The 134,850-nt window shown below is 39.2% G+C and overlaps 2 protein-coding genes across 4 annotated transcripts; one reads left to right on the top strand and one right to left on the bottom strand.

Annotated features, from left to right (window-relative positions):
* Window positions 1-12,959: 12,959 nt before the first annotated feature.
* On the top strand, window positions 12,960-31,981 carry ANP32B (acidic nuclear phosphoprotein 32 family member B). Its single transcript, XM_053465786.1, has 7 exons — window positions 12,960-13,315; window positions 25,394-25,543; window positions 25,878-26,000; window positions 28,679-28,874; window positions 29,174-29,310; window positions 29,783-29,855; window positions 31,215-31,981. Exons 1-7 carry the CDS (start codon window positions 13,262-13,264, stop codon window positions 31,286-31,288), a joined length of 807 nt encoding a protein of 268 aa, XP_053321761.1. The 5' UTR covers window positions 12,960-13,261; the 3' UTR covers window positions 31,289-31,981.
* A 5,129-nt stretch (window positions 31,982-37,110) lies between these two features.
* Window positions 37,111-93,912, bottom strand: CORO2A (coronin 2A). 3 transcript variants are annotated; one of them, XM_053465780.1, is made up of 12 exons: window positions 93,766-93,912; window positions 54,749-54,949; window positions 50,802-50,918; window positions 49,795-49,944; window positions 48,460-48,639; window positions 43,908-44,024; window positions 42,968-43,072; window positions 42,444-42,540; window positions 41,775-41,887; window positions 41,541-41,631; window positions 38,925-39,184; window positions 37,111-37,695 (listed from the first exon to the last, which is right to left on the bottom strand). In XM_053465780.1, exons 1-12 carry the CDS (start codon window positions 93,778-93,780, stop codon window positions 37,564-37,566), a joined length of 1,578 nt encoding a protein of 525 aa, XP_053321755.1. In that variant the 5' UTR covers window positions 93,781-93,912; the 3' UTR covers window positions 37,111-37,563. The 3 variants fall into 3 exon arrangements, with proteins under 3 accessions (XP_053321755.1, XP_053321753.1, XP_053321754.1); XM_053465778.1 differs by lacking the exon at window positions 93,766-93,912 and adding an exon at window positions 86,633-86,754; XM_053465779.1 differs by lacking the exon at window positions 93,766-93,912 and adding an exon at window positions 64,277-64,385.
* Between the last annotated feature and the right edge of the window lie 40,938 nt (window positions 93,913-134,850).

Genomic DNA, 134,850 nt, shown 5'->3' with positions numbered 1-134,850 from the left:
GAAGCCGTGGATACTCATTATTAAGCTAATGGAAAGGACTTAAAAACGCATAATTGGAAACAGCAGAATGCTATCTGAATGCTAGTATTCATACATGGAGACCAAATCTCCATGTATATATAACTGTGTCCAGTTAACATGGTTTTTGGAATCATAATGTGTACAAAGACCACATAATCATGCAAAAAGTGATAAGCTTCTTCAGGTGGCCCCTTTTCACATCTGAAATAAATATTAATATAGTTCTGTTTTGCAGGGCCACCATGAGGCGGTACAGCCAGTACGGCTGCAGTTCCCAGGCCCCTCATAGAGCTGTACTAGACCTTCCCCTTTGTGCCCACCTTTCATGCTTTTCACAGTTGCAGTGTGTAGAACCGTGCTGGCAGCATGAAGTGTGGGATAATTCAAGGTCCTGAATATTCCCATGTTGACATTGTACCTATTAATTTATGCTTCCTGGGTCTGCGCTTCATAGTGGGCCAGTGGCAAGTACAGTAGGAAGGCACAGAAGGGCACACACAGATGTTTATGTGTATCTGCAAGCATATATGTGTATGTGTAATACGTGTGAACATGTATGTGTAAGTGGTGTGTGTGTTAACATGGGTGGTGTGAGATGGAGTGTGTGTTAGTGAGTAAAAGTGTGTGTGTACATTTATGTAAGTGTGTTTAAATATATATGCCATAGTGTATGTTGAAAAGCTGTTTGGGGCCAAAGATGGCACAGATAAGCTGTTTGGGGCACTGACAAGCTGGAGCAAAGATGGCATCCACAAGCTGTTTGGTGGCAAAGTATATATTTACAAGCTTTTGGGGGACAAAGGTTGCACTGTGGGATACGTTGCTTGGTGAAGTTGGGGGGGGGGTTGCCCTGGGGACCTGTGGTTTCTAGCTACATCCCTGCAGGTCATTCCTTATTTTCTTTGAGACCTATCCCTTTTCAGTGTACATTTCAGTGCAGTGGTTTGCTTGTAATCTCAATAAAGTTTGCGCTAGTGCTATTGGACCCCTTTCGTCTACCAGAGTATGTGGGAGGGCCAAGGCACATATTCCTTTTTAAATTTATATCACCAAAATGTATCTTGTTCATTAAAAAAAACATATGATAATACATATTATGTCCATTCATTAAAATATAATTATCCATTTTATCAGCTGAACTGGAGATTGGGCTCTTCAAATTCTGAGTTCACACAATAACAAATTGATGTGTTTTTTTTTTTAACTAAAATATATAAAGGGCAAATCTATTAATTTATACAATTAAATTATTTTTTATTTTTTTATGAATTCAATGAATACACACCTTCTAATAATGTACTCTTTACTTGTTGAGTCGATTAAATGTGTAATTAGTGAAAAAATAAGTGATTGTGGCATATTTATGCAATATATGTATTATTTTCATTATTTCATTCATCTTCAGTTGTAATACAACATTGTTAAACATAAATATACCTTATTGCTTATGATTCTAATGTAAAGTTCTATATAGTTTACCCTTCGTTGCACTTTATTTCTTCCCTAATGTCATCTATGTTCAACTTTCTATAATCTTCTTTTCTAGACAAGGATTCTATTAAACTGCAAGTCAACACCATGGTTACAATTGTCAGATGTATCCAGTCCTGTACATCAAGTTAGTGCCACCTTCCTGCTGTCTGACAGTTCCCATGCCATTCCCGGTTTACTGGATGCTCCGTTTTGTGTCAATTCCATCCCACTTGAAGCGTCCACCCATGACTTATACCCTCACAGACAATTTTTTTGGAACTTTTTTGTCCAGTCTGTCTTCTCAATGTGATCTGACTGGTTTTATGCTCATGTGGCATGCAGCTGGGCATATCCAGCTGGAGCGCCCAGCCTCACACACGTGTGGCTCATCCCTGGTTTTCCAGCTGGTGTGAGACAGGTCTGTGCCGGTATCTGCATAAACCTCTGTTTTGGTGCTCCCTGGTGCCTTCATCTGAGGAGCAGGAAATAATGTTGTGTGAGCCTGGGCACTGGGATATAAGTATTGACACCAAGGTTATGCTTAGTTTAAGTATTCTTAATACATATTACTTTTTCTCATACCCTATAGTGTTTATTTCTGGGTTTGGTTCTCTATATAGGGGAACAAAATCATTGTATGTCTGTTAAACTATTAACAAAACAAGTTTTGTCAGATCCAAAGAAGATAAGAATCCTTTCCAAAATCGATGTATTGATCTTACTATAAAGTGTTAATACCTGTTGCCTAATGTGCTGTGTGTGCAGCAAAGCTTTCCCAAAATAAGAAGCAATATATCAGTATTCCCTTACATCACCACACTGGAAATTATAGTCAAAATTCCAATGGATCCCTTTTCGAAATGAAAAATGCACCTCTATATGTATTTTGTTATCAGAGGTGTGAGAGCAGGTTGCCTATAAAAGTAGTGTTAGATTTTTGGATGACATGGCTTCAGACATTTTCATAGAATTTCTTTCATAACTTAAGCTTTTGTAGTGGCTCTTGCAAAATATCCTTTGAATATGAACAATACCAAAAAAAAAACAATACCGAAAAATCATCATTTAGAAACTATTGCATCAAGTATTAGCCTTATAAAATATGTTGCCCATTATAGCAATGCACTAGGCTCAATCAGGCATTGCCAACTCTGTGGAGAGAACACAGGGAATCATTGTTCCCCACAGACTCAGTCCTATCAAAGACAGACGAAGCAGGCCACAGGTGAAAATTATTACTTTATAAAATGTGACCCACATATAAGCTCCCATAGCATACATTAGACAATGTGGTAGTATGTGTCAATGACTTAATGAATACTCTAAGAAGTTTTTATTATTCTTATTCTTAGATTTTCTTCAGGGCTTCAATGGATGGATGCAGGGTACATGCAACATTAGAAGTACAGTCATATTCATTTAACATGTGCGTTTGTTTCACAATAATTTGAGGTAGTCTCAGGGGCGTACCTAGAGTATTTGGCACCTGGGGCGGATCCTGTATGTGGCACCCCCCCACACACAAACACTTTAAAACTGCATAGCTTCTATCACTATATACTGAGGCAGACATTGACGGTGGTACAGCATAACACCTATCACTATATACTGAGGCAGACATTGATGGTGGTAGAGCATTACACCTATCACTATATACTGAGGCAGACATTGACGGTGGTACAGCATAACACCTATCACTATATACTGAGGCAGACATTGACGGTTGTACAGCATAACACCTACCACTATATACTGAGGCAGACAATGACGGTGGTACAGCATAACACCTATCACTATATACTGAGGCAGACATTGATGGTGGTAGAGCATTACACCTATCACTATATACTGAGGCAGACATTGACGATGGTACAGCATAACACCTATCACTATATACTGAGGCAGACATTGACGGTTGTCCAGCATAACACCTACCACTATATACTGAGGCAGACAATGATGGTGGTACAGCATAAAACCTATCACTATATACTGAGGCAGACATTGATGGTGGTACAGCGTAATCCCTATCACTATACATTGAGCCAGACATTGACAATAGTGCCTACCACTTCATTGTCTGGCTTAGTAGTAGGGATGCACGAAACGAAAATTCTGGACTATATATGTATATATATATATATATATATATATATATATATATATATATATATATATATTGTGGCAAGTCTGCTTATATCAGTGGCAGGTTGGAATGCTCAATATTCCCAGCATGAGGGGCTTAATTGCTAGAAGTCAGCAGGTGGATCAAATTAACCTGCACTGTGGTGTTTTTGTTGATGTACAATCTCTTTTAGGACAATCCTGTCCTCTTGCTGTGCTTCCATCACAGCTCCCATCTGAGCAGTTATCAGCCGGTTGGTTTCCTGTTGCACTGTAGTAGCATGCAGGAGGGCCTTTAAAACATCCTCCACGTTGATACAGGGTTCAAACAGCAAGATCCCACTTCTGACACCACTTGTGGCAGGATGGCCCAATTAAAACAAAAACACCAGCAGAATAAAAGCAAAATGTGGTTTATTGGAGCTTGCTGTAAGGTCCACAGTGTTGCACTTCACAGTATACATAAAAAAACCAAAACAAAAACAAATCCTACTCCATCTTGGAGACTAACTATACAAGATTCTTATCTCACTAACCAACCGGCCAGCTAATCCAGTCCCAGCCATCAAAGTAGTGGCAGCACAACACAGTTTGTCTGGACCGTACCTTTTTTATAAAGTCTCTCCCTGTTTTTCAGACAACTAATGCTTCTAACGGCCGCCCTTTAAACACCTCAGTGCAAGTTAATTGGATCCACCTGCTGACTTCCAACAATTAACCCCCTCGTGCTGGGAATATTGAGTGTTCCAACCTGCCACTGATATAAACAGACTCCGTTACCTTGCCACAATATATATATATGATTGTTAACAGCAATCACACTCCTATGATGCCCAGGCATACCCAGATTCCAGCATGTACTAGCTAACTTGGCATGATAGGGGTGTGATTGCTAACAGCATAACCCTTTCATTATCTCCCTCATTCAGACAATCCACACATTAATTCATCCTCTCACTCATTCTCACAATGTATCCACACATTCATTTATTCTCTCACTCATTCTCACTGTTTATTTATTCTAATATACTTACTACCCTCTGTCTATTTACCTTTCCCCCTTTTCTACCCCTTCTCACATCTATCCCCCTCTCCCTCCCTTCTCACCATCTACCCCCTCTCACTATCTACCCCCTCTCCCTCCCTTCTCACTATCTACCCCCTCTTCCTCCCTTTTCACTATCTACCCCCTCTCCCTCCCTTTCTTCTCACTATCTACCCCTCTCCCTCCCTTCTCACTATCTATCCCCCTCTCCCTCTCACTATCTACCCCCTCTCCCTCCCTTCTCACTATCTACCCCCTCTCCCTCCCTTCTCACTATCTACCGCCTTTCCCTCCCTTCTCACTATCTACCCCCTCTCCCTCCCTTCTCACTATCTACCGCCTTTCCCTCCCTTCTCACTATCTACCCCCTCTCCCTCTCTTCTCACTATCTACCCCATCTCCCTCCCTTCTCACTATCTATCCCCTCTCCCTCCCGTCTCACTATCTACCCCCTCTCCCTCCCTTCTCACTATCTACCCCCTCTCCCTCTCTTCTCACTATCTACCCCCTCTCCCTCCCTTCTCACTATCTACCCCCCTCTCCCTCCCTTCTCACTATCTACCCCCTCTCCCTCCCTTCTCACTATCTACCCCCCTCTCCCTCCCTTCTCACTATCTACTCCCCTCTCCCTCCCTTCTCACTATCTACTCCCCTCTCCCTCCCTTCTCACTATCTACTCCCCTCTCCCTCCCTTCTCACTATCTACCCCCCTCTCCCTCCCTTCTCACTATCTACCCCCCTCTCCCTCCCTTCTCACTATCTACCGCCTCTCCCTCCCTTCTCACTATCTGAAACCCAGAAGCATAAGCTGGAACCATACTTACACACACTTCATGCACTGCAGCACTTCCTTTAAAGCCAAAGCCAATTACATGTATGCTAGTTGAACATCAGTGTACTAAAATAGGAGTGCTACTGAGCATGTCAAGGAAGTCTACTTAAGTTGATTAGAAACTATTAGATGTGAAAGTGATACATAAACACAGAAGTCTTACTAAGACGCATACTTCAAAAATGAGAAACCTTCATACCTTTACTGGCTTAACTGTAAATTAGATTTTTTTTTTAAATCTATTCAATTTTTTAAGGTAATATCATCAGAATGTAATGAGTGATCAAATGCAGTCAGTGCACAGCAAGGAGGTGTTTGAGAAAAATCTTTAAGGGCGAGCTAGAGACAAAAAGGTTCACTTCTGACGCAAGAAGATAAGAGAAAGGTTAAGATAGTATCCTAGGGGTAGATGTCTCTGCAATACAAAGGCTGTGCAGAATGTTAATGAGATGTTACGTGTGAAGTGATAAAAACAGCCTCTTGAGTGTCATTTTTCTAAAATGTTTAGTGATCTGTAATACACCACCCATTGACCTGCAGCATGTCAGCATGACTCTGCATGCTGAATACTTTTTTCTGACTAGGCAGATGTTTTGGCACTGGTTCAATGGTGACTTTGGCATTTTCCATGCATGAGGATTTTCACACCATTCAGTTATGTTAAATGCAAACAGGTTCCAGTAAAATCCACGAACTCAGTTGAAACCTCATATCATTCAAGACTCCTGGTCATCATAAATGACCCAAATGGTCTAAACAAACAACCTAATGATCAGACACATCTCTGAGAAATTATAAAAAGGATCAATCTCATTTCTGTTTATTATTCTAGTGTTTTTTTGGAAAGCCTCTTTTACGTTGTTATTCATAATGTTCTTGTCTCTTTGATAACGAATTGAACAATAATAATAATCATCCAGACTCATAAACAACAGAACGTGTACTAGCCAAAGCCAACCCAATCAAAAATTGACATTGAGACCTATGCTGGACTGAAACTTGGGTACAGCCTTATATTTTTTTGTTAATAAAGTAGAAGTAAATAGCAAATGTTATACATTAACGTATCCATACAGGAAACCCTAATGGCCACTACATTTATTCTACCCTTTCTAGACCTCAGGGGACTTACCAGAAAACTAGTTTAGGCTGAAGCAGATAAAAGCAAGCCTAGTCAACGCTAGCAGCAGGTCCAAGGCCACAACCGAACCTTGATGCAATGCATTCACCTTTCAGCTGGTGTCTAACGGATCCATATTATCAACCTCAAGTTCTCTGTACTGTGTAACTGTGCCTTTTATTAATCTGATAAATCTGTAGATTGTTATATTGCAGGGGTGTCCAAGTTTTTTCTGCAGTGGGCCACTTCACCAGAATTGTATACGTGCGAGGGCCGCACTCATTTTTCACTGTGAGAAAATATGGCCTTTAATAAAATATGCATATTAAAATAAAGTAAATAACACAAAACCTTTACTTTTCCTCTCATTGATTTCTGGGCCTAGAAAGTTGTGTGACTACAAATTCAGGATAATTAAAAATTAAATAGTTCTATTTATTCTAGGGATGCACCAAAATCTGGACCAAAACATTCACGGTTCACTTAGCCAAAACCGAAAATGACCCCCCACCTTTAAAAATAATAATAAAAACTCACATTTTTAATAAAAGTAGGTAACACACCACAATTGGACAAACAAAATAGCAATATGACTTGGCATGATAGGAGTGTGATTGCTAACAGCAATCACACTCCTATCATACCCAGGCAACCAGTAAATGCTGGTACCTAGGCATGATGGGACTGTGCTTGCTGTGATTGCTGTTAGCAATCACACTCCTATCATGCCAAGTCAGCCAGTACATGCTGGTACAGGGTGGCTGTAAGTGATGTGAAGACCCCATACTGCTGGCAGCATCAATACACAAAGGGGGGGCAGCTAGCTAGGTTTCAGCATGTACTGGCTGACTTGGCATGATAGGAGTGTGACTGCTAACAACAATCACGGTCCCATCATGCCTAGGTTCCAGCACTCACACATCCATGCTATCACACACACACTCATTCATTCATATTCTCATTCAGTCACAGATTCATTCCCTCAATCACGCATACTCATTCAAACACCCTCCTCACCCCCTTACCTGCACTGCAGCTCCTCGATGCCGCTCACAGACTTCAGCAGGGGGTGCGGCCTCCCTCTGCGTTCTCTGGTATTGCACCAGGAAGGAAGCAGGAAGCAGGACTGGAGCAGAGTCATGTGATGTCACGTGAAGTCTGCTGGGTTCCACTTCCTCTATGCAGTACAAAAGACCCTCCCACAGGTAAGTAGCAGGGCTCTTGTTGTAGCAGGGCTCGAGGTGCGGCCCGCGTAAGATCGGTTGCCCTGGCTGCTGGGGGGCACTGAGGGGGGTAGAAGACAGAGATGTGGATGCTGTTTGGCAGCCATAGGGGTGTCGACAATGAGGGTGTAGAGGAGCATGAACACTGAGCTGGCATGGTGGCAGAAGGGTATGGCCACTTGAGAAAGGGAGGCAGAGAGGTATGGACATAGAGGTGGATATGGAAGCAGGTTAGTTTGGACACTGAAATAAGGAAAAATGTGGATGGGTATGGAAACTGAGTAGGGGAAGGAGACGGACACTTAAGGGAGGAGACCTTGTACCAATCACTGCATTATGTTTATTCATTGTCAAAGTGGAAAGAGACCCCAGCCAGACACAAAGTAGTATGAATACAGGGGGCAGATGTGTGAGGACAGTGGTAGACAAAGTGGGGACAGAAAAAAATGGAAATAGGGGGCCGAAAAGAGACGTGGTCTCAAAGAACATGAGTGCTTGTGGCCCCATGCATGTACATCTGTAATAGTGGTCCTGATGGCTGTGATGCGGAGAAGAGAAGATGAGAAAATGTATGGAGAAGAAATGTGTTAATACTATACAGATAATACTGGCTCTGTCATAGGCTGCTGTGGATCGTCTTTGTCCATGGGAACTACACAACTGGCAAAAAATAGAAATGCAAGATATAGGTAGATTCATTTAGTGAATTTGGTTACGCTTAAAGCTCTGACGTTTGGAGTGGGATGTCCAGCAAGCTCATATAGGTAAGACAGTCAGGTGTCCACATACTTTTGGGGATGTAGCGTATATATATATATATATATATATATATATAATTATACATCCACTATATGGACAAAAGTATTGGCACACCTGACTATACACCAACAGCCAAAATGTTTTAGTATGCTAAAGGGAATAAACCAAGCCCTTTTCTATTACAGCATAATTGTTCCCCAGTGCAAAAAGTCATGTCCATAAAGACATGGTTGGATGAGTTCGGTATGGAAGAACTTGACAGGCCCACACAGAGCCCTGACCTGAACCCCATTAAACACCTTTGGGAAATGGAAAACCACTGAACTGGAATTGAGATTGCGAGCCAGGCCTTTTCATCAAACATAAGTGCCTGAACTCACAAATGCTTTACTGGATGAATTGGAAATTCCAATAGAAACGCTCCAAAATCTTCCCAGAAGAATAGAAGCTAATATAGCTGCAAAGAGGGGACCAACTAAATATTAATGTCTATCTAATCAGAATGCAATGTCATGAAGGTCCCTGTTGGTGTAATGGTCAGGTGTCCAGATACTTTTGTCCATATAGTGTATATTCAAAAAGCCTGACTATTAGACTACCCTATAGGAAAAAGTTTTACTAGTAAATATTAATTCACTATTTTTTCATACTTAATAAAAACTATGATCGAGAAAAATACATTTCTTGTTTTTGATTTCTTTTTATTTGCCACTCTGCCCCCAGATATGCCTTACACCCCCTATATGCCATTCTGCCTCTTTGATATGCCTTATAAACCCTATTTGCCATTCTGCCTCCCAGATATGCTTTATACCCCCTTATATGCCACTCTGCCCCTCCCCCTGGATTTACAAATGCATTCCCAGATTTTTCAACCTGTGCTTCAGACTCTCTGATGTCTAGTGGAGGCAGAGTGGGCCCTTCATCGGTGCGGTCCAGGTTGAAAGGGCCCTTTCTAAACTATTTTGAACCTCCGCCGGGAGTCAGGAATGTATGGGGGTCGCGTTACCTCATTTTGTGTGTAAGCATGGATGTGTAATTGTGTTTGTGTGAGCTTGGATGTGTAATTCTGTGTGTATGTGTGAGAGCATAGATGTGTAATGGTTTGTGTAAATGGGGTGAGATGGAGTGTTGTAGAATGAATGTGTTGCGGGGAACGAAATTTGTTGCTTGAAAATGAATTTGGATACATTTTTCAATTTGTTTTTGGCCCATTTCAACATATATATATTTATATACTAGACATGTTTTATTTTACTGTCTGTTTTGAGATTTATTTTTGTTTATATTAGTTTTGTTCAAGGGCAGCGTTTTTAGAGTGGAGGGTACCTACAATCGTTTAAAAAATGAAAGTACACCTTCTTTGAATTATATGGCTTTACATATAGAGACATAATAACAATAACAATCTGTTCCTTAGCAGGTCTAAATATTATGTTAATACAAACTCAGATAAACAACAACACATGACATATTACATCGTGTCATGATTTGTTCAACAAAAATAAAGCCAAAATGAGGAAGCCATGTGTGAAAAACCCTTACACACCCTTACTGCTTCGTTAGGAATTAACATGCTGAGTAGCAGGTAAGTGCTGCTAATCAAATGCCCTTGATTAATTAATAATCAGAAAGTGTCACCACTTCTATAAAAGCCGAAGTTTTAGCAATTTGCTGGTCTGGTCATTCAGGTGTGTGTTAACACAATGCCAGGGAGGAAAAACATCAGCACAAATTAGAGAAGAAATTACTGCTGCCCATCAATTGGGGAAGGACATTTCCAAACAATTTAAAGTCCATCATTCTACAGTGAGATAGATTTTTCAAAAGTGGAAAACATTTTCCAGTCTCCCCAGAAGTGGATACCCCAGCAAATTCACCCCAAGGTTAGACTGTGTAATGCTCACAGAAATTTAAAAAAAAAACAAGAGTTACACCTCATACTCTACAGGCCTTTAGCATGTTAAATGTTAAAGTTAATTACAGTACAATTAGAAAAAGACTGAACCAGTGTGGTTTGTTTGGAAGGGTTGCCAGAAAAAGCCTCTTATCTCAGAAAAAAATGGCAGCATGGCTTTGGTTTGCAAAGTTGCATCTGAACAAACCACAAGACTTCTGGAACAATGTCCTTTGGACAGACAAGACCAAAGTGGAGATGTTTGTCCATAATGCACAGCGTCACGTTTGGCAAAAACAAAACACAGCATATGAGCATAAACACCTCATAACAATTTTTTTTGCTTTCTTCTGGATAAACAACAAGGTTGAACTTGATGGACTTTTTTTTCCCAGTCTAAATCACTATATCACTATGTAAATTGGATCTGCCAATGGCAAGATCATTTCTTAAAAATTCCAATCAACATTACTGCCTCTGAGATGACAATTTAATGGTGTGCCTTTACTCGTTGAATGCCCATCATTGATTGGACATTCCCTTCCAGCAGTGGAGGACTGGAGGGCTAGTAGGGTGTCCCAAGCCTGTTAGGAAGTCTAAAGAGCCCCCTGCTGGCTGATTAAAAAATAAAGGGCTACAGAGATTCAAGAGATATTACTAAGGGGATGTCTAGGTATGTTGCACTGGGAACACACAAATCATAAAAGTTGGAATAATAAATAAAAAGGAGAGAAAAAAATGTGTTCGGCTTCTTCATACCCTACCACTAGGAATAAAAAATAAAAATCTCCACTGCCCCAAAACCATGTAAAGGAGCAATGTCACCATGAAATTACTGGTATCTACAACATACAAAGTTATCCAAAGGGATTTCTGGTCATGCTGCATTGGGAGAAGTGCAAAAATAAATAATACTTGAATATAGAAAAAAGTAAAAAATAAAAAACAATATTAAAATGTGTCCCAATGCTTCATGCTTCTACCACTAGAAAAAAATGAAATAAAAACTTTGTCACAAACCCACAAGTATTAAAAATAAAACTAGAGTACTATTTAAAGGAGCAATGTGACACTCTGAAACATTATAAACCTAGGCATATGGAGTACTACTGTAAATAGGGAATGTTGCTGAACATAAATTAGCTGACACCTACTATTTTTCCGCAGTGACACCTATGCTGTACAAGTAAATTTAAACAAAACAGCAAAATAATTTTTATAATTCTTTAGCCATGTTGATTGTTTTATGTGTTGGTATTAATACATTTTGTTTTAGATATATTAAAGAGACACTTAAGCCATCAGATGCATTTTCATATATATGATAGCTGAGTGTCCTTTTTAAATTAACATTTTTACAATACAAAAACATGGAGCGATTCAGCCGAATCCCCTTCTATGCAAACTGTGTTACTGCCTGGCACCTCCTTGGCTTGCAGGAAATGTGTTTGGCCAAAAGCATCTCCTGCTTACCAGCGCCCATGCTTGGTATACCGACCTTCAATCTGCCAAAACTGGCACCAAACTGGAAGCAGATGGGCACCGCTGGAGTATCATTATGTTAATAAGGTATGTCTATTTTTTACAGATATTACAATACTTGAAAAGTAAAATAAGCATTCCCAATTCGTGGGTGTGTATGATTTCAAAAGATGGCCTTGCTTGTCCAGATAAAAAAAAAAAACCACAAACAAAAAACACTATGTAATTTATGTAAGTACACTAAATCAAAAAAATAGTTGAATAAACATATGCCAAAAGAACCCTGTCCTTGGGTTTTGAAATGCCCTATGTCATGGAGGGGTTAATATGTTGACAGAATGCAACTTCTGTAAGTTACTAGTATACAACTTTTTCTCATGTTGGCTTCACGGGCCACTTTTGTTGTAACATACCAAATTGGTATAAAAAGTTGTTTTTTGTTTCGTTTTGCAACCAGAATTTATTCTAAAATAGAATGCGCAAAGACAAAAGATTTCCTCAAAACTGAAAAGCATATAAAAAGTATAAGATGGTGGTGAACTTCTTTGAGAAGTAGAAAAAAAAATATTACAATTGTGTAGAAACATATATTACTATATGTTGTCTGTGCAAACACAATAATTAACTGTTTGAGGGAAACCGCCCCCCCATACATGTAAAAACTAATGCGCTCATTTCAGTTTCCCTATTTCTATCCAGTTTTCTTGGTGTTTATTTATAAAACCTAAACCAGGCTACAAAATACGACGGGAAGCAACCGAAAGTTCACATTAGCTGCTGTATAAAATAATCCTTACTCCCATTGCTTTCTTATGCAAGTTTTTTTCCCTCCCCGGTATTGCTTTCTGCTTCTTTTGCTGCAGCGTTTGCTTGTTTTAGTTGCAGTGACGCCCTGCGGCCACCGGAGGCAGTGTCAATGAGAATTTTTTTTTTTTTTAATATTTCAGTGGCTTTTTTTTTTCCCCCTCCATGGTTTCTCCTCCTCGCTCTTGCGAGTAACTTGGCGTTAGGTCTGAGCAGCTACCACACGTTTCTTATACAGAGAGAGCGCTCAGATTTTCTCCCTCCATTAAGGACACCTCGGGCTGCTCTTTTTGCAAGCAGAGCACTGTGTAAGCTCCAACCCCCTCCCTTGCAAACTTTTATTTCTCTGCTAGATAACCTAGAGAGTGGAGGGGGGGAATTAAAAAGCAATCCAGGAGGGGGGGAGAGAAATCTTACATAGACCGGTACACGGAGAGACCGTGGGGGGAAAGCACGACAAAAAAAAAGAAACACCGAGAAGATGGACATGAAAAAAAGAATTCACCTGGAGCTGAGGAACAGGACGCCGTCTGATGTAAGCTCGCACTTCCATTTCTATGTATATTTCTATATGTGTATTTAATGATATTCGTGGGCTCCCGTCGCATATCCCTGGGAAGTGCATGCTTTCCATGATCATGCTGTTTATTGCCTTCCAGCTAAACTAACCGGGCAAAGGGCTCGGGTGATGGCTTTCACTTCACTTCTGGTTTTAAGTACCATGTAACCACATGGGTGTTTTTCTTTTCTGCTCGCCCACCCTTTTAGTCCAGTTGGTGTTATTACCTATTTAGTTTAAAAGAATAGTGACTGTTGGAGCACATATACATACACATACAGTATATCTATCTATATATATATATATATATATATAATATAATATATATAATGCGCACACACACTATTTCCTAGCCATGACTTTACGTGTCCCCCAGATTTTTGCTTGAATAATTCAGAGAATTCTTTTAGAACGTGATATGATAAAGCGGTGTATGGCCCCACTGTGCCTGCCTTTCAATAACACTTGCTGGACTCCAGAATGAAATGTTGAAAACTTGACTCGCAGCCTGTTTTATTTATTTTTTTGTAAAGAGGGGGGGGGGAGAGATCTATACGAGGAGGGCAAATCATTCAAAGTGTGAGTTTGTTGCCTGTATGAAAAGAGGAGGTGGGGATGGATGGCGTTGTGGAAAATTAAATTTACTAGCATGGCTTTCAGAGTTTGAAGTTATTTTATGTTTTGTTTTTTTTGCATGCAGGATGGTAGCCATGTTTCTGATATATGATGATACTTTTCTTTGAATGATCGTGCATTTGTAGCAAAGCTTTGTGCTTAGTTTTGCTCTTGTTTCCACCCTTGCAGTCTCAGGCACCATGCTGAGTGTTTGGGCTGTTAAAATGCACATCTTTTCTCCTGCTTGTCCTAGTTGGGGAGAGATCTGATAGTCTGGGAATGGTAGCCCTTTTTTATTCCGTGGTGTGGTTTTTAAGGTGATTTGTCATGTTGATTTGTCTAAGGGGCAGGCTGGAGGGGGGGGGGACGCTGAACGCTTTATCATTTTGTATTTAACCTTTCCCTTGTGCTTGTTAGCGGCAGTTTGGCAGATCGGGGCTGAATTCCCAATGTGTGTCAGACTAGCACATTGTACGTTTACGTTTTGTGCCCGTCTAGTGCTTTAAGAAGACACCCGAAACATGCAGATGTGTCTTTTTTTTTTAACTACAGTATACATAGTTGCATCAGGACGTGGAGGTTCATTAGTTTATGGACAGGCAGAAAGTCAACATCGAAGTTAGTGTGATAAAGAAATACATTAATACAATGCAGCTAAATGTGTGTAATTTGCCCACAGAATGGAGCCACACGTCATGTAAATTTTTGTGTACATGGAAACAGTTGCAACGTGTGTAGCCAAGAGAGCAGTGCGTTGCACACAGTGGGGTGTTATGTACGCAAGCCCTGTCTGTGTAATGGAAGGCTATGTGTACAAGACTGACCCGAATAAGCAGCCCCCTCCCCCAGCTATGTGTCACCTCAGGGTGCAGTGCACACAGGGCGCTCCCATTGTGCGCCATAGCGTCTATACCACACAGCGTAGCCCCGTTACTGTGTTCGCGCCCATATACACTGTATAAACGCGCTGCGTGTCCGGCATGCTGTTATTTCACGGGCATAGCTCGTACCAGTCAAAGAGAGAAACTCGCGTTTTAATACAACGTCCTATACGCTGGCGGGAGCTTCATTGTCCGCGGCATCGCGCTGTGACGTACTAACGATAAACACAGTCGATGTTACGTAACTAGTATTTCTCTGCTACGAAGTACAGTCCATATTATCTGTAGAGTAAACGGCTTGTGGGCGACATCTTCTTCCTCCTCCTCTTCCTCCCTTGTTGGTCGGGCGGGAAAGCGCTGAGCGGGGAGGGGGACAGCCCCCCCACCCCCACGACATACACACCGTGGTCTGTAAACGCAGAAACGGCTATTACGCGCTTGGTAAACATCACCCAGACACGCTATTGTCAATGTGCGTTAAGGCCATGTCCGGCGTTATTTCCCCCCCACCCTATCGATGTGCAATGTCAGAGGAGGAGACATCGCCATGTTGTCGTCCTTGTGTTCCTCTCAACTCTCCATGTTGGATGTGCCTGGGCTCTCCGTGCTCTCCTCCTCTTGTGACAGCTGCAGTGCCCGCCTCCCACCCTCCATTTTGCCCCAGTTCGGTGTGTGCCCGGCATGGCGCTGGGGGTATTTGTTCAGCAGGCTGTTCGCATCCCTGTCTTCCTCGGCTTTGCGGCTGCCTTCTCCTCCTCCTCCCATCAACCCCCACCCCCCCCTCTCTGTGTATCTGTCTCTTTGTCTCATGGCTCCACAAAATCTCCTCAGAACCTTCACATATTTTACACACCTACTGTACAACTATTAAAACCTAATATTACCGTTTCATAACATTTCTTTTACTTATATTTCTACTCCATAACCACTGCTCTTTTTTTCCTGTTTTTTTTTTCGAGGCATTTGATATTCTTTCAATTGAGAGGGTTTTTTATTTTTATCTCCCAGACCTTTCATTTTTGATATATAATTTTCTGTTTACATATATCAAAAATAAAGAAGAAAATAATACTTCAACCCCGTTGCATGGGTTTTGTTTATATTGTGTAATTACCTTTTGTGAACTATGTCCCTTCAGCCTCTTAATGGGACTGTTTTCAATTTAATATATGTCTCCGAACAGGACCTGTCAATGAGTTGATAACCAGATCCACGTGGAAAGCTGGTGCTTGATAAGAAAGCCTAGTGTTATTTGTAGTATAAATAATGGATTGTATTTCCTCTCGCTCACATTTGGCTTGAAATGACAAGCGTTGTTTAAAATGTGCAGCTTCCTTTTTTACAGATACGCTGGAGGAGTTAGTCATGTGTACATGGTGTCCAAAAGCAAACGTGTCAATAACTTTCTCACTTACCCAGCTTTATGTAGGTGGTATCAAGGTTGCATGGCGCAAAAGACCTATTGTGTGTCCTAACTGTAATAGAAACACTGGCCTCATATTATGAGTGCACCACAACATCATAACTTCATGGTATTTTTGGCTGAACTTGGTAGTTTGTTGGGACCAAAGAAAAATGTGCAGATACATAAACTTTAAGCGTCTCCAGAGACCTCTCCTTTCGTATTCTTTTGGGCTAATACAGTTCTATCCATTTTTGTTGAGAGGCCAGTTGTAGACCAATATATTCTCTGGTGACAATTGGTAACACTGAGCACTTGTTTTTCTTTGTATGATGTGAGGAGCACAAAAACACATTTGAAGGACCTGCACCTCCAGATTTTTTGGGTCCCAGTCCATCTGTCATGGCTCGCCTTGCCATATCTCTAAGGTTTATCTGGTCAGTGTCACTTTTATTTTAAAGTGCTCATGTATTCTACCCAAGTTTATCTCATGACATATTGGTAGTTTCATGAATGACCCAAGTGATCAGGCCTGTGTCCTGTTTACACATTGTAAAGCTCTGCGGAATATGATGCCACAATATACATCACTATATAAATCAATAATCTCCAGTTTGATTTCCATTGGAATGCGCATGTAGTATTTTTAAGATTAGTTTTATTGAGGTTATTTGTTGCTTCCTTCTTGCTTTACATAGCAGTTTAACCACAAATGATCAGGCCTAGGAGGATTGCCTGCGATGTTATCTGTAGGAATAAATGCCAGATTCAAATATATCAAAAAAGTTTTGCTGGGTCTAAGTTGAAATACCGCTAAATCTCAAATCTAGGATGGCTTAAAAGTCCATCAGGTTAAGCAGGTGGTTGCATGATGGGATTTTAGTGTTAGAACTTGCTGCAATTGCTACTTTGACAGAAATTATAAATCACTCCACTGTGTTTGTTCTGACCAAAAACAAAAAACTACTTGGGCAAGGCTATTCGTTTTTATTTATTATGTGGAAATGAATATAAGTCGCAAACTCCTACGACCAATGGATGAAAAGCCTCCATGTTTTGACATTGGTCACTTAATGGTTTATTCAAAATGAGCCAAGAACAACCACTAGCTGACCATTTTCTCCTTTTTGCGTTCACTAGTAATCACAGTCATCAAGTAGTTTTGGAAGAGTTCCCCATTAGATTAAAAGTCATTGTGGGAGTCAATTCAGAAAACCTCAAGTAGAGCTGAAGATACTTTAGATACGTTAGATTTAGATGACTCACTAAGATAGCTATCGGCACTTCATCAGAAAGATGGAAATATATTAAATATAAGTTAACTTGCTAGATTTTTTTTTTCTTAAAAAGCATTATGGAACATCATTTAACAGGAGGAACAGTAGTAATTGAGTGTTAGCATTAACAGGACCTTTTTATATATAGTCAAAACAGAGTCTGCAAGCGAGTTGTTTAATTTCAACTTGTTGACTTCATTACGTGTTGGTCTAGCTTACCGCATAATGGAGTTGATGAGTAAGAATGTTTCAAGTTGCGTGCAAACTCATGGTTTACAAAGTAAATCCTGGCCCACTGAGTTAGTTTAAATAATACACATCTCCTTGTTTTTTTTATTATACTGTACTTGTGTGAAAACTATTTTTTTTTAAATACAACTTTAATAACTATAATAGGTTAAGATATTTGCTTACTTTATGCCGAGAAGATATTTCTGAAGATGTAATTGACTCCTGTTTCCTGAATGGCTAATTATTCTTCCTTATAAAGAGGCATTCATTGGTAGAAGCCAAAGCTGTTGTTAATTCACGATTCATTTGCAGGAATTTCTAGAAACTTAGGTGAATCTTCTGAGACTTGGTTAAGATCTCCTCTGTTGGCGTAGGTCATAACAGTCAGTGGCTGCAGGAGCAATGAGTTACTGTGTGACCAAATCACTGGCGGCAAGCAGAAGACTGGGTCTGTTGCTCTGCGAAAGTAGCTTTTGTAACATTTAACTCCTTTGCAACCGATGATATACCAGGTGTTTAAAAAAAAAACCTGTGACATACCTGTTACATATTCGGCTAAAGGTCTACATTTAATCACATGCACTGATACAGTCAGATGAAAGAGGCAATGCTGGTAAACCCTGCCTTTGTCTCTGTCCTCTACCGCTTTGCTCTGATCGTGAGCTGGGCAGGGCTAGAGAACAGTGATAAAACCGTGCTTCCTTGTGTGCCAAGTGCAAGGTTTATAGGAATGTTTTAAATTATTTTTTTGCTTGACCCTAAGGGGTTAATATCGTACGCTTTCTTGGTGTAGGCAATTTAAGGTCAGAGTTTAAAATAAAAAAAGTATAATAATAATAATAAAAACATTTAAAATAAGCTACAATCACATACATCAATTTCTGTAGATAGCCCTGAGAGGGGGGCAACATGGCAAACACATAAAAATTGCTCTGTTCCTGTAGTGTAAAAAGCTTTAAGGGGTTTAAAATCTGAGTTGATATATATTTATTTTGATAAGCAAATAATAAATCTATAGCAGTATTTTTTTTCCTTCCTTGAGCATAAGTTGGGAACTAAATAAAAATCACATCAGATTCACTGGACTCTTTCCTTTGGACTGAACTGTTGTATGTACTTAGTGCTCAAGAAATTATATAAGAACTACCGTATTTGCTCGATTATAAGACGACCCTGATTATAAGACGAACCCCCAAAATCTGAATATTAACTTATGAAAAAAAGAAAAAGCCTGAATATAAGACGACCCTATAGGAAAAAAGTTTTACTAATAAATGTTAGTTCATGTAAACTATGCTAACTATTTTTTTAATAAAAGCTATGATTGAGAAAAATTTTGTTTTTCCTTTTTTTTTTTTTCAACCTGCCCCCCCCAGTTATGCACATCTGCCCCCAGGCTTGCCACTCTGCCCCAGAAATGCCTTATACCCCATATATGCCACTGTGCCCCATGATATGCCTTTTAACCCTCTATATGCCACTGTGCCCCATGATATGCCTTTTGACCCCCTATGTGCCACTCTGCCTCCAGAAATGCCTTATACCCCTATATGCCACTCTGGCATTTAGGGGGTTAAAAGGCATATTTTGGGGCAGAGTGGCATATAGGGAGGTAAAAGGCATTTCGGGAGGCAGAGTGGCATTAAAGGGGTTAAAAGGCATTTCACAGGGCACTCTGCCTCCAGAAATGCCTTACACCCCCCATTTAACACTCCCCCTCCCTCCTCCAAACTTACCAGTGCTTCTGAATTGGGGAGGGGGGGCGCATAACGCAGGAGGATCCAGGTCCCCTGCATCTGAGTCCCCGGTGCTTAGTCCGGGCAGCGTGTAGAGCTCCACGCGAACCGCGTAGAGCTCTACACGCTGCCCGGACTAAGCACCGGGGACTCAGAAGCACCGGTAAGTGGGGGGGGGGCATAACACAGGAGGATCCAGGTCCCCTGCATCGCTGCGGGGGATCTGGATCTTAGTCTCATAATCAGACCTATTTGAGGTCTGATTATAAGACGAGGGGTATTTTTCCGAGCATTTGCTCTGGAAAAAACCTTGTCTTATAATCAAGCAAATACAGTAGTTTCCTTATCGGTTTTTATGTATTTTTTGACAATGTTTGTCATACAAAAAAATAATACTGAATGTTTGATGTAGAGTATTGAGTCAAAACAAGACGTATTACTTTAATTTGGGGGGAATATTACAGAATTGCAAAACCGAAAACACAAACATTTAAAGTGCATTTGATGGCTGAATTGTCCCTCTACCATTGCTATTCTACTCATGACCAAATACTAGACTAGTGAAACTTCTTTTTATATGAAGAGATGCAAATTAATAATCTATAAAACTGTGAGGGTTATGCTGTCTGTCTAAAATCAATACATGCAATATAGGGTTAATTACCAGCGATGACCCCATATAATAGTTCCATTATGTTACTACAGGTACACATCGTGCTGTGAAATGTCTGATACGCAAGTGATATTGCTTCCTTTTAAACCAGGTGGCTAGGAAGTGTCATTTTTGGATAATACTAGTAGTTCTTGCACTTTTTATTTTCTTCCTTGAGCTATTTCTGCTGAAGGAGTCCTGCGCAGAAGTAATGGACACATTGCATGTGTGCACTACGTCTCCCGCACTGCTGTAATTCAGAAATGGTATTCCTTTTGCCACAAGGCCGTGATGACACAGTGGACGTTACGTAAATCATTCTGATTAGTTTGAAGAAAATGTATCATTGTAACCAAACGGTGGTTAAAATAATTGTTGCCAGGATTTAAAATTAAAAAAAAAAAATTGTCCACAAAGATGCAACAGGTTGAAAAGTTTTTTTGTAGAGCACTTGTTTGCAACAATGTATTGTAGCCTATGCTGACAAAAACAGCCCCCTGGTGTCCTGCTGCTCAACGGGCCCCTTGAGCTTTAATCTCCCCAGAAGGCCAGTTTACACTGTGGGGCTTTCCACAGTGAGGACGACTGATGTAGAGGTGTTGGTTGGGGGCTGCCATAGGGCAGGCCGAGTGCATCGCTCAAGATAAATGCGTCACTGTTTATATGCAAATGATTAGTTAATACTGGGGAAATGTCAGTTGTATTCCCTGTTTTTATTATACAACCCCCTAGATTGTGAAAGGATAAACGGTTACAAGTAGTTTCTCTAAGAGCGCATACCTGTTTCCTACTTGGCGCTACCTGCTCACTGTCACTGGGCACTGTGTCTTTCAGTGAGGTCGGGTCATGCCATTTATCCTCTTTTGTTTACTCTTAATAACCATTTTTTCAATATCTGGGTTAATGTGAAGGCTGCTGTTAACTGTTCTCATTTTGGAACCCAGGAATAAGTTACTGTATGCACCTGGAAGACCGTACAGGTCATGGGAGGAGCACACAAAAATCGGTGGCATATGGTGGCAAAACTAGCGGGATCTAATCAATATTTGCTTGATGTTTTCTCCCTTCTCCTTAAAACGGCTTTCTGAACTAGGAATCTGCAACGTAACCAGAAAAAACAGAGGGAGAACCAGAAGGGCCTAAAGTTGTGTTGGCAGATCTGCTAATGCAATGACATCTTGCGCGATCTTGGGTATCATATAAAACTCCCTTGCGAATGATATCACTTTCTTTCAAAGTTTTCTAAACGTGGGCTTTTTAGTGTATGAGTTAGTTTAACCTTTGTAGCTATTTGAAATAAGGAATTGAATGGCCTATATAATGGGTTTCAGACAAATATTGACGTGTAACACTAGCTTTCAGCCAGTGAGCCTGAATATGTTGGAATCTTCAGTGGATTTGGTCTCTAACCCTGATTCAGATGTTGGGTTATCATCTTTAGTTCTGAAAGTTTAACAAAACCTACACAGAAGCATTTGAAATCATTCTCCCGCAAGTATAAAACCTAGTGCTCTGCAATCTTTTGGTGCCTTCTACATAAATATACCGTATTGGCTCGGATATAGGCCGCCCCCGTATATAGGCTGCACCCTAAAAGTTTGGTGCTTTTTAAAAGAAAACGTTTTTTTAATAGACATGCTGCCACTCCCCCCCCCCGAGATATGCTGCCACTGTCCACCCGGACATATGCTGCCACTGTCCTCCTTCTCCCCCCCGAGATATGCTGCTACTCTGCCCCCCCGCAATACGCGTATACAACTTCCGGTGCCGGCACTCAGCGGATTGGGGGCAGAGGTAAAACGCATCGTGCGGACGTTCACCGGCTGTGGCAATGCGCATAAACAACCTCCGCTGCCGGCACGTCTGCACGATGCGCTTAGACAATCTCCCTTGCCGGGACTCCCCCTGTGGGAAGTGCTGGCAGGGGAGGTTGTCTGAGCGTATCAGAGAGTAGGATGCAGGTCCCCTGCACCGCTGCGGGGGATCTGCATCCTAACCCTGCTGCCTGCCCGGCGCCCAGAACTGCATGTCCCGGGCGTCGGGCCCTAGACCCCGAATATAGGTCGCACCCCCACTTTAAAGACTTAAAGTGGGGGGAAAAAAGTGCGGCCTATATTCGAGCCAATACGGTATATACAGCATTTAACACAGAATGAATGTTCCTGGCCTCGTTGTTTAGTTTCTGTAAAGTCCATATTATGTGATGCGTTCCTTATGTCCTGTGTGTCCATTCAAGAGCGGTGGCATATGACGGTGCTTTATAAATCCAGAATATAGAGTATTTAGGGTTTTTTTTCGACACGCAGAAGGAAATTCATAGATTAAAAAAAAACTTAATGTTGATTAGGCTGTGTTTTCAGCCTACATTGTCGATAGTGCTTCTGATTTCCACAGTTTCCATGGCTTTATGTGCAGAGTTCAGGTAACCGTCTTCTCATGGAATGTTGACTGCTAATTCTCACATAACTCAACAGTTGTGGTTTTGTGAGTCATTGAAAAATAATACATTACTTGGTATTTTAATCTGGTGGTAGAGCAGTGTGGAAATGTCTCCAACAGAAAAAACCTACTCTATGCCTCCAAAAATAGTTGGACTTGTAACTGAGTAGAGTTTCCCTCACACTTCTAAATGCTAGTTGGAGAATCTCTTAGACAATTGAATAAGATGTGGTGTTATGATGGCAGGAAGGCCCTTTTGGCAGCCATTGTTGTTTGGATGTTTGAAACATAGATGTAGAGTTTGGACTTAAGGATGTGCGACCAGGGTTCTGTCATCTCCAAGCGCCACCTGTCATTTCATAGAACTACAAGGTATAATAAGTAACCTCTCAATATGTGAAAAAGAAAAGGTGTGATTCCAAGGAGTGCAGTTCTGCTTTGATCCAAATAGTGATATGTTACGTTTCCACGTAATCCAGAGCAGTTTGAGGCATATGAGAAAAGTGTGGTGGTAGACATTTTTTGCCATGTGGATATTGCTAGAGCGGATTATGAAAGCTTTGATTATAGTCGGTGTCGCATTATGAATAATATTTATTAAGTTATATAGTGGAATCATGTTCTGCTTGTCTATACGGAAGGTACACAGCAGAAGTAGTGCATCACGTACCAATCTGGAAACAGAAGGTTAGGAGGGCCCTGTAACGAGCTTGCAATCTTGAAGTGAGAATTTGTCTTCATGTGATGTCATTCTATACAATTTAAAGACGCTAATCATTAGGAATTATATTATAACCAAATAGAATAAGTTTATGGGGTTCAGAATCATGTTTGATTTCTTGTTCTTCACATAAAAAAAAATAAAAATGTGTGGTTCTGCATTTTACATTTTAACGTGTATCCCTGGACTGAAACTCGCACGCGCAGGGCATGCTCCCATTGATTTCAGTGGGAGCAATTTCCTGCCACAGATTGGCAGCTTCATTTTCTTCCTAAGGAAAAGCTTCATATGCTATCCTGCATATTGCTAAACTAGGAGTAAAACCCCCGTGGATGCCCCCCCCACCCCAATTTTCTGGAGTTTTCCATCAAACCTGGGGAGGAATTTCCAAAACTTTAAGTTGACTTTTTACACGGCTGCACACCGAAATATAAAAGAAACCTTAACCAGCTTTGATTTGCGGTTAGGATGTCCTTCCTCATTTAGTGCAATTTCATACTTTGTTTCCCCAAATGTTAAAGGAACACTCTAGGCCTTTTTTCAGGTAAAATACATACCAAGTCCTTTTTGCGTGGACTCTGGTGTTTTTACCACATGCAGAATGGTGCACGCATCAACAGCCTCCTCTGAAAGCAGGAAGCATTCTTAAGTACAATTGCCATGGCAGCACTAGGATGAAAAAAAAGTCCCCCCTTTTCCAGTTGATCCCAAGCCAAATAAAAGGCTGATTATTTTTTGGACCTACCCCTTTAATAAATGTGATATATGCATGTAGACTGTATACAAATCCCACATAGCTGACAGTACCCAAGAGACGTAGTCTAGATATCGCACACATCATCATTTTGGGTATTGGTCATGAGTGCTCAACAAGGTTTCACCTGCCCAATTTTTAAATAAAAAAAAAAAATCCTATTTTTATTTTTTACACTTATTTCTGGGTGGTGCTTTGACGAGTTGGCAGGGCACCTGCCGCATCACATTTCATTACTCCTGCTTGTAAGCATACTGGAAATACACACAGGGAATTTTTTGTTGACGATTGTGGAAACAACTAGATGCTGGTTATCCCAGTCTCAGGAAGACATTGGGTGGCTACCTTACAGAGCGATTCTGGCAGTCTGTCATCGACCAAACGTGATCCTTTGCTCTTTCTTCATCAAATGCCTTTTTTGATGTTTATATTTATGTTCCACATGTATTTGAACTAACTTGTAGGCGTGTGACATATCCACTTTCAATTACCATAATGAAAAGCTTTGAAGCACTGTTGTCCTACTGCGGTTGGCGTTGCTTGAATCCAGAAGCTTCTTGAGAAGTAGTAGACTTCATGGGGGCATTTGATTGGAATTGTTAGCTTGTCTCCAGAATAGAATATTTTGGGTCTGTTCACTAAAGGGAGAAGAATTGTGGGTTGAGCGCCCTCGCTTCACCACACACTATGAAGAGCTGACCCCAGTGAGCTTCGATTGCTGGAAGATCTTTAATAGTGCTGTATAATGCCGAGTTAAATCAGTGAGATTTTTTTTTTTTTTTTTGGTCTCCTCACCCATTCAATTAATTATACATTATGCAGGGCCAACATGGAAACTTGCAGTGCCGGCCCTTGAGTAGTGAAGTGAGTGTGATGAAAACAAAACTCCCCGTGGTGAATATAGCTCGTTTTGATGTGCTGTTTGGGGTGTGAGTTCATTTAGAAAGCTCCATGGTGTGCTATTGCTCATTGATAATGGGCCCCAAACTGGCAGTTAGATTACTAAGGCACACTTTTTCTCTAGACCTTTGGGTACGTTAGCCCTGACGGTAATATTTTATAAGGCTGTTTGAAACCTTTGGATTTGGACACCTTTAAATTTTATTAGGGGCGTCAGAATACTTCTAACTTGCCGTGGTATTTTAACACATGCTCATGCAGAGCTATACCCGATGTCCTCTGCACAAGAGCGGCTTGTGACATCCCAGTGCTGCCATCTGGTGGTTATATGGAACAAAAAAGGCTTAATGCCTAAAAACAGTACTTACACATAATGTCACGATTACATTTATTATGATTTCAGTGGTCCATAATTTTTTTTCCTTCTATATGTTTGCCTTCAACAGGTACGAGAGTTGGTTTTGGACAACTGCAGAGCACATGAAGGCAAAATCGAGGGACTAACAGCTGAGTTCATCAATCTAGAGTTCCTAAGCCTAATAAATGTGTTATTGATGTCTGTTTCAAATCTTCCCAAGCTCCCAAAGTTAAAAAAGGTAAGGAACAAAACTGATTTGTTAAATAGCCATTTTAAGGTTTGTTACAGCACTTTATTAAATCCAGAACACACCCATATGGGGAAAATGGTCGGGGAATGAGAATGTACACGCTCAAGCTCCCAGTATAGCCTTAACTGTATGCAACACCTGCAATTCTTGTTGAAATGCTGTTTTGGTTTCAACTAACAAGGGCAGCAAGGCCTACCAAGATTGCTTCTCTGATCCATGAAACGTTTGGGTACGACTGATGGAGGCTGCTGTGGTGTCATATGTATGAATACAACAGTAGTTGTCATTGATGTTTATTAGTGTTTTTTTCTTTTTATTTCAGCTTGAGCTGAGTGATAACAGAATTTCTGGAGGTCTGGATGTTCTAGCAGAAAAACTACCCAACCTGACACATCTAAATCTCAGTGGAAACAAATTAAAAGACATTAGCACCTTGGAACCGCTGGTTAGTGTTTGTGGCATTCTTATTTAATTCATAGATTAAGACTATATCTTGGAAATGTATCCATGGAAGAACCAAGACCTTAAGAGTGGCACACTGCAACAAGCTAAGGTCATCCCCTTGTGTATGTAGAGGGAAGAACACAACACGGTCTGTGCAAGTGAATCTGGCGCAAATTTTACAAACCTGGTATTCACGTGGGATGAATCAATCGGAAGGAACCTTTGGTTTTTCTTTTCAATAATACCACTTTTTTAAAATTTGCACTAGAATACATTGTTTAAAGATGGGCACATTTGAGTAGTTCTGTTGGAAGCCATGTATTTGCCAAAACTTCATCACATATATTTCTCAACACGGCACAAAAAGATGTGCGTATGCTGATCTACATATACCGTATTTGCTCGATTATAAGACGAGGTTTTTTTCAGAGCAAATGCTCTGAAAAATACCCCTCGTCTTATAATCGGGGTCGTCTTCTAATCAGACCTCAAATAGAGGTCTGATTAGGAGACTAAGATCCAGATCCCCCGCACCGCTGCAGGGGACCTGGATCCTCCTGTCGTCGCCCCCCCCCCCCACACACACTTACCGGTGCTTCCGGAGGTGAAGTTGGCAGCGGGGGTTTGTATGCGTCCGTCGCAAATACCTTCCCCGACTGTCAGAGATCAGAGTTCCTGATCTCTGACAGCCGGGGAAGGTATTTGCGACGGACGCATACAAACCCCCGCTGCCAACTCCACCTCCTTCCGGCTGCCGCGGAATGAGACGTCAACCCGCTGCCCCGGCAATACAGCAGGAAATTGGAAGCACCGGTAAGTAAGTAAGTGTGTGTGTGTGTGTGTGTGTAGGGCATTTCTGGAATGCCTTACACCCCTATATGCCACTCTGGCACTTAGGGGGTTAAAAGGCATATTATGGGGCAGAGTGGCATATAGGGAGGTATAAGGCATTTCAGGAGGCAGAGTGGCGTTAAGGGGGCATTTAATAGTGCACTCTGCCTCCTGAAATGCCTTATACCTCCCTATATGCCACTCTGCCCCATAATATGCCTTTTAACCCCCTAAATGCCAGAGTGGCATATAGGGGTATAAGGCATTTCTGGAGGCAGAGTGCTCTATATAATGCCTTTTAACTCCCTTAATGCCACTCTGCCTCCTGGAATGCCTTATACCTCCCTATATGCCACTCTGACCCATAATATGCATTTTAACCCCCTAAATGCCAGAATGGGATATAGGGGTATAAGGCATTTCTGGAGGCAGAGTGGCACATAGGGGGTCAAAAGGCATACCATGGGGCACAGTGGCATATAGAGGGTTAAAAGGCATATCATGGGCCACAGTGCCATATTGGTGTGGCAAGCCTGGGGGCAGATGTGCGTAACTGGGGGACAGGTTGGAAAATACAAGAAATAAAAACAAAAAAAAAATATTTTTCTCAATCATAGCTTTTATTAAAAAAAATAGTTTACATGAATTAACATTTACTGGTAAAACTTTTTTCCTTTAGGGTCGTCTTATATTCAGGCTTTTTCTTTTTTTCCTAAGTTAATATTCAGATTTTGGGGGGTCGTCTTATAATCAGGGTCGTCTTATAATCGAGCAAATACGGTAATTCAAAATCCAAACGTGTTTCTTTTTAATGACTTGTGAACTCATTATTCTCGGTGAAGAGATGTAGTGTTGAGTTATATTTTTGGATCTCATTCTCAAATCCCTTTTAAAAAAAAAAAAAAAAAAAAAAAAAAAAAAATTTAAAAATAAATAAATAAATTACACAATCTAATATGTGGCAGAGGTTTAGCCATTACATTGACCACTGACACCGATATTAGGTGTTAAAGCATCTGTCAGCAGGTGGGGCACATTTCATCAGAAGTGGTCCAAGGGGACATTGGGGGGTGAAGGGTGACCCGTGTGGTCAAGTCCACCAGACGAGGTAATGTAGCTCAAACTGCTTAAAATGTTAATGCTGGTTCTTATAGAAAGGTGGCAGAACACACGGTGCATCACAGTTTGATGCGTATGGGGGCTGCATAGCCGTAGACCAGTCAGGGGGCCCATGCTGACTCCTGTCTACTGCCGTAAGCCCCTACATTGGGCACGTCAACATAGGAACTGCACCACAGAGCAATTGTATAAGATGGCCGGGTGAGTGTGTGTCGCTTACCTGGAGAACACATGGCACCGGGATGCATCCATGGAGCCCCCACCTCGCAATTTACAGGACTCAAAGGACATGCTATTAATGTCTTGGTGCAGATACCACAGCACACCTTCAGAGGTCTAGTGGAGTCCATGCCTCGATGGGTCAGGGCTGTTCTAGCGCACAAGGGGGACCTACACGCGATTAGGTGATCATAATGTTATGACTGATCGGTGTATGTGGCAGAATATACCTTTTTTGTAAGATGTTTTTGCTCAGCTTTCTTCATGTTCTACCTTTCTGAAGTAATACTGGGAATGTCGTCACTTCACTGTTTGTCTACAACAACAAAAAAGATGGTACATAAAGGGTGGGCTTTAACAATAAATAAATAAATAAAAATGGGCTGCTCAGGCTTAAATGCCCGGGCCTATTTTTTGTCCCAGTCCGGGCCTGCATATCTTTTGTAGATTCTGTTAAGCTGTTAAGGCCAAAATGTGGGATTCACGTATTGTTAACCTCTGTTGTTTCAGAAAAAGCTAGAGAATCTGAAGAGCCTCGACCTGTTTAACTGTGAAGTAACAAACCTGAACGACTACAGAGAAAGTGTGTTTAAACTCCTTCCGCAACTCACTTACCTGGATGGATATGACCGAGAAGACAAGGAGGCCCCAGACTCTGATGCAGAGGCTGATGGAGATGGTGTTGATGAAGAGGAGGAAGATGAAGGTAGGTTATATGGTTTATAATATGTATGTATGTATATGTGCACACACATGTAGTTCATTTTCATCTTGTTAATGCACTGTGTGTTCTCAATGCATAAAAATATTCCTCAATATAATTCTCCTCCTTTCTATGCCGGTTGGCCTAGAAATGTGTCACCCAAGATCGGACCACTTTAAGCCACTTATTTGCTGTATGCATGCCCGCTAGCGGGTTTTCACTTACGCAAGCTATACAGGTGTACCTCCCTTGTTGCATTACACAGCCTTTGCAGATTAGTTTTTTTTTTGTTCTTTTTACAGAGGGAGAGGAGGAGGACGAGGAAGATGAAGAAGAGGAGGGTGAAGAGGAAGAAGACGTAGATGAGGAAGAAGATGAAGACGATGATGAGGAGGAGGTTGGGGAAGAAGATGATGAAGAGGATGCCAGTGGAGATGAGGTTGGTGCAACTAAGATTTTAATGATGTTATTGTGAGCTTAGTTGTTTGGACATTTTGAAAAAGAACGCCTACCTGATAATATTCAATTCACTAAATTTCCCCATCAAGTAAATCCAATCTTTAAAATATGCTTTATTTAAGAATACTTCACCTTTGAATAAAATGTTGACCCATTGGTTCGAGACTACAAGCTCTGCAACGCAAATCAAATCTAACGAATTTAGAAATTTATATATATTTTTAAAACTTGTTTTTGTGTTAAACAATAGCATCTGTAGTGTTGGTGGCCTGTCACTTTAAATTGTGAACCCACAAAGTGGCTGAAAATATCCGTGTATCGCACTCAACTTTGTGACATGGAGTGTTTGTGATCTTTTAGTAACAGGTGGCAGTAGAGGAAGAGTATGTTGGAAGCAGGCATTGATTGTATTTCAGGCAATAGGTGCATGAACTGTTATTTTTCTTTATTAGGAAGAGGATTTTGGTCATGATGGAGAAGTAGATGAAGAAGACGAAGATGACGAAGAGGAGGACGATGATGAAGGTAGCTATAGAAAGTATACAACAGAAATGATATATAATACAGATTTGAACAGATTGTATTCACGGTATATAGTCCTCCTCTGTGCACTTTTATTGCATTTACTGCAGTACGACAGTTATTCGTTGACTTATATCCACCATATAGACAGATATATCCTAAGAACCCAGGAGTTTTGGTTCACACTAAGGTGTTTGCATGTTCATAGTAGAGATGTGTTTTGGTAAGTATTGAATTTCAATATTAGTCTTAACTTCTGTCCGTCTTCTCTGTGAGTAGGGGAGAGGCAGAGAAGTGCTGCATAGCAGCAATCCACCGGGGATGACGGAAAAGATCAATTTGCAGCTCATCACACGGAGTTTAGGAATGCAGGGCTACAGAAGACAAATATATATATATATGTGTTATAATTCGTCATTTTCAGGGCACACCTTCCTAATGACAGACCCCTCGTATATAACTATATAGTCCTCCCATTCGAGCTATAAAAGCTAAAAAGTTGAAGTCTTTCCACAATATTGTGGAGTGTGTCTATGGGAATTTGGGCCCGTTCAGCCAAGAGCATTTGTGAGGTCAGGCACTGATGAGAAGGCCTGTGTCATGCAAAATGCCGTAAATGTTATCTGAAAACCTTCAAGAATAGCAGATGTCATGTCTCGGTTACCATAAAATCTTACAAGGACCAGGCATTTGCATGACAATGGATCAAAATATTAATACTAAGTTTCCATAGTAGAATCACAACATGAAGATGTTTTTTCTGCTGGCAGTGTGACCGCCAGAATAATGGGAAAATTAATTTAGTTCGGGTCTAGGAGTCGGTTTATTCCTCCAATCAGGTTTTTATTTTCATTTACTTAAACTTTAATGAATATAAAGGGCATGCTTGTGACTTGTTTATAAAGCAAACAAATATTCCTTTGCTGTGAAAATATCCATCAGGACACCTGACTTAATATGGTGGTCCTATGGGAGTGCCATGTTGAAAGTCACGGAGCTCTTCTACTGCCAATGTTTGTCTATGATGTTGGCTGCCTTTGTGCTTCGTTTTATAGACCTGTTAGCAAAGGCTGTGTCTGAAACGCCTAAACTCAATAATTAGGAGGGTTTTTCGAATACTTATGGTCATATGGTGCATATACATAATATATATAAATGTATATATATGTGTATGTATGTAAATTACTTATATGCCTTTATAAATTTTGCCTTTGCCTTTATATATTTTTGCTTTATTGTTTTGAGTAAAGTTGTATTTAAAGTGCCACCTAGTGTTCATCTGAAGGGTATTCAACGCTGACCTGCAGGATTTTCTTCTTGCTTTGGGCAATAATGTGGATAACTTTTTTTTCTCATGTACAGAAGATGAAGAAACTGGAAAGGGAGAGAAAAGAAAGAGAGATACAGATGATGATGGTGATGAAGAGGATGAATAAGATGGACAAATGGAGATTTCAAAAAAAAAAAAAGAGAAAAAAAGGACCTTAATGGATAATACAGTATTGATTGAACTGACCCACCCATGGATTTCTGATAAGCAAGTTGACACGCAGATTGCAAGCGTCGTAGCAATTAAAACATAACAGGCCCCCATCCCTGAACACCCAAAGAGCCAAAGAGTTGTTACTGTGACATTCCTACAGCCAATAACCCCCTCTGGAAGCTTACAACGTGGTTTATACTTAAGTTTCAAAAAGGCAAAAAAAAAAATTAAATATATATATATATGTATATGGATAAAGTATATACAAAGCTTTCGGCTAAACAGACCGGGACAGTGCTCTTGCTGTTCTGGTGGGGTTCTCAAGGGTTTTTCAAGTTAGAACGCTGAGGGTGTGAATAGTGAGTCATGAATGTCAATGGCTACCCGTTAAGCTGAGGTTGGAGCACCATTTTTACTTTCTGTACAACAACGGAAAAATAGAAAAAAAAAAAAAAAAAAACCTTTGTAAATAAAATCTTAACATTTTTGGTCTGTTTTTCATGCTCTGCTTTTTTTCCTTTTTTTCTTTTTTTTTTTTTTTCTAACAGTTTAATATTTTTTACAGTAGGATGTTTTTGCGACAACTGCAGATTAAAAAGTATTTTTTAAGAACCTGAGTGAAATAAACATGTTACTATTTGGTAAAGCCTAGTTGTATGTTTACATTTCTGAATGAAAATTACATTTCTCTGTGGTATCGCAACAATGAACTTATGCGATGAATGTGTAGTATCTTTATTTTTGCAGATTACATATTCATATTTTAAAATAATTCCTTTTTTATGAGGTTAGCAATTACCGTAATAATGTACGTATAATTACATATTTCAATTGGAAAGCCGATGAAATATATATATTTTTTGTAAAACAAAAAATAAATGGAACCTTAGTTTTGGAGACAAACAACCAAAAACTGCCACCCAAGTGCATTGTGTCTTATGGTGCTTCCGCATAAAATATTTCAATAGCCATCTTCACATTGATATTTTGATTATTAGTCCACAATATCAGATTGGCTTTCATCCACAAATTGCCCCCTGATAGGGCTGTGCATTCTCAGGCTTCATCAAAATGGTTTGTGGATCTCTTTGATGGAAAACTGGACAGTGGACTCATTAAAAGTTTTGGTTAAAAAGACATAACGTTGGTGATAATATATGATTTATACTCTAAAAGAGTTTTTTAATCCCTTTAATATCTTGTGGTAGAAGTCCCAATATTAATTGTAACAGGTGCTGTGCTTTGTGCAGCGTGCCAAACTTTTTAGCGACTGATTTATTTATATTATATATATATATGTGTGTGTGTGTGTGTTATCTTTCACATTAAGTATCATTATTGTTTGGATATAAAGTTACGCTAGCTAAACTAAAAACGGCACTATTTCCTAAGCTCTTCCTACATTTACCCAGCTGCTTTGTGGCTTGCCTCCTCATATCAGAGTGGTTCTTGTATCATGGGCAGGTCGCAGGTATACCCAGGTGTGCCCAGTTCCCCTTTATGGTAAACCCACGCACTCGCTCAAAAACCATACACACAAATTTAACCCTCTCTTTTCCCAGATGGAGCTAACCATAGACTTCACTCCGACCCATGCTGATACTAACACCATACAGTGGCACATAGGAATGGGAATGTTTGGGAATCGTAGCTTAGCCCTAGATCTCCAAGGTAGCCCTTGACATCCAGATAGTTGCAACTATGGTTACCTGTCTTTTATACCCCTTTTCACATTTGCCTCACTGGCATGCTGCTCGCGACAACCCTTGACACAGTTAACCCCTGCCTCCTTGAATCCTATCTAACAGAGGTTTTATTCATATGCCCCTGGTTTATAGCTTCCCTATGAGGCTTTTCAGGTCCCAACAAATCCTTTTCTTTGGATATCCAATAGAGCCAACTTGCAGTGTTCAGTAGGTCAGCAGCAAAATGGACTTAAATAATTTGTTCAGAATTACTTGGATAACTTCCATTTAGCAATTCCGGGAAAGTATGTTGGACGCAGCTCAAGAACAAGATAACGTCCCTGCCTGTCAATTTCATGGATCCCTAACTTGGCATGTAATTTATCTCTACCCAACCTGTGGCCCAAGATTTGCACAGGACAGCCCAATTCTTATGCATTGTTGGAATGGGTAATCCTAAGGCCACAAAAATAGGTATTGCTGCATTAGTCTCAGAAGATGTTACTGATACCAAAAAACACTCCAGTGGAGCCTCATCATCAGCTGTAAGATCTTTAATATGCATTCTTCAACCTTAAAAAAAACTAAACTGATTGATGTTTAGAAGATGCACGTTTAAGCCACAGTTTCAGTTCATATATCTTCATATGTTTTATCTAGTCTTGTTTATATATCTTATATATGTTGATGCTTATCCTGTAGGTGAATTAAGATTCTCTGGGACTTTACACAGAACATTGTCCGACTCTTATGCCCCATAGTGTATAAGGAATATATATGTATGAGCGAGCCTGAAGAACTTGCTGGGGCACACATCAGGATCCTCCTGCAGGCAGGGACAAAAGTTGGTATCCCAAGCTTACATGAAATAAATGCCCTCATAACTTTCATATCATCCGGCCTGGCTCACTCAAACAGCTGCGCCTTGCTGTGGGTAGACTCAGAGCAGGAGGAGGAGGTGGTAGCGCAGAGGTCAACTGTGGAGTACCAGGCTGATTGTAAGAGGATGGCTGTTTGTACAAAATGTGTTTGTGTAGGTTACTACTAAGCCTGTATGATGTGTGTTTGTTTCCTGGTGTGAACTTTGATTATAGGAGAAGGGACTTGTGTGTTAGTTTGTCATGAAACTTAGATCATTGTCTACTTTAAACCTGCTCCAGGTTGATAACGTTCATGTTTTAACAAAAATACCACAGGAAGAAAAATTAAACCAGTAATGTATTTTTTTAAGTATGTAATAGCAATCTTGTTCTGAGGTTTTGCAACGCAAATGTACTATGTAGATTTAAATTTAAAAACCACATAGATCGTTAAATAGAAAAAAAACCCACAAGTTTCATCAATCAAGTATGCAACAAGATGTTGGAGTGCTGTTTAGAAAATAATTCTGCGCAGTGGACAGAATTCCTAAACAGCCTTTGTGTTTTCTGATATAATAGGGTTACGTTGAATGGCACCTACTCTTACTAGATCAGTTATTCTGTAGAACTTCCCAGGAGCCATCCAAAAACTATTGAGCTTTCATCCAACTGGTACTTATTGTACTCCCACCCAGTTATAATATCCACCAAAAGACAAGCGCATCAGCTTGTTTGGTGTTAGTGACTATAGGCAGCCTCATTCAGTAGCACAATTTCATCTTTTGCCATCCTAAAGCCTATATATTACTAGTTGTGTTTTCCACTTTGGCATCCTCTTCGGTTCTACATGAGCTCAGACTTGATTAGTTGACCTGACCTTCTTGCACTTGACTCAGTATATGACTACTGAATCTTATTGTTCCGCTCATTATCATTACTTCCTCCTGGGTTGCCTACCTCTTCTATCCTCAGGTACGGACGGCCTTGCCTGAATATCTTGACTTCCACCTATGATGCAAAGGTACGTGAATCTCTGCTGTTGGCTACTAATTTGTTTCATAGATTGTGCCCAGTGGTATCTCTGTGCAGACGGGTGGTGGTGGATACATTTTAGTTGCTTAGAGTAGGGATTTGCCATGTTGTTTCAAATTATTTAAACCTTATTTTTAAAGCTTTTCTCTACAGATTCTTTTACTTTTGCCTTAAAAGTTGTGTGCACTGGAAATATTTCACCTTCTAAAACAAAGTTATACTTCTCATTTATTTCAATACTGTCCTTACTTATTAGGTCTCTGCTGAGAACTAAATTATCACATAGTTTGCCGCCATTCTACATGGATAACAAGCTAAATCCGTAAAACTCAGTGATTATGAGGTCTACTTCAGGTAATGCATAAAATGTAACGTTTAATGTATGTAAGCTAAACCATCAGCATATCACAGCATCTGAAACTGTATGTTTTCATGACTTGCGCTCTCGCATCCAGCCTTTTGGGTGTTTGACCAGTGGCCACCATGCCACCAGTGGCAGGGTATACCAAGAGCAGTGCTTTCACATGTTCGCTAAACACGTGGCTCTGTGTTAGTTCACGGGCTGGAAATGTACCAAAAAGTTTGTATATTAGACATGTTAGCTCAGCTTCTTGGACTATATGTACTTTGAAGAGACTCGTATGAACTCTATTTTCACAATCCGTAAAACTGGTGTATGCCGATTACAAACGTCACAATAGAGGGCTCACAAAATCTATTGTCATTTATTATTCTCATTTTTGTTTACTCTTTGTACAAATAAAAAAAAGAAAAAAAACAAACAATTTAAGAAACTCAAACTGCAATTCTGAAAAAGGCAGAACATAAACAGGAAAAAGGCGATGTACATAAACCGTGTCTAAAAGCATGTTTGTATACACAGATATCTCTCAAATATAGTCAAGTGCGAATTACATTGTCTTTGTTCTTAAAAAGGTTATATATTAAAACAATGGAATTTTTTTTTCAAGTAATTAACATAACTGAGCACATGTATAATTGGCTTATTGTTTTTATTTTTACTTCAGTATCATAAAGGCATAGACTTTATTTTATGATAAAGCGATTACGATGAATTCTTAAAAAATACACATTCTTTTCTTTTTATGCAGAGTAAGAATAATGTAAATATATTATTCTAGAGACAAATATATATAAAGTGAACAGACCATGCTTGATTATAAATAGTGTTTTTTTTTAATGTGGCTATCATTTCTTTATCTTCATTTGAAGCTGATGGCGCAAGTGAGGATCCATAATAACTACACAGTGCATCAGAGTGAAATGGTTATTGGCAGCCATTTTGAAATGCAGTAAAATGAACAAAATCTTTGTGCAGCCATTTTAATAAATTCAATTATTCTAAAACACAGAGAAGCCACCTTATAAACACGTCTTTAGGTTCTCCAGGACAATGGGGATTTACCAGGCCCTTCTTGTCATGAAAGTAACTGGTTGGCAGCTGCTACCCATCTAAGACATCAGATATAGAAATATAGATTGATATAGTAGATCTGCCTCATATAAACAAAGAGAACACACACACACAGTGCAAAGAAAACCGTTTATGAACAAAATACGCTTACAGTTAATCTATATCTGATTGGGCGTTTTTCAGGAATCTTGCTGAATGGTTGGTTCTAACGCACAATTCTCCCAACCAATCATGTGAACCTGTGACAATGATGCCTCGTTTCATTGGTTTGACTATGCATCATACAGGGCCTGCGCTCCACTTACGGCAAGGGAAGCTCACTTGGGTTGCCCTTTTAAAATACGTACCGATATCAGATAGGAGTAAATGTTCAACGTGCCTGCAAACTCACAGTTTAGCAAATAAACCCCACTGCTGACTGCACACCTGTTAACTATTTGGGTGCCAAGATGATGAACAAAAACATTCTGTAGGGAACGACAAAACAGAATACTTTGGCAGGAAGGTCACAGGGGTTAAAATTTTATACACAAGTAGAATATAATATTCAGTCTTTGGCTTACGGTGTCAATGGTCACATCTTTTGTACAACCAGTTCCAATAAGCCAGAAAGGCTTTTTTTTTTATAATATGGTTGTTATTGTAGGATACAGATGTGACCCTCACTCTGCCAGGCAGTAAATCTACATATCGTAAGGCTGCATCATACACAGCAGGCACTAAGTAAAGGTTGCTGCCGTAAAAAGTTGGGCAGAGACTAGAATTTCATACAGAAGTATTTTAAACACCCGTTTTGCTGCACAGCCAGTGTTTTGTAGGTTGTATCTGTATAGAAAAACCCTCGCTAGCTCTGGCTCCTCTTATAACCTTCGCTAGCTCCGGCTCCTCATATGTGAGAAGCCCACTCCAGATTACAACTGCTTAGAACGATTTTGGCTCACTTAAGGCAAGTGATATTTTATTTGTACATCCGTCATTTTAAAGTTAGATCCCCCAAGGGTTAACAAGCCACAATTACAATTAAAAAATTAAGTTAAAAATACAGATAATAAAAGATGATAAATAGCATGTGCACCATGTAGCCTTGCTACATTTCTGTATATTCTTTTTTTTTTCTTCTTTCTTCCTTTACATAAAAATAAAATAGACATAATAGACATTCTCTGGAGGCTTTTAGTTAGCGTGTTACATTCTGGTGGCCGTAGGTTCAGTATAGTCAATAAGTGGCTGCACTGTTGCGTGCATTTTTGATTTCCAATTCAAGTTGTCGGATCTGGACATCTCTTTGGCTCAGTAGCTCACGCAATTTACGGATTTCTTCCTGCTGCTTGTAGAACGTCTGCAACAACTGTAGAAACAAACACCCCCCAAAAACAAGAGATCAGCAGATTGTTACCATTATTATTACCTACTACCTGGGTATCTTGATATCTTTCTCCATCTTAAAATAAAAGTTTAAAAAAAAAAAAAAAAATACATACACACATATATACAGACGTTAACTTAAAAGGCATCACTTTGATGTCATTATGACACTAGTAGGGATACATCCCAGTTATAAAATGATCTCTAAGGTCTACAAACACCACAAGAGTTATCTAATCACAATTCTTTGCCAATTGAAAGGGCAGTGAAAAATATATATATTTTTTTTTAAGTGTACAATAGGGTGTAATGTCCCCCCTGGCTCGTACCATAGACAGTAAAATAAAACTGTCCATCAACCTAAATTTTTTTAAATATCCTTTATATATCCTTGAAAAACTAAAACCATATGTATTTGTGTGGTTGCTATAATCAAGGAATGATGCTGAACATAAACTTGTTTTGGGTTAGTGGCTTTCCTGTGGAAGAAGTTTTCAAAGATTGCGCCCAGTTTTCATTTTTGCCACACATTGCAGAAGAGGTTGGGAGTGAAAAAACGGCTGTGTGATAAATGGTAGGATGAACGAACCCTTGCTACGGTAAAGTACTTTTTTCTTTTTTTTAAGCATACTTTTGTGGAGTGGTTTTGCCAAAAATCGGCTTTTTTTTTCTACAACGTAGAATTATAGTTCTAAAAATGCTTGTGTTTTTATGAACCAAAACAGCCTTGTATATTAAAGGGTTAATTAGCTCAGATTAGAAAGGCATAAAGCGATTGATTCAGGAGGTGCTGAAAAACACGCAAAGTTGAGCGAGGGTGGATTTGAAAAGCAGGTTTGAAATAGCGGATAACATGTTAACTCCATCATTATTAGTCAGGTTACAGATATTACAATAGATGCCAGCCTAGATCTTGCGGTCATTGGGCTGAACAGAGAATCAGAAGCAGCTCCATCAACGTATTTTGTCTAAAAGCAGGAATATCAAGCAATAAGAAAACGTACCTCACATGATATGTCCATACACACAGCTTGGTATGTCACGGCATACTAGGCTGGTTCATCATGGAGCCAGAGAGGTTGAGGATTTTATGTATGATTTTAAAGACTATTTAGGAACACACATTCACGTTAAAAAGGAAGCGTATCCTCTGTCCAGATTCTATGAAGCTCAGCTTTGCAAAATCAGCCAAGCATCTTAAATGAAACATACCTCGTTTTCGGTCTTGGGTGGTGGACAGTCAAAGCCGTTGGATATCGAATTTATGGTTTCTTGGACTCTTCCTGTTGCTCTTTTTCTTCCCTGATCTTCCCTAAAGATCTCTGTTTTGTATTCAATCTCCACCACTGCCTTTCCGAGATTTTTTTCTTCTTTTTTTGACTCTTTAGCAGGCATTGTTGGTGGTTCTTTAGTTTTTTCCACTTGGGAAGTAGTGAATTTTGACCCTGGCCTTAAAGATATCAACACAGGACCTGGAAAAAAAAAAAAAAAAAAAATTATTTGCATCAATATTTAGTCTTTTTCACATACCGTGCAAGAGAAAAGTCAGTCTTAATATTAAATAGGTACATGCTATATTCTATGTTTCTATTAAGACTATCCTGAATATAAAACCAGACCAAGGACCAAATAAGGTTTAGTCTTTACAGGAAGAAAAAAAATGAGCAGGTTAGACAGGACCATTAAGTCTATGTGTAGCATTTTTAGCTGGCCCCAGATTTTATTCTACCCAGGGGTAATCATTTTGTTTGTGGGTGCCTTGTCTTAAAAAGAAAAATGTACATGCCCAGGCCTGCTGCCACCTCGCGCAAGGCTCATGTACGGCTCATGTATGATAAACCAAATGCTGTGCCACATTTTCCCCAATTTTTAAATGTTTCACTCATTTTTGTAATGAAATTGATTACATTCAGAATTGACTACTGTATGCATAACCTATTGTTGATAGGCAAGGAACGGTCAGTACCTTTAGAAGCACAGAAGTGCAATGATTTCTCTCTTTTTTTCCCCATATTTACAAAAAAACAGCATGTTAAAAATAAGCACATCAATTTTCCTAAGATGCATCAGCAATACAAGATAGAATCTGGGCAGTTGAGTCCTGAAAGGTATAATATCTGAACATTATCCATGTCATTTAAGAGGCACTATGCTCCAGCAGAACATTCACTGAATCAGCCTGGATCAAAATAGAATGTTTATGGGCGGCTTAGAAAGCATTATCAGGCGTTTTTATTGTAAACAATGAACAGTATGGGAGAACAGCGTGTTTTAAAGGGACACCAAAGGTCAATAACGAAACAAAGTACCCAAGCCTGAAAGTCAGACTCATGATTTATTCCCACATGCACCATTAATGTAATGTGGACAGAATCGGTCACACCGAGATCACACTGAAAGAGAACCAATGACGTTTCCTTGCCCTTACTTTTACCGCCTCTTGATTCAGTGAAGGATGTGATCATGCAGGTACACTTGAACACGCCACAAGCTGCTTGTATTCCTGTATCTCAATTCCCCTTCTTCCTTCCTCAAATTGAATGCTATAAAATGAACCTATGTATCTCTGAAATGTCCAGATCGCACAGGAACCCCTTTCTAGGAGTTTTCGACTACACTTTTCTACAGCCCTACAGGGTATAGTAATGGTGTGGAAACAGCAGAAATGGTTTATTAATTACATGTTGGCCTTTCTGAAACGCTTTCAACAGGTCTTGGTAACGCTACATCCCAGCTACTCTTCTAACCAACCTCCCAAAAAGTGTCCCTCTTTCACCACTTGGAATGCTGGGATGTATTTTTCATCACAAGCAAGAACATTAAACCTCCCTAACCATTTCCCAGCTGGATTCAGTAAAGCAGATCTGTCACATCTTCCCAAACCTATACTTGTTCTTTGGGAAAGCTATATTTCCCCAAAACGACTACACTGATTTCCAAAAAAAAAAGCTCTGTACGTAGCCTTCTAAAATGAAAAAATACAATAAATTATTCAATAAAAAGGCAATATGAAGTATTCAAAAAAAAAAAAAAAAAAATAGCATCTGAGGAAAAATTTCCCAAAAACCTCAGCTTGAGTTAAATATAACAGGAACAGATTTGTTAGAACACACAAAAAATCTTTCCTAGAAAGCCATTTTCTTAGTGATGCTACAAGACACATATGTGTTAAGGGTAATCCTCTTTCCTCGCCCAATTAAGGGCCGTCATAAGATAAATGGATATGGCAGCATTATCCCAAGAGCATGGAGCCTTTAGTTTAAGCTAACACCTTTTATTGGGCCCACATAGCAAAAGAAGTGCTGTGAGTGGTGAGCATGTACCTTTCAGGGGCTTAGCTTTGGTATTTTATCATGGTAAAAAGCCCCTTTACTTTTAGAATGTTACTTAAAACAATGGTTTTCACAGATGCAAATGAAGTACTAGTTATTACTAATACAAACACGCAAATGGGTTTTATGTTACGAATCTGCCGTTTTGGCGGGAAATTTAACCCACAAGATTCTATATGCGCATTCTATGGTAGAGTTCCACTCAGTATCGATAAATGACATGCTCCATTAGTTGCTGCATTCAGAATTCCTTCTCTTTCATTGAAGATGTAGTTTCTTTACTCAAAGTATCTAAATGCTTTCTTTTAACTAATCCCCTTTTCTGATGTTCAGCAGTGTGTGGAATATAAATTACAAATCTTAGCGCTAGTCTTCTTCATCCATTTCCTTGGTTTCATATCCTTTTTGATAACTTTTTAAAAATGAGACATCTTTTTACGTAAAAGGCAAGAAGAAAATAAGAAAGTTAAGTGCTTGGATAAGTGCCCTGTCTAACCTCTATTAATTCCATTCAGCCATTCATGTGCAGTGAGAGATGGCTGGGTTCCAGCTGTCATTGGGTAAATGTCATCCTGGTATGATTCTGACTGCAAAATATGAAAGACATCAAAGGCACATCAGTGTTTTACCATTTTCAATGTGCTATTAATGTAAAAGCATATAAAAAAGCTACAGGAAATGTATATTAATTAAAAGCAAAATAATATTACTGAATATTTCAAGCACTTACCCGTCTAGGTACAATCATAGAAACAGGCTCGATCAGGCCTTTAATTGTTACTAGCTTGTAGAATCTAAAGACTTCACAGGACGATACATCAACGCCCCTCTTTGGCATAACACCTAGAACAAAAACATTTAGAGCACTTTTTTCTGAACTTTAAAAAGCCACGGCTACAAAATGACTTATACATGCCAGTCATTAAACAGTAGGTGTTATGGACCCTACGGTACCCAACCTCAATTAGAGATATTTACAGGTATAAAAACGTGGAGAGACAACCTGCTGTTGGTTAACAATTACTGGTGTAAAAAACGCTGTCCCCCATAGTGAAGTAACCTAAACTACCACTCATGGACCATCAGCCACCAAGATCTCCTGACAATGTTTTGATCACAGTGGTTATGTGGTAATGATGGTTATTGCTATTAAGATTTGTGCATCTTTCATATACTCATTGGGGATTATATCTAAAAGTTGATATTGGTGCAACATTTGAAAAAGAGTATCGACTATAACCAGGAATAAAATGTTCCTCCTAACTGGATCACTGGAACACTTTTCTAGGCCATACTATATATCTGAATCTAACAGAAACATGCCTTCCTTTGAGATTATATATATATATATATATATATATATATATATATAAACATAAAAATTACATTAAACACTCACCAATTCCTTTTTGAGGCAGATAGGATCGGTATTCATTTAAGTAGTGCAAATAAGGCTTCTGAGTGCTGATTTCATAATATCGAATATTACCGTCTCCCTATGGGAAAGTTATCAGCAATTTACCAATTTACATCACTACACACATATTTAACCTACATATCTTAGAACTTGTAGACATGATTATGATCTGCTGGACTGCTTCAGAATGTACCCAAGAACCCTTGCTTATACCAATTCCTGAGTCTGTCAAAATCGAAAATAAGTTACAAAAATATATTTAAGCAAGTATGGGGACCAACATTAAAGTATTTATTGACTCTTTAAGAGTCAACATCACACACCTGCCAAAATTATAATATATGCATACAATTTAGAGGAACTCACAGCAAAACAAACCCTTCATTTAGTACAATCCATACTAGGGAGATCTCACCAGCAGCACGAAGCCCGGCACAACTAGTACTTTATAAGAAAACATCTAGAGAGACACATTGAAGGCCAGAGATACATTAACCCGAACTTACCTTTCCTACCACGTACAGCATATTTGTGTCAGTGTCAAAAAATGGGAAGAGCAGACCTGAGGATCCATCCAAATCCTCTTGATGTAAAGGCACAGAGAGATTATCCTGGAATGCATAAAGACACATACATAAGAAATGACTGAATCCTGGTACAATTTATAGAAAAAGAAATTCTTAGTTCATATTATTGGCCTGGAGTGGAAATCAAAACATTCTTGCCAGCTCTTCTTTTAGCAAATAGACCCCTTTGGTGGCACTGACTGGTGGTAAGTATATCATGCGCATGGAGATCTGTTTGCCCAAAATAGGGGCCACACAGCTATCAAATGAATTTAAGTGCATATTGGCATAAAAATGTGCTATAAATAGACCTGGAAACTGCAAACGATCCGATTAAAGTGACCCACTAAACGAAACCATAAATTCTTGGACACAATAAAGATGTGTGTCTATAATTTGCCTTCCTTACTTTAAACTAATGTTATACAAGTCATGTTATTCTGCAGTTTGTTGCCAAGTGTCCTGAATTAAATAAATCATAAAAAAAATGTTTTATACTAGCAGAGTGATTACCAGTAAGGGACAGTGCGATTTTACATCGTTGTCAATCAGTAATCGAGTTAAATCGACAAAAAGCTATGTGTTGCTCAGGGAATATAACCAAGAGGGACTTTTTTTCATCTAGAGGTATTATGGTTAATGAGCCAACTTGGCCCAGGGTGTCTGGAAACTGAAGTCAGAACCTCTGCAAGTTGCTCCTTTCTGGGAAACGCTTGACACATTTAATACCACAACACTTTGAACCTATGTTGACATAACATTCATGAAAAAAAAAGCTGCTTGGTGTACATGGAATCCCAATTACAATCACGTTATTATAAGGTGATAAGCCAGTGTCTCCTGACACATATTCATTACATATTCTCATTTTTATACATACTTGATCCCAGAGGGCTATCTGTCTATTATTCCATCTGGATGTCCCCGTGGATAGCAGCCTTTTCATAGTTCCCAGAAACAAAACTTTGCTGACTTTGTGGGACTTGGAATTGGACTCCTGGAGAAGAAGAACGCATACGCTAAAAGTATGAACGGTAGGCTTTGGATTCCAGCCATACAATGAGGAATAACAAATTAAGAAAAAAACTAGAATAGAACAAAAGCAAAATAAATAAATGGAAAACCAGACGCACCCTCAATCTCAAATTAGGTATCACTACATGCCCCTACACGATTTGTAGTTCATTTCGTTATACGTAATGTGTAAATTGATAAAAAGGAGAACAGGATTATCAAACAGCAGAATACACAAAAGAGGGGAGGAAATCTAACAAACCGTCTATTATACAAGTGTTACCGAGGTGTTTTGTACTTTTGTCTTCCACAGAATATCTTTTATCCATTGTGGAGGTCAGAACTTTGTGATGTTCAGAGCAGGCAAAAAGTTTAGGACGTAGTTACATGGCGTTAAATCCAACTGAGCGGGAGCATAATGATTACGGCACCTTGGCACACGTGTTTTTTTTACCCCAACCTGTGTATGTTTCCGGTACGTTGAACGTTCTAAGGGGGAAGGCAGCTAAAGTATCAAAATACCGGTCTCAGTGGTATCTCCACCACATGCCTTCTAGTGACTAACATTACCTGGGTATAGTCTCACATTGTCCTCAAAGTGCGAGAAAGTATCATTGTGCTTTAAGTGCCAAAAATATCTCTTCTATATGTAATAATTTTAACAAAGGTTCCTCCAGCAAGCTATGAAAGTGGAACAGTGGTCTCCTGCGCCATTTAGTATTTACCGCGAGGAAAACGAACGGCAGGCCACATTCTGTAGCATGAGACACACCGTCCACAAAGTAGTATAACGCTAAGACAAAAATGCAATGAATTGGCTACGTTTGTTTAATCGTTAGCGAAAAGTACACAGTAACTCCGGTATGGCTTCAGCATTTCTGGCATGTGGGTGGTATTGAGTTTATATGCAACACGAGGAAGCTTTTGAGGGTGGTGGCTGGCACTTATATAAAAGTATTGATTTTTCTTATTTATTCTTCTGGTTTTCTTGACTTGAAAGGAGAGAGATGCCAAGAAGGTAACCATGGCGGAGTATGAATACATGAACTGGTCATTAATCCCCAAACATGACGCATGTTTTAAAGGTAACAGGCTAATGGCATTTACCAGTGAAACTATTCAGCACTAGATTTCTTCTGGACGTATCAAAAAAAAGTTTTCAAAGCGGATTAAGAATAGGACTGACTTTTCTGTATTAATGGTTCCATTTCAATTACGGCATCAAATTACAACTAAAATCATGGATGTGATCCCTATTTCAAATACAAGTATGGAGAACTTTGACATAAAGGAAGAAGGCGTGTGAGACAGATGTAGGCAATATAGGCAGTCTTTATAAATAATATCCTAAACAAAATATTTTCAAATCTATGTGGGTTATCTTTTTGCACAAAAAACTAGCAGATTGTGTGAACGGATTAAAGCAATAAATGCTTAAATATAGATTTAACCCCTTAATGACAAAGCCTGTACATGTACGGGTTCAAAATGCATTGTTTTCAATGGGTTTTGGGACCGCCCATTGTCCTTAAGGGGTTAATTTATTACAAGAGATGGCATGTACGCTACACAGCGGTACCGTTTCTTAACAGTGGCACTGATCTCCAGATTAAAAAATAACTCAGTTGACGGAGAATGGAACGTGACATTGTTCTACTTAAAATGTCCTTATGACAATCACATAATGGATCTCCGCAGTAAACGGAGCACTTTACGCAGCATGTAATTATAGGCTGTAACCGTCACACTGCCAGCGTATGAAATAATGCAATTTAACAAACATTTTGCCAACTCGTAAAATGATTTGTAAGTTAATAAGCTGTATTTAGTCAACACAAATACAAGTGATATTTTGGATATTTTAATTCTCAGGCTATATAAAGCCAGGGTTCCAAACGGTGCTATTTTTGGAAAAAAAATATCGCAAATTTATCAAACAAAAAAAAAAAAAAAGTAGTTAATAACTAACTAGTAACACTTGTTACTGCGGATTTGCTCTTTGTAATCAGTTGCTGTGAATGGACAAAATAAATTTAAATGAATCAAATCATGTCAAATGCACATGTGACGACTGTCAATCAACATTAGTTGTAATTTAGGGATATCTGACTTCCCCTCTAAATAGTCAACAGAAATGGACACGTATAAAAATATACATCATGCGGGGTAGTAGTGGGTTTAAGACTGACCTGCAGTATATAAAAAGTGCGGCCTATATTCGAGCCAATACGGTGTATGTGTGTGTGTGTGTGTGTGTGTGTGTGTGTGTGTGTGTATATATATATATATATATATATATATATACATACACATACACATACACACACACACACCGTATTGGCTCGAATATAGGCCGCACTTCCCCCCCCCTGCTCTGGTAAGTCTGGGCAGAGTCGCAGCATATCTCGGGGGAGGGGGGGTGGACAGTGGCAGCATATCTCGGGGGAGGGGGGGGTGGACAGTGGCAGCATATCTCGGGGGGGAGGAGGAGGACAGTGGCAGCATATCTCGGGGGGGGAGGACAGTGGCAGCATATCTCGGGGGGGGGGACAGTGGCAGCATATCTCGGGGGGGGGGGAGACAGAGTGGCAGCATGTTTTTTTGGTGCTTTTTTAAAGAAAAAAGCACCAAACTTTTAGGGTGCGCCCTATATCCTAGCCAATACGGTATATGTATATGTATAGTACATGCGAACACACACATACATAAAGCTTGAAAGGGTAGTGTGTGTGATACAATCTCTACAATTAAAACCCTGTACTGACCAAGGTATATCACTGAAAAGCACCTTGTGGCACAAAGAAAGATTTTGGACTATATTCCTCTATCCAACTGTAGAATCAGTAATGAATTAAGAACTAATTATGCCTTACCTTGAACTATTCTTTGTATAACAGGATTTCTTATGGCAGGGCTCGACAAATCCCAGGCGCCAGGTCGCCATGGCGACAGAGAATTTTGTCCTGGCGCCTAGGTTTTGTTAGCCTCTTACATCCAGAAAAAATTGTGGATGTAAGAGGCTTAGTCACCACACGGGGGCGCTGTTGCTGTCTGCCCAGAAGTCTGGGCAGACAGCACAGCCACTCCGAGCCCGCCCCCGAGCCTGAGATCACTCCCACGGAGTGAGCCTGTAGGCTGAAAACGCGGTTGCTGGAAAAGCAGCACTCGTGTTTTCAGCTGCCACAGGCAGCCTCAGGGAAGGGGTTTGTGTGTTGATTGGGTCCCCACACAAGTCTGGGGACCTCACCCAACACCCCACAGCTGCCTGATCGCTCCATGGGAGCGACAGCGCAGCGTTAACCCCTTCAATGCCGCGATCGCGGCATTTAGGGGTTAATTCCCGTTTTGGGGGCTTTGCTGCTGGTGGTCTGCCTGGAAGCCCAGGCAGACCAGCAACAGCAAAAACGAGCCCCCACAAGCCCTTTGATGACTCCTGTAGGTATGGAAGCCTACAGCAGTCATCAAAGAGACTCCCACCTGCAATGGCTGGTCCATAGACCAGCAATTGAGTCCCAGCTGCCAGAGGCAGCTTCAGGGACAGGGTGAGAGGGTTCTTTGGTCTCGCCATGAGTGTGGAGACCAGCCCCAACACCCCCCCCCCCGCTGCCTGATCGCTCCCTGAGAGCGACAGTGCAGCGTTAACCCCTTCAATGCCGCAGCGTTAACCCCTTCAATGCCGCAATCGCGGCATTTAGGGGTTAATTCCCGTTTTGGGGGCTTTGCTGCTGGTGGTCTGCCTGGAAGCCCAGGCAGACCAGCAACAGCAAAAACGAGCCCCCACAAGCCCTTTGATGACTCCTGTAGGTATGGAAGCCTACAGCAGTCATCATAGACTCCCCCCTGCAGTGGCTGGTCTATAGACCAGCAATTGCTTCCCAGCTGCCAGAGGCAGCTTCAGGGACAGGGTGAGAGGGTTCTTTGGTCTCGCCATGAGTGTGGAGACCAGCCCCAACACCCCCTGCTGCCTGATCACTCCATGAGAGCAACAGTGCAGCGTTAACCCCTTCAATGCCACAATTGTGTATGACACATTCGTGGCAATGCAGGGGTTAACATTTGTCCCCACAAGCTGTCAATGTCAATATCTGTCAATGCTGTGCTCCAATGGAACATCAGCATCGAAAGAGTTAAAAAAATGAAAAAAAAAATTATTAAAAAAAAAAACAAACAGCACTGACCTGAAAGTCCAGGGTGCTTCCAGGTCAAACGCTGTGAGTTTAGTAAGTGGGCTGATGATGATCGGATCCCTCCTGACCAACTGTTTAAAAAAATCCTGGCTCCTAACTTTTTTACCTGGCGCCTAGATTCACAACAAATTTGTCAAGCCCTGTCTTATGGTAATCCAAACCACAATGTCTTTGTTACTTTTAACTCAGCTAATCATTTCCCAGATAATAATAATAAAATACAATACAAACCTGTACAAGAAGTCCTTGACGAGGGTCAATTATCCTAATTTTTCTGTCTTTGCAAGACGTGGCGAGAAGACTTCCATCTGTGTTAAATGACATGGACAGGATGACATCTTTATGACAATCAATGGTCTTCACTGGGTTATGTATGATGGCATCCTCATTGTCAAGATTCCATATCATTATCTGTAGAAGAAATAATGTATTGGTTTCATTAAACTGCTAATCATTTACTAAGATAATTCAGAATATATGATATAGGAGAATAACACGTGATATGTATCCCACTCATCACTTTGCTCATGTAAAATTTGAAGACAACACCAGTATGTGAACTACAGACAGATAAGAGTTTAAATTGAGTTATTTTTACATGTAAGAATATATTTCTTTATGACCCTTCAGATAGACTAGCAGATGTATGTTCACATCTAATGAAACAAATGAATACACACACACATTGATATATATATATATATACACACCGTATTGGCTCGGATATAGGCCGCCCCCGTATATAGGCCGCACCCTAAAAGTTTGGTGCTTTTTTAAAGGAAAAGTTTTTTTTCTTTAAAAAAGCACCAAAAAAAACATGCTGCCACTCTGCCCCCCCCCCGAGATATGCTGCCACTGTCCTCCCTCCCCGAGATATGCTACCACTGTCCTCCCTCCCCGAGATACGCTGCCGCTGTCCTCCCTCCCCGAGATATGCTGCCGCTGTCCTCCCTCCCCGAGATACGCTGCCGCTGTCCTCCCTCCCCGCGATACGCTGCCGCTGTCCTCCCTCCCCGAGATACGCTGCCGCTGTCCTCCTCTGCCCCCCCCTCCTCGACTTACCGGAGCAGACTCCCGGGTGTCTTGCGGGGCCGGCGAGGGACATCTACGCAATACGCGTATGCAACTTCCGGTACCGGAAGTTGCATGCGCGTATTGCGTAAATGTCTCCCGCCGGCCCCGCAAGACACCCGGGAGTCTGCTCCGGTAAGTCGGGGGTGGGCAGATGTAAAACGCTTAGATAACCTCCCGTGCCGGCACCCCCCCCCCCGTGGGAAGTGCTGGCAGGGGAGGCTGTCTGAGCGTATCGGGGAGAAGGATGCAGGTCCCCTGCACCGCTGCGGGGGATCTGTATCTTAACCCCGCTGCCTGCCCGGCGCCCGGGACTGCATGTCCCGGGCGTCGGGCGCTAGAGCCCGAATATAGGCCGCACCCCCACTTTAAAAACGTAAAGTGGGGGAAAAAAGTGCGGCCTATATTCGAGCCAATACGGTATATATATATATATATCAATCATACACATGCTTTAAAAAAAGACTCAATGAACAGAGCCTAGAAACACCTTACCTTGTAGTCATAGCCCGTGCTGAAAAGAATATTACTAGCTGTTGGGTGCCATTCGATAAGCCCGACTCTTCTGGTGTGACCCAGTAGCTCCTTCCGGGAGACTGTTAGGTTTTTACTAAGACATGGCTTTGGGATGTCCCAAATCTTCACCTATTCGTTTAGATGATAAATAATATGACCATCTTCAAATACACTATACTATACATAAACTATCAATTTAGTCAGTTTTTTTTTTCAAATTAAGATTACAATATTAATGGAGAGGTGACTAGCAGCAAATTGCACAGGGTTCCTGCCACCAACCAAAACCCCATATAGTTCGCAGAAGTAATCCTGGCCCACAAATAACTATATTAGCATTTTGTTACACCATTTAGCACATACTTTGGATTACAGTTTACAGTACACACACTAAGGTAACATATTTGATTCACCACATGGTGAACAGATGAGATGAGGAAAATTCCTTACGTATTAAACACAATCCATTAGGCTTACAATCATCAAAACCGAACTAGCCAAAGAACTCAAAAACTCGCTATTCATAACAAAAAGGTCAAACCTGGAAAGGTTTGAGGAAGCTTTGAAGCAATACTGCAGATATAACTATATATTATGTAGGGCCAGTGAAGCTCTTCCTGCTGCAGAGCCTAACTGGGGTTGGGCCTTCATAATATATAGTGGATGCTCATATCTCCTTTAGTGAATAAACCTCACTGGGTAGTGTAGTGTTGTGTGTTCTGGTGGATAGACCTGGAACTTCCATTGGCAATCTATAGTCTATAGAAAATGTGAAGAAATAATTTCTTTGGAGCATACTGGCTCATAACGTTCGAGCAACGCAGCACAGACACAATGGTAGTTAACTAAAAGCAACAGCTACGACCTACAACTACAACGCATGTTTACAGAATAAAAAAAAAAATATAGAACTTTCTTGATATCTGTTTTTTTTTCCCCATAAGGTCCTGTTCATGCAATAATAATTAATTTCTCAATTTCCTTACCGATGCATCCTCTGAACAGGAAGCTATTACATAGTCATTAAAGGGATTCCACTTGATGTCGAGTACATTTCCTCTGTGACCACAAACCTTTGGGTGATGAGGATCAAGTTTTCCTGACTGCAAAAGCAAGATGACAGTCTGTTAGTAAGTTAAACCTATACATAAACAACGTGGAACTACATGTAGATTGTACAGGGAGTAAAACCTGAAGTTGAGTACACCTTTGAGGTTACAGTTCTCCAGATAACAAAGGAACTGAGTTGACAGACTATTAATTGACTATTTCTGGCTGAGGTCCACATTTGTTCAGAAGGCCACATTTCATCCCAGCTTCAGCTATTCTTTTCTGTTTTGTTTTGGAAAGAGATGGGCAAATGATGATACATTTAGAAATAAACAAATGCGAAGGCCGTGTATAGTATTATGGGAACAGAGACAACAGCAGAAGAGGATTTGGGAGTTCGGCGGCAGACAATGTAACAGAGGTGGAAAGTAGGGTGTTGGGTTGTAGTAGAAGAAGGCTTGGGGAGGCACCAAGCCACCTTACGCATCAGACTAGAGATGTGTAGGTTTCAGTAACCACATCTCCAGATTAATATAGATATACTGCAGAGAGTTCATATGGTAAATGGTTTCCATGATAAAGAATATCAGGAAAGACTAAAAGGATCCCAACATATATGGCTTAGAGAAATGGAGAGACAAGGGCCAAACATTGAAATGCATAAGGGATTAATGTACAACATGGAAGTTGAGACAGCTGGCAATTCTGAGCTTGCTTCTTAACAGTCCTGATTTCATAACGTAAAACAACAAAATCCTTCGTTTCCCGTATCTCTGTGAGGGATAGCTCTGCCAAGTATGGATCTACAGGGTTAATTCTATACAACAGTAAATCCGATAAATATAGCGTTATTTTTTGGCATTTTTAGAGTCAGCCATTCCAAGTGCCACAGAGATCAAACATCAATTAACCCCTTTGTGACCAATAATCAACATTGGTTAAATGTAAGAATATAGTGTTACTTTGGTCCCAAGTCTGGTTAACCCCCCCCCCAAACTTTGAATTTTAGCATTTTTCTAAAAAAATTATTTGAGAGACAGTAGCTAGATATGGTTGGGTTTAGGGTTTGGTGCGGGTTAAAAAAAAGTTAGGAAAACTTAAGAGGGAAATAACAGTTCACTTAAGACACAGAAAAAGCTAAAACATTGTGCTGGTCTAGTAGAGTAAAAAAAAAAAAAGCCCTGGACATGGAAGACATTAACTAATTCTCAACTGACCACAAGGTGGCGACACTGGAATTTTAATGCACACTACAAACCAACTCAGGTGTAGAACTAGTTTTAAAATAAACTTTATATGGAAACTTTTAGCTGTAATCTAAAATGTATCCCAACACACAATCCGTACTGATTTGGTATGTAAAAACATAAATAGCTTTAAAGCAGCAATTCAAGTGGCTGCGGCACACATTATCTCCTTCGGTGCCAGACATGCAGCTGTCCCTCGCTTCGTGCGGAGAGAGTAGCATGGGAAAGCCGCTACCCCAGCACTGAAGGGGTTAATATGCGCAGGCAGATTTTTTTGAATAACTTTAATTATGTATGTAGATACAAAGTATTTAATGACAGCTAAGAAGCATTCTGCTTGTTAAGTCCGTCCATTCTTTCCCATGTAAGGTATTCAAACCCCTATTATTCCTTGGCCTGGTCCCATAGCGAACAATAGCTTTATGTCTATCCCATGCATGTTTAACCTCTCTCCTTGTATTTGCCTCCACAACCTCTGCTGGGAGACAGTTCCATTTATCTACTACCCTCTCAGTAAATTAGAATTTCCCTACGTTACACCAAAGCCTTTGACCCTCTAGTTATAGACAATTTATCATTTCATATAAGCTTGTCTACTGTAGTTTGTTAAATCCCTTTAAGTATTTAAATGTTTCTATTGCATCTCGCCTCTCTTCTATACATATTAAGACCCCTTAGCCTTTTTCTATCTTGCAATGTATGCGTGTATGTTTACTACTTGTTATTAGGTGTGTTGCTGTGCTTGTTATGAGGTGTGCACAAATAAAATATTTTACCTTTGGACAACATGTGTGTATGTGTAATGTGCTTGCAATGAGGTGTGCTGATGTGCAGGCCTGGTGCAAAGATTTTTGCCACCTTAGGCAAAACATATTTTGCCGCCCCCTGGCTCCACCCCCACAAGCCACCTACTTTGCACATATATGTGGGTGTGGCTATAGGTGGTCCGCCTCCTTTAATGTAATACATAGAGGAAGGCTTTGGAGGAATGACAGGACTGTTTCTAGGCAACAGTAGCATTTCAATAAACGTAAAGGGAGCATTGAGGAGACCAATAAAATGGCAGACATATTTCTCTAACTTCTCTCTAGACCAAGCAGCAATTACATGAGAATATTTTTTGAGCCTCCCTAAGTGGAACAGCATCTTTAACCAAGACCTCAGATTCAGCAGAGGCTAAACTATATGGCATAAAAAAGATCTTAACATTAGGGTATAAAAGCTAATAAACGGTTTGTGTTAATTATAATATATATATTATGCTTAAAATATGTGTTTATATAGAGTAACGGACTTCCTATGTATACAAAGCGTGACAGCTTAGCGTCTGCAGGGTCACATTTAATCTTTTCTTTATTTAGATGTTGTGGAACTGGCGGAAACGTTACAGAAAGATTCAGATTTAATACGCCTCAAACATTGTCCTCTTCCTGTCTTTTGTAATTGAATCACGAGTGAAATTCAACATGACAGTAAACACAAGAGCAGCTAGTGAAGATTATCAAGTCATCTTTGTGTTATTACTATACCCGGGAACTTCCTAGAGCTATCCTTTTCCCGGGGGGGGGGGGGGTGGCTGGAATCTCAGGAAGCAGGACTAGCGGTGTGTGGGAGCCAGGCTAGCCCCCAATTATACTTTGGCTACCAGTCAGCTGTAGTGGGTGGGAAGTACTGAGAATGGGGAGGAAAACAAAAAATCCTACCTAGCACCTCCTACTGCTGCTGAGCCCCCAGGTAGTCATGGATGAGGGCCATTCAAGCACACTTTGCATGAGAGCAACATGTGGAAAAACAACCTTCACTTAGCTTTCGAAGGTCCATCCAAGGATCATCTGAGACCCTTGATACCTCATCTTTGGCCTGGGGAAAGAGGCCAGCCAAAAAATGAAATATTATTATAATAAAAAAAAAAAAAAAAAGTAAAGCGGTCACTGTTTGTCCAGGTGTACTCCCATGCAGCAGTGGACACAAGCGATTAGGGTGCATTGCATCCTCCATTGCTGTCTCAAGGAGAGTTGTGCTTCTACTCCCTCGCATCACCATTTATTATGAAGGCCCAACACTGGTACTAGCAGCTTCTCCTAGAGCGAAGGGCAGTGCTGGACCTGTGTAACACCTAACTTAATGGGTAAGGGCACTAAAGAAATCTCTCTGACTAAACTATCTATTACAAAGGGCCAGCAAATATGACGCTTATTGGGGATGGGTCTTCATAATATTCCGCAAGGTCAAGGGGTTGAAACGTCAACTTTCCCACAAGCTCTCATATCAACCATCTCTTTAGTAAATAAACCGCATTGACTTGAAGATGGTGTGTTCAAGTCAACGCAGAGTACTCTTTTTGCATGTGAGGGTATACAAGTGAATTCTAGTCTGGTCAGTCTAGTTAACCCTTAACCTGACTGACCACTTGAGTTCTTAGCGAATAGACCAACCAACATACTTTTCAAGTGGCTGTGTTAATGCCAACAGTACAAATGCATAACAATTTCAGTTTTGGCATCTAATAATTTAAAATTGTTTCTGTGTTCCCATGAAGCATATCTTTAAACAATATACAATAAAACAAACTGCTCTCAGTTAGGTAACATACATTTTTTCCAATGAAAAACCAGGATGGAAACACCTCACAATACCTGCTGTAAGGGTATAACAAGAAAGGCTCCACCACCGGCACATTCTGTCACTACCGCAATGAAGACTGGGTTTACCGCGCAGAAATGGTTGTCGTGAACACTTCTTGTGATAGGCACGCAGTCATAGCAGCTCTCTTTGTTTACAGGCTTACCAAAGACATGACGGTACTTTGAGCTTCGGTATTGAGGCTGCCATGACATCTGAAACAGAAGAAAAATGCCACCAGTTAGAATTTCATGAACTATGCAACAGATCAACATAATGTTATTTCTGATGATGGTACATGGTACTAATTGTTTACGGGAATTAGAGCAGCATCAACAGGGACACTCCTGCCATTATATGCACTTTAATGACTATGACAGATGATGGTCACCTTATTTCTCATCTGTTTTCATTCAAATGCATAGTGAGGTGCATTAGCGTTCTTTCTAAACATTTGGTACATTTCCCCAACCGCCGGCTCCATGGTTTGCAGGAGATGAGTTTGGCCAAACGCACCTACAGCTTGCATGTATGGGATTTCATTCATGGTGTCCCATATGCAACCTAAATTTCACCACAAGACCTACGATGATCAGGCAAGATAGAATTAAAAGACAACTTATTTTACAAGATACCACCTTTCCTGCAAAGGGTTATTAAACATTCATCATTTGTGACATTTCCCAGAATACTGTGGAAACATAAAAATTTGCATCCAGGTGAAATCATATCCTGCAAGTGAGTTTAACCAGCAACATCCCTGGAACGTAAGTCAATCACACAGGAATTTGTGTAGGATAATTTCAGGAGTAATACAAGAAACTGAATTTTCCAGACCATGGTGGATGTGAAGCTGATTACATCCATTTATTTTTTTTAAAAATCCCAGCAATTCCTATTTTTTCTGGGCTTGTGGAACCGTTAGGATGACCTAGCCCCATTTCCTTGTGCCAATAATTACAGTAAAAATATATAAGCAAGCTGGAACAAATGAGAGTGTCATGACATCACGCCGGCCACATCAACTCTCCTTTGCTTGAGTGATTCTCTCATTCCATGGGATAAACTATCTGTTATTTATAGATGTTATACAGAAAAATGTAAAATGACATCTAGACATCTACACACATAACTACTGTCATAAATCAGGTGTGGCATTGTTACAATGCAATCGAACTGCATTCCTTCACATAACACTAATAAACATACTTTGCACTTTATCTAGCAGATGACCTCACAGCAGTGAATGTTCAATCTATATGCATAATAGACACAAGCAAGGCCAGGGTTTAGTAAATTAGATGATTGCTCCAAATTTATGTTACAATCAAATTATTTACACCAGGGCAATAAAATCTACAAAGTAGCAGCCCCAATATGAAATACATGTATTCATCAAGTCTTAGGTTGAGCTTCTTACAATGAGCTTGATGTAGGCCAATCACAGTAATCGGAGTGATTAAATACCTTTTTGTTGAGATTTTGATTCTATTTAAGTGGCATTCAAATCTCTGGCAGGTTGAACCTTTTTATACATTTTACTACAAGCTTTCTTACTTAAAAGAATAGTCTAGTGCCCAAAATTGTATTTCTATATGCAGGTATTATACTCCAGTGCATTTTACTGCATGACAATAGAAGCATGCATTGTTCAGCTATTTGAGCTAGAAAAATCACACTTCCTTGTTGTCTTTGTCTTCTGGCACCAAGAAACATTAGTATGGAAACTTGCCCACGTCTAGTAAAAGGGCCAGATTGGCGATGTCAAGGCAGCTTTAGCACTGTAAGGCCAGGGCCAATTGATGTAGGGGCGGCCAGTGACTGGAAATGCCAGACAGCATGCTACATTTATGCTCACGCACCACTGGGTGTATTCAAGCCAAAGCCCACAAGCTGCAGCACCCGGTCTGCCTCTGGAATGGCAAATAGGGAGAATGTGTAGAGCTGTCGGCCACCAGGCATTTACCCGATGACCAGTCCAGGCCTGCCTAGTAACGCTCTCACTGAATTCACTAACGTGGCTTTATCAGTGAAACTTTGACCATTATAGTCAAGTCAATAATGTCACAAATCCGAAAGAGGTATTCACATCAGCAAGACAAGATTTTTTTTAAAAAAAGGCATAAGTATGTGATCAAAATACAAATAAAATTAAATAAATCAATAATTAAGTCACATGGTTTTGCAGTCTGGAAGACTGCACTAGAGATCCCTGGGGTGTGCCTTCTAATGAAACATTCACTTGGAACAAAAAAACATTTTATATTTACTGCAATGTTATTTCCATTACAAAAACAGTACATCTAAGTGATTAATGTAAAAAGGGTTGGCTCTCACTGCAGCTTAAAAATCAATATCGGCTAGTGAGTGCTGGTAAATTATGGAGAGCAATGGCCTATCATTAAAAATTCAATTATATTTAACATGCTATACATGCACAAGCCCTGCAATGCTCCAGTTTACTTCTTCAATAGACAATGTGCACCCAAGGACAATTTACCTCTGCATAGACAGTGGTCCTATAGGCATGATAATGTATAGATGGGCAATTCCAGTTTATTGTTCATTTGTAAAGTTCTTTTGTACTAATAAGTACCCTTATCATTAACTGGCAAACACCACTGCTGTTTGTATCATGCAGGCAGAGCCATGGGGTGCATATGGGTATACGTGCATAGGCATTGTCGGTACATATTTAGGTATTACAAACTTTGGCAGAACAAACACGTTTCCATTTTTAGGAGACAGTTCCCTGATTGGGGCTGCGGTCCCTGATTACAGTTTGTGAAAAAGTCCCTTAAAGAACCCTTAGGCTTACATGTAAATTATATTTAAAAGGAACCAGGTACTTTGCTTTTAATGGATAAATGCCATAGAATGTATCAGTTACTCATACCAGCCCTTGTCCACCTTCTCTCTTACTCCCAGCCCACGTGTAGCCCTGTTTCCAAGCACTTAGTCCCTCTTATAAAGCCACTTCCAAGAAGACAGAGCGCTCCAGGTCAATGACATTACAAAAATCCACACCAAAGACCAAACATTTTATTGAATATCTGCTTTAATAGTAATATAGAGTCTAAATTACATTTGAAGATTTCTCGGTTCTGTTAGCAGATTATAACACACAGCCACACCATATCCATGCCCTTTACATTACATCCTGATGTTACTACAAATTAAAATGGCCCTAGATTTGGTTTAAAAAGCTAGTCAGCTTATTCTCTTGACTTTCTCCCATGAAACCAAAATGGCAACATCCATCAGTGTTTGCTTGGTAGCCGACTTCTCCTATATTTAAAAAAAAAAAGCCATGTTTAGGTTATATTGAGAACTATGCATACAGTGCTATACATTCTACGTTTATATATTTGAAAGTGTACTTTTGACATGGCCCAGAGGAGAAGGAAGCTCACATAAAAGGCTGCATCCGATCATCCATGGGCTGTCCTCAGCCATGCTGCCTATTAAACAGGCTAGGCAAAAATGCCGACCCAGAAGGAGGAGACTAGCTCACACAAGAATGGATAGTTCAGAAATACCATGCCCCCCACATATTAATCTCTGTCAACCTATCAGACTAAATCACTCAAACCAGGGCAGTCTACAACCAAAATACAAGGCATCTTAAGGGAATGAGCAGAAGTACGTTTAGGCCTCTGCTGGGCCTTGTTAGTGAGGCTGGTATGCCTCTACAGGTAGTAGAGTGCTTAACTAATCCCAGATGCCACGTAGCCATGGCTCATAGATTTTCAGATCTGGATCCTAACATTTTGTATTCATATCTATGGGTGTACCTCTTTCAGGCTCCTAAAAATATCTAACTTGCACCCAGATTTTTCTGTTTGGCTCCTAAATGCTGGGATTGTTTCTACAAGACAAAGGGTATTTTAGCAAAAGCAAATTACCAAGGAATGAGGGACACCAAAATGACAGCCCACCATATAAAACGATGGAGGGCCCTGGGGATATGAACTTTTTATATGCTACATTGGAATTTTAGTCTGGAGATCTGGGTAATGGCATCCATATACACAAATTGTATTTATTAGCAAAGCATTTCATGTCCCAACCATGTAACATCATTTTACCCCTTGGCCCCACACGCCATGACGTCTTTGTCCTGTACAACTACTGGCTCTGTTGCTCTGTATGATTCTATAGTGAGTTTATACCGGGAAAATGGAAACAGCCTTACACCAGCAGAGATGGCAAGGGACCAATTGTGCTATAGACTGCTCGGACTAACATTTCGGGCCATCACTCAAAGCCTTTTTTGAGGTCTGTAACTTGCAATATAGGCATACGAGTCATAGCAATGATTTTGTTACGCATTTTCACAAAAAGAATATCTTTGTTTCAACATGTTTTGGACAGAACTGCATATGGCATGTTTGCCAAATGAGTTTTGGGTATTGCTGGGCCACTTCTCAGTTAGACTGAATGTTACCAGTCTTCCCCTGCACACCAGTTACAGTAGAACATGGCTGGGTTTATTTTGGACGTACGATAGGTTGTAGATCTCTGGGGCATTGTTTTAAGAGTGTGCCTTTCAGATTATCACTTGGGGTAAAATCTAAATCAAATTCAAAGTTTGAAATAGTTTCTTGGTATTCAAAATATGTACAACTAACTTTTTGACATTAGAATATTTTCAGACCTTGCTGAAGGGTGTAATATCAGACTGGTTTGGATCGAGGCCAAAGATTTGTTGTTGCAACAGAGATGGTGAGCATAGTGAAACCACACAGAGGAGTGGAAGAGAGAAAGGTAAACAGACTAAGACATACCACTTGACATGTCGCCTTGCTTATGTAGCCATCCTTCAAAGCCTGTCTGTGCAGGGAAAAGGTTATTCTCTATTTAGGATTCATCCTTTCTTGTTTGTTTTACTGCATGATTAAAGTAAACTGTCAACTAAATGGTGTTTGTCACCTTGTTCCCAGAACATTTCAACCATGGTGACAAATTGTAAGGTCAATACAAAATGGCTACTCTACTAAGTGGGCCTTACTTAATGACATCATTCAACACAATAAAAATGTTAAAAAAAAAAAGAACTGCTATGTGTTATTAACCAAAGGGGGGTGCATTAATTTTATACGCTATAAGCAATTGAAAAAAAAATGTTCACACCTGTTCAAGGTTCTTTCTTCCTTCCAAAAACAAGGTTCTGGGTTACATTTGCACCAAGAAACCACAAGTTACCGATATTTATCATTCCACTTACGGTTCTATGCGTTTTTAGTGTAATAAACAAGCTGGAAAATAAATCCAAGAACAAGCTTTAATGGGATCTAAGCTTAAAGCTCACCTTTACAATGCCAGCAGGGAAGAAGAAGTGGGAAAGGTACAGGTAGGGTAAATTAAAGAGAAAAATCATGATGATTTGTAGTAGTGATCTAGAAAGACGTTAAAATATTTTTTTGTCACTTGAATGAATATGGCATCCTTTGTTCAGGACAGCCACACCCCAAACCTTTGACTTGCAACAGAACCGCCCTTTACTAGAAAAGTCACCCTTACTGGGGGGAAAAATGCAAACTATGTGATTTATTCTACACATTTATCATTGGTCATATGCTGTGTTTAAAACCACGAGCAAATGTTTATACAACATTACACACTTTATATTATAAACTTCCAAACAGGGTCCTCTTTATTGAATGTTTCCGTTTTTCTTAGTCTATACCCTACACAGAAAAAAAGATTGGAATGCAGCACTCGGTAGTGAGATGGTGCACGAGCCAGGGTACCACCAAGTCTTTCAATAAATCCAAAATAGAGAAGCAGAGGCTCAGAACTCAAATGATAAGGCGAGTTTATTTCCCGAAGACAACGTTTCGACACACTTGAGAAAGACCTGTGCGTCGAAACGTTGCCTGCGTGAAATAAACTCACCCTACCATTTGAGTGCTGAGCCTCTGCTTCTTTATTTTAGTCTATACACCCTATAAATGTATGTATTGAATGAAGTGCTGCGCAAATTATTGGCTTTATATAAAAAAATAATAATTATTAGGTACTGTTAGGTTGTCTACTGTGCCCTCCGTACTTCTTGAGTGTCCATGCCAGCCTCACCCCAGTCTTTAATTAATCTTTTCTTTTGAAAAGGACAATGTACCCTGAAAGTTTAGTGCTCAATGCTTGGTTGCTTTTTCTAGTGTGTTTTTCTTTAAGGGAAACTAAAACTCTCCGTCTTTCAGCATCTGTCAATAGCTGTCCCAGTTTCAATAGTTTTACTTGACCTTTCATCAGCCTCTGCTTTTATCACAACGATCTTTCATACCTGGATTTCGTAATGTTTCTATGTTTTCAAAGTTTAATGTGTGTAATTGTAACCAAGGAGTCATTTAAAACAAACAGAACCAGCAAATCACAGATATTTGAAGGCTGATATAAGCCCTGAGCGATAGATACCAGAGCAAAAGGTCGGATATAAACAAAAAAATATACATACACACACACCTCTACACACATATACGGCTTTAACAGTTTATTACTATTTACGGATTCATCTGTTATCAATTTCATCTTTAAAAAAAACTACAAAACCTAAAGACAAAGAGCCAGTCTTTAATTTTTGAAAATATTGATCTATTTTCTATTTAGGCTGCATGACATCGTGGAGAAATATCATGTTTTTATAGGATGTTACTATGGAACTATGATACATTATTTCAAAAATTACAATTTCTGATAGTATGCCCTTTCCCATAGTGTTTATACAAAAAGTATAATCCTTATTCAGCCTAAAACAATAGTACAGTGTCTTCTCCAAATCGTATATGACTGATGGCAGACTCTTCTTCCTGTCGTTGTGCGTTCTTTATGTAATACCAATGACAGAAGCCTAAACACTGTATATTTCCCAAGGACATCGGTGGATCTCTCATCCTGCCCCCACATTCCAGTTTTCAGAAAGATGTGTTGTTTGAAGGAGAAACAAAAAAAATCTAAATTCAATGTTTCCTGCTGAATACGTCACTTGCAGAATATATACAAGGGCCTCAACATTTCTGGACAATTCATTAGTTTCCCGACTTCTGCCACAGAAGTTAAGTTCAACGAAAACCAACGGGCCTTTTACTAGTAGACAGGTCTGTGCAGAGTCATAGACATAGTCATTACTCAGATATCTTAGCTGTTTCAACAAGCACACACAGCTGGGGCAAAGGGCTTGGTAGCTTCCCTGCAGCTGTCAAAAAAAGAAGCTAAAAGAGCACAAATATGTCAAGGATCACACAAACCGAATACAGAAATCTTTTAGTCAAGCACAGCCAGAGACCTTCTACACCCACTTCCCAAAAGGTACAGAGGAGGCTTGTGTGAAGCGAGCCATTAATGGAACACCCAAACACACGGTGTAGGAGCTACACCTCCACAGGGCACTGGACAAGGAGAATAGGTGAACAGGAGCCACAAATAGTTAAAAACTAAGACGTTCCACTGACCCAACGAATACTGTAGCCATTACATCATCCACCATATTAATGCTGCCACTATTCATAAAAACACTGTAAATGATGATTATGTATTATTATTGGCTAGGACTTTAACCTTTACATGAGAGTAACAGGTATAACTAACGAAAAAATGTTATAATAATAAAAAATAATATTTCGCACAAGGAACAAATCAGAAAGAACATTTTTATTGGTTGCCTACTAGAATTACCAGAACCGATCTTCATACATAATAGTTTTTAATGTTTTGTTATTTTGTTTTTTTTTACTATCCAAGCAGTCCGACTACGCTCTGCAGAAAAACGAACACCGTACCCTCTGAATCCCAGCCCATATACCGGTACTTCTTCATAACCTGTGTAAAGCATGACTCTTTTCTCACAGTACAGCCCTGTGCTTTAGTTTCTTACCAACTGGAAAAGAGTTGAGCTATAAAACATTATATAATTAGTTATTTGGTTTATTTTTAACTCTTCGTGTCCCAGGGCTCAGGACACATTTATCCCTGGAGGAATCAGGACAATGTTCATATGCTATAAGTTACATTTAGATAACAACCTTAGCGAGAACTTGCACTTTAACTGGTGAATCTTATTTAATCCAAACCAAAACTCCTACTTCCCTTAAAGAAATTCATCAGATAAATGTGGTTGTCCACACATTTAGGAGTTCACACAGAGACCATGCAGAAGACGGCACACAAAATAACGCAGTTTAGGCATGAGGTTAAGTTTGGTAATTGTGCTAAAGCAAACAATATAGGTAAAACAATAGACAATTTTCGTAAGTATGCCATCTTTTTTTCAGCTCTGATGCACTGGTTTTTGGAGCTACAGCCCCCATCTCCCTCATCATTCTGGCTGAATATGGTGGGAGTTGTAGTCAACAAAAGCTCAGCAGTCTTTTTTTATTGTTTAAAAATAAAAACTGTATTTAAATTTAAATTGTCTCTAATTTTCTTATTTCTCACTTTTGTTTTATTTTTTTATTCTGGGTTTAGATTGAGGAGGAACTCGTGATATCATAATCTCTGATCCTTGTGGGGAAGCTCTTATATTTACCAAAGTACCGAACACTATAATGTCTAGCATGCCAAGGACACAGAATGACGCAATAGGAGTATGTGCGCCACCAATGGGTCTTGGGTGGTGGTCTTGCCTGAGATAAGTCAGAAAGCAGCTGCCAGGGATACTACTCACTGCCCTCCTTTAAACACTTTAACAATACATGTACGAACCGATACATGTATGTCTTCAATGTCTATAATATTTTGAATTGTTTATTCCCTAGAAATACAAGCTCCAAACCTACAAGTATATACTTTCAATAAACATGAGGCTAGCCACATTAAGGCACCCGACCATTAAATATGGCTAAGCAGACATAATATAGCGATTAATGGCATTATTGTAATTAAGCTAAACCATCATTAATTAGATAAGGGCATTACCTAACAGCGTTACGCTGTATAACCTTGATGTGAAGATGGCGACGGCGTTTGAAAGGAAAGCACATTAGATATATTTTCAAAAAAAGGAGACTTCTGAGAAGTATGGTTACCATAGAAACTAGTCAATATACACAGCAACATTTAAAATTATCTACAGCAAGAAAAATTTAACCATGTAAAAATCTGTGAGAAATCCATCTTATCTTTTTTCCTACGTCTGCAGACTGTAAATATTTAAACAAGATATACATGTGTAATAGAATGGATTACATATTCTGTCATGTTACTGTGTAATACGCTTCTTGTTCTTTTGAAGGGTAAAAATGTGATGCAAAAATCAGAACTGATGATTTGGTGTAATTTGTCCCAGGCTGTTATAAAGCCACGTGGAACAATGTTGGCGTATAATAAGAATTGTATGACCTCTACTACCGCTGAAATTAAATCAATTTCAACAAACTGGTTTTGAGCGACAGAAGCAAAATATCTAAATATTATATGGAATATGATTATGTGTTATGGGTTATATTAAGCACGGCACGCAAGTTTGGAACCAGCACACACACACACACCCTACCATTGCCTGCATGTACAATCAGTTACTCATCCGCAGACTTCATGCAATGTACCTGTGCGGTCTCCGTGCTCACTTTTTCCACCATGGTCTAAAAATGAAAATCGGGTATGATCTATCCCTTCAGTTAACACACGACATTAGTAAACCTGCGGCGTACAGGTACGGCTTCCTACTCATGTTTGAGCAGCTGTCCTTTCCTCTAAGCAGAAAGAATCTTATGCATCTGCATACTTTGGTACGATAAAAAGGTGTGTGCTTCTCAGAATGAAGAATTAAAGAGACACAAACCCACTAAACGAGTATCTGTATAAATCCGTATAAAATGGCACGTTTTGTAGAAGTAGTACATACCCGCAAAGTGTTGGTCATGTTAAAACTTTCTTTGCATGACGGTTCCTTTACATTCCCCCTCCCAATTTCATACTGCTCTACAGAGCGTTTCTCCATGCTTTTGACATCACTGGCGCTTTAAATATTGATTTTTTTAGTAATTTGTAACACTATAGGGCAACTTGCCTTTTCAGACCCAAGGTTTAGCTTGTGATTGTCAGAGTTGTTGCTCACCAGCTGCTGGAATTAACTGTTCCCGAACCAGACAGTTAAACAAGAGAATGCAGGCTATACTTGAACTTCCTCGGCTTCCTTGATGTCACCATTGCAACTTATTTAATAAAAAAATATATTCTTAGAAAAAAAAAAACATTACACATGTAACTTAATATAATGGAAACACGAGCAAGTTTCCCTTTAATTAACAGACAATAACCCGTTTAGGAATACACTTTGCAAAAATCACCTTTTATCCTGGTTACCATATTATCAGCACTTAAATGGAACGATAACCTCGACCCAAAGCTACAGAGGTTAACGTACTTAAATATATTTCCAAGCTTTATCCTGGGTGGGACTTAGCCAAGCCAAGCTTTTTTAAAAAAAATATTATTTCCTTCATACACAATAAAATGCATTCTTTAAAAATCAAAAAACAAAAAAAAACAAACATAGGACCGACTTCAGAGACAAGCTGCAGCAACAAAGCTGCAGCTTCCCTCCTAGTACCGTATGTGGTCTGATAATTCTTGAAGCAGCCAAAAACTTGGGAGGTACACACGCAGTTATTACAATCTGTCCTCATGGTAGAAGCAAATACTTGCATCAATATTTGGAACGCTGGCAACAGAAGGACAAGCGTCAGAAGAGCCGTCCATTGTCTAAAAATATTTTGCTGCGTACTATTCTTGTAACGCCTGAATAATCTAATTTATAAATGCTAAACGGGTACCAGGTAACATTTCTACCAACCTGTAAGTCATCCCATGTCTACCCAACATAATAAATTGTTGGTCTGTAAAGATATTTATGGGGTTAAGGTAATTAAAAGGTCTTGTACTGCCTGTGGGTATAAAGTACAGAGCTGGAAATCATTCAAGGGATGAATAAGAGGCAAGCAGAGGCAACCTTAGGTTGGCCTACACGGCTCTACTCATAATGATGAATCAGATTCCTCCTGCCAACACATGTGTCTGTGGAAACTACATGATACGGGGATTCATAGATCATAGAGGCAGTGTTACTCACAGTCCTGGATCTCATCTGATTGCTATGCATTTCTGGGCATTGATAGTAAGCTAAATCATATATAAATTATACATACATACATACATGTACACATACATGCACACACACTTACACCTATATATATGAAGGAGGAAAACTTCCTTTGGTCTGAAGAATTACCTTGGCAAACTTCGATGACATGAGAACATTAGCACACTCTATATATAGAAATAATAGCAAAAGAATTAGGTAGCATTATCACATCATCACTTCAACAGCTCAATAATGTTTTTGTAACGTTGTTACATTTAATGTGGTTTTTCCAAGGTTTCAAGTCGCAAGTGACAACAACATGCATATAAATATAACAAAATTTGCTCCGGAAGATAAAAAAAAGAATTATGATTAAAACGTTTATGGAACAAAGGTCACACTTATATATTTCAAGAAGGTTGAACATTTATTTTGCTTTAATACAGGAGCGGCCTTGTGTAATTTTTGGGACGCCCATGCTTTATAAACATGTTATTGTGAGCAGGGCTAATGTATCACTTTGTCTTAGTCTGTCAATTCTTGTGTTATCATACCCCTTGAATATATGTATTGTAAGAAGTGCTGTGTAAATTGTTTGTGCTATAGAAATAAAAGATATTATAGTAATAATAATAAAAGTCTGGTCTGAAAGGTCATATCTGGGGGCTGAGTGACATATAGGGGGTATGTGGCATATCGGGGGTATGTGGCAGAGTAGCAAGCCGATATATATTACACATACACACACATATATATACATTACACACACACACACACATACATATACACCTGGATTTAAAAAGCCTCCTAAAGATTCCTTCTTGCCTCCAGGTAATCTGTGGGTAAAAATATTAACCTGATGCACTAACATCCTAGCTGCACTTTGTCACAAACATGTCTTTTTATCTGTAAAACAAGCCATGAGCTAATTCCCGATCATATAGTAATGCTTGGAACGTGAGAATTCAACCACACCGATAAAAAAAGGCATAAAAAAAAATTAAGGATTTGTACAATACACATAATAATGGGGATTTACAAGATAGTTTAGTAAATATTTCACATACAAGTATTAATATGTCATGCATTTCGAGAAAGCATTTGTACGTAAAATTGAAATGTAAAAAGTGAAAGTAGAATGTAGTTTGGAGTCTTTGAATCCTGTAGAATACACATAGATTAAGAATACAAACAAGGTACTACATGCCTCAGTTATCACAGTCTTCATGCAAGATCAGCTTTACCAAACATGCTTTGCAACCAAAGGGGCACATTATATATAATGTAATTTTAAATGATTAAGCTATGGGAGTTATATGAGCAAGGCACTGTTACAGTCTCAATGCTAAATCATGCCTAAATGGGACTGGATTGAACTGCTTGGGGTTTATTTAACATATTACAATTTACTCAAAGTACCAATTACAAAATAACGCATAGTCAACAGAAAAAAGTAACAACTTACATGCCAAAAATTGGTTCTGCTGACATTTTGACCCCTATGGGTCTATATCAAGACACGCACTGCTAACATTATTGTATACGGTAACATTTTAGGTTGAAAAAAGACCTAAGTCCATCAAGTTTCACCCTTGATGAGATACAATGAGCTCCACAGAGTTTCTGACACAAGACGGTGTGAGCTGACTCCTGTATATTGTAAAATCAAATCAGTGATACTAATCTTCACTAAATGTAATAAACAATGGGGTTGAGAGACTTGGGACCAGATAATGAGAGGGGGTCCCCATGTTGTCTACTGAGATGCTGCGTGTGGACATTTTATCTTGGTGCTTCAACTTGGAAAGTTCAAGACAGCACAGTTGGACTTTTCTGCCTGTTCACGTCAGCGATCTTTGCTACATCGTTCTGAACAATAGAACAAAGAATATGTAGGAACAAAAACGCCCTCCTCTTCTTATGCTCATGGACCTTTGTCTCGCTACACCCGACATACAGCATACCGTTAAGTCCTTAAATTTATAATTTGAGTTTCAAGTACTGCCTCTAGCACGCTGCCCAAGAACTTTGCATTTGCAGAGTGATCTGAGCATCAACCTACAAATGTTCCCAGGTTTGGTAATACAATATCAAAAGTATTTCTATTGGTAAAATTGGTCCTAGTTTGGAAATGTTGAATTGGGAAAATGATATTTTTTGTGAAAATAGAGAAAAAAAATCTACTGCATTCAACAGCAGTTGAAAATGCAAAGAGAACATATCATTTAAAAGTAAAAAAAAAAAAGACATTCACATTTTTGTATGGTAGCATAATTCATAGTTACAGTGGCTTGATCTGGAGCAGAAAAACAGCCATGAGATAAATTAGACTAAAGCTTCCCCCGTTTCTCCCGGGAATTAAATTACCATGGACCTAACAGACATCTTAGAGATTACATCAGTGGACAGCAATACCTCAAAAGAGGTGATTTACGTCTACATAATTGTACGGTGAAATCACATTATGAGATAAGTGCTTGTGTAGAAGCACAGCTGGATTCATGTCTACAAGAAAAAACCTTCTCTGTTTGGAATGAAGAATCTCTCTCGATCACCGTTCAAGTGGGATGTTTTCTTACAGTTCCAGATAAATAACCAATGTAAAACTGGCTGTTTTGTAGTAATAATGACCACCATGTATTCCTTTTAAAAACGTATTTTAAGACACACTGCATTATAAACAGATTATAATAACAGCTCCATATTCTAAAGCACTGTAAAAAAAAAAGTAATCTGTCTATAACAGTAGACAACAAACAGGGTCAGACTTTGGCATATCCACATTGCCTTGTATGAACGGTTCAGGCTGGTGGTGGTGGTATATCGGTGTGGGGGGGGGGGCATTTTCTTGCCACACTTTGGGCCCAGAAAGCATGTATAACAAATTCCAACTGGAGAATTAAATTCCAAATTAAATCTGGATAAATGTTCAAACAACATGAAAATGTGTCTCTGTCATTTATTCTCTAAACCATTCTGCTGCCTCCAATTTTCCCTGTATGCTGTATTTGAATCTGACCTTTCCTTGGAAAGTAGCCAGAGAAACTGGAAACCAAATTGTTTGTGCATGAGTCTTAATATGTCAGATTAAGCAAATCTAACTACGGAATTACATATTATATTAGGAGCCAAGACGGTTTGCACTCATCCAGTCTGGTAGACTGGTTCAATGTATATTACTGAACAATACTTCTAGGAGGCAGTGAACCCCATTTTTAATAAAAAATAATTTACTTTTTATTATGAAAATAATAAGCCCCCACCCACGTGAGATGCATAGTTAATGATTGTTTTCTTATTTTAAATGAGAAAACACTATGCTCACTCTAATATGTGGCATCAATACAGGGAGAGTATGTTTGAATTTGGTGTAAGCATATAGTTTTGGGGGATATCACTGGGAACATATGCCTCAAGCAAGCACAATCATGAACCGATACATACCGGCTACACGGATTAGCCAAGAGGCAACTGGCATGTATGTAACCGAGCATTATTGCCCAGGGAAATGATGCACAGAAAAAAAATGGGTTCGGTGAAGAAAGCGCGTTTTGTTCAGCTGCTTCATGAGAAAAATGTCTTGGGAAATGGCTGCACCTCTAAAAACAATATTTTTATTACACTCTGTGAAGACTTGCTGTTGAATGTTGCAATACCATTGCAGAGTGGTCAAGTTTTCACAAACATTATTCTTATTCTTTTCAATAAATAAATATATACAAAAGCAGGCAAGAGATCTTGAGTGGAAAGCATAATTGCTTACCTTTGTTGTCTTCGCAATCATTTTTAAACCAGAGTGCAGCTATTTTATTTTGACCCTAATCATTTCCCTATAGTAAACAAGAACCCACAGCTAAAGTTTATTACCACACAGCATCAACGTCACCGTTTTTTTACAGCTTCCCAGCTAGTCTACATTAAGTTTTCAAAGCACACCGCAGATTGAGAAACCGAGGTCTAAACTCATCTCCGTTCCACCATGATCGGATTCAGAGGCAGATGCCGTGTCTCTCTTTAGAGGTGATTCTCTAAAGCATCTGTCTGGATCAGCATCCTGCTGTATAACATAACTTTGCCCAAGATCACGTTGGTTAATACAGTTTAGATATCAACAGCGTAGTTTTTTTTTTATTATATAAAATGGAGATGTCACAATGGAAGACTGTTTGGACAGAGATTCATTTGTGTGCAAACTGCAATATGAGCTTAAGTGGTTAATTAAAAGCATGCATTCGTACTGACTGTAATTTGAAGATAACCAATGTGAATGTGTATCTGAACACTGAACCATTGACAATAGAAACCTTTATTTAGCTTAATATCAGCATAGACTGTTTGGAAAAAGAATAGGTCGACGGTTCCACCTGTGAGTAAAAGCTAATATTTGAGGATTAATAAGCAGGTTGATCTGTACACTGAGAAATTCATTCATAATGCACCAGTTCAAAAGGGAAACCTCACTAGTCATCAGTCTCATTTTCCCGCGGAGAGCTAAATTCGTGGGGCAGAGTACATTGGCCATCTTAATGAATACTGGGAATCCGACTACTTGATGGCAAGGATTTTACTAAGATTTTACACATTATATGGTCCACCATAGACTCTCCAAGCGAGGGTGCCTGGTCAGCACTTCATGTGGTCAATCTACGGTTGATTGCTGTATCATATATATTACACGCATACAGATAAAAGAGCACAACAATTACCTTACCATTACCTTACCTTATCATTAGGAAAATGATTAAAACAAAATATGAACGCGTTTCACTATCCCAGTAAGCACAGTTTGATGCATCACACTTGAAGCACTGCCAAGAGAAGCCCACCCCACAAAACTAGGCACTCAAACTTCATAACAAATCAGTCAATAGTCATTCAGAATGAGCTCTATACAGAGTTCAGTGGCTGGATGGGGAGTAGTGGTGTACCAGTTAATTCTACCAAGAGGTCTGCATAACACCTATCCCTATGAAAGGGTGGAAAGAAAGAGGACACCACTCAAAACGTACCATCTGACAGCACATCTGGGTTTTGCCAGAAGGCATAGGAGTGCCCCAGCTGTTATGTGGAAATAGGTGTAGTGGCCAGAAGAAGCCAAGATAGAGATTTTCGACTAAGAATCAAAGTGGTGTCTGTCACACAAACCTAACAAAGTAGTTGACTCATCATGGCAGCTATCAATTTATGATAAATGGTGTATTTAGATTTTTGTAAACATAGTATTTGCTGGTACGCAAACTGCCCTTATAACTACAATTCCAAAACCAGGAAACCCACAGATAGTTGTCATAACCTCATTACTGAGGTGAAGAGTTATGCCAAAAACGCTGGTCAAGTGATTAGCTATTTACTGGTACTTTTACTTTATAATCACGTAGGGTTTGTCCAATGTTGACAGGACTCCGATAATAGGAGAGAATATACTCCCTGCTTATTATCCACATAACTCCAAATAAATACATTTAATGGGAATTACATAAGGGCAATGTTACACTGAATTGGCTTTTGCCCAAGAATTACATCTATATTTACTTTGTACGCTTTGTATTGCATCAGACCAATTTAACATTTTTAACGGCACCCGTCAAGGCTGCCAGTTGTTGCTGCATGTATTAGCTTTAAAACCTCTTGCCCTTGCTTTCTGGGCAAATAAAAATATTGCTGGCTTTCCAGTACCAAACTTTGTAGCGGTCAAAGTAACAAACAAAACAGAGATTTAGCTGTAACCAAATTTAAATTATAACTTTTAATAATAAATTTCATAAAACACTCCATAGGTAGTATGCATTCCCCAATACTAGCAAGAACAAAACATATGTATTGTTTTAATAGAAAAAATAGAAAACAAAAATACACATACCAGGGCTTGACAAATTTGTTGTGAATCTAGGCGCCAGCTAAAAAAGTTAGGAGCCAGGATTTTTTTTTTTAAACAGTTGGTTAGGAGTCATCTGATCATCATCAGCCCACTTACTAAACTCACAGCATTTGACCTGGAAGCACCCTGGACTTTCAGGTCAGTGCTGTTTTTTTTTTTATTATTTTATTTTTTTGATATATATACATTTTTTTAACGCTTTCATTGCTGATGTTCCATTGGAGCACAGCATTGACTGATATTTAGTCCCCACAAGCTTGTGGGGACAAATGTTAACCCCTTCAATGCCACAAATGTGTTATACACAATTGTGGAATTGAAGGGGTTAACACTGCACTATCGCTCTCGTGGAGCGATCAGGCAGCAGGGGAGGGTTGGGGCAGGTCTCCACACTCATGTGGAGACCAAAGAACCCTCTCCCCCTGTCCCTGAAGCTGACTCTGGCAGCTGGGACGCAATTGCTGGTCTATAGACCAGCCATTGCAGGAAGAGTCTCTGATGACTGCTGTAGACTTCCATGCGTTTTGCATTAAGCAAAATAACAAAAAGAAATTATTTATAGGGATGCACCGACATATCGGTGGCCATAACATATCGTCCGAAAACCGCAAAACGCCGAAATAAAAAACAAAAACGGACGAAAATAATTGTCTGCAGGGGCCCTGCTGCTTATCTGTGCGTTGCTCACACAGTGGGGAAGCAGCGTCTCTTGTACAGGCCAGGGAAAGCAGGAACCCTGTAGAGTCCCGTGAATTTATTTCACGTCACATGACTCTGCTCCGTCCCTGCTTCCCCTGAGCGGAACAAGAGAAGTTGTTTGCACAGAGAACGAGCAACGCTATTAGCAATCACACTCCTATCATGCCAAGTCAGCCAGTACATGCTGGAACCTGGGTATGCCTGGGCATGATAGGAGCGCGATGTCTGTTAACAATCATAATTATTTATATATATATATATATATATATATATATATATATATATATATATATATATATATATATATTAGATAGATAGATAGATAAATATTGATTTGTTTTGTACAATTTTGGTGTGTTACTTTAATAAAATTAAAAGTGTGGTTATTTTCGGGGGTCATTTTCGTTTCTGACTTTTCAGTCCAGAATTTTCATTTCAGTGCATCCCTAGTAATTTATATAAACCTTTTAATGATTAGGTTGATTACAATGTAGATTTAGTTTATATTCTCCACCACTAATAATAAAACTGATAAAAGATTTCAAGGCAAAAACTTTGTTAATCAGTTGTGAAAGTTCTTTGTGAGAGAGGTTATGACAACACAGTTCTTATAGCAAAGAGCTGAATGCATCTAATCTGATACGGTTATCTGGGACAACAAAAAGAGGTTTAGGTATGACTTGAGAACGTAGTAAACCCACTGGGATGCTTCGTCATCTTGGCACCAGCAGTTCTGCCGCACTCAGAAAATAAGCAACGGCTGGCAAGAAGCTATACTGGGAAGGCCCAGAGGAGAAGGGCTGTTATGTATTTTTTTAAGAGATGAAGACATTACTTAAGTCATAATGTCTTGATCACTTTAGTTTTAGCTCATCTTGAGAATAATCTTGAAGATGAGCCAGAAAAGCAGTGACTTAACACCAAGAGTGGAGAGATTCGCTGGTTTTCCTTTGAAGGGAGGGCAAGGGAGACAATTATTACTCAAATAGTATGTTCTTTGATCAACTTGAAACAGCTGTTTTAAAATGTTTGTAGAAACAGAAATAATGAAGGTAACCAATGCTATAATTTGCACCCAAAATTAAAAACGACATCAAAACAAACGCACAGAAAGGAGCCAAAACAATTCAACTGTCCCTTAATTTCAATATTTCAGCATCCATGTGTACTAAACCTGTCTTTACAGCTGCCCTTCTCATGGGTGGCGGTACCATTGAGGAGGTGGTAGAGGATAGTTGTATACTGTGCAACGGGTGGTAGATATTGAAATCTATATCTATACAAATAAGTTTTAATAGGCCTCATAAGCATCTTTCATGTCAATATTTTCTTTTGCTTTCATTACTTTTTGATGAAATGATTAAAATTAAAAAAGAAAAACAGATGATAGCTCAAGTCTTCTCAGGTTGAAAAATTACCTTGATAAAGTCAAAACTAGTATGTTGGCGCTTTCAGAATGAAACAAATTTGACTCACGGAAAGACACATTTGACGACCAAGTCCAAAAGCGCAAATAGAAAACTAAAAGCAATTCAATTTACTCAGAGAATTTTCTTTTGGTTAGGGTTTTTATTGCATTCAAGAAAAAAGCATGACAAATCGAGATCATACGGGGTTCACGTGTAATCCTATTAAACATTTAGCGTACTCAGCTGCTGCGCAACAGAACGGAAAAAAAATAAAAACATTGGTAATAAGAAAAATGGATATAAATAATATATATATATATATATAAAACACAACATAAACCAGAACAGTTAGGTAACGTCAAGTTTTTTTTAAGCTGTATGTATGATAATAAGGCAAATGCATCTGGGCACAAGAGCGTGACAACGCTGTCACCAGCGGTGTACTTAATTATGCTGCGAGGTGGATGTATAATTAATACTTTGTCTTAACGACATTTCTAGGCACACTTCACATCCTACTTTGGTTGCCAGAAACTTTAGGAAGTATGGGAAAGGTCTAGGTGAAGCTCTGTGCGACTCAACATGTTATCTTTTTATGAGGCAGCGGGTGGCAAGTCTTTTCAGAGAGTTTTTTTTTGGCATGTCTACTACTTTATATTAAATGTATTAATCCCTCATTATGGTAAACAGTCTAGAGGCTAATATGACTCCCTGCTGGCGGGATTACAGCAACAAAGGAAGTGTGAAGATTTGTCATTTTGCGTGATTTCCAACTAACTGATAACGAGCGCAGAAATCAATAATAACATAAAGAGGAAGTAGTGACTACCCACCACGAAACCATTTCATGTTCTTATATCCTACATTCCTTCAGTTGTCAGAATAATTATATGCAATTATGATTATATATTAGAGGGTTGGGCGTTCTTAGAATACTTTAGCATGCCTTGGCATATACATCCCATTCAAATGTAATAAGCTTCATTACTAAAAAGAAATTAAACCATTTTTCCTTTCGATGTGGCTAGAATCTATGTTTTAGTATTTTCAATAGTGGTAAACCTTTAAAAATAATACTCAAGAACAGGTTAATTACAATATTCGGTGGAGGGGGAAAAAAAAAAAGCTTCTTAGCTGCAGTTTCTATAAAGACAATAGGATAAAGTTTACGTGTTCAGCTCGGTATCATTCAGGGCATCTGCTTCATGCCATTTTGAATTTTTCTAATTGCCTTTGTCTTTAGTGCATCATCGTACGATAGCCCACAGCCTGCCACACAGAAATCCTATTTTTAACCATCTCCAGCTATTTTTCTCCAAACTAGGTCAACTCTGGGTTGAAAACGGAGATTTCATACGGTGACAAATATGTCAAACAGAATGAGCAGTCATGCCAATTTTTCCTAAATACACACGTCCTCAGTTTCCGTTTTCTCTGCAAAGCCGCAGAGATTCATAGCTCCATCCCTTTTTATATGAAGGCACATTGCCTGTCTACCAGGATTATGGCACAGAATCATCACAAGATAATTCCTAAACATGGTAGCAGGGGGAGATTGCATTGTGTGCTTGCAATAGCCAACTGCCCCTATGCATGAAAATAAGTGGCATTTTAAGACACCACTGTGCATCTTACAGAAATATGGACATTCTTTATCTCTTTGGCTTCACTAATACCTGCAAATGGAAAAAAGCCATTAAAAAGCAGAGACAAAACCTATTAACTACTGGGTAATCAGGCTCCTTCTAGCACCACTCCTCAAAGTGCTGGTCAAGAAGAACATTACTGACCTCCATAACTGACCCACACACACACACACCATGTTGGACTGTGCAGATCCACAACTGCGTCTACAGGTTACTTCTGGTTTCACAAAAGGCAGATCGTCATGATATGATGTCATATTTCAGCACTCAGAAGGATGGTTGCACAGATGGGGCAGCTGGTTGTACTGTCATGGCTTAGGTTTTTGTAGAACAATGTTTTCAGGCAGCTGCCTATAATTTGAACGTGTTCTAGCTCTGTTGAATGTGTTGTGGCGCTACCCTGAATCCTTACTATAACGTCTTGTTTATAGTAAACAATAAAATGGCTCAGTCCCAATCACCCAAGCCTGATGCTCTGACTAATGGAAGCCTATGGAGGAACAGACAGCATTATCATTGCCATAAACAGTCAGCTAAGCATGGCGTGGCCAACTACAGGTATGCAGTTAAAAGAAGTTTCTTAGAACAAAATACAATACCGTTTTTTTAGAACCATATACAGCCCTAATTTAAAAAACCCACACATTTTCGTGGGATTTTTCTTCACTAGAAGTATTTTTTTTCTAAAATCACAAAGAGGTGTGTCCTACATTACACTTGTTTTGGTATTTGTTGTACCATGCAACTATATCTATTATATATAAATTGAAATTGTAAAATAAAAGTCAAATTAATAATTGAATGTATGAATTAGGCAGCAGCTTTGAGGCTATTGCACTTTCACCCCCTGTCCAATACTAATAGAGAAGCCAGGCGGCCAGCACAACACCTGCTCAAACTTGATGGAAAGCATAAAAAATTCAGCAGGCTTTTCAGCACAGAATAACAGGTGCAGGGTGAAATGTCCTTCCTAATGGGAAAGGAATGGCAAGAAACGCAGCACAAAGCCACCATGATGAACTTGATGTAGAAAACCGGAAGTGTCTTTATATTTGCAGATCTTAATAGTCCTGCAACACGAGTCCTCGAAAGCTTGTATCAACTTTCACAATATTCCAAATGCACAAAGGCTAGAATAAACGTACCCATGAACAGTACGACATGCAAGAGTTTTTTTTTTTTAATACTTTGTGCAACGGCCAAAAAATATAAACTAATAATCTCACTTTTGTATTAATAAATTGATCCCTTTTTGTCTAGATCATGGTGTTCATGGTTTAATCAGAATTGTCGTGAGTCACAATCCTACGAGACTCTCTGATTTCTCTGATTCACATACAATCAAAGGTCTGGCCCCTGAGCACAGCCACTAGGTTTCTCACCCAAATCCTAATACCTCAGTGACACTCCTTCCATAACAGTAACCCCTTTTCCATACCAGTAAAAAGAACAATTTTAATTACACATTCAAGTGTTATAATGCAATTACAAAATTAAGACTTTTTAGTCCCCTAATGACTTGAAGAAATTATCAAAGTCTCATGCTAAATTGAGATGTCCAATCTTCCTATCTACCATGCATTTATATTCTAATTGCAGCATTTTTATACATACATATAAACCCATACACACATTATATATATATATATACACATATATATACATACATACACACACACACACATATATATATATACATACATATATACATACACACACAGTTTCCTTCTAGCCAAGCCAATAGCCATATTGTTCCTGTTCAATGTACCATAAATCACTGCTGTTGATAACTTCCTTGTAAACTTTGAATCAGCAGTAAAGGGCATGGACTGTAATAAATGGATATATATATTATACTTTTAGTAAACAGGAAATATTGATAAGCAAACATGTGACATTAAGAGTCAGGAAATTACAAAACAAATGAAACGATTACACCAGTATTAAGAAAACATGTTTTTGGGGGGAGGGCTTTATTTTATAAAAATGAACCCTTCCATTTAACTGCAAACAATCTTTGTAGCATTCCTTATTCTCATATATACACTCAGCTTCTATCGTGTCTATTGGATAGGCGGCACAAGTTGACATGTTGAGTGCTATGGTCAAACACTACTGTGTTATCAAAAATACTTCTGCAAAAAGTCATATAGATCTACAAATCCAGGTACACTGAGGGACTGAATTTTGGCCAGCCACTTTTAATCTTATATTCAAGTATTGACTGAATGGAAGATCAAAGGAGCATCAGTGAACAAATATGTCCCTTACTCGCCCGCTGGTATTACTAAGCAAAACTTTTTGTTGTTGGTAAAATAAGAAATATCCTGCTAGAAGGAAACAACGGGGCGGTTTGAGTCTTGTCTGGGGCTCTCAAGGAAAGAAAAGTATTTCCATCCAACCAATCGTTGGGAGTTATGTATAAAATAAGACCATTCCATTGGTTGCTATAGCTTTAATATCACTCCCAGAATGACAAACACAATGAGAATTTTCCTCATCCTGTCTTGACAATAATTGACAGGTTCTGTTGTCAGACTCCACAGCTCCATAATCTTTTAACTGTCCCATGACTTCAGTACCGTTCAGTTTTCATTATGGTCATTGTGTAGCCCACGCAGACCTATGGATTTTCTAGGTCTATAGGTTTTAGCAAATAAATAGAGTTGCACCATTAAAGGTAAAATGTATATGCCCATAAAAGATTTTCAAAACATTCCATTGGGTACTAGACTTGCGCAAACGGGTCAAAAATTATTTTGATTTTTCAGTTTGTTTTCGGCCTATTCGTTTTTTGGCCAACAAATTTTGTTCCTCGCCCATTCGGTTCAACTGAAAGTTCAGGGTCATTTTTAGTTCGGGAACGAAATTCGATGCGTGTTGCCCACATTGACTCTCACTCTCTCACCATTTCCCTACCTTCTCTGCCAAACACTTCCGCATCTTCTTCTTCTTTCTTCTGTTCAATCTTTAATCTGGCATCTTCTTCAACAACATCTCTGTGGACATAACCCGGCAACTTCCGCCAAAACGGCAGCGCTGCGGAGACACCCTCCCCGATTTTCTTCCAAGCGGGAGAAAGGGTGTCACCAAAAGCGCCAACTGAGAGCTTTTGATGTGCTAAAACAGTGACATTACCTTCTCCTATTTGCTTTTTAACTGGATGAAAAAAAATCATCAAGTGCTCTGGGTGACTGATGATTCCGAAGAAGCAGATTACAACATTCATTCTTTAAAAAGGAAAATATTTTCTTAGGCATTACGTAAGTCTGACAGTGACAGCAGTTTAATGACATTACGTATATTGTAAATAGGTAGAATTTATCATTTGACATTGCAAATAAATATAATTAGCCTTTTTAATTATCCATAAGTAAGCCTGTATTGATTTAAACACAAGTGTACACATTGCCCCTCCTTAAGCAAGCAACATGTTATTCATGCAACCTTTGTGTGCATTTGTTCCAACCATGAGGTATACTAAGTGAACCAAAATAAACCAAGTATGTTTAAGAGGTTACATAAAGGTGAGGCAAAAATGGTAGATTTGGAACAAAATGTAACTTTCCTTTGCAAAGCTACATTCAACTTACCGACTAAACAAGCAAAGAAATATTTACTACATCTCTTGCTTGCTGAGCACAAACTGGGCAGGGACCTTACCAACTTTGGGGGTCTCTGTCAGCAGGATTCTATAGCTAGAAGGAGGATCTCGATGGCCTACCAAGCTCCTCCTGCTGGGAGCATATGCCGCACCTCCAGCTTTCCCAGGGAAAATGGGAAGGAATCATAGGGAGGGAATTCTAAGACCAGCAGCAAGAGAAAATCTGCACACTCACACATAAGTGCTCTGTGGCATCACGAATACAGAAGGATGCATACAGGGTGCTTACACTTTGGTACCGGACACCAAGTCGCCCAAGTAGAATGTTTCTGAACCTTGGCCCAAATGTTTGGAGATGTGGGGCGGAGCTGAGGACATTTCTACGTGTGTGGTGGATGTGTAGGCAGTTTCGGCCCCTCCGTGAAAGGGTACAACGGGTGAGGGGCTGGCCTCCCTTTGGCCCCAATTGCAAAGCTACTCCATAACGAGAGGGAACCTGTCTCGTCCTCTAAAATGCTCACCGACCAAGCCTCTGCTGAATGCCGCCAAATGCTTTCTTTACTAGAAGAAACCTAAGGTCCCCTTCTCTGAGAGAGCAGGTTGGGGAAGGTGGAGGTGGTCAGGGTCATGCAGGGGGCTTTTTTTTCCTTCTTCTGCTTCCCTTTTTCTGCCCTTTACCTCTTCCCTAATACAGCTGGTTACAGGAGAGGGTGTTGCTATTTATCTATTAACAAACTTACTTGAACTTTACAGACGATTTTGGTAGAGCAGAAGGATCACAATCTTATCTGATGCTAGGGTATCAGGGCCTCCCTGTAAGTTTTGTACACAGCCTAGATACAGGATAATTTCAGCCTAAACATAATGTTCTCCCTGTTTATGCAATAGCAGCTCCTAGATGTCACTGCATACCTGCCCCATATGTATACTGCTTGATAATATGTCAACTGATTTTTTAATGTATGGTATCCCTACTTTCGTTGCACTTTTTTTTCCTCTCTTTTCCATTAATAATAACAAATAAATACTTACAATCCTTAGATGTAAATATACTTTAATAATTAAATTAGGGGTGCACACATGCAGAAAGTATCATACGGCTTTCACCTAAGTCTCAGTCTCTTGGGTGAATAATCAGAATCTCAATATCACACCATACTAAGCTCACCTTTTCATGATATCCGACTACCTTGGTCTGTTTTTTTTTTATCCCTACTTTAACACAGTTAATATCCCTGCTTGATTACTGACTTAATTCAGTATATATAGCTCCCAAGCCATATTTTCATAATGACTGTTAGTAACACATGGCTACCACCATTGGCAAGTTAACCAAATCTTTGTGATAAATGATTAATATTTGAATAGCTTCAGAGTCAGCTTATTTAGAACTGTTGGTATTCATACTGTATTTAGAAACAGTCCGGGTTTGTATGGCTCAAAGAAAGAGTACAATTGTAGAGTAGTTTGTCCAGCCACTGCATTCTTGTCTTATTCCCGAAGAAAGAACCATACTCTCAAGAGATGGTGGGTGTAGTATGTGATGAAGGTACTAAAATTGAAGGAGGTAGGGATGCAAGGGTTGGCATTTGGAGTACTCTGTTTTGGAACAAGCTGGAAAATAGACAAAATATGGCATTGAGTAAAAACGCAAAATTGTAGTATGTTTTCTTTAATTTTTTGCAATGCAAAATCTGGCTAATTTGCTTAGGCTAATTTTCACAGAACTCTAATTTACACAAGCTAAACATTATGTTTCAGTGGAGACAATGGAAAAAACACTGGTTTTAAATGTTATTACATATGGTTGCTAATCATATTCGCTTTACTACTTTGATACAGACAACTTTTGTACAGGAAAAGGAAAGGAAAAACCACAATAGAAGCGGTGGACACAGGTTATGAAACCATCACCACATTGGTCCTCACAAAGAAGCAACAAGGGACCCATGTTCCGACAATATACATTATGAATTCATTTTTTTGGAAATAGTCCTCAAATTATGCTCCTTGAAGATGGTTTATATTAACTGATTGACTTAGTACAGCACAGACCCACAGTTTTCACTACTGTTATTCAAACTCCCAAATCAAAGGGACCGTTTACTGTCCCTGTCACCCCTAAGCAAGAACAATGCATGTTAAAGTACTCTGAGTACCTTAACATGCATTCTTCAAAACCAAAAACAAAATATAAATAAAAACAAAGTGTTTACCCAAGGCAGAAGCTGAGTCCCACCGATTGGGTTCATATCGGGTGCGTTTTATGACTGGAGGGTCATTAAAGTTATGCGTTGTATTATCAAAGTATTTTGATTTTGAAATAATCAATCAATAGTGGCTGGTTGTGCCTGGAGTGCTGGATATTCTTTAAAACAAGTAGTTAAGGAGCCAACTCGTATAGAGGCCATTTTAAGATTTAGTGTTCGCAAATAGATATTTGTTAACGGATATTAATGTAGGTGACCGTTTGGGATCTAGTGATCATCAGTCTGTGTTTAATATACGAACAGTCACACCACACAAAATCAAAAGTTTTAGATTATAGAAAAGCTGATTTTTCTAAAATGAGAATATCTGTAAAGAAGTCACAATCAGATTGGGACGAGGAGAAACGGGATTATTTAAAAGTTGAACAGAAAATTGTATTAGGCCGGTCAGTAATTTTTAAAGAAACCGCTGCGATACTCTGCAGAAGTGGCCAGAATAGTAAAAAAAACAAAAAACAAAAAAAAAAACAGGAAGTTAGCATTTAGTAGCTACAAGGAAACACAAAGAGAGGGAGATAGACAGATATATAAGATTAGGCAGAGCAAGCTATAAAAGCTGCCAAAGCACATGCAGAAGAAAGAATTGACCTGTCAGTAAAAAAAAGTGAGATAAAACATTTTTTTAGATACATAAATTTGAAAAGGAAAGCAACGGAAACAAGGAGTTGTGCGATCAAAAACAAAAGAAGGAAGGTATGTAGAAGAGGATAAAGGTCTAGCCGACTGCCTCAACAAATATTTCTGTTCAGTTTTTACAAATGAAAATGAAGGAAAGGGACCTCAGTTAGGAGTAATTTGAAATATGTGAGTTTATCGAGGTTCTACTTCAGTTGCCCACATTGACTCTCTAAGGTAACTAAGGTAAAGACAAATAAGTCGATGGGGCCTGATGGGCTACACCCCAAGTTATTAAAAGAGCTTGGGGGTGTACTAGCAAAACCGTTAACTGATTTATTTAACGAATCATTGGTAACGAGAGTCGTCCCAGGGGATTGGAAAGTAGCAAATGTCGTGTCCATTCACAAAAAAGGCAGTAGGGAGGAGTCGGGCAACTACAGGCCAGTTAGTCTTACATCTGTAGTGGGAAAATTAATGGAAACAATGTTAAAGGAAAGGATTGTTGAACATCTGAAGTCACATGGGTTTCAGGATCAAAAACCAACAAGGGTTTACCTCAGGAAGAGCATGCCAAACATATCATATTGCTTTTTTTGACTGGGTGACTAAAGTAATCGATCAAGGTGGTGCAGTAGACATTGCGTATCCGGATTTCAGTAAGGCCGTTGATACTGTGTCACAGAGAAGACTTATAAATAAACTGCAATCTCTGAGTTTAGATCCCAATGTTGTTGAATGGATTAAGGAGTGACTGAGTGACAGACAACAGAGGGTTGTAGTCAATGGCGTATATTCAGAGCAAGGTCTTGTAACCAGTGGGATACCTCAGGGGTCGGCACTTGGACCCATTCTCTTTGATATTTTTATTAGTGATATTGCAGATGGTATTGATGGAAAGGTATGTATTTTGCTGATGACACAAAGATTTGCAACAGGGTTGATGTTCCTGAAGCGATAAGCCAAATGGCAAATGATTTAGGTAAAATGTGGCATTTAATCTGGCATTTAATGTGGATAACTGCAAAGTAATGCATCTAGGGCATAAAAACCCAAGGGCAGAGTATAGAATATTTGATACTGTCCTAACCTCAACTTGTGAGGAAAGGGATTTAGGGGTAATTATTTCTGAGGATTTAAAGGTAGGCAGACAATGCAGTAGAGCAGCAGGTAATGCTAGCAGAATGCTTGGTTGTATAGCGAGAGGTATTAGCAGTAGAAAGAGGGAAGTGCTCATGCCGTTGTACAGATCACTTGTGAGACCTCACTTGGAGTATTGTGTACAGTACTGGAGACCGTATCTCCAGAAGGATATAGATATGTTGGAGAAAGTTCAGAGAAGGGCTACTAAAATGGTTTACGGGTTACAGGATAAACCTTACCAGGACAGGTTAAAGGATCTTAACCTATATAGCCTGGACGAAAGACATGACAGGGGGGATATGATAGAAACATTTAAATACTTAAAGGGAATCAACAAGATAAAGGAAGAGAGTTTATTTAAAAGGAGAAATACTACCACAACAAGAGGACATATTCTTAAGCTAGAGTGGCAAAGGTTTAAAAGTAACGCTAGTAAATATTACTTTACTGAAAGGGTGGTGGATGCATGGAATAGCCTTCAAGAAGTGGTAGATGTTAATACAATGAAGACATTTAAGCAAGCATGGGATAGGCATAAGGCCACAAATGTGCACGCAGAAACTGCAAAAAAAAAAGTTTTTTTGCAGTCATTCTTTAGTTAAGGCCCAGCTAGATATAGGATAAGGCCAGGGACTAAGGAAAGTATTCAGAGATTGGGGAGACTGGATGGGGCGAATGGTTCTTATCTGCCGTCATTTCTATATTATGGGAAATATTAACACTTCTTAGGGCCATATGTAGCCTATGATCTACCAGTTGGACAACAATGTCCTACATGATTTCCATCTGGTGCAGCTGACCTACTGAACAGAACACTCATTGGTCAGAACCAATTCTTGTATGCATAAGAAAGACTGACCCCTCAATTTGTATAACAACCATACAGTCTTACTGTTCTAGTCATGGTTATTTCAATTTTTAATCCCAATGTTTTCCCTACCAGGAGCAGAAGCCATGCACTGAGAAGAACTTCCATTATGACCATTCCTTTTAAACAAGTATAATAAACATGTTATTAAATGTCTATCATGCTTTTTGGCATATAATAAAGGGCAATGAAACATCCTTGCGATTAGCTTCCCTTCACAGCTTGGCATAAGACAACAATTAATTCTGCGTTCATATTGTGGGTTATATCACCTGCTGCAAACAAAAGCAGGACATTTTGCAGAAGCAACTCAGATAACCTGAGGTAGAAGCTCTAAAGCTGCAGCAACTGGGTTCCTACATGATCCGATGATTCTCACCACTGATTGCCCAGTGGCAGGAAAGCCATTTTCTGTACATGAGTTTGCGAAGCCAGCATGGGAGATGGTGAAAACTCATTAAAAAAAAAGTGTCAGCTCGGTTATAATTAAAAGTATTAAAAGTGCATATAATGGAATGTCCTTTTAAGTAATTAAGGAAAATCCAGGGGCACTTGTTCTACAGAAATTGGCTACTTTAGGGTACTTAATTTGGAAAACATGTTGAGTTTTATTTAAATTGGGCAATTCTAGTGCAAAGGTTTAAAAGTGGCCTTCTCACTGTATTATTCAATTGGTTTCTCCATAGATAATATCAGTAGAAAGGTTCTTTATAACTAACCCCCCCACAGGATCTAAAGAACAATCCTTATAACCAGTAAGTGTAAAACAAACAAAAGCACCACAATTGTGTTTTCCCATCCGTGCAAACATGTTCTTAAGAGTTTTAAAATATTTTCTTTCAAGACATTCATAACCAAATCTCCTTGAAAAGAAAAAAAAAAAGGAATAAGCAAAGACAACCACTTTTAGTACAAAATAAAACATTGCACGTGCAAGGGTTTGTGCCAGTGTTTGTAAGAAAGAGCTTAAGGACATGAAAAAAAAAAAAAATAATCGCTTCTTGTGAAAATGTTGGCCCTTTACCAGAGTGAGACTTACACAAATGCTTCACTGTTTAGAGAAATGTTTTACTGTCCTAGAAGATCACGTCATCAATAAATCTTACGATTAACCTGTCTGGGATGTTATCAAAACTCATTATTATCTTAGACAAAAAAAAAAAAAAACCACGATGAATGGGGCATTGTGTACTAGAGAACATTTAACCAGATAATCAGTAGTTTGAAAACAAAATACGTAAACCTAGTGTTCAGTGTCTTAAAGTAATGCACCAGCTGGCATATGCACTTTAATGCCACATTTATATTAACATATGGGCTTTTCCCACACAAATGCATAGACAAAGTCACCAAGATTTAGAATGTTTTCTGAAATCCAACCCTCCTCAGCCTCTTCTTCATCAGTCAACCACATGTTTGGTAGAACCAAAGTACAGTTACCAAATCCAAAGATTAAAGCTGAGTATTATTATCTTATATTTATATTGTGACAACAATTTAAGCAGCGCTTCTTACAATGCATATATTCAAAGGGTATGACAAGACTAGAACTGAAAGACTATAATAAACTGATACGTTAGGTAAAGCGGGTCCTGCTCGCAAGCTTAATTTCCTGTCATGAAGTCCTCACCTCAGCCCATCCCAACGATGGCTGTCTGAAACCAGCAACAATCAGCAACCCTTAATATTCCAAAGCATGTGGGAGTTCAATGACAAAGAAAAGCTGTGTACTTATTATACTCCCTAGCTTTCTTCTTAAAACTTCTTTTTTAGTGAAAAAAATAAATAAATAAAATAAGCAGAAGTGAAGCCCCAAAGGCAAGTGTTGCACATGGAGAAGACATTTGCCAAAATGGCAAAACGACACCTTGGGCTGAGGGGGGAGTCACAGTTGACCCTTCGCTCTAAAACCTTTGCCCCTCAATAAAAATAATTTTAAAAAATATATCCCCCCCCCCAAACAAAATAGACAGCTGCGCTTCTATGGACTACAACTCACCACTGCCAGATTGAGAGTTGTAGACCTCGAAAGGCAGGTGCATTTCAGGTATATGCATTTTCTACCCCGTGCATCATCATCTACTGAATACATTTATTAATGCAGAGGTTTTCAAGAACATTATTTTGTTTGGTTTAGAGCTTATGGGAAAATAAATGGCTCAACTTGTCATGAATAAACACAAATATATAGGTTTCCCTAGGTGGAACGTAAACTGTTTGCTGTTACTAATCTAACTATACCGAAACTACAAAAACTGGCCTGGTCTTCCAAAAGGGAAGGAATGTGTTCCAACACTCAGCATCCAAAGGGTTAAATAGCTATAATTTCCATGTTAAACACAGGAGGTGGGGGTTTCCAACACGTACCTTGTTTATTTTAAATACATAAGTATCATTACACAGGTTCTACTTTAAAGTGAACATTTCATATAAAATACCATAGGAGTAGAACATACTTAGTTTAAGTTCCTTCTAGATTGTGGACAGGCAGGGTCCTCCACGCCCAGGCTTTTATTTAAATTTGTCATTATCGGTATAACCCCACCATACAGTATTGGTGCTACATAAAAGGATAGGTAATAATTAGAAGGTATCACAACCAATATGTACTGTCCTAAACAGTTGCCACAACTTGCAAAAATACGCTGACAAATAAACCGCAGAAGCACAAAATGCAATCACCTACCGGTAGGTTATTCATTCCTGCTATATAATTTGAAGCCATCATCGCGTCTTTGTGAATGCCTTGGTTAAAAAAAAAGCTCCTGTTTCTCCCAGAAGACTAATATAGGTCATGTAAGGGAGACGCTACCACTGAATCTCATGCTTTAAGCACCTTCACAGAATAATTTCCACTGTCTCAAAGACGAAAAACAAGGAAGTACAAAGTAGAAAATGCCACAATCACTGTTCTCATAGATACTTGAACAGATACGTTAAGTGCCATAAAAAAGATTTGTCTCGGTAATTCTGCCCTTGGTTACACGCAGGTCACACGTGCCTATCAACGGCTGGTGTATTTTGATCATACGGAAAATAAATTAGAATTAGGAGTAAGGTGGCGCTTACTTTTGCATGCTTTTGCAATGCCTACTTTGCCAAAAAAAGTTGTAGGGGAGTTTGGATATTCTCCTTGCCTTTAGCATACCCAACATTTCAGGTGTCCACACCAAGATACCTTTTACTTGGTCGTGTGGTCCTACACCAGGCCAAGACTGCCCATCTATCTTACTCGCGGAGCTACTTTGTGGTGCTCTGCTTCAGAACATTGAGAGGCGACCATGTGGGAGCTGTGGTGGAGGTTGATTTTACAGCTTTCTGGGACTGTCGGGAGATATCAGAGGATCTTCCCAAATGACCAATGATCCCACTTCCTGCAGAAGTGGGACAGCAGGGCAGCTCAGCAGGACAACAGGCCAAACCCACGGAAAACAGGACCGTTGGGAGATAGCCATTAACCTATTTTTCCTCTTTGTTAAGTTGCTAAGACTACGGAGAAAACAACATGAAACTAGTTATTATAACAGTTCTGACACGGATCCCAGTCATCATGAAGTAAAAATAGTCTTTAAAATAATCACACAGATTGCTAAAAAAAAAAAAAAAAAAATTACAACAGTGAACATAATGGTTGCCTTTAAGGGTCATTAACGTCCCTTTAGAATTCAATCCCCTGTATAATGTTTTCTGGATGTAGGTGTATTGAAGCGCTATAAAACGTGTATAGAAACACAAAAAAGTTGTTTGTTTTTTTAAATAAAAAACGCTTATTCACACAAATCTCACTTGAACGACAAGAGACGATCACATTTTTTTATTATCTTCTCATAAGACAGAAAATGGATTTATCAGCACAACGGTGTAATTGTTTATCGTAACATCATAAGTATCGACTGTGCAAACCACAAAGATGAACTGCTCGAGGCAATGAGAAAACTATTGTGTTGTTTGTTTCACACAGGTGCATCCATGAAAATGCAAAGCAACTGGTTAAGCAGTTCTCGCTGGAGACTGATACCTAAATCTCCAGGGATTCGTAGGTAATGAATCATCCTTCCAAGGAGCAGCCTCAGATGACTCAGAACCACATATATATGATAGTTCCTACCATACTTTATAAACACAATGTCGAACGTTGTGTTGTAATACGTTTTTTAACTTTGTATGTGCATTGTGCACAAATACCGCTACAGCCGCGGGATCATGCTACATCTAGAATAGGGTGCATGTAGCAAACATTCAAGAGGGCGACATTTAGAACATAATTTGCTCTTAAAAATCATAGCACACAACCACAGAACAAACTCTGTTCATGAACCTATAGGCTCTGACGCAGCAAAAAGCTGTACACACTGATGGGGTCGAAAGGGGGATTTTATTCAATACTTGAATTAAATAATGGATTGTCTGTCCTTCACAAAGATCACATACATATTAAAAACTTTTAGTACGAGCCATTCCAAAAACAAACCATAAGTATTTACAAATGCCCTTATTAATACTCATTTTTTTTATTAATTATATTTTTGCTGTCCATAAAACAAAGAGCTTTGTAAGCAGCTTACAATAGACTGTACTGTAGGTATTATAAATGGAATCTGAAAGTCATCTATAGTCAACCTCGACAAAAAAAAAAAAATGGACAGGCATTATTTTTAAATGCTTTCCAGATAAGATATTCGACATATTGCTGGAAATCTCATTCCCAGACCACACTACAGTTTCCCAAGCAAAGACATGGCTAGCTAACATACAGAAAGTATAGAAAGGAAGAAAAAAAAAAAACATTTTTTTTTTAAACTATACCTTTTCCTGCCTTTATAGTCAGGTGGCTTAGAAATACCGTCCAACCTCAGTGGAGTCTATGAGTATTTGAGTTCGGTCATTTAAGAGATTACCGTGAAAGTCCACAGGTCACGGATGCCCCACCTAACAGGTGTGGAATGTGAATAACTAACACAATACTATATTAATGTGGCACATTCCGCAACGTGAATTTGGAGCAGAGATTGTGAGATCGGCCATGACGCACGCTGGAGGTACCAAACATCGCAAGCTCAATGGGACTACTGATCCATTGGGTGAGCAATTGGAAGAGGAGCAACACAGAACACAACCTAGGCCCATAATCAGAGCTTTAATAATAGTATCCAAGATTAAATAAAATCAGCAAGAATAGTCAAGGAAACACTACTTTGATATGCCTACTCAAGTACAAGGTATGCTGTATTGCCTAGAATGCAAGCGCTCTCTATAGCAAAAACCAAACGCCTTCGTCTTTCAAAGCGTCTTAAACCCCACCTGTACTCACGTAATTGGGTCTTTTAGTGGGACTTCTGTTACTTTTGGTGAAACCGCATGGATGTATGCCGATTGTCTAATGATTATCCTTTTAAATAACCCCTTAGCCTTCTACCAGATAAAATAAGCTTAAAACCAAGGACAAAGCAACGCACTTAAAAAAAACCTACAAATACAAGAAGATTAAACCAAAATGCAGATATGTAGCTCTGCATAACGACTTACACCTCATGGCATAAGATAGCATTTCCTGATCCAGTCAGTTGTTTCGTGTAACTTTATATAATAAAGGAAGAAAGAGAAGGTTAAAGACAGGATAATTATTCTATAACGTACTTTATACACACTTACTGCCAGCTATGTATTTGGCCCAAAAAGGCTAAAGTGACAACTACATGCCACACACACAGTAGTCTGATTCCTGCTATTATGCAGAGATCTTGTCATCACAAGCGCTCCTCTAAAACACGTTAAAATCAATAATAATGTTTAAAATATATATATATATATATATATATATATATATATTTTTTTTTTTTTAAGCAGAAAAATGGGCTGAAGAGCATTTGTTAACTTCAATGGCCATAATTTGCAGCCATAATGCTGGTGAGAGGGATGAAAGTTGTAGTCCTCAAAAGTGGGTGCATCGGTGAAAAAGCATACGAGAGGTTATATCTTTTTGGAATTTAACAACTTCTTATAACGCGTACGGTGACCTACATGGTCTGGAGATTAATGGGCGGGGGTAGCAGTTTTAGTATTTTTACCAATATATGATGCGATATGATGTATGGTTAATGCTAAACTATGTATCTTTAAATAGCGTAACTTGCGTATCTTTTGATGCATAAGATTGTCACTACAGCAAAATTCAAGAAGTCCCTGGCACGTTAAAAATTATGCCCTGAGCCCTAGCATTCGAAGGGTTAAGGTAACCCTTTTACTTTTTTCTTTCAATCATTTTTTATACTTTTACACATTTAGCTCTACTTGCCATTACGGTTTTATGTCCAGAAGGATTTAGTTTAAGAGCCACACAGAAAAACGTATGTCTTTTTTGATTGATATTTTATTTCCGACGTTTACTGGATGTATGGATTTTGGGAAAAAATAATATATAATAAAACTATTTCAAGATCTCTATATTTGTTAATATACGAAACATTAAATCTGTAGAAGAAGTCTGTAGAATGCACACGAAAACACACTCACATTTACAACCCAGTCCTATGTTTAAGTGTTAGTGCCGTAATGGTATTAGATGGTTATAAAACGGCTATAAAAAGCACTGCTCGAGTGGCCAAAACCCCTGGCAGATTAGGCTTCATTGGACTTTGTATGCAGATAGCCCGATCAAAGATCGTTAGCTATTGTTTCTTGTTTACATAGTATGAACATAGAAGCCAATAAATCAAAAGCCACTTCTTTTTTCAGTATTTTTTTTTTTTGCACTTTACCCAAAAGTTCTTTTTATGTCGTTCGTTTTTAAAATGCATCCAAAAATCCCCCAAATGTGTTTCACCTTTCCCCTTTCCCCAGCTAAATCCCCTGCAGAAGATGCATTCAGCCGAATTACCCCAGGCCAGTGAAAAAATCTTTACAAGTAAACAAATTGAGATTTTTTTTATTGAATTAGTACATGAGTGAATATACACGCGTTTCAGATTGTTTACAAATATATCTTTTGTGTGTCTGCAAAACCCTCTGTAGTTTTACAGTGCAAAAACTTTCAAGCAGCTCTTTAAGATATGCAAATGAAAGCAGAACACCCGATCTCTTATTATTATTGGCTGTTAAACAGATGACGTGACCTACAGACACCTGACTGACAGAAGACACTCTTGAAATAGGGTTTATCCACTGTATAAGCTCAGCGAAAGCTTGATCAATCAAAAAGAGTTCAATGGCAAGATTTGTTTCTTCAGCAGAAGCAGGCAAAGAGTCTGACTTTTTTGATAATACTGAAGCCTGTCGGTTACCTATGAACTTTTTAGCCGTTTATAGCGTTTTTATTATTATTTAATACATTCAATCTAACAACACGGACAGGTTAAAAAGTGTATTCAGTTAAATATCAATCCCAACCAGTTAATGCGTCCAGATTAAGACCCTCTGGGGCCTCTACTACACTTAATGCGGAGCCCCATACTGGACATAGTAGCCGTTTTCCCATGCATCTTATGCTTTTTTCCCCACTATGATCAGAGCTGAACAAATCGGAGTGGACCAACCAACCATAATTATTAAGTTAAGATAGCACAAGTTTAGGCACCAGCAGTAACATTTTAGGAGCCATGGTTTCATGGATCCTGAGATGTAGCAGGTCTGGCTATGGTCTACTGGGTTACACAATTTTGGGACATGCTTTAAAACTTCTGGAGGCTTCACAAAGGTGCGGCGTTAGCTGCACATAGGGGTGTGGATTGTGTCAGGTAGCCTTTGTTGGGAAAGAACTAGCCAGGAAGCAGACAGCTTGCGAGTGGGGAGAAGGCATGCCCAAAAAATGAGCAGATGGTAGGAGACTCTGGGTCAAACCTGGAAAGGAATTGATTGGAAAGTGGTATTCTTACCCGTTACTGTAATGTTCCTGTTACAGTAGCAGGTATAAATACATTAGACTTTTACCTCCATCAGCTAGCTGATCAAATGAATATTTTATCAAGGACAATTGACTTTAACGTACAGTGTTCAATTTTCTGGGCTTTAACAACTTGCAATGACATCTCTGGCAGAAAAACATAAGGGTACTAATCATTGCATTTTAGCGTGGTAAAATGAGGGCCCCATTTTGAATAGATTCCCTCAGACCTAGATGTTGCTATAGAACCAATAAAGGTTGTAAATGCATGGAGGGAGCCCCATGTTAAAAGGACAATCCAAATCCAAGTCTCTTGGGGCTGCTATTACATGTGTGTCCTATTAATTTAAAATAAATCATGACAAAAAGGCAAAAAATATGGACCGTGTAGAAATAAGTAATTTTGATGAATCAGTACTATAGATCTCCATCTTATCAAACCAGTACACATTGATATACTATTTGCCTGATCCAGGGCAGCTCCCCAGCTACTATTCCAGCCATACCTTGCCCAGCGGATCCTGGGCCACAGCACATCATCTTTATGGAGGGCGCCTTAGAAGGTCATGCAGAATAAAGACTAAGCACAGACCTCCGCAGTGTAAACGGCCCAATCCAAGAGAGGTCCTCTGATCTCTCTAGCCTCCTGCTCAGTGGGACGATCATCAGACAGCCTGATTACCCACTAGGCCAACTTGTCTTTGGTAAATCAGCATTGGGACATCACTTCTTACTTGAAAGTAAGTAACACCTAAATCCTACCAGAAGCAGAAAACTGGTGGGGTGATTTTTGAAGGACAATTACTATATATTGTTATCTACTTAGAACACGCTTTTACCCCATGTGCTCAACAGAGCAAAATAACAAGCTTTTTTTTCTCTATAAAAAACTTTTTTGACAGGTGGACATATGTTTTGGAGTTTCTGAAACTATTAGCTTGTCTCTCGAGTTGTACTTAAGCACTACAAGAAAGAGAAGAATTAAATGAGCTCAATGCTACTTAATGCCTATCCTGTTACACTGCGGCCTTGCAGCTGTAGCATATCATTTAGGAAAAACAAACAAAAGCCAGATTTTTAACTTTCACCTGTCTGGTTACATCATATAACCCTTTTCCACCTTCCTGGGCACGTGATCCAACATCACAGTGCAGAACATCCAAACACGAAGTTGAACGAAATTCCATCTAAATGTAGTTTCCGTGTCGGCGTAGGGCAAGAACACAATTTACAATGACGCAAAAAGTACATAGAGCTCCCAATCTGCTATAAGATGGGGGAAAAGGCTTTAAAATATGACGCATATGGGAAATATATGAATATTTCAGTATAAGAATGTATAGCCTGTAATTAATGGAAAAGTGATATGATCAAGATTTTCTGCATTGTGAATATATATGGGAAAAACTGACATCAGTATCATAGACCATAAATCATTACACACATTGCAATAATATTATTTATTAATCTAGGTTTATATCTTAGAATAATGCAGTTATTAGACTTTGAGATAGTTCTCATGCAGCACACTTATTTATGACAGGTTCTAGGTATAACTCTAGAACCCAAACTTGCCCCAGCTGACTTTTGAGGTGTGGTTATAAAAGGAGAGAGTGAAATAGGATGCATGTAAAAGTTGGCTCACCCTGCTCCACAACCACAAGTCACCCCAACCTAGAACACTGGATCATTGACAAGTTACCCATTGGGGTGCCAAAAAATGGGTTTAAACCTAGATCACTATTATTGAAGAGCATGTGGATGCCATTCCTGTCTTGCATTGCCCTACCCACATGCTGCCTGGGGCAGGATGAAGCATATCAGGCTGACCATGAGGACTATCAGCCTACAGTAGGTGCTAGTTGGAGAGATGATCTGCAGCCCCAAGTACCATGGGACTCTGCAAGCACTTTTTTTCCTTTAAGGGAGTGAAGCCTTACCTTGGCAATAGTCATGCAGATCTTCTCAGGTGCTCCAGCAGTCCCCTGCTATAAAACGCTCACTGCAGCACTGATCGGATCGAGCAGATTGAGGCAGAGCCCAGCCCTCCTATCTTCCCTCTGCTCGTGGATGCACTCCCTCCCCGCGATGCACACAATCGAGCCTCTCCTCCTGCCGAGCTGTAGTATCCCCTTGCAGATCCTGCAGACTCAAGCAGTCGCGTTCATTCATAAATCATGACAAGTGCTTGTTTAATCCTCCAGCGTGGAGATGGTCTGGGAGGGCGCAGCGTGGATGGCAAATAAAGCCAATGCCAGGGCGTGGGACGCGTGGGGTTTCAAAGCTGCGCACGGGATCTTCACTCATACGGCTGTGCGGACAGCGGGGTTACGGTGAATGAAGGGAGAAGGGCTCTGATCCTTCCTTTGTGTGATTAAGGAAGCAGCCAGCCAAGCATAGGAACCTCCCCAGGGCAAGCAAATTCATATTTATAAGGAGGGCGTGGCTACACAGCAAGGAGACAGGTTGCCAGGCATCCACTTTCACTCCATGTGCCATGTGTGTGTGTATATATATATATATATATATATATATATATATATGTGTGTGTGTGTGTATATAGGTGGTGTGTGTATGTATATATATATATATATATATGCATTTAGCTGTTATTGAGAGATGATGTGGGAGATCCTATTATTAAAGGTTTGTCATGCTGTAAATGGCAGTACCAAGTAAAAAAAAAATAAAAGTTGTATTTCTGAAATGTACCTTAATGCTAGTTGAGGGAGCATTTTTTTGTCCGTATATGTAAGAGACTCATACTTTGTGCGGCTCTCTCGCCATGTAGTTAGTATACAGGAAATACAATTATCCACCAGGATGTCTCATTCAAACACTTTCAGGATGCACGATTCTCTTTTGTGCTGAATAATGCAGCTTGCAACCCCATCAGCCTTTCTATACAGAATATATATATATATAGATAGATATAGATTCATATATACACACACATATATATATACGTATATCTACTGTATGTACACAAACTATCATTCAAAAGTTTGGGATCACTTAGCTGTTTTCATGGAAAGCAAGAGAATTTGTAGCTGTGTAACTCAATTGAAAAGAGTTTTCTAATGACCAACTAGACTTTGATTAGGGAACACAACTTGCCATTGAAACACAGGAGTGATGGGAGTGAGAAAGGGCCAATGTACAAAGATGTTCCATTAAAAATAAGCCGTTTCCAGCTCAAAGAGTAATTTACAACGTTGACAATCTCTACACTATATTTCTGATCCATTTCATGTTATTTCCATGGGCAGAATTAGCTTTTCTTTCAAAAGCAAGGATTTTGTGACTCCCAAAAAAGTGACCCAAAACTTTTGAACTGTAGTATGTATATATATATATATATATATATTAAGTGCTGCGTAAACTGTTGGCGCTATATAAATAAAAGATAATAATAATAATGATATATATATATATATATATATATAGAAGTTGGGTGGTACCGTAGTTGCAAGCAATAAATGCGCTGCAAAACAGACAGTATTGTGCCAGTTTAATGTAAAAGGGCCAACGTCTCTCCTTCTCCTGGGCCTGAAGGTTCTTCAGTGATTAACTGCTTCATGCAATGGTAATAAATGGGGGCACTTTCCATGCATGCCTACAGGGGGCCTCATAAGAGACTGCTAGTACGTACATCCACTAACACAGCTCCTGCACGACAAGTAGCTGTGAAAGGGGAAATGCATATGGGAGGATTCTGCAGAATCAATGCATTTCCAATGGAGGGCACTATGTAAATTTAAAGGGACTCCTCAGCTATCAAATACATTAAAATGCATAGCGTGATGCAGCGTTCATGTCACAGTGAACAGGAAGCATCATTACAGTGCTTTCAGCAGTTAAGAAGTGCATTAAGTGCTGTTGTAATATTATATTGATATGAATGAATAGGTACTACTGTCACTGCAAAGGAAGGCAAATTAGTGTATGAATGCAAATCCTAGATACATGAGAACAGATAAATGAATTAGCTTCATAAAACAACACATGATGTAGCATAAAAATAATACAGTGAGCAGAGAAGCCGCATGTGCCTGATCACATACTGGTAATAATCTGCCACCTGGGGTCCATGAAAGGTAGATCACCCCAGAGCATAATCCCTGCACGGCTCACTAGGATTTTTTTTTTTGGTCATTGTTCTTTGTGGTTCAGTTGAAATTCCTCCCAGCATGACACATGAACATATATTTTACAGACAATGGAAAAAAATACAATTATCCACTTTAAACAAAACGTTACATCCTTTAGTTTCTCCAAGCTTCTCGATTTTTTTTTCTTGAGAAATCATATTCGAATATATATATATATATATATAATGTGACTTACTTTAATTGACTATTGATTAGTTGCAATGGTTAATTGTAACATTTTTTCTGGTGAATTCTTATTATATGAATTAGAATGTAGGGGGATAAAAGTTACAATTTATTATGCTGTCAAAAAGAGTTCAGCCATACAATATGTTACAGTTAAGCCACAGTCCTCTGATAATTTCCTTTACTATGATACCTGACACTTGTATGTCTGTAAGGCTAAATTGACACGATATGACAGCACTTCAGGGCTTTTGGATCAACAGCATCATTGGTCAAGATAGTTGTTGTTGAGTGAAATATATAAGGTTGCTTTGTTACAGAATGCTTATTGCCCATAGGCACTGACTGCCGCAGCTACTTCTCTAGCAGATCCTGTTTCACCCCTGTCAACTTTTACCTTTTCAAAACTGCCGTTACCGCATCACAGAAAACTCAGCTGGCCAATAGCTCTTCCAGGCTATTTTTGCCATTGTAACAGTCAAATGGGAAAAAATAGGGAAAAGGGACATAGTGGACCCATCAGGAGTTAACATTTGCCTAGAGTGCAAATATTTCAAGTGCAGACAAATGTTAATGATTAAATATCGATTCCACACGCCAATCCCTTTACACTCCTTGGCTTCTTCCATACTGATAACAAATTTACCAAATCTTATTTCAAGCCACATTTTCCATACCACCATTTTGTTGCAATGATGTTGTTGCGAAAAATACCAACCGCCTTGTTAGGTTGTTCCTGGCTTATTTGCTTTCTAATGTTCCGTTTTACTAGCGTTTGATTTGGATTGTTCTTCTCTTGGACTTCTCTTACATTTTTCATCTTGGCCATGTTAAGTGTTCTCTAGTGTCCATACCACTTAAAGACCTCAACCTCGCAACACAAGCATTTACTTCTGGGAGACACCTATATTTCTAGAATCTGATTCAAGCTTCAGTTTTAATGATTTATTTATATCTTGATCTTGCTGACAATTTTTCTGTTATGTCCCATCTGCAAAATATCTAATTTTATTTTTTTCTTAAGGCTACCGGAAACAACCGTGACATTGGCTTAAATATAAGCCTTACTTTCCCCTTAAATTTAATAATCTTTAAACTGACAACTGACAACTTTACAAAACCTACATTAAATTAGTTTTTTATTTTTAAATTATTTATTATTATTTTTCTTTGAAGCTGAAAATAAAAACCAGTGACCCTCATTGTAGATATTACTAATGACATTGCATCTAATTTCTAAATCCCCTAGGGCCAACGAGAACAAGGTTTTATTTTGCAGTATAAACTTCTGAAGACAGGAATACTTTGCTTGAAAGCAGCCTTTATATCCATTGATTTCATAGAGGTCAGAAGTTTACGAACAATGACGATAATCTACGAAATTTATTTTTGCATCATGTCTGACCAAAAACAAGAATCATCACTTTGGAAGCAGGAATCCTGTCCCACAGCACTCTTAAATATAAATATTGTCATGGATCGGTTTATAGTTGCAGAAATATATTGTGAATGTAACTCACCCGCCTTGTCATGAAGGGAGGCCTCCAGGATCAGCCCCACGTCGTCCCGCGGCTAACTCCAGCTACCGCAGCCAGTTGCGGCCTTCAGTGCAGCCGTGCAAGATCGCCGCGATTGAGGTCACTCATTTTAATTTGGATGTATTTAACTTCCCACCAGCCCTCTATAACCATCAGAGGGTCATAACACCTTGACCGTCAGAAAGCAGGGTATAATGTTTGCCATACTGTAATTAATCCCCAGTGTGTTCCTGTGTTTCTATATGACTGTTTCTCGTCTCCCTGACCTTGGCTTGTTACCCAACTACTCTGAACTAAGGCTTCCTGACCTCAGCTTCTTACCCAACTACTCTGAACTAAGGCTTCCTGGCCTCGGCTTGTCGTACAGTTTTCCTGAACGCCAACTCTCTGCTCAAGACTTGTTTTGTTCTTCCTGTGTGTACCCTTGGAGTTAGGCCCCAGTCTTGGAGGATCATCAACTTCCCAAAAGGCTCAACTTGTGAGGGAACTGGTTGGAGGGGAAAGAACTCTTCTGAGGCCGAGGGGCTCTCTCCTATAAGGCAACACAGTCCTACCTTACACCAGCGTCTCCTCTACTACGCAGTGTGCGGCAATGAATTTATGCCAGGACAGGACTGAAATATGAGCTGGAAATAAGCTCATATATTTTAAAATCTTTGCGAAGAGCACTATGCTTTTTTTTTTTTTTTTTACTTGGGATCTTCTTTCATTGTGTTGCTACCTTTTTTTAAATGATTTTTTAAATCTAAATGATGTATTTTTCTGCCTTTATGACACAGCAGGAAGACCATCACTGTTCTAATTCTAGAAAACCTAACACAATTAAATTCCCATCTCGGAGATGCCCTGTTTCAAGTCGTCTGCTTTAGATGGTTGATGTAATGCAGAAAATAAATTCTAAATTCGGCTACACTGAACACTGCAGAGAACAAGGCTACAATAAAACAGAAAAAAGGCTGAAAAGAAATCAATTTCTGAGTTAGAATACACAGAAATAGTTAAAGAAAATGCAATCAAAGGCAATAATTAAAGCTAAATGGCTAAAAGTGTAATAACATCAAAATTCCTTCTCTTCTGATATCAAAATGTTTAAACATTTATGTGTGTGTTTTGCATTCTGCCAACCTTCTGACTTGACTTCAGGAGATTTGTTAACCTAGATGTAAGTTTTGATATATATTGCTTATCTACAAAATTGTCAAGTTGGACAAGAAGATAAAGAGAGATATTAGATTTTTAATTTGCTGAGTTTCATATAGATACCAACCAATGTTTAAAATCTTTTTTTGACATCCCAAAAAATGAGAACATTGACGCCTTGTGTAATATATATGAATTGGGAAAATCAAAACCAGCTTCATTAAGACCTCTCATAAGTACCGTATTGGCTCAATTATAGGCCGCGCCCGATTATATGCCGCACCCTTAAAGTTTGGTGCTGTTTTAAAGAAAAAATGCACACGAGTGGAATGGTTAAACAGTATTTTATCCAATGAACAGGAATACATGTATTTTAACATTTTTGGTATCTGTTATGCAGCATAGTCAGCATAGGTTATATAGCAACAGAAATTTGGAAAGCCAATAGCCATTTTAAGGTCCCCCTTAATTCATAATGCACCTTACTTATAGATATGCTACTCTGCCTCCCAGATATGCTACTCTGCTCCCTAGATATGCCACTGTGTCCTCCAGATATGCCACTCTTCCCTCCGACTTATCTCTGGCAGCCGGTGTACGCCTGCGCAATGCGCTCAGACAGCCTCAGCTGCTGCTGGCCGGTACTTCCGTCGGGCCTTCTATGGTGGAGCACCGGAAGGTAATGTAACGCTAGCACTCTTTCATAGAAGCCCTGGCGGAAGTAGTCTGCATCGCGCAGACGTCCACCGGCTGCCAGAGAGGAGGATCCAGGTCCCCTGCAGCGCTGCGGGGGCTCTGGATCCTAACCCTGCTGCCCTGAAATAGGAAAAAACCCACCCGCCCGACGGTGGGGCGGTACAGATTGCGCATTCCTGTGCTAAACACCAATTATAGGCTGCAACCCCACTTTAAAGACTTAATGTGGGGGGGAGTGCGGCCTATAATCGGGCTAATACAGTATATTTTTGGCTAACCATAAAAGGGTTTTATCAGATGAGCAAGCCTTCTTTAGGATTGCCATAAATAGTCAGCTCAGAGTTTTGTTTGAGCAGGTAAAGTCACCCAAAATATGACATGATTGACAACAATGGCAGCCTTTGTATTAAAGTGGAAGTTAAAGTTTTGCAACCAAAAAAAGGTATTAAAAAATAAAAGTACTATGGTTTAAGTCAGATACACTGGCTTAACTAAGCAATGTAGGTACAACAATATGTTTGTATGCCTCTCCTGAACTTGCCTAAAAAAAATCTCCAGATTCATATTTATTACATCACTATCTCAAAAAAAGATATGTATCCTATTGCGTTAAAAGCAGGCCACAGGCTAGGTTTATCATGCCTCAATAGAGTTTGGTAGTGCTTATCTTTGCAGTTGTGTGTAAATAAGCACAATTAACTATGATTAATACATTGTTTGGCACATATAAAAATATGACTTTTCATTTTTTACTTAACTTTACATCTAGTTAATAAATATGTAGAATTCATTTCCAAATGAAAGAGAATATGCCTGTAACGTTATTCTTTTAGTTCAATTCATATATTGAAAATGCATTAAAATGTACCGGCAGTATTGATATTCAGACACGTTAATAGTGTTGTATCTGCTAGGAACCGGCAGATGTTAGGATATAACTGAGCACTCACAGGCAGTTTTTTGAAGCCAGGGGGAAACAAAACCTTGCAACATTAGAATTTATGGACAACAAAGAATGTTATGATGACAACGTTGTTAAATCAGCTTGAAAAACCAGTCTTACATCATTAGAGTAGATAAGCTTCTTGTATTGCTCCCTGATAAGAATGACAAAATAAACACACAAGCCTTCTACAAGTAATTGATCATAGGGATAACCACCTGTCACAAGTTAAATTAACAAGTTTTCGCAAAGACCATTTTTTGGTAGATTGGCTTACATTACATTATTATTGTCACTTTCCACTTTCAGGTTAAATGTCCTATACAAAACTGTCATTATTTTTCTATATTTAAAACCATATTGAGACCAATTATAAAAAAAATGTACTATATAAATAATGACTTATTTCAGTTAGGAATACCAACACATAGACCACAGATCTTCAGGTTTATATATACTCAATACCACCTAAAGAGAAGGATGTGGCATTCATCCATACCCTTTATATTTTTCCAGGTCTAGCCCTACCCTTTGACTAGCCTTACCTCCTTAACCCAGACACATACCCTCCTCTAAACAGCAGGAGAGGTTGAGTTCTGGGGGCTAGCCTCGGGAAGTTCCAGGTATCAGTGTGACATTACGCAAGGCAAGCCCAGCTCAGCCTTTCTTGCAATGGACCTTTAAAATGAATAGTTAAATGAGGGAGTTGAAACTATAGATTTTCTGACGACCCTGTTTATAAGACGACCCCCCAAAATCAAAATATTAATTTAGGAAAAAAAACAAAAAGCCTGAATATAAGACGACCCTATAGGAAAAAAGTTTTACCAGTAAATATTAATTCATGTAAACTAATTTTCTTATTTAATAAAAGCTATGATTGAGAAAAATATATATATATTTATTTCCTTTTATTTGCCAACGTGCCCCCCCCAGTTATGCACATCTGCCCCCAGGCTTGCCACTCTGCCCCCAGAAATGCCTTATACCCCCCTATTTGCCACTCTGCCCCATGATGTGCCTTTTAACCCTCTATATGCCACTCTGCCTCCAGAAATGTCTTATACCCTACTATATGCCACTGTGCCCCATGATATGCCTTTTAACCCCCTATATGCCCCTCTGCCCCATGATATGCCTTATACCCCTATATGCCACTCTGGCATATAGGTGGTTAAAAGGCATATCATGGGGCTGAGTGGCATATAGGGGGTTAAAATGCATTTCTGGAGATATATATATATACTGCTAACAGCAATCACACTCCTATCAAGCCAAGGCAGCCAGTACATGCTGGAACCTGGGGATGTTAGAAGTGTGATTACACCCTCCCTATGCCATGCTACCACCCCCACCCCCTTACACATCCATGCTATCACACACACACACACACTCATTCACAAACATTTAAATACTCATTCATTCCATTAATCACACATACACACACACGCTCAAACCCCCCACCGCCTTACCTGAACTGCAGATCTCCCGCTCGCAGACTTCTGCAGGGGCCCGGCTGTGCGAGCAACTTCTCTGGCCCCGCCCCCAGAGGAAGGAGGGGGGAGGTAGAGTTATGTGAGGACTGTGCCAGCTTCCTGTTTCCTGCTGCTAATAGCAGAGACGCTGCTCGCGATCAAAGCCCGGTCGAAGCAGAATGAGGTCTGATTAGAAGACGACCTTGATTATAAGACGAGGGGTATTTTTCAGAGCATTTGCTCTGGAAAAAACCTCGTCTTATAATCGAGCAAATACGGTAAGTCACATGCTCCACCTTGGTAGCTCATCAAAGTGACATTATTCAACGGCCAGCACTCCACCAGAAATATGTCTTAATATAAAATGGTACAACGGTTAAACCATAAAATAATGATTATTCACACATAGAAAGGTCCCTAAATTATATAATCAGTTCCTTTTTTAAACAACTATGACTCATATTATATTAGTCAGATGTTTGCATGGTAACTAAAAAGCTGTATCATTATGCAGAATATTTTTTCCCCATCTGTGACTTGCTTCTACTTTTCAATATGACATCCAAATTGAATTTAAACAGTCCTATATGGATCTTGCTGATTATCCTCCAGCCATCAACCTCTTTTATTTGACCATCACAGTAGTTTTTTTTTATATACTAAAACATCATGACACAAAAGATTAGGAGTGAATACATTCTTTTGTATCATATTGGAAGCATGTATCTAGATTGTAAGCTTGTTTGAGCAGGGCCCTCCTCACCTGTTTCTGTAAGTCAACTTGTTATGTTACATACTACTTGTTATGTCCTGTCTACCCATTGTACGGCGCTACAGAATATGATGCCGTTATATAGAACAATAAATAATAATAGAATATTACAATGACCGTGTAGTGTCATGACTTGCGTGTTAATGGAGTTGGACTTGGAGCAATTCATATAAGTAAGGGCTTTAAATAACTGAGGCCATTGAACTGCAACTTCCAACCTGTAGTGTATAAAGTTAGTGAGGAAAAGGTGACTTTCCAGCTTCACCACTTTGGGCTGGCTTCAATGCCTAAATCCATCAGAAGTCTTTATTTATTGATTGTTTTATATAGCACATCATACTCTGAAGTGCTGTCATGGAATAGCAAGCTTTGCAAAGATTGTAAGGGAAACAATTAGATTAAAAGAAAACAGAGATACATTGGCTGAGATTCATCCCTGGTTTTTAGCTTATCGTCCGTAGTAATCTATGGGAGGGTAGCTATTTAGTTAGTGGTGATGAGTGTACCTGGGTCACTTTCTGCAGGCAGGGGATCAATGTTTGCCAGCACCCACTCCCTGCCCACTCCCCTCCCACTAAATACTATCGGTGGCTAGCCCGGCCCCTTCGTAAAGCTGGCAAGTTCTCAGGTACGGTGATAGATTTATCTCCAGTATTCAGACTCGGAAATGTAAAGGCGGAATGTATTATCCTATATTGTTCCATCTTGTGGTTTAATAATACCAGGCGCAATGTAACATATCCTCTGCGCTACAGATGTGTTATCATGTACAGGTCCCAGAACACGGATTGTATTTTCATTTGGGCATTGTGTAATAAACCCTATAATTTAACTGTACACCACATGGCCAACAGTATGTCAACACCAACTTACTTTAGGTGTAAGTTTGGCCACACACATTGCTAACAGGTGTATAACATCATGCACATAGGCAGCTATCTCCATAGAAAAACATTGGCACACAAGCAAAAGATCACCATGCGCAATTTTAAGTGTCAGCTGGAGTGGCGTAAATCTGGACTCTGAAGCAGTGGAAAAGTGTTCTGTGGAGTGATGAATCGCGCTTCATCTGGAAGTCTGATGGACGATTCTGGGTTTGGGGGATGCCAAGGGAACATTACCTACCAGAATGCATAGTGCTAGACCCCTTAGTTCCAGTGAAGGGTAATGTTAATACTTCAGCATACAATGATATTTCAGATAATTGTATGCTTCAACTTTGTGATGCCAGTTGGTGTCCAAAAAGGTCCATAAAGACATAGTTGGATGAGTTTGCTGCGGAAGAACTTCACAGAGCCCTGCCCTTAGCCCCATCCAACACCTTTGGGATGAACTGCTCTGCTGGATAAATGTCCAAAGTTCCCACAAAACACTCCAAAATCTTGTGCAAAGTCTTCCCAGGAGCTGTTATATCTGCAAAGGAGGGACCAACTACATACTAATATCTATGTATTTAGAATGCAATGTCATCAAAGTCCCTGTTGGTGGGATGGTCAGGTGGCCCTATACTTTTGTCCATATAGTGTACTTTTGATCATACAGTGTTTATGCTGTAGTGCATTTTCTCATTTTCATGTAAAGAGCTCCACCTACTGGCTAAATCACTTTATGAAAATAAGGGAACAAATAAATTGCTGCAAGCCTCACTGTAAAGGACTTTCCCATAAATGAGTTTGAAATCCATAAGCTGGATAAATCTTTATGAAGCTGTGCCTCAGCCATTGAATCACACAGGAAAATTGAGAATTTCTTTATGGACCCACAAACAAGACAAGAAGCCAAAATCTTCATAAAACCTTCTTAATGTGCATATTAAAACATATACTGTATTTGCTTGATTATAAGACGACCCTGATTATAAGACAACCCCCCACAATTGTAATATTAATTTAGAAAAAAAGAAAAAGTCCTGAATACAAGACTACCCTATAAGAAAAAAGTTTTATTAGTAAATACTAATTCACATGTAAACTATTTTTTCATATTTATGAAAAACTATGATTGATAAAAATGTTTTTTTGTTTTTATTCTCTTTTATTTGCAAACCTGCCCCCCCGTTATGCACATCTGCCCCCATATATGCCACCCTGCCCCCCCAGATATGCCTTACACCCCCTATTTGCTACTCTGCCCTCCAGATATGCCTTATAGCCCCCTATTTGCAAATCTGCCCCCGATATGCCTTATACCTCTGCTGCCACCCGGGACTTCCGCTGGGGCTTCTATGACTGAGCACTGGAAGGTCACGTCACATCAGTGCTCCGTCATAGAAGCCCTGGTAGAAGTGCCGGCAGCAGCGGAAGTTGTATGCACGCATCGCACAGACTTTGCCGGAGAGGAGGATCCAGGTCTCCTGCAGCACTATGGGAGATCCACCTCTCTGGCTGCCGGTGAACGTCTGCGCGATGCACATAGACAACCAGCGGAGGTTGTCTGTGCGCATCATTCAGACGTCCACCGGCTGCGCTGCAGGGGACCTGGAAATTTATCTTGTAGTCAGACCTCTATCTAAGGTCTGATTATAAGACGAGTGGTATTTTTCAGAGCATTTACTCTGAAAAAAACCTTGTCTTATAATCGAGCAAATATGGTATATATATATATATATATATATATATATATATATATATATATATATATACTAAATGAAAGAAATAAAATAATGAAAAATCCTTAATTTAATGGATTAAACTATTATATTTTTAATAAAATGAATTATTTGAGGTGCACCAGGGGCGTACCTAGAGTATTTGGCACCTGGGGCGGATCCTGTATGTGGCACCCCCCCACACACACACACTTTAAAACTGCATAGCTTCTATCGTTATATACTGGCACAGACATTGAAGGTGGTACAGCATAACACCTATCACTATATACTGAGGCAGACATTGACGGGGGTACAGCATTACACCTATCACTATATACTGAGGCAGACATTGACGAGGGTACAGCATAAAACCTATCACTATATACTGAGGCAGACATTGACGGGTACAGCATTACACCTATCACTATATATTGAGGCAGACATTCACGGGGTAGATTATAACACCTATCACTATATACTGAGGCAGACAATGATGGGTACAGCATTACACCTATCACTATATACTGAGGCAGACATTCACGGGGTAGAGCATAACACCTATCACTATATACTGAGGCAGACAATGACAGTGGTACAGCATAACACCTATCACTATATACTGAGGCAAACATTAACAGTGGTACAACGTAATCCCTATCACTATACACTGAGCCAGACATTAACAATAGTGCAGCATAACCCCTATCACTATATACTAAGCCAAACATTGATGTGGTATAGGCCTACCACTTCAGTGTCTGGCTTAGTAGGGATGCACCAAAATGAAAATTCGGGACCGAAACCAAAAATTCAGCATTTACTTGGCCAAAACTGAAAATTACCCCCCCACACACCATAAAAAAAATCTCACATGTAAACTATTTTTTCATATTTATGAAAAACTATGATTGATAAAAATGTTTTTTTGTTTTTATTCTCTTTTATTTGCAAACCTGCCCCCCCGTTATGCACATCTGCCCCCATATATGCCACCCTGCCCCCCCAGATATGCCTTACACCCCCTATTTGCTACTCTGCCCTCCAGATATGCCTTATAGCCCCCTATTTGCAAATCTGCCCCCGATATGCCTTATACCTCTGCTGCCACCCGGGACTTCCGCTGGGGCTTCTATGACTGAGCACTGGAAGGTCACGTCACATCAGTGCTCCGTCATAGAAGCCCTGGTAGAAGTGCCGGCAGCAGCGGAAGTTGTATGCACGCATCGCACAGACTTTGCCGGAGAGGAGGATCCAGGTCTCCTGCAGCACTATGGGAGATCCACCTCTCTGGCTGCCGGTGAACGTCTGCGCGATGCACATAGACAACCAGCGGAGGTTGTCTGTGCGCATCATTCAGACGTCCACCGGCTGCGCTGCAGGGGACCTGGAAATTTATCTTGTAGTCAGACCTCTATCTAAGGTCTGATTATAAGACGAGTGGTATTTTTCAGAGCATTTACTCTGAAAAAAACCTTGTCTTATAATCGAGCAAATATGGTATATATATATATATATATATATATATATATATATATATATATATATATATATATATATACTAAATGAAAGAAATAAAATAATGAAAAATCCTTAATTTAATGGATTAAACTATTATATTTTTAATAAAATGAATTATTTGAGGTGCACCAGGGGCGTACCTAGAGTATTTGGCACCTGGGGCGGATCCTGTATGTGGCACCCCCCCACACACACACACTTTAAAACTGCATAGCTTCTATCGTTATATACTGGCACAGACATTGAAGGTGGTACAGCATAACACCTATCACTATATACTGAGGCAGACATTGACGGGGGTACAGCATTACACCTATCACTATATACTGAGGCAGACATTGACGAGGGTACAGCATAAAACCTATCACTATATACTGAGGCAGACATTGACGGGTACAGCATTACACCTATCACTATATATTGAGGCAGACATTCACGGGGTAGATTATAACACCTATCACTATATACTGAGGCAGACAATGATGGGTACAGCATTACACCTATCACTATATACTGAGGCAGACATTCACGGGGTAGAGCATAACACCTATCACTATATACTGAGGCAGACAATGACAGTGGTACAGCATAACACCTATCACTATATACTGAGGCAAACATTAACAGTGGTACAACGTAATCCCTATCACTATACACTGAGCCAGACATTAACAATAGTGCAGCATAACCCCTATCACTATATACTAAGCCAAACATTGATGTGGTATAGGCCTACCACTTCAGTGTCTGGCTTAGTAGGGATGCACCAAAATGAAAATTCGGGACCGAAACCAAAAATTCAGCATTTACTTGGCCAAAACTGAAAATTACCCCCCCACACACCATAAAAAAAATCTCACACTTTTATTAATTAAGTAATTATTAATTATTAAGTAAGTAACACATCAACATTGGACAAAAAAATTAAATAGCAATATTAATATATATACCGTATTTGCTCGATTATAAGACGACCCTGATTATAAGAAGACCCCCAAAAATCTGAATATTAATTTAGGAAAAAAAGAAAAAGCCTCATTATAAGACGATCCTATAGGAAAAAAGTTTTACTAGTAAATATTAATTCATGTAAACTATTTTTTTGTTTTTAATTTCCTTTTATTTACCAACCTGCCCCCAGTTATGCACATCTGCCCCCAGGCATGCTTTATACCCTCCTATATGCCACTCTGCCCCATGTTATGCCTTTTAACCCCCTATATGCCACTCTGGCATATAGGGGGTTAAAAGGCATATAATGGGACAGAGTGGCATATAGGGGGACACTTACATACCCAGACACTAATATACCCACCCAGACTTGCAGGTATACAATAATAATGTACGAAAACATAGCATTGCAGGTATAGATCAACTAGATCACATAAAAACTCAGCAATAAAGGTATAGATAAAACCCCCTAAATTACAGGCATATATCACAGATTGCACACCCCATTGCCCACATAGAACCTGACCAGCACTCAAATTACACACACACATAGGAAGTGCCATCTTTGCCCCCAAACAGCCCAGCATGAGTCAACATTGTTCCCAAACAGCCGAGTGTACGCCATCTTTGTCCCATAAACACACTACCTGTGCCATCTTTGTCCCATAAACACCCTGCCTGTGCCATTTTTGTCCCATAAACACCCTGCTTATATCATATTTGCCTTTTTGACAAATCAGTTATACACCTATGATTAACACAAACACTTTTACAGTCACTCACTAATTCACTTTCATTCACACAATTCATTCACACAGTCATTTATTCTTTCACACAAATTATTTACACATATTAATTGATGCATTCTCACAAATTCATTAATTCTCTCACTCATTCAAACAATTCATCCACGCATTAATCCATTCATTTTCTCTCTCTCTCATTCGGACTCTTTATTTCAATATTCTTGCTACCCTCCTTCCTCCCTTCTCTCGATCTACCCATTCTCACTCCTTTCTGCCCTCTCTACCCCCTTCTGCCCTATTTACCACTTCTCACTCCCTTCTCCCTATCTACCCCCTCCTAACTATTTACCCTCTCCCCTTTTGAAGTTCACTTACCTTTCAGGAGTCCTACGGGGGGGGGGGTTCAAGGCCTCTGCCTCCCAACTCTGCCACTTTATGGAACAGTATAGAGCAATGGGAGTTATGATGTACTTTTAGAGCATAATTATATAATGAAAAATACATTGGAAATGGTACAGCATAACACCCATCACTCTCACACATTTACCAATCTACACTTACCAATCCACACACACATACCAATCCACACATATACCAATCCACTCTCACTGTCACTTTCACTGAATGCTTTCCTACCTTTCCTCTTTTCTCCTTACAGCATTCAGCTTATTTTCCTGCTCTTCCCTCCTCTTCTTCTGTCTTCTTCCGGTTCGGAGGGCACGGACTGCGGTGGGCGCGGCTTCAGTGTTATGCGCCAGGATCTGACAACAAACCCCGGCACACAGCAGCAGTTGCCGCGCGGATCGCAAGGGAGCGGTATCGGAGGTCTGTTAAAGACTTCCGATACCGCTTCCTTGCGAGCCTGCTCCTCCAGCAAGTTGGCACCCCCCTGAGGTGCACATTTCATTTTTTCAACTTGGAATTTTGACATCTGGCTCATGTTCTTTTTGGTACATCTGTGAAACCCACCAATTCAATTTACCCCCATCAAACCATATTTTTTTGAAAACTAGACACCCCAGGGTATTTAAAAAAAACGGTAAGTCTACTGACACCTTTGTCAGACTTTGTGATAGCAATGGTTTTTAGTGCTTTTTGTTTTGCACACACATTGTACATCAGGTATGAATTTACAGTTTCTTGTGTATTTCACTACCAAACAATACCTTAAAATGTAAAAAAATAATAATACATTCAGGATAAATTCAGTACTGTACAAAGTAGCTGGATATCTTGGTCTGTCCGTGCTTGGCCTGTGCATTGTCCCTGCTGCTGTGGCTGCTCAATCTCGTTCCTTACTCCAAGGGATCAATTCTTTAAATATTTTTTGAATATTGGAGAAATTCACTCCTGCACCAAGTAGCTGGATGTCTCTGTCTGCCCATGCTTGGCCTGTGCCCTGTCTCTGCTCAGTTTCCTTCCTTACCCTGGGGGATCAAGGCCCTGCCTGTGTCGCTGCAGCTCAACCTCCCAGCATCCCTACATAACAGTGCATCTCTTATAAATAATCTTAGGGCATGGTTGATCCAAGATATTTGGCCTATATGTTGTAATAGAAACATATCCGCCATTGGATAGTCTATTTTGGAATAAGTATTATAATATAGGGTATTCTCATCAATGTATGTTTGAAGTCTACATTAAAGCTAGACAAGTTTTTAATGCCAGGTTTATATAAAAGGAGAAGCATTTTTTACTCCATGACCTCTTGTCAGATATAGTGATGAAAATAATCAGAGCTGTAATATTGTTAGGAAATATCTTCCCATATTATCTTTTGACACAGATTATTTTTTACTTGTAGCAACATTTAAGTTGCTTAATATAGTAGGTATGCTTGTGGAGCAAGGATATGTAAGTCTTAAAATGTCTTAACAAAAAGTTATGATATGAATCTTGTAGCACCCTACATGTGATCAGGGATACTGATACAAAATCATATTATGTATCATTAACTTGTTAACCATAAAGAGATCCCTACTAACACGCAGTGGATCTGACATTGTGACATACCTGGTGGGTTAGCCACCCCACATGTCAAAATCATCTTCCACCAAAAATAATTATAATCATAAGAAACCACAAAACCAGATATTTATACAAATAAATGTATTAAATGTACTACAGGGAGATGAATACTTGTAGACTACATCTTCAATCACCCTCAGCCTGATGGGAGTTTTTGCCCAATAAAGCAGGTGCACTTTTGGATTCGAAAGGGTGACATTATTTAAGATATGTGTATTTTCTTTAGCATTACAGAGTTCATGAACCTAAGTATATGTTTATTTAGAAGAAACAGGATTTTTGCGTGGTTCAACCTTTCGGTCCTGCCTTCCAAGCAGCGTATGGTCACACCTTGCTTAAAATGACTGGTTGTGCCTTGTTAAATGGAGCAGGGTTAAGACTATGACATGCATGGGCCAATATTCTTTTATGGGTATCCCATTGTTCCTTATATACAGGTCTCTTGCACCATTTCATTATGCTTCACACACCCAGACACACTCACACAGGAAATACCCTCTGCTTGTTGCTAGGGGCGTGTCTTGGATGTGCATAGTGACAACTTCCGCAGTAAGCTGAGCGCTACACCTTGCTTTCTTTTTGCTCTCTCCATTCCCTCTTGTGGGAAATATCCTGTATTTCAGGCACTGTCAGGGCAGAGTATGCTAACAATAGCTGTACAAAGATCAAAGCAGTATTATTCCCTTTTCGGTCTCCCTCCCGCTAATGTTTTGATAAAACGTATCTGGTCTTGACTTTATTTTTAACTCAAGTCGCTTTCCATTGACTAAGATTGGCAGTACTCGTGAATATTAACAGCCGAAAAGATTCATCCTTGTAGAACTTCGTTAAAAATGAAGTTTGAATTATTTAGATTTCTTGAGTTTCACATTGTTCACCAATAGCTGTAGCCATAACCTAATTCAATGATATTACATATGAGCAGCCACATTGAATAGATCATACTAGACTAACACCCCCCCTAAATAGTTGATGTATGCTTTTAAGTCATGACTTTTCTTGTGAATACTGCGAGTAGTTGTGTACTCAACATCATAGATGAGGTTATTACCTGAATCTGTTTAATTTTTGCTTAGCCAGTAGTTGATTATTCCCTGTTACTATTATAAATATACCCTGTGGGTCTATAGCCTTGTCTCTAAGTTCCAGTGGCCAGTCTTTTTTGGATAAGCATTTACATACCTTTAGTTTTTTGAGTTGCGATCTTACAAAATAATTTCCTTAATAGGAGCGTATAAGTATATCACAATGTTCTATAGTCACACAGCAGTGTGCTTATTAAATAATGTAAATAAAGTACATTTTTTCACTGCTTGTGAGGTAAACAATGAAGCCTCAATAGGCGTGATGGATAAGTAGGGAGAAAGCCGTCACTCTTAGTTTTGACAGTTTTGACAGATTGTTTGACTTTTGGTTATTAATCCCTTAAAGATCAGGGACGTGATGTTAACCCATCTCAAAAAATATACAATAAGTAGAATTAAACATCAGTCCCACACACCTTGTAAAGGCTTCACTTTCACCTTTTCCCCATAACATTTTATTGAGGTTGGTCAGGAAACGGCTATAAGAAATGTGTTATAATGACTCTTCTGAAATAACCTTGGCTCTTCACATCATTTGTAGAGAGGTTTTAAAATCTGTGAGCTTTATTAATGCTACAGTCCAAGCAGATCAAATTTGAAAAGCATCTAGTGTAGAAACAGAGATACGCATCTGTTTCAGGTTTTTCTTGTATTTACTAAAATCAATCTTGGGCATCAGGACAATACTTCAACATAATTTGCTTTTTATATGTCAATATAAGTATGAAATAGCTGAGAAAAATATGAAAACATCTATATCCCTATTAAGTAACTTATAAATTATGACGCAATAAACTATATGCATGTTTGTTATGCTTTATTTAATTAGAAAAAATAGCTTGACTTGAACCAAATTGACTAATGGCGATTGTTGAATTAAAATAACATAGCCAAAAACAAACACAGATCGATTGTTAAACATGGTCATACTGTCCGCTCACATGCTGGTAGACAACACACGGTCTTAATATGACCAAATAGGAGCTGCTTAGCCTGCAGGCCGCAAAAGAGCGCATGTGGGCTGTGGCCATTTGGCAATAATCAGCTAGGAAATAAAACACAAGATGAATATAATAAAGGCACCATGCTAATATAGATACACAGTATTTGGCTGTTACTTCTACTTCCCTCTGCAAGATTTAACTTGGCCAAGAAAATGAGTAATTTAGAATTTACAATTTCTTCTTTGCTTTTTGAAATAGTTGTGAATTCCAGTATTAAAGCTTAAATTCTATTACTTTGTAATTACATTAAAGAAATTCAGTTATATACCGTATTTGCTTGATTATAAGATGACCCCCCAAAATCTGAATATTAATTTAGGAAAAAAAGTTTTACTAGTAAATGTTAATTCATGTAATCTATGTAAACTAGATTGTTTTTATTTCCTTTTATTTTCCAACCTGCCCCCAAGTTATGCACATCTGCCCCCAGGCTTGCCCCAAAAATGCCTTATACCCCATATATGCCACTCTGGTATTTAAGGGGTTAAAAGGCATATTATGGGGCAGACTGGCATATAGGGAGGTATAAGGCATTTCAGAAGGCAATGGCGTACAGATGGTTAAAAGGCGTTTCTGGAGGCAGAGTGGCATAAAGGGGGTCAAAACGCATATCTGGAGGCAGAGTGGCATTAAGGGGGTTAAAAAGCATTTCATAAAGCACTCTGCCTGCAGAAATGCCTTATGCCCCCCACTTAACACCTCCCGCAAACTTACCGGTGCTTCTGACTCCCCGGTGTGTTGTCCGGGCAGCGGGTAGACGTCTCCGCGATTTGCATAGGCAACTTCCGCTGCAGCCGGAAGCGCATACACCCTCCGATGATGGACGCAGACAACCAGACAACCCCCACTGCTAACCGCACCTCAGTCCGGCTGCAGCGGAAGTTGCCTACGCAAATCGCGTAGACGTCTACCTGCTGCCCGGACAACACACCGGAGAGTCAGAAGCACCGGTAAGTTTGGGGGGGGGTTACCAGACAGGAGGATCCAGGTCCCCAGCAGCGCTGCGGGGGATCTGGATCTTAGTCTCATAGTTAGACCTCTATTTGAGGTCTGATTATAAGACGACCCCGATTATAAGATGAGGGTTATTTTTTCTGAAAAAAACCTTGTCTTATGATCGAGCAAATACGGGAATTGGCCTGAAATGCATTGTACAAAAATAAAACAAATGCACAGTAAATGGTTTAGTGAGTACCCTAAAAACAAATTATGATAACTGCTTGTAACAAGTTCTATATATACTTCTGATCCAATTATTCGTACTAGTTGTCTTGAGAAATTAGTAAGCATTATAATGAAGAAGTGTTTAGTTAAGCATGATGACTTCTCTATACATTTATTTTGAACAATGCAGTGCAATCGTAAGAGTGGTATGTGACATGCACATACACAATGCTAACAGACAGGCCTTGTGATTTCCCCTCTTTAACTTTTATTAATTTGAAAATGAACTTTAAAGGAGAACTGCCACATTCCATGTTAACCCCAACCCCTATTTATATCTACATGGAATGCATTTATTAATAAATCACTCCTATAATGTGCTTGTGTTAATAGCTTTACAGAGGAACTCCACGGATCTCTAGCACTAGAAGCTCATGCGCATCACAGTTCATAGTACACAGTGAGAATGTTTTTTTGATGGATACTGGTTTTGAATTGTTAAGAATGGAACAAAAAAATAATACTGATGATTTATATTGATTAATTCATTTACGGTTTTATATAAACTATGCACCTCCCGTTGAAGAGAAAATTAATTGGGACCATTTTAATGCACATGAGAGCTGCACTGATATGTTAGGGACCATGGACCATGATCTGCAGCATTACCTAAAGGTAATTTACTTTTTATATACATATACAGTGTAAGAATAATGGATCTCAAATTATTTTAAAATATGCATTATTTGTTGGTGGGGCTGCATGAGATACTAGACCATCCCTTTAGGAACTGATTAAGTAAATCGTTAAAGACCACCAAATAAATGTCAAAAAGAAACAATTGATCATTAACCTTTGAAGGCAATGTAAAAAATGTTCCATACGGGTGAAAATAGTTTTCTGCAATTCACACCGAAGAGGTAAATATAAGCCCTGAAATCTACAATGAAAATGACGAAGACAAATTATGGGTTGACGGTTCCAACCGTGTTTCCGTGTTTCATTTTTCACAACCAGAGAAACAATTCTAGGCCATCAGTTAAGGCTGTTACTTGACCCACCCTGACAAAATTAACACTTTCATGAAATACCCTAGAAAACCAGAAGCATAATTCCTTATATTGTTGAATATCCAAGCCTCTCATAGAAATATTTTTTAACCACTGATTGGTAGCAGCAATAAAAAAAAAAACCCAAAAGACTTCTTATTGCATGATTTAATTATGTTCTAATATTATATTTGGTGTGATTATACCTATTTATGAAAAAATAACATTACGCATCTGCTATTTGCTTATCGTGCTAGCGTGCTAGCGTTCCATAAAGAAATACCTTTATGCCACATTATTTCCTTCTATAGCAGGGAAACGTACACAAAAGAAAGACATTTTCCTAACCTGTTTGACGGCTTTACTGGCATGTGGCCTTTGGCAGAACAAAGATAAAACACAGAAACAAATCTTTAGTCTGTTGACCTTTTCTGCTATAGGGTTCTGCCCTTTGAAACCTATTTGGAAGACCTCTTTGTGTTGTTTGTTACTTAATATTTAATTCGGAAATATGTTACTATACTTGTTCAATATGAAACTAGTAGGTATCCAATCATTATTTTTTTATACAACATATCTGATAGATGAACTATTAGATATAATATCACTATTAAAAAAAGCTATATGCTGTATATAAAATAAACTTTCATGTCTGTAGACAATTGTAGGTGTATTTTCACCAGCCCCATAGTTCAACAAAACTAAGGCTGAGGTATAACTAATGGGATAATGTTTTAGCACAAAGGAGATTCCTAGAGTTATTTCCAGTTTTTGGACTAGCGCATGTTACAAGAAATGCATTAAGCGTGGGATTAAGTCTGTTATACAAATGACCTGGATATCGTATATAATATAACGATTATTTTATTCTCTCCCAAAATGAATCACAAAATTTTGTGGAGCAACTAAGTATAATTGTGCATGAGAGGTTTCGGGATTTCTACATTTATGACTCAGTAGTTTCAGCTCCATTATCCCCTTAATCCAACTATCTATGTAAGTACATTAAACCAGACATTACATTCAATTTTGATTATTGTCCGAATTCTCTACAGTACGCGTCACTATTAATTTTAATTTTAATATTAATATTTTACAGGATATTGGTGTACTCTTCAAAACTATTCTCCATTTCCAGTTTTATATTATATAAACAGTTCTTTAATTATTTAGTAATTATTTCTGATTGTTCAAAAATATGGATATCCATGTTAAATTATACTAATATGAGCAGGGCCCTCCTCACCTGTTGTCTCTGTAAATCAGTTTGTTATGTTACATACTACTTGTTATGTCCTGTCTACCCATTGTACAGTGCTACAGAATTTGATGGCGCTATATAAAACAAATAATAAATAAATAATCAGGTGCATAACTGTATATATAATTATGAGGACTATAAACATTTCAACTCCCTGTCTTCAATATATTATGAAGGGCCAACTCAAACCTGGGAATTTACCAGGGTTTCATACCAAGCGACCCCCCCCTCATCTGTGGATGTGGTGTTATTCAGTGGGGAGGGCTACCACCAGTGGTGGAGAGTAGGTAGAAGCGGGGAGAAGGCAGTAAGTAAGCAGAAGCTGCGCACATAGGTGGTGTGCCAAACATTGTTTCTGTTCATTTGAACATTTGAAAAGTGTTTTACCCAGTAATTGGGGCCTCATGGGTATTTACAGAGTTTACCCTGTTCTTTCAGGAGATAGCTGGCACCATTTGACCCAAGAGCAGTCAAGTGCCCCTCCCAGCCCCCACCACTGCATATCAGCCCTCTAACACTCTTTAACGACACCAACCCCCATCTAATTTGCTTTTTAGTTTACATACACACTCACTTAGCTGTAACTTACCTATTTTCCTAAAGGGTCCCCTTTTGCTTGCGTGTGCTACCACTACAGGGCCGGTTATGTGACTGCATTAGGCTCTTGTCTCCCAGAACAGGCAATAGAGCCCCGGCCCCAGGGGCCAGCTTATCTCCGCTCTCTTTCCATTGTAAAATTGTATGTGGTAATATTCTGACACACACACAGGCAACCAGGGATATATATACGGTATGTGATGCTGTTTTCACCCAAGAAAGTTAATAAGGAATTAGTGAATACATCATGATTTTTATACACAGGTCTGTGCATGCTATTAAAATGGCAATAAAGTCAGTTGGGATGGATGTGAATATTAGGAATAATAATGGTAAAACTTCTTAACCAGCCCAGAAACATACCAGAAACATAATGTAAATTACATAAACTTTTGTGTTATATTGTCTTATAAAAATGATTTCACACAAACAGTAATAACCATAGATCTACTGATGGAATTTTTCACTTCAGCTAACATCCCATTCTGTATTTGTTCATGGTTGCTCTTAGTGCCCTTGAAAAAAAAAACACTGGCTTACCCTGTCAATAAGGCACCGAGCCAAGACAAGGATGCATATACTTGAAGGACGACATCACGCACAAAAATCAGTCAAGGCTGCTAAGTGATCATCACTAATTAACATAAAATAACATTAATGTTAATGATGAGAGAATTCAGAGAGAATTCTCTCCAATTTCACAGCTTTCTAAACCAATTTTTTATATGGAGGGATCTTCTTTTAAATAGAACTTCTGGTTAACAAATTTCAGTTTATAAATTAATTTTATTTTATTATTATTTCTTAGGGTGACATTGATGACAGGGCCGGCCTTAGGGGTGTGCGACCTGTTCTGCCGCACAGGGCGCCATGGCAACAGGGGTGCCGTCCAGGACTTAAATTAAAACATTGGGGTTTTTTTTTAACTTTATTTAACATCCTCCATGTTAAATAAAGTTTTTTTAACTTTATTTAACATGGAGGATGTTAAATAAAGTTAAACAAAAAAACCCCCGTGTTTTCATTTATGTCCCGGGCAGGGGGGCCGAGCGGTTGCTCGTGAAGTTTTCAGCAACCGCTCGGTACCCCTCGCTCTCCGTGACTCCGTGCCGGCGTTTCGTGCTGAGCGCAAGAATTATTCTGGCGCTCAGCTGTGAAGCGTGCACCGCGGCAGAGCAGGAAGACGGACGCCTCCCGCTCCCACCGCAGGACTCCGGCAACAAGGTAAGTAAGGATAGAGAGAGGGGGGTTGATAGTGATAAGGGGAAGGGGTGGTAGATAGTGATAAGGGGCAGGGGGGGTAGATAGTGATAAGGGACGGGGGGGGCAGTGATAAGGGGCGGGGGGAGGTAGTGAGAAGGGGGAGGCAGTGAGAAGGGGCGGGGGGAGGCAGTGAGAAGGGGCGGGGGAGGCAGTGAGAAGGGGCAAAGGGGGGAAGGCAGTGAGAAGGGGCAGAGGGGGGAAGGCAGTGAGAAGGGGCAGAGGGGGAAGGCAGTGAGAAGGGGCAGAGGGGGGAGATTTTTTTCCTTTCTTTTTTTTGGGATGGGGGAGCGCCAGAGGAGTAGTCCGCACAGAGCGCCAGAGCACTTAAGGCCGGCTCTGATTGATGCTAAAACATTACTGTGTTGTTCCTTAATTGGACATATGTTTTATGTATTTGTCTGGGTTTTCTCATAATAATTACCATAACTTAATTTAGAATGGAAATGCCAAATAGGCCAGCAATAAAGGAAAAAATAAGCGCACACCCTACTATTTAAAAGCCCCTCTGATTCAATTCTGGGCACCATTAATTAGACACCTTAGTTGTAGGTTGGGTGGTAATAGGCCAGCAACAGTCATTTATCAGTTACCATCCAAACTATATGCTTTGTTGAGCAAATAAAAGGTTTCAAACAGACAATGTAGTAGCACTTATAATACAGTGGATACAGAATTTTTCTCACCTCCTAGAAGATAAATAATGAATCATCTACCCGTTGCTGTTTTGTACTCTCATCATATTTTGGTCTTTAGACATCTGTTCCATGAGGCAAGCTTGGACATGTACTCAATGATGGCAAGTACCCAGTAAGATCTATGCAAACAAATGTCTTTTATTTTTAACAAAAGACATCATTATGCACATTCATAAGAAGAAATCCAGTTATCACATCTGAAGTGGAGTATGTGAAAACATGCGGTGAAAACATGCTATTTGTTAGACAAAAAAATGAACTGAATCATTATCTGGCTAATTTGCATTTTTCAGGTGTGCTTTGGTGCAAGGGTGTTTCCCAGTGGTGAGATACATAGCTATGGGCATGTATTGTCTACTGTAACGGGAATCAGGCAGACTGAGCTACAGTAAGCAGCTCTCCCGCTCCTTATATAAGATTATTAACAAATGACAATATCACACTATGGGTTTTAGTTGTGTTTTATTTTATTGTATGAGAATTTGGGGAAAACTTTGCACCAAGAAGGCATATTTGTAAAGGGAAGTATCATATATATACATCCATTTATTTCATTAAGTTGTTCACTAGGTGCGCACCATTATTTTTCACTTTTTAGATGGGTCAAGTTTATTGGTTACATCTATCAACACGTAGGCTTCACAAGCAGTGAATAAGGTGCCCTATCTAACTCCCATCATTCAGTGTCATTATTTGCCATGGTCCCTTCCACCTTCCACCCCTAAACTGTCTGCTGGCTGTGGGCTAGATTACCGAGGGGAGAAAAAGAAAATTGTGTCGGAGTAAAGGTGGAACAAGGTATTTTAGGGCTACCATTCAAATGAGGTCACTTAGATATTGCATAACATAATTGCTAAATAGTTTTTAAATGATCATTAAGCCTTTTAAACTTGGATGTACACTTATGATACTTCATTAAAAATAAGCTCTTTCAGCTACAATAGTCATTTATAACCTTAACAACATCTAAACTGTATTTCTGATCCAATCCGTGTTATTTTAATGGACAAAATATGCCTTTCTTTCAAAAACAAGGATATTTCTAAGTGACCCCAAACTTTTGAATGGTAGTGTATATACATTATTTACTGATATTTCTGGTGCCGGGAAACAAAGAAGAGGGAATGCTTTGGCCACTACCCATGTATAAACTGGACAGGGGCCTGTCAATGGCTCTCACTGATCTGCAGCATACCTGTAAAACGATGCAGATATTTGATCGTTCTTATATTATTACAAAATGGAGTAGCTCGCATATGCTGTCATTGGGTACATTCAGCTGATGAAATGGCACTAATTAGAAAAAAAGTAAAATACAATAAATAGATTGTAGCTCACAGAGTCGAGTGCCCATGTTAAAACCAACAGGTACAGGACTAGAACATGGATTACTACCATAACTACTTAACTTTCTTTGCTGGTGCAGTTATGCTTAGGACCCATCATTGTCATATACAAATAATAACAAAGAAACTTTTACTGCATTTTTATTCATATCATTAATATTATATTTTCTTTTCTTTTTTTAACATTAGGTCTTCTGCTAATTTCACTTGTAACAGACATATGCTCAGTCATAGAAGCTCTAGCGTAAGTGGTGGGCAGCAGCAGAGGTTGTCTACGCGCATTGCACAGACGTCCACCAGCTGCCGGGGAGGGGGGGGGGGATAGAGTGGCATATCTATCAGAAGCAGGACTAACTGCAATACAAAAATTGTAAAAATACATGTATTCCTGTTCATTAGATAAAATACTGTTTTACTATTCAACTAATGTGTATTTTTTCTTTAAAAATATTTTTTTTCTTTAAAATAGCAACAAACTATAAGGGTGCGGCCTATAATCAAGCCAATACGGTCTATTTGTTCAGCAGATTTGGTTTTTGGTGCACATCTTTCCTATTTCGCCTTGTAACTACTGAAATAGATAAAAATACCAGGCATATGAGATGTTTGCAAAATCTGGACAAATATATGTATATATATATATATATATATATATATATATATATATATACTGTATATATTTATTTGCACTGGCTATGTATAGTTTTTAAAAGTGAAACTGAAAATGTTTGTTTTTCTTTTCCCCACTATTTTATATGTTTCATAATAAAGACATACAAAGCCTAATTATTCTTAGAAAGCATAAATATCTCACTCCAAAGTTACCCTATAATTATAAATAAACCAATTAGGACCATAGAAGACAAAATTCAGATAATTAATTTGCATTCAATTTCCCCTACCAAGGCATGGTCAGGTTAAGGTACAGTTTAATGTTCCTGACACCCCTACTACTATATGCATTCATGTGGATATGATGGTTGTAGTGTCCCTTTAAATATAAAAGCAGACCCTGTAAAAAAAGGGAGAAACTCACTTATTTGGTACATTACTCTTCTTATGTCATATATAAGACCTGTCAATCGAATCTTGCAGCGTAGAAGGTGACCCTTGCAAGGGCATGCTGGTGTATTAGCTGTTCTAAGCACAAAAGACAATCGGAAAACTCAAAATCCATTTAAATATTATTTTTATTTTTTCAAATATAAAAATATGCATAAATAAAAGTATTCACATTTGCACAATTTCACTCTTTTAAAGAGCTACTATCACCTTTTTCAGGGTTCAGGGAAACAGACTATGTTTGTTGTTTTAACAAGAAATGTTGTTCAGCTGGCTCTCCTTTGGATGCCTCTCTGCTCCCAGCGTTTTACCTGTTTGAAGCTACACTCACTAGTGGTAGGAGGCCATAGGAAAGCTGGGGGAGCATATTAATGATTTATGTTTATGCTATAAAAAAAAAAAGTGACTAGCTTGGGTGCCAATGATTAATATTCAGAACCACATAGTGATGGTGATTTCTCAAAAAACTATTACAATAGAACATACGTGCTTCGTCAGACTGACAGAAAACCAAGTTACAACATGACCATTCCTCTACAACCTTTATATAGGCTATGCATGCAACAAATGATGACAAACTTTATACACAATACTGACCAGAATCAGTAATAATTAACCTGGCCTTGTCACAAGAATGAAGTCTACAGAGAACACATAGATGTAATTTCAGAGGAGCCAATGCTCATTTAAAACAAAACTAGCGTGGCAACAGAAGGCTTCCCAAACCTGTCTGCTCACATTATCAGATTTCTTCTACATTACATACAGAAGAAGGGAACGTCAAATGAAAAAAACATATGAAAAAGTAACTTTGATGGAAAAAAGTATGTGATACTTAGGTTGCTGAGATGTAGATATTAGGGGTTGTATGATAAAAAAAAAAATTCTAACAGAAGATCACCCTTAGTCCTCCAAGCTACTTTAGCATGACCAGTAGCACCAACAACAAATATACCTTGTACTATATAGGATACATCTTTATACCCCTCAGCAATTCTCAGTTTTTACATCCTTTCATTGTACACTTAACATAACTGTTTAATTACATTGTAATAGAATGTAAAAGAAATAGAATATAGTCTTTGATGGCAACACATTATTGTGTGTAATATAAGCCACCTACAACATCTTCATACAATTATACCATTGATGTGATTACTGCCACAAATACATCATACCCCATGATAACTGGCATTCAGCGTTAACAAACCTAGTGCTCAGTCCTGGTCTTTGGTGGCTGTAGATTGTTTTGAAGTGTCTTTTTCCATTGTGTTGGTGTATTATTTTTTGAAGAGACATATAGCAGCGGTATTTCAGTTCTGTCTTGCTTATGATGCACCCAATGTTTTTTCTCAGTGTGGAGGTCAGAGCCTACATCGTGTAATGTCTTTTTGCATTCTCTGGATTCATTAACTGTTGTAGAAGAATCGCCCGCTGGGTTCAAATGCTGCACTTTTGCTTGTGGTTTGTTATATTTCTTCACAAACTGTGTTTTATTGTCAATTGGGAGGGCCACGGAGCTGTTGATTTTAGTTTCCTGATCACCCACCAATATCCTCAGATCTCTTGGCTTTGGTTTGACTGCCATATATGCCATATTTGATTGTTTGGGCCTTGATGTAGCTGGTTGGTTGTCCACATTTGTCCTTTGTGAAGTTACAAGAGGTTCAACTTGGGAGTCAGTTTTGTCACAGAGTTGTGTCTGTTTTGAGATAATCGATTTGGCCACAGTTTTATTACTGATATTTTTCATCTCTTGGTACTGCTGCTCACCTGTCCTTTTTGGCCAATCAGGTGACATTGGGCTCTCAAGGGAAGTAGAATCAGAAGAGTTAGAGATGGAAGTCTTTTGAGATAAAGTTACAGGATCTAAAGAGACTGACTCATCTCTAGGTTTGAGTACCTGCACTGCTGGTGAAGTGATATTAGCAGCCGGTTTAAATAGAGATATGTTTTCTTTAGATGTTCCAACCTGTTTTTTAGTAAAATCCATTTCATCTGCAGAATTGTTATTTTTCACCCATATGCAACCCATACACAGGAAAGCTTCTGTAGCCAGGAACAAAATAGTACCTCCTCCGAGTACACTCAGTCCAATGGAACCATAGGGATTCAGGCATCCAATGGTGATAAGAGCAATAGAAGCACCAAATAGGAGGAATGAAACAATACCGACGGTGACTGCAATGTACTTCCATTTTGCTCGTTCTTTACGATTGTTTGCTTGGGCCATCAGAGCTCCTCTCGGTTTTACCACTGCCTTTTCAACACACTCTGGTTGTGAAGAATGAGTATTTAGTTACTTTGTAAACTCAGTGAGTTACTTTATAAACCCAGCCTCACATGTCTCCTCCTCCATTATGCAAAGTATTCTGAACACACACAAGGAAGAACAGAGCATGCAGAACAAGAAAAACAACCAAGGAAGATGTCTGTGTATTTTTGCTAATCAGTCTTTCACTAGTGCTTTCACTCAATGTGGAATAACATTCATATCAGTGGATAAAATAAATAGCTGTGATGTCAGCTGCACGTATTTTGACATATTTAGTATAAATAGATTAACAGACTATAGAATTTGACCCTTTGTGTGCTTCTATAATAGTGTGTTTCTATATTAGCCTGGAAATGTTAAGTAGCAATAGCAATCTAATTTCTTATTTTTAAGGGTACTAAAATAATAAGTAGCCATTTTTACTTATTGTATTTCTGTTCAACATTATTCAGTGGCATATTTCTTTCCTACCTGGCATGTACAATATGTGTGGAAGCTGAGCTCCTTTGATCAGTAACAGGTCGATCTGCTTAGTGTAATTAATCATTTAAAATAACCTGTATATTAATAAAACCGATATCAATCGATATTGAGAAGTCTGTTGATCTAGCAGATGGCTTCTTTGGCATGCCAGTTGAGGATGTTAGGAGGGAAGGTTGAATGCTTCTCAGAAAAGGTGGGTTTTTAAAGAGCGGATGAAATTAGAAGAGGGAGAAAGTCTCACAGAACAGAGTTGGGAATTCTAGAGAAGGGAGAGCTAGGAGGTTAAGATGATTTGATATGAAAAGGTCATGAACAGCAGTGAGTTTGTTGCACGCAGAGATGTCCTCTGGTTTGAGGTTGGAAGCATTGCTTTGCAATTAGTTTGTGTTTATATGAAAGTTGCAGGGATAGAGGCCCCCAGGTTGTATTTAACCCCTTCATTCCCCTATAGACGTACCGGGACGTCCAAAAAACGCCTATTAAGAAACCCCTATGGATGTCCCGGTACGTCCAGCCCTTCGTGCAGCGTCAGGGACACATCCCTTCCGGGTATGCGGGGATATCCTGCCCTCCGATGAGGCACAGAGACGCTGCGATCTCTATGCAGGTCTGTGAGGACCTGCATAGAGATCACAGTGTGATCAGTGCAGGGGGATCACGGGGAGGGGAGTGAGAAACCATGTCTCTCACTCCCCCTCCCGTCCTGAAACAGAAAAGCTGGAAAAAAAAAAGTTAATTCATTAAAAAAAATATATTAAATAAATCATTAAAATAATAATATAAATAATACTAAAAAAAATTATAATGTGAGCTGTGATGTCATTGTGACACCACTGGCATGTTCAGGAGGTCCCTAAGAGGACCTCTAACCATTTCTGTGTTACAAAAATCTATAAAAAATAAAAAAAAATGTTAAAAATGTAAAAAAAAATATATATATAAAAAAAGCTAATAAAAAAATATTAAAAACCTTACTTCCCATTGCCCTAGCATAACATCTAGCCAGTATAACCCTCCTGCCCCCGTTCACAACCCCCAAACCCGTTAAGCCATAGGCATAAAAAGTATACAAAATTGTACACCTTATAGTATGCTCCCTGGTGCTGGGAAAGTCTGGAAAATCTATATAAATTAGGTATTTCTGAAATCAGGACACCTGAATTGATAAACTTGGAGGGGATTTTCCATCACTTTACCTAATTTTGTGTACAAACCCACTGATTGGTAGCTTTAACCCCTTGACTGCTAACGACGGCATGGTGCCGTCGCTAGCAGTCCCAGTCAGGTGCTAACGACGGCACCATGCCGTCGCTAGCACTCTCCTACCTTGATGGGGGTCTGTGGACCCCCATCACCACCTACCCCGGCGATCTGCCCCTCATTTTGAAGGGCATCGCTGGGACCACCCGATCCGGCCGGTGACGTCGCGCGTAATGACGCGATGATGTCACCGCGCAACTTTATTGAAAACTGACAATTGTCAGTTTTCACGGTATGGGGGCATGCTGCTTAGATGCCTGTATCTCAGGCATCTGAGCAGCTACAGACCCCCAACATATACCATTGGAAAGGTAATCGCCTCACCTTTCCAACGGTATAAAAAACGGTGTAAAAAAAGAATAAAAAATATTATGTTAAAAAATAAAAATGTACAAAAAAAGTAAAAAAAATGATTTGGGGGTCTCTAAAGGCAGATAAATAAAGATCAAAATTGCCTAGAGACCCCCAAATTAAATTATCTAAACATAAACTGGTTTAACTTTAAAAAAAAAAAAAGTTTAAGTATTCTAGCTAAATGATCACTGTGGTAGCCAATGTTACCACAGCGATCATATAGCTATAAAAAGTCACATTCCCTTTTTAAAAATGGCCGATACTAAATTTTAACCCCATGATCCCTTTGATCATGGGGTTAAATTTAGCCAATGGTAGAGGAAGGCAATTTTTGAAATCCAGATGAACTGCAAAAATCAGCCGTATAGCCTGTAGTACGTAAGTTAACCATGTCATCCCTGGAGCCCCTTGTATTTTTACTGCAAAACTTATTTTTGCTGTAAAAGTGATTTTTTTCTCCCTTTACGATCATCTCTTTGGGATTGTAAGGGGAAAGAATGGTGTGTGCTTCTGTGAGTGAATGTATGGAAAGTATGGTGTGTGCTTCTGCGAGTGAATGTATGGAAAGTATGGTGTGTGCTTCTGCGAGTGAATGGAGATATGAAAAGCGTGTGAATGGTCAGTAATTAGGGTTGAAGCCTTGACGTGGCATTACTGCTCACGTAAGAAGTTAAATTATGGCACAAAAAGTACATATTTTCAAAAACTACACCCCTCGGCGCATCAAATGAGGGGCTGCATGTGTTTCTAGGACAAACCTGGAGTTCGCAAGACACAAATGAACATGTCGCTATGGTTAGAAAAAACATATTTTCTAGCCAAAACGACATATTCCATCATTATCTGTGAACTTAACTTTTGTCCTAGAAATACATGTAACCCCTCATTTGAAGCTCCAAGGGGTGTAGTTTCTTGAAATGTGTACTTTATGTACCCTAATTTAACTTCCCAGATGTCTAGACCACCTTAACTTCAGATATGGCAGACTGGAGAATCTTGTTAAAAAATTGTCTTAAAACATTTAGGGGTGATGCCTGCATTTAGACAGCTCTAGACAGCTGGGAAGTTAAATTATGGTACATAAAGTATATATTTTCAGAAACTACACCCCTTGGCGCATCAAATGAGGGGCTGCATGTGTTTCTAGGACAAACCTGGAGTGCGGAAGACATAAATGAACTTGTCGCTTTTAATTTTATTTATTTTTTATTTTTATTTGTGTGATATTCACTTATTTGTTGTGCAAGTCAGATTTGTGATACAAATACAAATAAGACCTCATTTGCTGCGGCTGGGGGTGTAGTTTCTAAAAATATATAGTTTTGTTGGCATATTTTAACATCCCGGGCAGCTAGATCTGTTTAATTGACGCAGCCATGCATTAAATTTAAAGATGAATTTTGTGATAGTCTAATAAATTTAACTTTTAGCAAAACACAGTCTACTGTTCTCAATGTCTGTTTATTTTAGACCGGTTACCTACTACAAATATTTAGCAACACAGGTTTTGATATTAGAGTTTAGAAAAATAACATTACAAACTAGTTTTTATTGAGTTGGAAGTGAAAAATTACACTTTTTTCCCATTTTTGGTTGTATTTTGCAAACCTAATGAGACATACACATATAAAAATGGTATATTTGGAATCTGCTGGGTGTGCTGAAAAAAACAATATATGGTTTGTATAGTTTATTCCCAAGAAATTTACTTGAAACACGTTTAAACGTGAGATGCACCAAAATGCCGAAAACTAGCTTAGCACCAGGGTGTGAAATGGCTTAGCAGCCAAGGGGTTAAGGTAAATCTTTGATTTCTATGCTGAGAAACTATTGACAACAGAGACTGAAATTGATATACATAACTACAAGCCATAGGAGCATGCTTCACTGCTGCGGTTAGTCATATCAAGTATTTGTGTTTAAATGGACACTAACCCCTGCAAACGTTAAATATAACAAATGGCTGTTACCCTTGCCGGTATTATCTTGCTTTGGTATTTTCACACGTGATTTTTAAAGAGACAATTTAGTAGGGGTTTCTTATTTTTATTGCGCAAACTGCTCATGGACACCAAACGTGATTTTTGCTAGTTTTTACTACATTTCTCATTCTAAATTTTCAGCTAATCATCCAACTATGGTATCAAACGAAAGCTCTATCTCTCCTTGAAAAAACAATATATAGTTTACATGGGTACACTATTCACAGGAAAAGAGAATAATCGATAAACCGACATAACGCAAAAATGGCAAAATTGCTCCGGGCTTTGAGGTACCAAAAACCCCTGGGATTGAAGGGGTTAAAGTCCCCTTAGCACAAACGGAGAAGGATAAAGACCAATAGGAGGTGGGATTGGGATTTACGAGCATGGTTAGCAATGAGGAAGGTACAGTGTAAACAAGTAAGAGAAGGTCATGTTGAGCTGGGGTGATAACAGAAGACTAGGTGAGATGTAGAGTGTGGAGGTGTTGTAATGAGGAAAGGGGGGGAAATATGTCTAAGGAATTGGAGAGAAAAGGAAAGCAACAACAATTAGCAAAATATAGTTAGGATTGGGATGAGAGGCACATATTCAGTGTAATGCCTGCTAAATACAAAGAGAGAGGATTTTACAGTACCGTGTGGTTTACTTCCAGTCTGCCTCCAGTGTAACTCTTACCTCTCTACTTCTGATGAGGATGAGGCCACTACAGCTACATTTTCAAGGCTTGTTTCCAAGTGAGGAAAATGAAAGGACTACCTCACAAGTGGTTAGTGGATTACTGAAAGGAAGCAGATTAAATTTCAACAATAAGATCATACCAAGGGGACATTAGATTCAATACAAGCCAGTTTGTGCATGACACGTTTTTGTCAGCCTTTCCTTTCTACAATGGTATTTTTTACTGCAAGAAAATGTATTTCCAACATTATACTGTGCTCAAAAGCTGTATCTCATACAGCAGGCATGTGCAAATAAGCTAGCCATGTAACCATTAGGAATCAAGTGACGGATCTTGTCTTTGTGTGCATGACTTAACCTTAGACATCATGGTATTCGTGTGGGTTTTTTTGCTTACGTCAGGAAGATTATAGTAGGAAAAAACTAGGTGATTGTTAAATGCCGTAGTACTTGCCATAGTACCATTTAAAAAAACAAACAAATGTATTTTCACATTTATTTGATATACTGCATAACTGGGGCAGATAAGTCGATTTGTGCCGATGCATAATCATGGAGGTTAAAAACTCAACTCTAGACAAGGCTTCTGAAATCTGAATGACCTGGTGCCACTCTCTCTCTCAATCATGTATATACAAATAAATACATAAATACTTATTTGTTATAGTAAATATATGTCTATGGTATAATTAATATTTTTTTAGGAAATAGAAAGAAGAGCGTTAATCATTAATTAAGCAGACCATATCAAAGTGTCATTCTTATTTTTTTTTCTGGGGACTTTCTTATTTGTAACAGTACCTTAAATAACCTAAACATTTCGAGTTTCGACCTATTGTCTGAATACATATTACTCAAAATGCAATGACTGCCAAAATGACAAGGCAGCCCCAATTTCTACTTCCTTATCTGCATGTGGATTGTGATACAATATGAGTCAGGGAGTCTGGTTAACAAGGTAACGTAACTGCCAGGAAGGAAGAATCTTAACGCAAGCAGCAATCTAGGGAATGAACTCTGCTAAAATGCTGAATAAATACTTTTATTCATTTGTTACGTCACCGGTACATTTTCAGGTATTGTCTTTATGGCTTCAGGGAAACATCAAAACAATGGCGTATGTTCCAATGATACAAGTCATCCGTTATTACACATCTAGTTCCGATAACTCTGTTTCCACAACAGGATGTGTTCCCACTTTTAATGTTGTGTGTATATTAAAGATTACATATACTTATAAGTTTTCATAACAGATTAAACCTATATACAAAAAAGGTTAGATAATTATGCTTATAATATTTATTTACCTGCTCAGCCTTTTAAGATAGTTATTCAAAATATTATATATTACATATATAATATATAATAATTAATAATTACATATTAATATTATAATATTACATATACATATATTATGGTCTGTACAATATCATGAACTAAATCAGTGAATCTTGTGTAAAAGTGATAGGTATCAGAAATGTTGCAAGTTGTCACTATTGTAATTAGTCTGTTTCATTATACCTTTTACAGTAGATGGCCTTGATGTTTCTCCTGATACTGCTACCAAATTTCTACATTATATTCTGCTGAACATGTGCGCACAGTACATGTGTTATGATGAAATGAAATAAAAATGAATTAGCAGGCTTCAGCACTATGGCTTAAGGCTGCCATGGCCAGAATTAGAATAAATGGGTCCCTGTCCAAATCATTTGAGATCTGTAATGTACACAATAGTTTAGTCTGTTATCTAAGCAATTAGAGATACTTCCTCACATACATGACCTCACATAGCAGCAAGACCAAGCAGCAGCTTGTGCAGATGACCTGTTTTTGGTGGTGTCCTGGCCGGAATGGTCTTGAAGGCATGGTCCGAGTATGGTCCCCTCTTTACCATTACTTCTGAGAAATCCAAACTTCTTGATGTTTTTATTTTTCAAGGGAAGCTTATAACCATTGTCCTTCTTTTCAATATCGGTGGTGCCAGACACGTTTCAAATATCTGCGGATCTTGCTTACTAAAGAACTATCTAAGCTCTATCAAGAAAAGCTCCTGAGCTGTCCCACACATCTCTTAACTTGGCAGAATGTGTTGCTGATTTTTCCTTGTTTTTCCCTTTCCCTTGAATACCATTGGATTTATTGAAGTCAGTTGCTATTGTTGTACAAAGCTAAACTTTCAACCTTTTCAATATTGGGGAGTCTGGGCACAATTTTTCCACTTGGGAGACCTTGACAGTTTTCGTGGTTTTTTTTTTCTCTTTGGATGAAAACCATATAAATTTCCCCCTCTTATTTCACCACAATTTCTAAACAGAAACAAGCCTTTACCCCCTTTGTAACTGTATCCAATATGTATGGTTAGTCCATGTACACATAAGAAGGGGTTACATTCCTTACTCATGCTAAAGACACAAGCAAAAGCATGCCAAGCTTTTTGCAGTTTTGTTGACCCCACTTGAGAATAAGTAAGTAGCCATTTGGCTCATGTGAGGGAACCCTTTACTATGATTGTATTAATTGCTAGAAGATTGAAGTAATGGCTAGTGAAACATGGCATTCACTAACAGTAAGACAATAGTATGTTGGTCAAAAGAGAGGTATAGTCTTTGAAAAGCACTCATGTGGAGATGTATTCAACAAGCACAGCAAAATGTCTGGAATGCTTTTTTCATGTAACAGGGTGTGCCTGAAAAACCCTTCCATACTATTGTATTTTATATCTTCCATCTCTTCCTCAAGTGTAGCTAAATTCACAGAAAGTTTTTACATATTGTGAAGAGATGTTCATGAAGTTAAGATATCGCCTGTGTAATATTCACATTGTTAAATGAGTAAAGGAAGCCTTTTATTTGGATAGCCAAAACTACCTGTTGTGAAAATACCATTGGATCTTAATGAGACTTGCAGTTCCCCAACAGTTTGAGGGCCACTTTGTGGCCAAGTTTGGTATAGCAAATATATACTGTGTGTATATAGTGTATATACTATAATTTATAATTTAAAAAAAATACATAATTGAAAATATAAAACAGGTGTCCCCAAGGTGGGATGGCATTACCTCCCCTCCTCATATTCAGTGGGGGGTAATTAAATGAACCTGGGGGTATATTACCCTTTATATCACCTCTCCACCATCCCGTGCTAATAGGCGCGCACGCGTCTAGACACACTTGAAGGAGCTGGTTCCGGGAGGACGGAGGTTGCGGCGTGGGAGACAGTACCCGCTATCGGAGGGTAATCAGGTGAGTTACTGCGGCGAGGATTCTCTCGCCGCGGACTCTGACGTGTGCAGTGTATCACAGAGCCCCATAACAGTCACAGAGCCCCATAACAGTCACAGAGCCCATAACAGTCACAGAGACCCATAGCAGTCACAATAATGTGCAGTGTGCGAGTGTATCACAGAGCCCCATAACACTCACAATAATGTGCAGTGTATCACAGAGCCCCATAACACTCACAATAATGTGCAGTGTATCACAGAGCCCCATAACAGTCACAATAATGTGCAGTGTGCGAGTGTATCACAGAGCCCCATAACACTCACAATAATGTGCAGTGTATCACAGAGCCCCATAACACTCACAATAATGTGCAGTGTATCACAGAGCCCCATAACAGTCACAATAATGTGCAGTGTGCGAGTGTATCACAGAGCCCCATAACAGTCACAATAATGTGCAGTGTGCGAGTGTATCACAGAGCCCCATAACAGTCACAATAATGTGCAGTGTGCGAGTGTATCACAGAGCCCCATAACAGTCACAATAATGTGCAGTGTGCGAGTGTATCACAGAGCCCCATAACAGTCACAATAATGTGCAGTGTGCGAGTGTATCACAGAGCCCCATAACAGTCACAATAATGTGCAGTGTGCGAGTGTATCACAGAGCCCCATAACAGTCACAATAATGTGCAGTGTGCGAGTGTATCACAGAGCCCCATAACAGTCACAATAATGTGCAGTGTATCACAGAGCCCATAACAGTCACAGAGACCCATAGCAGTCACAATAATGTGCAGTGTGCGAGTGTATCACAGAGCCCCATAACACTCACAATAATGTGCAGTGTATCACAGAGCCCCATAACAGTCACAATAATGTGCAGTGTGCGAGTGTATCACAGAGCCCCATAACAGTCACAATAATGTGCAGTGTATCACAGAGCCCCATAACAGTCACAGAGCCCATAACAGTCACAGAGACCCATAGCAGTCACAATAATGTGCAGTGTGCGAGTGTATCACAGAGCCCCATAACACTCACAATAATGTGCAGTGTATCACAGAGCCCCATAACAGACACAGAGCCCATAACAGACACAGAGCCCCATAACAGTCACATAGCCCATAACAGTCACAATAATGTGCAGTGTGTGAGTGTATCACAGAGACTCATAACAGTCACAGTATTGTGCAGAGTGTGAGTGTACCACAGAGCCCCACAAAACTCACAATGATATGCAGTATGAGCGTATCACAGAGCCCCATAAAACTGAGTAATGTGCAGTATGTGTGTCTATCACAGAGCTGTGTAGTAACAAAACTTACCGTACTGGGCTAGAATCAGCCAGATAGGAGCACACTTTGGGTACATTAAGGTTGGGTGGGCTGTAAACCTGTTTTTTTTTTATACAGGGGGCTGTGGGCTGCAGATGGGGTTGTAGCCTACTCCTTCATACCCAAAGACACATGATCACACATTAACCAGTCCCCTCAGTTTCTGATATTCTTCTGTAGGTAGAGCAGTGGTGTAGCAGGAGAGGATGACCAGCAGTAGCCCCTGGAATTCTGATGTCACATGCATGTCTTTGTCAAGGCGACCGAAGTCTGCCGTCCTGTTGGTCAATACCGGTAGAAAGTAATTGTCCCTCAGACTTAGAAGCAATCCCACTGCTGCCACCAATGTCACGGATCTGGATAGTCCGACCGACTACCTCCGCTGACTTGTGCTCCCTTATCCTGGGACACACACTCTTTCCCCGGTTTCCCAGTCACTCCCTGGTTGCAGATCCTGGCTGTCTACCAGAGGTAATCCCCACAGCAAGTGATGGGATGATATACTGCTGGGGGTAGCCACAGAAGTCTTTACAAAATCAGGGCCAATAGCCGGTAGGGAGGAGGCTGGCTGTCAGGCTTCTCCAGTGGCCCCAGTGATGGAGGGTTCCGTCACAGACAACATTTTGCTAAAATGCCCTCGTAGTTAGGAGGAAGTTGCACGACAAGCTACTGGTACCTTAGTGCTTGGAAGTATGCAGGAGGAGGATAAGAGAAACTGAGAGCCTTTTAATCAAGATATTGCTAATATGTCACTTAGCGTAGTCACTAGACTTGTGCAAATGGACCAAGAACAATTTGAACTCATTTTTTGTTTCATTTTTGGACCATTAGTTTTAAGACGACAAATTTTGTTTCCTTCCCTTTCGGTTCAGTTGGTGGAATGGCATTCCTGTATCTCTTTCTCTGGCCTCTTAGTATGCCTCTTAGGCATTCCTGTATCTCTTTCTCTGGCCTCTAGAATGCCTCTTAGGCATTCCTGTATCTCTTTCTCTGGCCTCTAGAATGCCTCTTGGCATTCCTGTATCTCTTTCTCTTGCAGAAGTGCTCCAAGGAACCAGGTTAAAGAGGAGAAGAGGCCAAAGAAAGAAGACAGATGAATAAGAAGCGGGGCTGCAGCAAAGGAGACAGGGACACAAAAGTGATTGGTAGAGAAGGTAGGGAGACATTGTGAGAGTGCATGAGAAAGTTAGAGAGATTGATGAGAGTGAGTTAAGAAGACTATGAAATGCAATCGGAAATTCGGAGCTCTCGTTGGGGACACTCCTCGTTGGACATTCTTACAAATTACTGAAATTGGCAAATTTATTTGAAAAATAACCCCCCCAACACACATGCATACATAAGGGGGGTAAATGCTTCAAACCAAATAATCACACGGGACAATGGACCACATGCTCAGCTTGCTAGCCAGTCTACTGAGAAAAAAACAAGAAAATGTATGGAAAAAGGAAGGACATAAAAGGAAGAAAATGGATTACTTGACTTTGGGAAATATTTTCTGTTTAGATTGGATCAAACGGGGGAGAAGAATATTCCATAATGGAAGTGTTAAAAATTACAAAATCAGTGTTATTGCTCTTTGACCATCTTATATTTCCCACTAGTGTCGGAATTATTTGACCGTTAATCTAGAATAAAAATAGTTGGGCGTGGAGAAAAAAAAAACAGCCAATAAGCCAAATGGAGTTTACACAAGGAAACATGCGGTAAATCATTTTTTCTGTAGGCAGGTGTGACCCTGGGACGACAGCGCAATCTACGACTTACATCTTGGCAAACGCTCCAGAGAACATTGAACTTTGAAGCTAGCTGATAAAGCAAGCGCCATTCCAGAATCTCAAATAAATTCAGTCTAAATATAGACTATCACTGTACGTATACAAATCAATCAGAAAATCTTTCTCAAACAACCTAAAAAACCTTATAATTGTCTATAATTGCCTTATAATTATCTTATACATCAGATTCCACCGATCTGCTATTGTTTTGCCTCTGAGGTAGGTTGATAATATCATTTAGTTTGAAGATCTTGTACAATATCTTTCAACAACATATGTTTTTATTAATAATAGCTATGGATACAGAGATACTGATCGTTATTTGTGAGCTGATGGCACATTTAGCAGCATGCATATCTGGCACATCCGCAGTTACATATATTATTAAT

The sequence above is a fragment of the Spea bombifrons genome, chromosome 1, assembly GCF_027358695.1.
Source record: "Spea bombifrons isolate aSpeBom1 chromosome 1, aSpeBom1.2.pri, whole genome shotgun sequence".
NCBI classification, from domain to species: Eukaryota; Metazoa; Chordata; class Amphibia; order Anura; family Pelobatidae; genus Spea; species Spea bombifrons.
This window is presented reverse-complemented; position numbering and strand designations above follow the sequence as displayed.

Coding starts and splice junctions, on each gene's coding strand:
- ANP32B (XM_053465786.1), top strand. CDS start 13,262: ATGGACATGAAAAAAAGAATTCACCTGGAGCTGAGGAACAGGACGCCG. Junction 13,316..25,393: donor GGAACAGGACGCCGTCTGAT/GTAAGCTCGCAC, acceptor TGCCTTCAACAG/GTACGAGAGTTGGTTTTGGA. Junction 25,544..25,877: donor AGCTCCCAAAGTTAAAAAAG/GTAAGGAACAAA, acceptor TTTTTATTTCAG/CTTGAGCTGAGTGATAACAG.
- CORO2A (XM_053465778.1), bottom strand. CDS start 86,674: ATGATGGCTTCAAATTATATAGCAGGAATGAATAACCTACCG. Junction 48,640..49,794: donor GCACGGGCTATGACTACAAG/GTAAGGTGTTTC, acceptor TTTCTTCTACAG/ATAATGATATGGAATCTTGA. Junction 41,632..41,774: donor CTATGATTGTACCTAGACGG/GTAAGTGCTTGA, acceptor CATATTTTGCAG/TCAGAATCATACCAGGATGA.